This window comes from Harpia harpyja, chromosome 7 (genome assembly GCF_026419915.1).
Source record: "Harpia harpyja isolate bHarHar1 chromosome 7, bHarHar1 primary haplotype, whole genome shotgun sequence".
Lineage (NCBI taxonomy): Eukaryota > Metazoa > Chordata > Aves > Accipitriformes > Accipitridae > Harpia > Harpia harpyja.
This window is the reverse complement of record NC_068946.1, coordinates 15801844-15946022: the sequence shown is the minus strand read 5'-3', so window position 1 is coordinate 15946022 and position 144179 is coordinate 15801844. Positions and strand designations below refer to the sequence as shown.

General features: G+C 42.1%; 1 protein-coding gene across 2 annotated transcripts; it reads left to right on the top strand.

Moving 5' to 3' along the window:
• The first annotated feature begins 31594 nt into the window (after positions 1-31594).
• IQCA1 (IQ motif containing with AAA domain 1) lies at positions 31595-143783 on the top strand. 2 transcript variants are annotated; one of them, XM_052793467.1, is made up of 19 exons: positions 31595-31778; positions 42558-42882; positions 46449-46562; positions 48741-48929; positions 49654-49725; positions 61211-61398; positions 85511-85595; positions 93150-93266; positions 99073-99148; positions 105413-105519; positions 105733-105828; positions 112631-112692; positions 115521-115603; positions 118422-118529; positions 121969-122168; positions 130956-131039; positions 135159-135336; positions 138528-138766; positions 143232-143783. In XM_052793467.1, exons 1-19 carry the CDS (start codon positions 31768-31770, stop codon positions 143334-143336), a joined length of 2439 nt encoding a protein of 812 aa, XP_052649427.1. In that variant the 5' UTR covers positions 31595-31767; the 3' UTR covers positions 143337-143783. The 2 variants fall into 2 exon arrangements, with proteins under 2 accessions (XP_052649427.1, XP_052649428.1); XM_052793468.1 differs by lacking the exon at positions 118422-118529.
• The last annotated feature ends 396 nt before the right edge of the window (positions 143784-144179 follow it).

Genomic DNA, 144179 nt, shown 5'->3' with positions numbered 1-144179 from the left:
TTATATGGATCCCCAAGGAAAGATCTCAGCGGACGGGCTCTGAGCGCTATTGTGTGCACGTGTGCGTAATAACTCTCAGCAACTTTCGGTTTACGGTCCAGGAGAAACGCTGGTTGTACTTGCTGCAGCTCCAAGATGAAATCCTGCTCCTGGCTCATGCTAATATGTTTGTTGGATAAAACAGTTTTTCAACCAGCTGATAATTCCCAGGTCTGTACTGCAGGGACCCTAAGAGACGCTCCCTACCCATGCTGCAATATATCCTCAGAAAAAAGTAGAAAATCCCCCCCAACTCTCCTCCTTCCCAGACCTCAGATCCAGAAGCAGCAGTTTGACTCACCACCCCTTTGCCCAGACCCATAACACATACCTAGCCAATAAATTTTCCAGCTTCTCAACGTGGCTGGAGCTGCTCGTTGTCCAGCAAATGCTCAGGAGGATCCTCTGTCCACCCAGCAGTCAAACCACAGTAATTTGGTAATTTTACCAAAGTTAAAACTTTAAGATCGCAAAGCTGTCCTACAAGGATCTAACGCATGCACCCCCAGAACAAGCTGTGGATAACAAGATATAGTGATCCTTGGACATCACCTTTTAATGTGCCTGGTAAGCATCCTCAGAGCTATCCTCAGCTCAAGCTTGCATGTGTTTCCAAGCTACAACAACTGGTTCATCTGAGGATAAATATTAAATGTAGTTTAGTCCTTCTGCCAGCATTCATTATCCACCCCATTTTGCAATAAGGATCTGGTCAAATCCCTCTAGTCTTTCCAATATTCCCTTCTCCCAAGCATGCAAAGGGACAGACACCTTCTGCGCTTTGCCAGGGAAGAAGTGGAGCAGCTCAGCTCATTGCAGCAAAGAGGTATATGGGGCTGTGCCCAGGAGCCCTGGCAACATGGACAGGGCAAGACCTTCACTGAGGACACATCAACCCAGACAAGACTGACTTCAACCCAGACAAGACTGACCAGGGTAGCTGCTTTCAGGAGATGAAGGCAGTCTCTGTGGTAAGACACGAGCACCACATTCTCCATTTGAGTGCAACTATTTCTAAACACAGCCCAAGGAAAGCTGCATATTTATTTTTTTATTTCACTAAACCCCATTTTGTTAACCAACTTATGCTCTAATGTAGATGATCCCTTTCTTTATAGAATAAATTATCCTTCTTCCCATCTCCCACTGATCGCACAATTCTTGGTCAGACTGTATAATGTTTGATCTAAGAACGTATAAACTCCACTAAACAAAGCTGCAATAGAAAGTTAAATAAAAAGTCAAGACTCCAACCTCTCCAGGGAAAAAAAAAGGTGAGTTTGACAAAGTAACATGCTGAGAGAGCCTGGGAATCTTCCAGATGAAATAAAGTATTTTAAGAGGGAGTCAATATTCAAACTCAGCATTTCACATCTGCACCCTTTAAAACTGCCACAAACCTCACCCGACTCAAGTGAAATCTTCGCAAACTGGGATTTCTTTTACCACCGTGTGAAAATTAACACTTTCAATTGCAATTAGCAGTACCACAGCCCTGTTCACGCTTTTGCTCCAAAAACAAGTCATACATGAATATTCACAGCCAACCAATGCCATCTAACAGGAACTTTCTAGTAAAGACCTTCCCAGAACATGTCTCTCCTCCAGATCAGGAATGAGGTAAGAAAGGCACAGATCAATCTCCCTACAGTGGCTTTAAGGGTAGGTGCCCAACCACTGGTTATCTCAGGGAGCTCTGGGACAATCATTTCTCATCTAACCTGCAGTGCAGTGGTGATTGCTCTCCTGAAGACAGGTCTAGGGTTTATACATGTGGAAGCGCAAGTATTTTTTTAATGGAAACATCTTTCCTTCACAAAAAATATCCATCATCACTGTAGCTCTGCTTCTCAACTTCTGTCTTCCCTGAGACACACATTTGCAGGACCAACTTAACCCTCCTTTTTAAAAGTCAGTTCCACATAGAAGAGCAAAAACGTGTGGAAAACCAATCCTGGAGATTTTCCACTCATCAGCAGAGGTCACAGTGAGGAACAGACCTGCACTGTCTTTTACCCATTACCTGCCTCTTCTCTGCTTAGGTATCAAGTGCATTGGAGTCAAAGTATCTGAGCCCTTTCTGCACAGTGCGGCAGCTAGCACCAATAAACTAATTGGAAGAAGGGGAGAATTATTGATTTTAATATCATAAGCTTGATGGAGAGGGAGCTAAGTGGTTCTTTTAATGCAGCAAACAGTCTTCTACTTAAAGCTGTGGTCATTTCAACTCCATCTCTCCTGACCGGTGTAATTAAGCCTGAAGCAGGACAAGAAATGCAAGGAAGGGAAGTCACTAAGGAGAAGGGGGTGGAAAAAACCCCAGTACTACCTCACAGATAGTTGCATTTCAAAGCACACAGAGAAACCCCTAGTGAAGCAGTGAAAGACAAGCATTCCCTCTTAAAAACATAAAAAGTTATGAGCTCAGTTACAAGCCTTCCCAGTGCACGCTGACATGCTACCAACCAGACCTGGACCAGAGACTCTGCCTAGAACTTCAAAAATGCAAGTAAAATATCATCCCTCAGTGGTGTTCCATCCCCAAGCCAGTCTGAAGTCATCCACAGAATCTGATGGGTGGTGATACATATGATTTACTGGAGAGCCAAAGAGGCCACCCCACTCCACCCTTTGCAGGCAGGATCCTCTCCTCCTTCTGCAGGACCTTTCACTTCCAGGGTCTGCTCCATCACCTTTCAGCTGCACTGAGTTTGCAAGGCAGGAAAAAAAGAAAGTAATTGTTTTCCAAGCATGATATTACTGGCACATGTCAAAGAGGAAAAGCAGATTCCCTGAGGCTCCTTTCCACTCTAAATAGCCAAAAAGTTGTTCTCCACCAGAATAGCTTTCAACTGAAAGGCCAGAAAGAAATTTGGAGCTGATCTCAAGTCTGTCAGCGTAAAACGGTGGAGCCCTTGCTGTCCTCAAGGAAGCCAGGAGAGCAGAAAGCAAAAAACTACACTCCTCTGAGTTTAAAATATTTACTTAAAACTGGACGCCGGGAAAGTGAACAAAAAATAATGTTTGAAAGGAGAGGGTGGCTATTTAAGGGCTGGAAAGAAAGATTTTATTTACAGGGTCATGGGATAAATTTAACATGTCTCATCTAAAACAAATTGAGACCTGATTAGGCACCCAAAATGAAACAAACACCTAAGCCATTTATTAATTCCTGCTTGAGGTATTAGAGGAGATTAGGTTGTAAAAGCAAGTTGCAGATAGCTCTGGAAAATGCCTTCTCACTTTGCAGAGAATTTTATAAGGACAAATCAGGTACTAAAGTTTTCGTCAGCAGTTGTTTTGCTTGGCTGTCTTAAAAAGCAAAGAAATAAACAAAAAACCCAACAACGCCTTGTGTTGCCTAATGGAAACTTCAGGCTAGTCCTGGAAAATTCCCTGGCCCACCAATAGAGCTGGTGGAGAGCTTTCCAACGGGTGGGCTTTGGATATTAAAAAAAAAACAAAAAACAACCCCACACCAAACAAACACAAAAAAACCCCACTGAACTTTTCATGTTGGGTTTCATGGAAATATTTCAGTTTTCCAGCACGAAAAAAAAAAATTGAAAGAATGACATCTTAATTTTCAGGCAAGGTTAAGTCATCATTTGGTCTAGACCAACTGCTACTCCCCACCCTTCGTGTGTAAAGCTTTCTGCTGGAGCTGTGTTAACATGATTCATCCAACTCTCTCCCAGGAGAGACATTGCTTCATTGGCATCCCTCCTGTATCTTGAGAAACACGGTCCGTCCAGAGAACAGAGGCAGCTGCTCCAAGTGGATTACTTTTTTCTTGCACAGGCCCGTCATGTTTCTTGCACAAAACAGGAGGAGTTAATCATGTTCTTGACACAAAAAAGAAAAGATACATTTGTTTTTTAAGCCAGGCTGCAATAATGAGAGTTAAGATGCTGATGTCAACCACAGCAGTGTAATCAGCACACACCCACAACTGGCTCCAGAAGCAAGGGAGGGTTATTTATGAATTATTACATGAAGCCAGGAGACAGAGCTGCAAGCAGCAGGATTGCCACCAGGCCAGCTGCAATTTCTGCTGGTTGGTCTAAATCCTCTGGATCCCCGAACAAGCTATTAATGGCCAGATGGATGAAAGCAGGGTCAAAAGGCACTTCCAATAGGTCTGCAAGATCTTCACCGAGCAGTTAATTGTTCAAGGCAAGAGGCCCACACATCAACAATGATTGGTCTTGCAAAACAGACATTACAGACGCTTTTGGGGCTTTCCTCATTTTTCAGGGCAGGCATTTTCTTTTATTCTTCCAAGATTTATCCATGAATTATTTATTAGCAGAGACAGGTGTTTGGTTAGCAGGACAGCCAGCCACGGTGGGGCAAATATCTACAGCCCATGACCAGTCGCTTCAGAACTACTTCTTGTGTGAGTGAGGACACGCTGGGAGGTCATAAACAAAACGAGAATGAATTTAGGGCAGTCACTAGGACTCATAATTGGTCTCGCAAGCATGCACAGTATGTTCGCACAGAGCAAAAGGTACTGCTAACTGCATTTGTGCTGTAACTATCAGTAACGCTTTGTGATTGCCCAGGAGTTCAGGGCAGGCCAACATGCCATGAACAATTCCTTTGCTACAGAGATCAATGTTCTGCCGTGACTGGTATTTACTTTATGCTGCAAGTGATACAACCAGTACTAGCTCTGCATCAGCTAATATAAGCAGACGTGGGGTACACTGATGATATCTCAACCCTTCAAGGTTTGTTTTGTCAAAGGACCACCATGCCCTGCCTTACCTACCAGAATTTCCTGGCATTTGGTAAGCACGCCAGGAGAAGCATTTAGCTAGAAACCTCAAAATCAAGCCAGAAAGAAAGACTATTTCTCTATGTTTACCTTACTGACCAGCAATCTCTTGGCCTTCCCACTCAAGAAAAACATACCCTTGTAAGATTTCAACCAGCATTTACACGCCCATAACAATCCACACAGATTAACACAGAAGTTTAACAGGGGAATGCAGCCAGATTAAGTGGCTATGAGTGTTTTCGAGGTCATTATGGTTAAATGCTACATAATACAGATGATAAGGAGCACTGGGAAAGCAAAGTGGCCGTTTAGAGAAACAATTGAAGACAAAACAGCACATCTGATGCTCTCATTCAAAGCCTCAGATGGTCAATATCTTGGGGAGCTGTTACACAGGGCTGCTGAGCTTCAAGGCTTTTGCACAGCAAAGTCCCTTCAGGTGCCTGTCATTTTAGAAGTCAACAGAGCACTCTTCCAGCAAATTTCATGCTGGGCTTCTCTCAAATAATATAAAACAAAGCCATTTATTTACTCTCAAAAATTATCTGGGATGACATAAGCCTGCCCTCATGAGCAAGAGATAACTGAGGCTTTTCATTCCTTGCATATATCTGGTCATTGAGGTCTTCTCTGAGTTACACTTGAAACTTCACACTTTGGGACAGTTGCTTTTGACATCCTTTAGGACCTGATGCTACCAGCTCAACATGAAACAGCCCATCAAGTACTTAATCTGAAAGCAGGTAAAACAACACTACTGAGAGTCAAAACATGTCTCTGCTGAAGAAAACACAAGTTACGTTTGTCCAAGCCATCCAAGGTTAGACCTAGAAAAACACACTCTTATCACCAACTGTAAAGCTGTATAATTTTAAAATACAACTGATTGCATCCATAGAGAATGACACTCCTTGAGAAAAGGAATTGCTTACTGAGCCTTGCACGGTAAAACCTGAGCTGCTCTTTTCTTCCGCAGCTGAGAGTCCCACCAGCAGCAGTTGTACTTGGCAAAGACAGTCCTCTCCACAAAGCCCTCTGCTTCTCAGAGGAGCAGCAGGGCCATTAAATCTTTCACCTGTACCTCATCACCAGGACACATATTAGCACAAATTGGGGAATGTAAGCACTGATGCTAATCGGTCTTAGCAGTTTGGCTCACACCTGCCTAGATTTTTACCAGGTCAGGAAAGCGGGTAACTTCAGAGCATGAGCCACAACACAGCAAGGAGAGGTTCCAGTGGGGACCCCTGGAAGAGGATCCAGGAAGCAAAATTACCACATTTATAACCTTTTCAGGAGCTTCAGTGGCACACACTTGCCACACAAGTTCAGGAAAATGTTAGACTTATTTCTATCTTCCTTTTCTCCTTCCTGCAAATGATTCCAGGGTTTTCATGTGAGCCTGGTCCACATCAGTGCCATCTTTAAGGACCCTCATTCCTGGGTATTTAGAATGTTTTATTGCACAGCTGAAAAACATGAGAAGAAATAAATTACGAAGCATCTTGAGTGATCATGCACTCCCATGAGGCACTTAAGATACTTACAGGAATAATTTACAATCGCATTATAAAACCCCTTGTCCTTTAAAATGATGCTGATGCTGCAGAAAAATATAAATCAATACTGCAGAGAGCTTTCAAAACTGCTGTTACTTAGGGTTTATGAGCAGGCTATGATGTCCAAGTTAAACGTGGGGGTTGCATGCCTACAAACCAGCTATGTTCTTCCCTTTTGTGGACTTCTGGCTGTCAAATCAAATGCAGAAATAGCTTCAAAAAGGGTTCAGAAGATGTAGGCGCACCCTAAGAACCTGAGAAATTGTGCCTGCTCTTACAGACACAAAGCCATCTGAACTACTGAGGAGAAGGAAAGCTTTAACGCACCGAGAGTTACAGGCTTTTGGTGACACGGAGCTATTGGCAGCTGCCCAACTCATTATGCCCAGCCATCCTTTGAAGGCTATCGTTCTGTGAAACAGAAATCAACACCCCACGCACTGCTACAACCTGAGCCAGGGGGTCGTGACATTCTATCACCGGCAAAGCGAAGAAGGAAGGGATACGTCGGCAGCCCCAGGCACAGCCGCTTCCCCCTTGGTGTGGGATAACACGCAGGTAGGAAGCAAAGTGTTGGTTGATCCTGCAATCCGGAGTGAGGGAGGGGAGCCAGTAACACAATACCTCCAGGTTGCTACCGCAGATCTGAGTAGCATCAGGAAGCCTGGATTGCGGTCCCTCCGGGCTAGCACAAAGGCAGATGCTGCTTATGGGTATTTGCAATAGCCCTGCACAGCCAAGCTGACAACATCAGCCTGGTGTCAGACTGATGACTCTTACAAGCACTGCCTCTACTCAAAAACAGCTTAATACAAGAGCATTACAAGAATAACATGCACCTTTAAGTGAAGCATTTTAATATTGATCAACCCGAGGAATCTGTGTTAGCAATGGATGAAAAAAAAGCTTTAACCACATCTGACAGGATCACTGTTGTCCAAGTCTTTGGATCTCTTTGTTGCCCTATCAAGACACTACTCTGACCTGCTGGGCTCGCACCCCTCAATGCCAGGGGCTGGCTCCAGCCGCTTTTCCTCACTGTCTAAGAAATTATCACAGGAGACTTCATGCAATTAGGCCTCAAAAATGGGGATGGCAGTCCTCCAGGGGAACTAAGCCTGCCTCATGAAAGCTACTTCAGCCTTTGCTTTTGCTGCACAAGGTGGTTTTTTACCCTGAGGATTTATATCAAAGCAAGACACTAGTCAAGACATGGCAAGCCACTTTAGTTTTTACCTCTTTGTAGCTTGTCAAGGTGAATGTCAGTGGAAAAAAAAAATCTCAGAGGTGACCAGGCACAGAGATGGCCATCTAAAGTTACATACCTCAGTACAAGAAAAATAAAAAACCCACCCCTATGTTTTTAGTGAAAGCAGACCTGGTCTCTCTCAGCAACAGGACTCCATTTAGAAATCGGCAACGGGAGTTTAATGAGCTGCACAAAGCCAGCCATCTCACACCTCACCATTTCTCCCCACAGACTGAAAGCTCTCTCAGGATCCACCACCTTTTTACGACCTGGCTGAAAACAGCCCAGCCCAGGGATGCTGCACCTTTCAGTCACCATTTGCATTTTCCTCTTAGCTGGCCTGGTGAAGGAATTTCTTTTTTAAGGCAATGTTTCTCAGGGTAGCTCTAGCGTCTTACGGGAACCGAGGTACATGCTGCAAACTGCTGATCCTGCATGCAAGAAATAACAGGGGGAGGATGTATAGGGATGATATTTGTACTGAATGTATGTTTTTCAAGAGCGTACTTACTTAAAAACCAGCTGTGTAAGCAAAGCAATTAAGGAGAAGTATCTCTGGTGAAGCCCAGCTCTGCAGCACATGGGCTGGAGGTCAGCTCAGGAACAACGCGGATGGTGGACGAGGGAAATTTAAGGCTCTGGATAGCAAGCTCATTTTTCCTGCTCCTTCTGTTCCTGACCCTCCCTGATCTGTGCAATCTCTCAGCTTGCAGAACAAACACAGGGCATCCCCAAAATAAAAAGCCCTACTGAACCCAGGCTGCTGCATCTGGCACGTTCAACCTACCTGGATAGGAACCAGTGTCCCAGCAAGACGTACTGTCTGAATTGAGATGATGCTTCCATTTAAGCAACCACCTCTTACTCGGCCCATGTTGAAATCCCAAGGCTGACAAGACTCGGGAGAGGAGATGTCAGTTCTCACTTTACCACTCTCCTTAGCGTCTTCCTCTGAAAAGCCTAAGGCTTATTACATGGCCAAAACATATCTTGCATTTGCTCTGGTCATGAAAAGCAGCAACAAATTGAGAGATGGAGTAGAATGGAAGCTTTCTAAAAGAATCAGCCTCATAAAGCTTTCAAAAGTTGCAGCTGACATACCCACTGGATAGATCCACACCATTCCTAAAAAAGCACCTGGAAGGCAAACAGTTCCATCTAGATAAAAAACTACGTTGCATTTTGGATGGGCTGGACCCCTACAACATGTATTTTCACAGACAATTTATGCCTACGCAACAGTTGTTCACCTGGAGCATCCATCACGCCCCCAGCTACCCAGGCATCCCAGAAAATGTGGTCCAATCCTCCCTTTTTCCTCCTGGATATGGCATTTATTCTGAACTGAAAACAAAGAAAAGCTAAATATCTATCAGCTTGAATAACTGCAGGGTTTCACTGCAGAGGTTTTATCCAAAACATCTCCTAAACATCTTCACTCAGCAAAAGAGGGCTGAGGTTTTAACTTCTTATTGTGCTTTAAATTTTTATTGCATCTCTGAAATGGAGACACTGTAAAAAAAGCTAGTCTTAATCCATTTCTTCCCTACCTCTGTCTTCAGGAGAAACTACAGAAAGAACTAAAACAAAAATTTACAGATAAAAACCATATTTAGCTTTACACAGAGGTAAAGCTCTTCCATTGGTGGAGAGCTATTTTGACCCAGACGTTTCCCCACCATGGCTAATAAAAAAAAAAAATTGCAAAATTTTCCTTTCATTTTTAGTCTGGATATGAAATGCTAGTGATACAGAGGATATCAACATTTGTAAAATCTCTGTCCTTTCTGGCCCTTGCCAAAAAGCAGAAATTGTCAGAAAAAAAAGAAAGAAAATGAGAAATTGATTCTTGGCTGAACTACAATTAAGTTGTAGCTTTTCCTTACCTTCCAGAGCTTTATTACACAGATTTTATTTGATGAAATCAATTAAACAGGACACTGGAGATAAGTTAGTGAATTAGCTTTGCTTACGCTAATGCTTATCACTTCAGGGTGGGTTTTGCCTGGCAGAGAAGATGGGGAGAAGGTGTGGTATTTAATGTGATTTGTTTAGGCAGGAACGTGCCTCATTACTCCAGGACTGGAAGATGGCTGCAGGGAGGCTTCCACACAGGACAGCCTAGGGCAGAGCTCCTCACGACCATCATCTATGGCATATGGATGCAAGTCCCTGCACAGTCTAGCAGCAGCGCTGCTCATTTGCTAATGTTTTTTTTTCCAAAGTCCACAGTACACAGAAGATTTTTGACATTTTGAACACTGGGAGGGGTGGGGAGATGTCAATGTCTTCTGGAGCTTTTGGTTGTTTTCTTTTTCTTGGCTTGCTGGGCTAACTTTTGGCTGATTATTTGGTTTTACTATTACCAGTTCTAGCTAATGTAATACCAGCACCAGAATACTGCAAAACAGTATGACAGAGGCAAATCTACTTGTGCAAGTAGAGAGCAATTGCTTTCCTCTCTTCTAAAAATAGTTCATCCACCCTAATACAGCATCAAGCACTAGAAAAACAGGACAGATTTTCACAGCTGCTGTTAACCTATCTCATCTTGAGATCCTTGGGAACTAATCACCTCTGGACAGGAGGGAGAGCCTTACAGTACTCATTTGACACTGGACAAATCAAAGGCAAGTCCAAAGGCTTCACCTGATTTCAGAAGGGGACAACTACCTGCAAATGATCCTTGCTGCAAGGCGCACAGTCACATGGAGCTGGACACAAAGCTTAGAAAGCACAACAGCGCTGGCGCCTGAAATGGGTGCCACCTCTGCTTTAAACTTCATTACCCAGAAACTGCTAATAAACTGGAGAGCAGCGCTCTCATACTCCATCCTGCAAAATGCCAAGTACTGTAGTTCTGATCCAGCAAACATACATGTGAAACAGCTTTCTCCTGCCACTGGTGCTGGGTAAAGTGATGGTCACCATGCATAACGTATTGCAGGATGACATTGATGGTGACACTAAGTGCCTCAATTGCTAAATGTATAAGAGGGTCCAGCAATCCGTCCTCAGCTGACTGGGTCCAAGACACAGAATTCTTTTAAAAAGAGATGAAATTCCTCAAGTGTCCTATTGCAAACCAAGTTTTTGGAGGCCTCCTGCACTGCTTGATAAAGCAATACATTTCCAGAAAAAGAAAAAACAAATGAGCAAAGTCAAAACCAAGGTTTTGTTTGCTTTAGAGCAAAGGAACCAACCCCCAGAAGTGAAACCTTATCTTGTGCCTCTAATGGGCTGGATTCCCATCTTCACTTTGCTCCTAGAGTTTCCTCCATCAAGGCTGGCCTCTGGCTGTCTCTAGAGGGTCCTCCTCTGGCCACATGAAAGGCTTCTCACACCCCTCTATGGCAACAGCCTTTAATACAGCCTAAAAGTCAGACCGATGTTTAGATCCCTTCCTGCTAGATCCAAGCTCAGGCTGCTGAGCTTTAAGTCTCAGACACAGAGCCAAAATTTACCGTGAAGAGCTCTGGAAACAGAGGCACTTAGGGTTTTCATAAATGGAGATTTACTTAATTTGAAGCTGAACATCAAATTTCTGCTGTACCTAAAGTAAATACTATCCATTAATGGAGGAAACATGGGATTTTTTTCATAAAAATAAACACACAAGAAATTTAAGAGCTACAGCCCTTAGCTTTCTAAGCATCGTTTTTAATAAATTGTACGTTTACCCATTTTCAGGCTTGGAAACACATTAGACTGCAAAAAAAATTACTGTTCCACAGCTATGCAGCCTTTTTCTCCAGCTTCACAGAAATGATGCTGAGTTCAGACTGCCCAAAGTGAGACACATCAGGGAAGTTCCTATAGCTTGGCACTGCATATGTCCCTGTGCCAAGAGAGCTCACACCTACCCACAGTGTACTGGCGGGGCACGCATAAGCGGATGAACCAGACAGACCAAGCAGGGTGTGGGGAGGAAGCCTGAGAAAGTGGTGGAAATTTAAAAAATAAAAAAAAAAAAAAAAAAAGAAAAGAAAAATCAAAGCATCCTGACTGGGTTCCCAGCTGATATCAAATACCATCACCAGCTGGTTGCTAGTGGATATAGTCCATACGAAAACAAGAGGTCTGGTTTCTGTAATTCACAGCAAGAGGAATGGGCTAAGCCCTATAAATGCAACGACTGAAGCCGTCTTTGGGGAAAGCATTTGCAAGGCAAGCTGACTCTTCTTTCGACACGCCAGGAAGGGACACCTGCTTATCACCAGCACTTCTGCGCTGGCCAAGGACAGCATGTGATGGTGCACAGTGTCAGAGGCTGGTTCTCTGACAGCAGAAAGTAATACAAATCCCAATGGATTGCACCTATCTGCACCCATTTTCAAGTGTTTTAATTTCATTGCACCCACTGCTGCAAATTATTCTTATGTATTTCACCTTCCCAGACTTCCCCACCATCTACAATAGCATTTCTCACACATCCCATCTCCATGATCTTTCTGTTGTCCTGCTCCCCCACCTGTATATATGAATGTCACCTGTAAAATACAACGTCAGTCAGATCTCCCTGACCGGTCTGCACCATACAAAAATTCCTCATGCTAACATTAGACATGCTTGGATTAGCAAGGAAATGAAAACAGGCCACAGGAAAGAAGTGGGCTGGGGGAAAAAGATGGAGATGTAATGCTAAGCAACCATGTCAAGTCACAGCTGGCCACATCTCGTTAGCCTTGTTTGAGGGTTCCTCTTGTCAAAATAGCACCTTTGTAGCAAAGGAAGAATCCTGCATGCTCAGTCCTGCAGCACTTTGGGCTCTTTTGTTGGGCACAGTCTCCTTTAAGGCATCGACAGCCAGCAGCTACATGTCCCATAGTTCCAAGGCTCCACTGCTTTGTACCAGGAGAACCTAGAAACCACCAAAGGCTCAGTCCTGATGCTTTACAAAGTTACTATGCAACTCTGGGAAAGGAGTTCAGATAGGAATTAATGAATTTTGTTTGGTATTAAAAGATTGGAAAGTTCTGATAAAAGTCATGAAAATTCCTGAAAAAAACAAAACAAAACAAACAAAAAACTCAAAACTCGTTTCCAAAACAAGCTTGTTTTCCCCATTGCTAGTTCTAACACAAACACCAGGAAAGATTCAAGCACTGATACAAGCAACTCTTATCCACCTCATAAAAATGGCTGAAAGTGAGAAAACAAGTTCATTTTCTTTTCTTCTAATATCTCCTCAGCCTCCCTTTGTGCTTGAGGATCTCAGGAGACAACACAGAGGTGACCAGAACACCAATAACCCCCCTTTAAGGTTGAGTAAATTGAGGCATTGAACAGTTTCTGTGATTTACCCAAGCAGAACCATAATCCCAACTTATTTGCATGTGAAATACTGTCTCCCAAATTAACCTAGCCAGTTGAAAATACAACTCTATGGGGGGCAGGGGAGAACTGTCATTTAGTATATGTATATTTATATTTCCTAGCTCAAGGGGGTATAAAACTATTTCCAATACTCATTATGCCCATTTCACTAATGTATTTTTAATACCGTGATGTAGTTTAGTATTTTTTCATTGTTAATGCTCTTAATAGCCCATCTCCTCCAAGCACCCCTTCCGAAGAACATGAGCTGCAGGAGCAAAAACCACAACTAGAAGAGCTGGGATCCTGAACACACAGGTTGGGCTGCAACAGTGACTCTGCAGTGGTCAAAAAAAAAAAAAAAAAAAAAAAAATCCGTTTTTGGCTCTTGGCAGGTTAATTAACTGAGAAATGAGGAGGACTTGCATCCCAGGACAGACTATTTGCTCCCCGCCACATAAACTAGATGGGTCTCTTATGTTAGGGGACCTTCTATCAATTGTTCCTAAGCTCTCCATATCTGACCACACTGCCATACTGTAGTCTTCAACGTAATATGGAAAGAAATAAAGTGCTTAAAATAGCTCCACAGATTATAACCCTGGGAGAAGACACTCAAAAAACATTAAAGGTCAGATTTAAATCCACAAATATAAAGAAATGTGCAGTTACAGATGAAACTCCCTCCTTAACAGACTGGACCAAATTCAACCCTGCTACAAACCACCCAGCAGATGAACCTGGCCCAGCCATGGCTCAGATCTCCAGTCATAATGAAAGCTTGTCCATGGTTTGAACCCAGCAACAATTAACCTTGACAGGGGGAGATAAGATTCAAGTTTCAAAGAACAGAGAGTTTATTGGGGTTTTGTGTGCTTTCATGAGGCTTTGATTATTATTTTAATGTGGTTGTTTGTGGTTTAATTTCCTTCCCCCCCACTTAATGGTAACATTGAAAAGATAAAAGCCTAGGCACTAATGGCAGGAGCCAAAGGATGGCTGAAGTCCAACCTACCTCCGCCCCACCGCACTCATCTGATACGCTTCCAGAGAAGGGGGAAATCAGACAAATAGATGCTGTGGATAGTTTAGGACTGACTCGCCTCAGACTTTTTGGAAAAGGGAGAAGAACTCATTAGGCTAAAAGGAAAGCCAAAAGTAGTTATGAGCGTGCTCTTTTAGGGGACTAAAGAAAGAAGCCAACAGATCTTTACATACTTCCCAGCAGGAAGCCTACAGTCATCCATAACACTGCTGATAGCCCTCCATGCTTGGCAAGGTTCCCGCTCAACCATCTGGAGCACATCCATCGAGGTGCAACTTTGAGGAAGGAGACTGAGCGCCTGGCAAAGGTGTTCAGATAGCAGCTGTAAAGAGGGTTTTGGCTCCCAAGCTTCAGCGCAGTTTCACTTGACAGCAACGGAGTACATCTCTTCTGCAGATGGTGCAGCTGCAGATGGCACAGGCAGTCCTAAGCTAACTTTAAGATAACTAGCAGTCACTGCTGACAGCAGCAGCAGAGTTCAGCATGTGCGCTGAAACCCTCTGTCAGGGAGTTGGGCCATTCACCCAGGTGGCTGCTGCACTTTTATCGGTACCAAAGCTAGTTAAAGCCAGTTCACCTTGTGTCTCCAGGAACCACAAAGCCACCGCAGCTCCTGCATCATAGAAGAATACCTGCATCACTTCTGTTCTCACCAGCTGACGTTTTGATCTTGCTGATGTCTTCAGCAGAGCTCCATCCAACTGAGGGCCAGGAGTTTGCTCTGCACCTCTGTCTTTCCTTTGAAGGTAACAGCGATATTCACCCCTTGAGGGCTGTTAATGAGAGCATGTTCTCTAGTTAGGTGGAAGTACAGCTCTGAAGCCTCTACCAGAGCTTTTCCAGACAATGCAGCCACAGGAGGTCTTTAAATAAGAGGAAAGTATCAAAAGATGGGGAGTGACCTGGTCAAATCAGCTGGGGAAGAAGATGTAGGGGGGAGGTGGGAGAGAGCAAGTGCGCTGGAAGCATTGCAGTTTTCTTCACATGTCCATTGGACAGCAAATAGCAGTGGCATAAGAGTTCACAAGTGCTCTCAATATTGGCAAATATCACATAGAAGGGCTTGCCATCTACGCTGCCAGAAAATGTGGCATCAGCATAAGAGAAAAGCAAACTACAATGTAATATAATGCATATCCATATGCTATTTATAGCCTCTCCCGGCACACATACAAACAAACTTGTGTCCCCACAGTATTTTCTTGGCTACACTTACAACCCCTGCTTTGCATTCACACAGCATGAACTGAAATCAATAATTAAGTTGAACACAAAGACTTTGCTTCTCTTATCCTAAAGTTAACTCAGAGGACACCTTGCTGGAGGTGAGGGGAGCAGGGGGGAGGAAAAAAAAAAAAATGTAGAGGAATGAGAAAGGCACAAGTTTTTTGCCACACCACCACCACTAGAGCACGTAACAGCCACCCACTGCAGTAACGAAAAGATAGCCTAGGTTGAGCTGTTGCTCCCCAGCACACATCTCCACCTTACGATGAAGCTGCCATGCAGCTTTGCTGCCACATCCTCCCTTCCAGCCCACTCCCATACCTCCCCCCCATGGAAACCCTCAAAGATGCAACCTGCCCACCTTCAAGTAAGGCTTAGTCCTCTCTTACCCACAGCAGCTCCTCAAGACTTTTTCCTGTACTTTTAGGTATTTTATTCTTTGTTGGCACACTCGGTTCTCTCCTTAAAACTCCCACAGCTCTCCAGCCTCATGCTAGGAGCCACCACTTACTCTGTGGTGACGACATTTGGCCAGAACCTGGGAAGCTCTTTTTCCAAGGGCTGTATAGAACCCAGGACTGCAACATGGCTTTTAAAGCATATTGCTTTCACTGAGACCACTAGCCAAAGTTAAAGCAGAGACTGTTTTCTAAATAGCAAATCCTACAAGGATCTGCTACTACAACTTAAATCACCTGGAAGAGGAGATTGGGGGGATGAGGAGGGCAAGACCCAGGGATACACCTGGCCAAGCCCTACAGAAAAGATGCACCTACAGGCAGAACTCAGCCTCCTCTCAGAGCCTGAAATGGCACCAAACCCACAGCTAAATCATGTCTTATTTCAGATTTTCAGCCACCGGATCAAAGAACAAAGGTACAAGGACACAGTAATAATCTGCAGTCTGACCTGCCCGAGATTTTTTGAACTACCCTGGAAAGCTACTGCAAGGGCTTTAGGAAAAAAACAAACCCTCCCAATATAACACAGAAGAGCCACGTTCTAATATTGTGTGCATCATGGTCTGGCTTGTAGCAGGTCACCAACCTTGGACAAAAACTGGTTAGAGTGGGAAAGTCTTTCTAGTGGCCCAGGAGCCTCTAAAAAGGGAAAAAATTGGGCATCACCCCTCAAGAAAAACAAGACACACTAACAAACTGACTGCACGCAGCTCCCAAGACATAAAGGAGCCATGGGCAGACTTGATTTTTATGAAGAAATCGGTAATGGTTTAGCGCAGACCTAAAGAAATAGTTCCTGGGGCCAAACCACTAAACCAGGCCTACTTAAATATACCACAGCTTGTGAAACCTTGCAGAACAGCGCTCAGACCTGCTGCTGAGCATGGGATGATTCAGCCTCTGCCACATCCTCCCCTTCACAGCTTTAAAGTGCCATCCGAGCACAGCTTTTTTCCTGCTGCTTGATGCTTTCAGATCCTTGACCTGGTAACAATATCACATCTGCTAGCTATTATCAGAGAAGGATAAAGGCTTTCCCTCCTTGCTTCTCCCCATATGCAAGCCAGTGTGAACCCAGTGCAGCATGGTGTTGTGTCTGTGAGAGCTGAAAGCTGTCAGGCTATAATTCAAACAAATCAGATCTAATCACCCTTATCAGAAGGTCGATAAAATCAGTAAAATTGAGAAGCTACAAAAACACAAGCCGAGGAGGTATTTCGTGATGGGCACAGAAAGCCAACACCTCTGAAGAGCTGTTTTCCCGTAGAGATCCCACCCCACAGAGGACAGTGGGGCATTGCTGAAGATCAGTGTCTGTGCAGGTTCTCTGCCATCTTTGGAGACCTAAAAAACGTTATTTCCCAAACTCTGCTGCTGGAAGAGGGGTAGGAGGCACGGAGAGCTGTATTCCAGAATCCCCTGTGGCTCCCAAATTTTGGACAAAGTAGTCAAAAAACCACTACAGATAGATGGACACCACACTGGCCAGATGCTTCATAGGTGCGATGATGTCCAAAAAAACCATGGAGACAGACCCAGGTGCCATGGAGGTGACCGCAAGTCTTATTTTGTTCACACACCTCCCCAGCCCTGAGCTGGACCCTGGCACAAGCACATGCTAGAGATGAGGGTTTTCTGAGACCGGGACCCCACTTTAGAGGACAATACAGTCCTGGATGTTCGGAGAAGCGCAGTGGGGCTGTAAGCATCAATCCTGTATCTGCATGTAGCAGTATCCCACAGCTAGTTCTCCTTTGCCTGGTCAGCAAGCCATTGCCAGCCCCGATCCTGAATCAGCCAGCTCAGTGGCACCATACCATAATGGGAACAGTCCTTGGCAGGTTTCCTGCCTCAGGCTGCTCGTACTTTCTGAACCAGGGTTGCAGTGAGATTTTTCTGGCTAAGGCCAGCTCCAGAGGAACCACCTGGAGTCCTTGGCCAGCTAAAGGAGAACCTCTGCCCTCATATGACTCACCTTCCCATTGCAGAAGAGCCTGAGAAGCATTTAGGGGAAGAGCATTTTACAGGATGAGGAGTATACGAGTACGCAGATGGACAGGGAACTTCCTGAAACACACCCCATAACTGTCTGTTAGTCACGACGGCCGCCGAGCCCTGACCTCCCTCCAGCGAGCGTGACGCAAAACAAAGCTCCACTTACTGATTTCAACACTGGCAGCAAATGTCACGCAGCGACGGAAAAATAAGGGTTGGAAAAGACCTTGGGAGGTCACCTAGTCCAGCTCTGTGCCCTGTGGAAGAGTCAGCGCTGTATTATCCCCATCAGGCACACGTCTAACCTATTCTGAAAGGCCTCTGATGATAAAAGCAACATATTCTACACTTTTGCTATTTATATCATGATTTTAAGCACTACTTGAAGAATGGAGGGCACAGAGGGGAATAGCTGCATAATAGCAGAACATTGCATTACAGAAATGTTGCAGGACTGGGGAGGGCAGGAAGCTGCTGAATACATAAGCATACCTTAGCCATACATCAGTGCAAAATGTAAGGATGGGACCACCAGCAAGGTAACAAGGGCATGAGAGTGGAGTGCCCCAACCAATCTGGCCAGACCACCTGGCAGAACTGTGACATCTGGCAGAGCCAGAGAGGACTGAACCCTCCTTCACTGTGCAACGTGCAGGTACAGACCTCAGTGCTGGATCCGGCCACCGCTACCTCCCACAGAGGTTGGTCTGACATTTTTCTCAGGGATTAAAAAAATACAGATAAATAAAAAATAAAGCTGAGTTCTCAGCTGCACAGGAGAGGGTGTCTCAGCAAGATGAGGGTCTAGGCGTATTTACACAAACACGCAGACTGTTGAAAAGAACAGTGGAAATGTTTTGCACAAAATCCCATTAGCAAATAACGGGATTTCTGGGAGCACCATCTGTGCACCACATTGAACACTCACCCCAGAGCACGGAGACTAAAGCACGTTGCATATAGAAACACAGACAAAAGAATATACAATAATACACAAAGGCAGGGAGAGCACATATAGGACGGGAACGAAGCCAGAAGAGACGTTTTGCTTCCCATCCTCACAATACCCAAAATCCCATTCCCTTCACAGCCTCCCCGCAGTGGTTCCTGAGGCATCTCACGTCCCTTCTGTGCCTACTGTGAGGCCCCCGTGATGTTGCCACAGAAGGGGAAAAAAAGCTTTGTCATGAATGAGAATCAGCTGGCAAACCAAAACCATTCAGTGTGAGGTGAGACAGATGTCTAGTATTAGAAATACATTTTTCTTCACATGTTTTCTAAGGAGGTCTCCTAGATTTCTAAGCCAAGATGTTACCTGGAAAAGGCTGTATCTCATCTGTGAGCTTCTTCAGCTCCATCTCAGCAGAAAGGGCCCTGGGAAATGTCCAGGAGTAGCCACACCGGGGTAACTCTGAAACAAAGCAGGAGAGGATTTGGTGTGAGGGGGTTTTGGAAAGCAAAACAAACCCAACTTTGCAAATGAGCAGCTTGAAAGAGCCATCTTCAGTGACTCTCCAGCACCCCTTCTCCTCCACGTTTCCAAATGTCTCCCTCTTTGTCCGCCCTCCCAAGGGCTCTTCAACAGCATCCTCCAAACCAGCTATTACAGCAATTACTGCAATTAATTGATTTGCATATCCCCAAAGCCCCATCATTAGTGCAACACAGCCAAGTGTGTTAGTGTTTAATAATATCAATCAACAATTATTCATAACATCCCACCCCGACAGACCTAAATATAGAGACAAGCATTCATGCGAAAACAAAAAGGAGGAAAAAAAAAAAAACAGCAGCTAAACAAAAGAATTAATTTAGAGCAGAATTAGGATCATAGAAACAGGACAGAAAAGAGACAAGGTCAGACGTCTCGCTCCCAGCTCATGTGCGACTCTCCTAACCTGCCTACTCTCAGTTACTTAGCTAGCTGCAACTAAATAAAGTTATTTTCTCTTGTGGTAAATAGCCAGCAAGCCACAACGAGCATATACACAGTGCAGTAGAAACAAAAAGAGACAACTTTCACAGCCTGCTGGCCCCGGTTCAGAAAAGCACTTCAGCAAAAGCTCGAGAGGGTCTCCATTCAGGACAACACTTAAGCACATGCTGAAATTTAAGTACTTAAATCCTGCTCCTTCTCAGGCCAGGCACTAGTAAAAGGAAAGGCTGCTATCCAGTTTTCCAGGCATTTTTAAGCAATACAAGCTGCACCTCTTAGGTGCTCTTACGCTCTTCGCTAACCTCTGGATTTGGAGCCAAAGCCTGTTTGCTTAACGTATGAGCCCTTCAGGACACAAGCGGTGCTTTCATGCTGGGACAGGAGAGCACCTCACACCAACACTGGAGCTCAGAGGTACTGTCCACGTGGAAATAGCATACAATACCACAAGCCAATGGGAAAACTAGCATCAAGGCTGCTCTTTATCAGTGCATTTTAAACAGTCCAAGACTAAACTAAGGCTTTAATTAAACCTGGGACCTTGCTCATGAGACAGGCAATTCAGTGATGGAGCCACATCTAACCAAGCCGTAGCTCAAAAGAGCCAGAAACCCATGCTACTGATAGAAACCTGCCGCATTTCACACATCAAGAGGGAGACACGACCACCTCAGCCTGGTCTCCCTTCTCTGTGATGCAACACCCAAAATTTATGCATTTGCCATTTCTTGTGGTCCCCTGTCCTCTTGTTATGGGACCTCCTACCCATCAGTGCAGGAATGAGATGGTCCACAGCCTGTCCACACACTACACATGCCCAGGACCAAGGTACTGTGGGAGGGTGAAGACCTGGACAAGGAGCCTTGCCAGAAGGTACGTTTCCCAGCTGCAGCCACACAAGGAGATGTGGGGCCAGTATGAGACCATCACCACTGACGTGATTCCACATGCACATGAGGATATCAGAGAGGTGACAGATCTTCACCATTCAGTGTGTTTCGCATGGCTTGGATCTGCCCATATCCCCTATATGCTGCTTCATCGCTCACACCAGTGAGGGTCTCCATCACCACCTTCAACAGCAGGAGGAGGTCTCTGCAAGAGCCCAGTGTCAGACTACGTTAACATAATTCAAAGATACATTAATGCACACACTGATCAAGCAAAGAGAATGGCATCTTGTGCTGAAACATCCGCCAAGCAAAATTCAGGTGTTCAGCTCCTCTACTGATGTAAACTGATGCGAGTATGGTGGGCACCAAAGGCAACGAGTTAGTTTGCACCGCTGGAGGAGCTAGCATGAACATGGTGATACAAAGCCACAGGCTTGCTGCAAGTCACAGCTTTTCACCAAGCTGGTGGAGTCCCGCTCTGACAACATATTTATTAAAGAAATTAGGCCAGGAGGGGCTTAATAGGTGCTTCCCGCTCTCACTGATGCGGCCGGATAGCTGGTAGGGCAGCAATGTCTTCAGCCTCCATCACTCACTAGATCCCGACCATCCGGCAGCACCCCAGGCTGTAGGCTTCAAAGCCACCTTGATCTTCCTTCATCCTCACCTGATGCATCCCAAACTCCCGCAGACAGCTCTGCCAGCACAACCATGGGGCAGCAAACAGTCCAGGTATCGCAGAGGGTGGCAGGAAGGAAGGACCTGCCTGTCAAGAGAAACATCCCCGCTAGTGTGGGCACAGGCAAGGAGCAGCTTTGCCCTCGCATCTTGCCATCAGGCACTGAGACAAGCTTTCCAGCACGTTTCCCTCTGCTTTGGCTCCGTTGATCCCATAGCTGCACTAGAGCTACATCCCAACACTGTAAATCACACCAGCTTGAGAAGGAGGACACCCTGATTCCCAGCTCAGCACCCAGGGCTCATGCTAAAAGCAACCACCAGCTACCAATTGCAGACGAAACAAAGCTTTTTTTTACACTGCCCACAGTCTGGACCCCTAACTGGAGACTCATCCAGCGTGAAACCCCCTATTCCCATTTCTTTCACACCCCTCCCTGCCTCCATTGGTGCTGATGCTGAGGGAGATATTGTGCATTAATAGGCACAATAGGAAGGAAAAAAAATACAATGTCTTGTCAGCAGCATTCTACATAGAAAAAGAAATAAGTAAGGTTTTAAAGCCCCCTTGCCTTTTGTTGGCCTTCCAACTTCCCCCACCGCCTGTAAGCACACACAACGTGCCAGGAGGCGTGCCCAAGAAATGAACTGCCGAAAGCATGAGCAGGAAGCAAGGCAAACTATGATTGCAGTAAACCACTTCAAAAAGGCTTCAGTTTTGCTCAGAATTGCTTGAAAGGAAACATGTCGCTCACGGATGTTCATCCTTCGTCTCCTGCCTGTATTAAAAAAAATACTGGTCTGGTCATCTCCGTTTTTCTTGGGGAAAAAGGGTTTCTGGAAGGTAGGGTCTAAAAGCAAAACATAAATAGGAAATATAAACACTTCCTTAAAACCATATTTGGCTTCTCTGAGAAAATACCTAGCAGCTTTCACTGCCTCCCAAGAGCAACTGACAGATTTTAGGGGAAAGCTAAGACTTGGTGGCCACAATGCTGTTTTGCAGAATAACGTGGAAGGGAAAATCCAAACCAACTAAGTGCACAACACTGAAGACCTAGAGAGAGGTTTGCCGGAGGCAAACATCTCCTAACTGCTGTAATTACCGTGAAAGGTCATCAAGGACACCTCCCTGTGCAAGCTAGAAAAAGTCATGTAAGCATTTCATGTGGTTAGTGCAACTTTTTTTAGTAAATGTAGCAAAGCTCTGACATTGAGCCATATGAGATGATATCAGCAAACAGGCATTTTTCTCAGAAAGCACATGCATAAGAAAGCTGAGGACATTAAGCCCATTCCAACTCCTTGCTATCTTGCTCTTGAACACAGCCATTAAAAAGAAAGTTCAAGCGAAATGCTGGGTAAAAAGGAAGGGCTGCACACACAGGACTTCGCATTGACAGAGCCACATCCTGAAATGAGTACAAAAGCGTTCAGTCTGCAAATATAATTGAATTTAAGAGCCAAATTCCTCCCAGGTGTTGGCTGTTGAGAGGTTATCGTGTCCCACCCCCAGACCAGGAGGGTCCCCATGCATCCCGTGCTCCAGCAAAGGTCAGCTCACGCCAGCTCTCTTGCCCGCGGTGCCTATGGGGTGGCACCCTACCACAGCCAGATAACGACACGCATGCTACATGCCACTTGCTCCACAGTCAGGGACAGCATGTGCTCCTCTTGCATGTGGATGTTGACACACGCCAACATGCTGCTCTGCTTTTTTTGTGTGTGGCTTAATTAAAGGCAGATACAAAGGGCTGTTTGTACAAATGTTTATCTTTAGGTGCTTCCCTCCCTAGGACCCCACTCGCAGGCTGGGGACCAACAAGTGACAGCAGGCGGACAGGCCCCCTCCCCAACAACCTACGGGTCCCTCCACAGCTTCATCCCACAGACGGAGCAGTATCCTCTCTCCTAGGACACCCCTAACAGCCCAGAGAGTGCAGGAGGACATGTGGGATGCTCCCAGCAAGGAGTCCTTCAAACCCTGCCCTCCACTCTGTACAACATCTGGGGCTGCCAAGGGGCTGGCCATATCTGTTCAAGCAGGATGAAGCCACGGCACGCAGGTCTGGCCACCTGATTTCACCTGTCTCAGACAAAATTATTATTTTGGAGCTGGACTGCCTTCTTTACAGTCCCAGATCTCATTTTCAGTAGCAGGGGGAGACAGCCTTTGACCCATTAAGTGCCTTTGTAAAGGACTCACTGTTGGCATCCGACCCTCTCGGCAAGACAAATACACAGCAATTTAGGTTGGAAGGGACCTTCGGAGGCCATCTGGTCCAATCCCCTGCTCAAAGCAGCAGTAAATAAATCACAGCATATCTCCTCTGTTCATGTAGCCAAGGCACAGGTGGGGGACTCATGAGGAGCAAGGAAGTATGCAAGAGACCTCAACACAAGGAAAATCTCTCCTGCTCTGAACACCACCATGGAAAACAAGACTCCTATCTGAGAAGAGGCTGCTAAACCACATGTTGCCTTGACTGACCACCTCAACTCTCTGACCTCTTGCTCCAGAGCCTGGGAGTGTCTCCTCTCCCCAAAGAGACCTCTCCAAAAAGCAGGTTTTAGCCCTGAAGTCCCAACCAAAGAAATACTCAGGTGTGTAAAAGGTGCATTTCTGACCTGTACCTGCAGAAATGAGTGTACTTAGTGCCTTTGGTCTAACCTTTACCCCTTTCTTCCAAGAGCTAGTGGCATTATTGTGTACCTTATAAAGCAGTCCTGTCCCAGCGAGGGTCTACCTGACTTAATCTACCCTACGTGGCCAACCTGGGAAGAGCTGTTACTGCAGTCTCAGAGGTATTACACCACCATACAGTAGTGTCAGATAAAGAAAATGCTGCAAAGCCTCTGTTTAACTGAGCAAATTGACCTGTTTCATGCTTTGATCTTGATGCAGGAAGCAGAAAAGCCCCTTCTACCCTTCTCCAACTCAGACAAAGTGTTTCCCTGTGCTCGCTCCCAGCTACAACCCCGCAATAGTTATGAGCTGTTTCTTCTCTGGCCTTTTTATTTCATCTCATCATACCAAAAGCAGAGACAGGCCTGGAAACTAAATTGCAGCCACCAGTTTCATTCATAAATTTGGCTGCATCCTTGCACAGTGAACTATTGTTGTTATTTCTCACTGTTTACCACCTCAAAGCCAGGGAGTATTGTTTTTATTGCTATTGTGAGAACAAGAGCAAGAGAAAAAAAATAATCTTAAGCTTCCCTTCCCCTCCCAATCAAATATAATGGAGAAAAAGAAAAAAAATGGGGCGGATGTCAGATCCTCAAGGATTTTTTTTTTTTTTGCTATCTACAGGAGCTCAGCCTGGTGCTGCAGGTTTCTGAGTCTGAATTTTATCAATGGGCTGCATTGGGTGCATTTGAAAGGACAGCAGGTGTTCGAACAATGAACCCAGGCTGCCTCTACATCTGGGCTACAAAAGCCATCATGGTGTTTACAAGAAACAGGATAATCAAGAAAACATCCTGCCACAGGCACCTAAAAAACTACAGTCCCTTGTTATTCATTTTTCTCTCACACTGCACTGTTTATTTATAGCGCAAGAAGTTGAACCGGGAGGAGGAAAAAAAAAAAAAGACGTTTCACACTCATTTCCACGCAGAAGTGACGCACGTGCAACGTGGAAGGGATGGACAACCAAGCACTTGGCTCGTATTGTTCCTTTAGCTCTGGGTGGGACATTATTAACCCTTGAGCTCTTGCTGTAACTAATTAATTAGCTGGGCATAAGTTGTTGGTTTTGCTTCATTCATGCAACCGCACCAGTTGAACCTAACTCATTCCGGGACACTCCAGATGGAAACTGAGTCCCCGCATACTGGATATAATGTCCCTAGAGCCTAAACACAAAGAGATGGGCAATTACGGGGCAGGGATCATGGAAACTGCTCATCCATCTTAGCCTTCAGTGCTTAAGGTTGGATCCCGATGGCCAGCACAGTAAGACAGGCTCTTCCAGAGCTCAGAGTAGGCATAGAGGGTCCTCTCCCCAGATACCCTCTGGAGGAACCTCTTTCCCTCCACAGCCAGCACTGGCTGCCCAGCCTTCGGGGTCAGAAAAAGTGAATACACAATGCATCAAGCATGTCTGCAGAACTGAAGGTTGCCACCAAATTTCAGCTGATGATGGCTTGTGGCTCCCTACAAAATCACTGTATTTTGGGGTTACTTTCTACTGATATTTCGTTCTGCTTTCCTTTAACTTTTCAGCACAAAGCAGGATGCATCCAATTTTGTAAGAGGCGTTTTGGTTTTGTTTTTTTTTTTTAAATCAAATTAGTTTTCATTGAAGGTGCGCTAAAATGGAACCTCTAGAACATTTTTCACCATCCTCAAGAACAACTTGGGAAGCTCCAAGGTATCTCCAAGTCTTCCAGACTACTGTTTCATGACTCAGCTCATCCTTGTGTCCAGCAAAATTAACTATTCCCTCCCCTCATTATCCTCCCTTCCCTGCTTTAACAGTTTTGCTTCTGGAAGCCTCCAAAACACACCAGCTAGAGCCCCTGCACAGAAACGTGGGGAAATGAGAGCTGAGCTGCTCAGCCTCTCAAGGAGTTTGACTTCCTCGCTTTTGAGTTGAATCAAAGAGGATTAATTCAACAGGTGCTTTACTGGAGAGTGAGAGGGAAAACAAAGCAAAACACAATGAAACAACAGCCTACATGCACGAAAAGCAGATGAATTCCTCCTCTTCTGGGCAATGAACTGCTAAAGCAGATGGCTAACATTCCCTTCTCCTTTAGACCCAAGTCACTCTCTGTTGCTGGCTTTAAAGACATGAAGTCCCAGAGCTCAAACACTCCCCTTCAATCAGACAGTGGGTCTGGAAGGAGATCTTCCTGATCCAGACTTGAACCCTGAAGGGTTGAGCTGCCTCCCCTGCCCCTTACTCATGGTCTTCTCTACCCTGGTCATCCTCAGAAACACCACCTCCCCAGCTGGAGAGCAAAGGACTTTCCAACAGCCTCTCCGTCTCATGCATTGGCTAGGACAGCTGAAGCCAAGCCTGCTGCCCCATAAAATTCACCGCAACATCTCACAGCTATTTTTTTCCACGAACAGAAAGACAATCAACCAGTGTACATATAAACTGACCACATCAGAGACCAGCATCTTCGTCCCCCTCCTGCCATAGAAAGCAAGCAGCACTTTGCTGTTCTGAGTTCTCATCAGTCCAGGGCTCCCCAGCAGGCTGGTCCCACCAAACCTCCTACCCGTTTACCATGGCATGAGACATGGGGGCTCAGATCAGCTAAAATCCCACTGCAACTGAAAGGAGCAGATAGCGGCTTGTATTGTGTAGCATTTTCTCCTCATTTGCTTAAAAATGTGAGAATTTTTGAAGTTTTCAGTGATTAATGTGCATGCATAGCCAGTATTAACAGCCAAGCTTTTTGTCATTTTTCCATCAAAATTATAAGAGAAGCTTATACAATATTTTACATTGCTGACTAGGGAGCCTATAAAGTCAGTAAATGTTTAGAGGATCTGTATATCTTAAAAGAAATTAAATAGGTCTGTCCAGAAGTGCCATTTCACATGCGATATTGAATACATCTTCACATTACATAACCAAAAGAAATGCTACTTATTTCCAATATTTGTTTTGCAGAATAATATAAAGCGATCTTTGCCCTCCTAACTGACTAAAGCTTGATGCTGTTTAAGTTAATTCATTAAAAATTTGCTAGCTGAAGCCAAATATTCAAGCCAACCAGTTTTCTACAACCTCTGCTAACAAATTACTTGGATAATTACCAGAAGCTTGAGTCTGATCCCTTTTTCTATTTCTTTCTCACCAAAAAAACCATCTGGTGCATGTTAATTGTCAATCTGTATCGACTGCAAGATTTATGCTGGTAGGAATCTCTAAGAACAGCATCCTAAATAATTAAATAGCCAAACGCCAATGAACAATTATCAATACAGAATAAAATCAATACACTACCTGATGTTTCCTAGATAGAGAGCTGACACTACTTGAACCAGCTTGTTTTGAAAGCTTTAATTTTATTGAACAACATCATTTCAGGAGAGATGATTTGGGGTTTTACTTTTTAACAAAGAGAGAAGTAGAGTGTGGCATGGCATTTAATATCTGGCTGAGATTTAAAACGCACACTCCTTATGAAGTATGACATTTTATACCTGAAACCACAGGAACATTTCCCACATTTAAGTGATAGAGGGAAAATTCTTCAAATTAGATTTGAACTTTATACCTTCTAATTCTGCTCCAATCCTCCTCCTCCATGTACCACGCTCAGGCCTGATGAACATGCTGGCGCTATATCAAAGTCTAATAGACCTGACTGCCGACAAATCCCCTTCACTCAGCCTTGAAGTTAGCAGCAAACCTCCTGTAGATCTAGTAGTTAATGTTAACTGGCAAAATAGCTCAGCAACTGATCGCAAGGCTAAATGAACTGGTCAGCGCAGCTCAGCTAGCAGAGCCATCCCTCCTGGGTGTCAGCGTGAGCTGGAAGCTGGCACTGAAGCCACGAGGCAGACCTAAATCCCCAAGCTTGCAGCAAAGAACCACCCAGAGTTCCTTCACACACTTTAATCCAAGCCTAAAGGAAAACCAAACACCCACCTGCAAGGAAACTCAGAGCAACATCTCCCCAGGCTTGCCTGTCAGAGGTCCTACTTCTCAGTTTCCTGGACTCACAGGTCTGCTGTGCAACTCAGTTGCAACCAGGTCCCCATTGGGGAACAGCTGCCCTGCTGTAAGTGCTGTCACAGCCACTGTCCCTTGCAGAAGAGCTCCTCTGTTGAGCCCTCCAGGATGAGAGGCACACTGGCCCTCTGGGGTAGGGCTACGGAGCAAGGTGGTTTTTCAGTGTGAGACATCCAGCAAAAGCCACCCTCCTGGCATTTCTTCACAACCCCCACTTCATGCAGCTCATTAGCAGCATGCAAACAGGCCCCTTCAGTGACGCCTCATGTCAGCAAGAGACACCTTGTAGAGCACATCACATCCTACACTCCAGGGAGATGCAGCACAGATATCTCACACCTGTCCCCATGGCCAACAAGCAACAGGATCTTTGGCTCCCAAGCAGTGGCCCAAAGCCTCAGCTCATCCATTCTGCCCGATGGAGAAAGCCCTGACCCACAGCCTCTCCCTTTGCATGCTCTTTGGGCCAGCAACACACACAAAAAAAAAAACCACTCCACCTTCCATCCTGTGCCTTGAGGGACAATCCAGACCTTTGTAAGTGCTTTGAAATATGAGTTGCAAGGGCAGAACATTTTTCCTATTATGTTCCTTGCTTTACTTAAGCCCTTACTCAATAAGAGACAGGTACGCTAAATTCTTTGCCAGGGACCTGTGTTTAGGGGAACAAGGTCCTCCAGTTTTATACGTTATCCTCTTGTAAGCTCACTAATTGCCTCTTCAGCTCATAATAAAAAACTTTTTTGAGAAATGATGGCACCTAGTTTCCAAGGCAGCAGAACTTTTAAGCTCGTGTTTGCAAGAGCCTAAGGAATTACAGATGCCAAAAGGAACACGCTGTATAAAACCCATCACCTATTCCTACTGGATAGATTAAATAACACAGTTTTATCTTTTAATGCAACATGATCTTGATGAGGACGTCTCTATCAATGCTATACAAAAAAAACGTACAGTGCGTGGAATAACAACCACAAATCCCTTTAATCTCTGGTGGTACCTAGAGATCTCAGATGGTTTGGTGCCTGTAGGGATTATCAGTGATGCGCGATCCTGGACTTGAAAGACTGAGATAATTCATGGTGTTGACTGACCATCAACGGTCTGCTGGACCTCAGCTGCAATTCAGGCTGCAGTGCTCCAGGGGAAGAGACAAGAAAGGAGATAAAGGAAAGAAAAGGAGAAGAAAGCTAGAGATAGGGATGGAGAGCAGCTGTGCCGCACCTGAAGCAGAGACACAGCCACAGCAGAAAACATATCACAGGGCAGTCCTTTGAGGATAGCGCTGTCCAAACAGCCCAGGCAGACCTGCATCCTCTCACTTCAAATTACTTGAAAGCTCGAGGATTCAACTGGAAACCTATAGCAAACCAGAATATTTCACAGTCCCCAGTTTTTCTGTTTATAAATGTCTATTTTCTTAGGCTAAACCAAGTACGTATTTCTCATACGCTACTCCCATTTCAGCTACAAAGCAGGCTCCTTTCCCATGGAAAAAAATATCAACTCTACTTATGTCATAATTAATTTTACTGCATGACTTTTTCCAGCAACACAATTATTATTTTTTTTTTCCAAGTTCCCTACAAACTGATGAAAATAAAAAGCCCCTCAGCTCATGCACAGGCTCCCTGCACACTCTCATGCACTTCACTTTTTTGTAACTTAATTTCCCATTTTTAAAAGGAAGACGTTTGCTTTCCTCCAACTTTTTGGGGGGGGGGGAGAAGACAGCAGGGAAGCGAGCAATGGGCATTACTTCATCTTTAATGCAGTTTCCAGCACAATAAAGACCATCCTTTGCACTGTGACATTGAGGTGCTAACAGAGGGCAATAAACTCAGATTAATAATTAACATCCACATCCTATCAAGCAATCTTGTTGCTCTCATTTCAATTGCTTCAGAAAGCTTCCTACTTTTTTGTCTCAAACACATAACAAAGGTTACTTAGCTATTAATTTTAGAAGCTATTTTTGAGCAACGCATTACAGAATAAAAGCACTTAAGTCTTCTATTCCAACTCCAATTCCTGAATTTACTTATTGAATTGCAAGCGTTACTCCCTTTCTCTTGATGATTTGGGAATGGTATCTTGAGGTCTACGGGAAAAGGTATATTGCTTAGGGGTTACAGCCAAATTAGTCCTTAAAACCACATGCACTGATAGAGACAAAACTGCTGAGACTCTGCTGGTAAAACTCTTGGCTGAAAAAAAATAGTTCAGCAAAAAAAGTGATGTACAAATGCCCGCATTAATGGAAATAAAAATGTAAGGTTTCCATCCTGGCTGCAAAGGCTCAGTTAAAGTATTAAATAAGAACAAAACACAAGTTACTTACTGCTTTTGAGACCCCCTCCAACCTGCACATGGGTAAGAACCAGGCAATGAAAGGAAGCAGACAAATTTCTGATGTAAATTGCATCAGCATGAAGAACCGCTTTCAGATTAACACAGCTAATTACAAGCTGATATTACACCATTTTCTGACCCCCTCCCCCAAAGAAAAAGCAACAGGTACTAAGCTCACTTGCTCGTTTACTCGTATACCTCAAACCCACTGATCCAATACACCAAAAGAAATCATGCGATGGGCATAACCATCATACAGCTTGAGAAATAATACACCTTAGATGCTTTTTATTATGGTCTTGATCCTTCAAGGTTAACATTTTCAAGCTTTTTCTCCAAAACCACGGGGTCTAGGAACTTTATTTCAAAAACCTGATAGCCAAGAGTCTCACCTAATTATGCAAGCTGGGGCTTCAAGGGGGAAAGAAAAAAAAAAAAAGGCAAAGGAACGCAGACACCCAGGGATTTATGGCAAAAAACGCAGTTGCTGGCAAAAGACTCATTGTCCCAAACTTCTTGCCTTTTCCCTTCCCCACCCACTCTGCGGAGGAGTGCATTTTTTTCCCCCAAAAAATGTGATGTACTGTAATCCTGTCTCACTAGCTTTGATTTTTCTCCTTTTAAAGAAGGAACCTTTTAATGTTCTGCCATGGATACTTCCCACTCTGCACACAGGCAATAAATTAGAACAATTATTTTTAAAAACTCCAGCTTTGCTACCAGCTAGATATCATTTAGAAGGAGGCAAAACAGCTGTATCGCCCTCGAAGCCAACCTCCTACCAAACCAGGGCTCAGAAATTACGGATATGATTTTACAGGCTGCATTGCAACGTGCTCCCATTGCTTTTTTTTTTTTTTTTCTTTAAAAAGGAAGCAAAAAAAAGCAAATTGTGCTAGGAGTGATGAAGCACCAATAGATGGGATGGAGACGGAGACAGTCACTTCCCAGCTGCCTTTGGCGTACAGATGTGCTAGGTTTGAGGATGCAAGTGATGGAAGGGAATACAAGGCATGAGGCAGATTTCCAGCTGTTGCAAGAGAAAAAATAATTATAAACTGGTTTTTAAGTGGTAAGGGAATGGAAAACCACTAGAAACTTGCCTCGATAGGTACTTGGGGAAAGAAAAAAAAAAAAAGAAGAAAAATACGAATGCAACTGGGACAGCCCCTTGGGAGAAAAAGAAAAATAAAGGAAAATAAATAAAGGGGGAAAATAAACGGGGGGAAATAAAGGGGGAGAAATAAAGGGGAAAATAACTCACTTTCTTCCCAGGACAGGTCCTGAAGCAGCACCGGGGAGGGGATCCCCCCACACACACCCGCCCCGTCTCCGCGGTAACGGCGAGGCCCGCGCAGGCCGCCCGGTTGCCGGGGCCGCGGACAAGCCGCCGCCAGCCGCGGCAGAGCAGAGCAGGGCTGGGCCGGGCCGGGCCGGGGCGGCTCGGCGGGCGGCCTGGGGCTCGGTGCCGGGGCGCTGTGCCCGGCGGGCCGGCCCCGCGGCGGAGGAGCAGCCCCGCGGCACCTCGGCATGTCTCAGGCGTGAGTAGCGCGGGGCGCGGGGGCCAGGCGGGGCGAGGGGCCGCAGGTGCCCGGGCGAAAACCCCGTTAAAGGGTTTTTTAAAAAAAAAAACAAAAAAAAACCAAACAAAAAACACCCCCCCTCCAGGTACCTCCAGAGGAAAACACCTGCCGGTACGAAGGGCGGTACAACCGGTTCCGCTGGGCCTTGTTCGCTGGTGCGAGGCCCGGGCGCCCTTTCCCGCCGGGCCAGGCCGCGGCGCCGGCCCCGGGTCTCCCCTGAGGCGGTGGCGGGGGTCAGCCAGCCCAAGGGGTGCTTTGGAAAGGGCGGGATTCGGCCCCGCAAAGGAATCGGATCACCTCAGCAGTGCTTAGGCCAATATTAATATTATTCTTACTCAGACACTAGGCCCTTTCCTGCTTGCAAAAAATACTTTTTCCTCTCTTACTGACCAAAATTTGCACATACTGAGTTGGTTGGTTTGGGTTTTTTTTTTCTCTAATGAACTCCTCATGCTTTCAGCACAACACAAAGCTTTAAAAGTTTATTTGCAATAACCAGACACTGATGATGGCATTGGATCAAAGTGCCTGCAAGGAGCCATGCTAATTTCTCCAGAAGTATTAGTAAGATACCAAGGTCCCATGTTAAGAAAGCATTATTATTGCCACGCTACAAAGCTGGGAACTTAACTGTGAGCGTCTTTCATGACATTACCCTCGGTATTTTGTTGTTTGCTGCCTCTGGGTCCAGGAGTACTGGGCATAACCAACCCAGTTTGGGGCAGCTTTTGGTCCCAGTTCTGAGCTGGATGTGGCTTGCTTAAGTTCAAAAAACAATAGTACATTAAGGGGAAAAAAAAGGGCGGGGGGGTGGGGACCCAACCTTGGGCAGTATTTGTTACCTGCTGCTCCTCTCCTGCATGTTCAAGGCCTGACCTGGTCAAACCTGACCATATCTAGCAGGTTGTGAGCACAGCCTCTGCTGGCTTCTTATCCATGGCCTCCTCCTCCTCCAGCATCACAGGTACCAGCCTCAAAGCCTCCTGCTTCTTTTGCTCAGTATTGTCTTTCCAAACTCCAGCTCTTTGCCAGGTAAAACCTCTCAGGCTCTAAAACATCCTTCCAGCCTCAGAACTAGAGCAGCATTCCTTGTCACCTCCACATTGGGTTTCCCCTAGCCCAGCCTCAACGCATTTTCAGTCCCAGCCAGATACCACCGCCAACTCCACTGCATTCCAGCCAGGCAGCTTCCTTTTCCTTGGCTCAGGAGAGAATGGTGACCTGAGAGGAATAAAGAAAAACATCATCAAGGGCACAGCAGAGACTGTCTGGGGGCTCTGTCCAAGGACACAGAGCCAGCACAGCCTCCAGCAGCTGTAAGTTTGAGGAAGGCTTGGTTAGGTCCATGGCTAATCTGGTGCAGGACTTGGCTTGTAGTAGCACTAATCGTGCCTCACACTGGGCATGGTCGCTCAGTTAAGGGAAGTTCACAAAGTAATGGATAGTAATCTAAATTGCATTGTTTAAAAGAAAACAAACAAACAAACAAAACCAACCAAAAAAAAGCCACAAAAGTAGTTTGACCTCTTCCTGAGAGAGTTATCTCAGAATCTGTCATTCCTACTGAGTGTCTGAATCACGGCTGCTCTTACTTAAGCTATATTAACACAAAAAGAATTGAGTATAGTTGGAAAATACTTGTGTTTCAACTGTTTGGCCTAACTCCGTTTAATTTTAATAGAGGCAGGGCTCTTTAGCATTTCCTGTAGCATTGCCAGCATTGAACAGCAAGTCCATATAAACATGATACACATCTCTCCACACCACATGACAAAAATATATACAGTTCTGTTTCCAAACAAGGTAGTGGTGCTGGTAAGGGGCTCCAATCTGACATTGATGCTACTTGGCTCACTTAACTATAATCACTCTATTAGCTGTGCACAGCACGGCATTTATAGCTAGGTTAATCCAGTCCTTCGTAAACAGAAGTCTGAATATATACCAGTTCATCAACCACTGCATCTGTAGAGCTTGAGTTAAACAATGGGCTGGATAGTTTTGTTTACTGTATTCTACACCTCAGTCAGTGTACCAAGTTTTCTGGGCAGTTTGTGCTTTTCTTTGTTGCCCCAGCAACAGGATTCAGGTTATCACCTGAGAATCTCAGCATTCCTTTAAAAAAAAAAAAAAACAAACAAAGAAAACCCCCAAAAATGTGAATCAAAAATGCTCCTAAACCATCAGGAAAATAAAAAATATTAAATTCTCTACCTAAGTATACATGGCCTTAAAGGTTTAATTTCATGATTTTTAAATGGTTGGGGCTGACAGTGCTGGTAAAGCTATAAAAAAAAGTTATCTTAACGTTTACTGTTCACAGCCTTGTGCATTCCTCCCCAGGACAAAGCTGAGTTGTCATCAATGCCAGTAGTTACAAAATAGGAGCATGCTTTCCTTTTGTCCTAGGCTATCTTGTTTTGCAAGGTACAGCTGAGTTGGTTCTCAGGTAAGTTACCGAGGCTACTGTTACATGATTGTATGATGTTATCCTGGCTGGGTACCCTAAATCATGCTAAATTAGAAGTATTTTAAAAGCCACGTGACAAAAATGTCTTATAACAGACTGCCTTACTTGAAGGCAGTGAAGCAAAGAGCTAATAATGCACGGGGTTTATGAGAAAGAACTTTGGTACTTTGGGCAAAAATATTTTAGGGGACACCACCTTATTTAGCTAGGAATAGAGATGGCTGCCTATCTTGCCATGTCACATGGAAGACAGACTCCATCCTACAAAGAGGTAGGCACATCAGTAAGTCACAGTCAAGTTTATAGTACCGATTTTTCACTACTGTACAGTCACGTCCTGTGTACTGTATAGAAATGCTACACAGCACATATAGCTTTTTTTGAGCTTGAGGTAAACAGCTGCTTTTTAGACATCTGGAAGAACAGCTGCTACACACAGAGAGAAATTGCATGCATCTCATGCAGCCAATTGGACATGCTAGACGTAGTAAGCGTGTGTGCAGGGCAGTTGTCTCGCATGCACCACAAGTCAGAGCAGTCAGACTGGCAACTTCTGCGGTACAGAGTCACACTGCACACAATTTACGTGGCTTGGATTTCAAGTATTTCCAGTCAGTTTATGGGGCATGCTCACCATCCTCAAGGCCCTGTGATTTTAACAGAGGCACAGTCTAAAGCTCACAGAAGCATGTTATTCCACTCCTTTAGTAAGCTTTGTATCAGGATAGAGAGAGTACACTCAGAAAGCGCTCAGCTATATTTTTTTAGGGTCAGTAAGCTCCAGCAGCCAGCCAAAAGAAAAGCCAGCATGTCCAGATGTGCTTGACATTTTCTAAGGACAGTTGTAGTGCTCACAAGAGAGCATACCCATTACAGTTGCTGTAGGGTTGATTAAGAAGCGCTGGATGTATGGCACTTCCTAAAGTACTCAAACCCCAGCATTTACCTACAGATGTACATTCTGTTCCAGACATTGAACAGGAAATTTACATAGATGGTTTTGCATTTATGTTTTCCTGCTGCATTTCCTCCTCGTTTATGAATTTGTTTACCATTTACTTGACCTGTAAGATCTTGACCAGTAATTTCTTAACTTGCCCTAACATTCCTAGTCCAGACACGTTCAAAGCTCAGTCTTGGCACTGCTACCATTTTTACCAGGTTTTAATCAGCTACAAGACATTTGCCACTGCCACCAAGGAGCTTTAAACAATCCAAAAGCTTTAAAATTTAATCTCGTGTCACAAATAGAACTTAGATTAATTCAGTGGTTAAATATTGATCTAAGACAAGTTCTTTAGCATTTCCCCTTCTGCTTCTGACAGAAACAACCAAAAGAGAGCTATGTATTTTTATATTACATCCCCAAAGCTCAGTTAAAGAAAATTAAGGTTGCAAAACCAAAATGTAAGAAAATTTCAGTGCAACTTTTAATCCCCTCTTCTCTCTCCTACTTAACATGGCTGTACGATGCAGTTTCTTATGTTGTGATCATATCCTATTTTCTTCCCACGGGGCCCCAGCCTCATTCAGCGATTAGGCTGTTGTTGAATATTTCTTTTTATCCCCTCATTCAGCGTGTGGCCCCAGGCCATATTCTTCAAATTCCATCCAAACGCCATAATTATTAGCTTCCTCCTGGGCATTCCTAGCATGTTCTCTCTCATGCATCTCCCAAGCATTCACAGATTCATCTTTGCCCCTCTTTCCAACCCTGGTGAGCATTAGCATGTCATCCTGCTTATGTTAAAGCAGGAAAACAGAGACAGAATCAAAATGATCACAACTAAGACTCAAAGCTGCAACTCCCTCCCGTGCCTCCCTTCATCCTTAATGAGCAGGTAGGGAAAGATCTTGTGCATTACTCATACGTTGTCGGCTTTGGGAAAAAGCATTGTCAGTGAAAATATCCCAGCAGCACTTGTGCTAGAAAACAGTGAAAGAAGAGGCTACAGTTTTCAAGAAACTGAGTGGACCTTATTAACTTTGAGCTTAAAGCTTCCTGATGCTAGCAGAGGTAGAGCAGCACCCAGAGACAGCATTTGACCTTTATGCATGCAACTGTAGGCAGCTGGACAGGTGATTGCTCTTTCCTTTTCTAAGGAAGAAGGAAAACAAATTATGCACATAGGATGGTTAATGCTGAAATAAACTTCATTACTACACCCACTAAAGCATGGTGTAGACAAATGCTGCTTGGAGCTTGAGTAGGTAGGGTCTTCGCAGCTCTGGCCTATTTCTAGCTATCCATCTCTCAACGAAGAGCTCACTGCAGGATCTGCCACAGCAGTGCTACACAGTAATTGGATGTAAGTTACCAGAGCTCTCCTTCCCCATCCTTTCACGCTTCCCTGGCCAGGAGAAATACTGCTTGCAACGGAAAGGAGGCTGCTGTTCTCCTCCTTACCTGAGAGAGGGCAGCCTCCAGCCCAGGCAGGAGCTGCAGCCTGATAGACAGAAGGATGGCCCTTGGAGCTGGCTATAGCAAAGTTCAGCCTAGAATAATGTCTCCCCAACCTTAATCGCTTCACGATGTCCTCCTGTTAGAAAACAGCCATTTTTCCAATCAGCCTCGTGAGTTTAGCGTGAGACATGCTGAGGTGTGGTGTGTTGCCCCCGCTGCTTAGTGAAGCAGGCTTCCTCACCTTCCTTCCAGTTTCCCGTTACATTTATGACACAAAAACCTTTTATCCCCTATTCACTTTCTGTCATAAGTGCCAAAGACTGAAATTGGAGATGACAGAAGCATAGAGCTGTTCACGTTAACAATGCCAGCAGGCTGTATGTTTTCTTCCCCTGTCACAACCAAAGCCTATTGAGATTTATCCTTTATTTTCCACAAATGCTTCAAACTGTAGAATATCATGGCTAGAGCAAACATGCTTAAAAGAAGTCATCTGGCAGCGTTACATTCACCACCAGTTAAGAAGTTTGGCATAATTGTAAGCCAGATCTTATTTTAGGAGCAAGGTGGGCCTGACCAGGCTCAGAATCGTGAGCCTGTGCAGCTCCAGACTGCAGGCTAAAGGATTTTAAAACAGGAATTGATTCAGACAACCTTTCAGTCAATTCAGTTGTGTCATAAGGCCACACTGATTTCTGCTTCTGTCTGTACCTCTCCACCCCCAAAAAAGTTTTGTCTATAATAAGATGAAAGAATAAAAAAAAAAAAAAAAAAGGGAGGGCTACTCCTATAATATATTTAGCCCAGCAATCACCATGTAATACCTGAGCAGGTTGTAGTGGGAGAACAGGTAACTGTTGACCTGGGTAAGCCAGCAGTCATTTTAAGTCTGGTGATTTTTAGAAAGCGAGAAGAAAAAAGAAAAGCAGCAACAGCATTTGTGCAAGCCCCTTTTCCTCTCGAGGCCTCACTTTCCCCTCCCAACCTTTGTCTCTTGTTTCTTTATTTTACAGAGGCTGCAGGGCAGGGTTTCCCTCCCCCATGTTTGCCCAGGGCTTAGGACAATGGCTGACCTGTCAAGCCCCAAGTATCTAGAGGAGACCCTGAGGACTGGCCCCTGCACACACTTCCTTGTCGCTAGACCCATGTTTAGGTCTCCTGTCGTCTGCTCCGTGACTGTTGGCTTGATTTGTGCGGTGGTGAATATGTGCTGGGCTCCTTGTGCCTGCAGGAGCCGGCAGAGCACAGATCCCTGCTACAGCCCCTTGCTCTCACAAGCCCTGCTAATGCTTTCCCCATTCCCTATTAGATGGCCCAACACAGCCCAATCTCATCTTCTGAGAAAGAAGAAATGCAGGTAGTTTGCAGTGGCAGCATAGACGCTTCAGAAATGTTTTAACACACACACACAATTTAGCACTCATTTAATCAAATTAGATGAAGAGAGCTGGGCCAAGTCAGAGTGAAATGTTTTCCTTTTCATCTCTTTACATGTGCCCATCCATCACAAAAAACAGTAGGGCCCATGGAGCACTACACTCTGCATTTACATGGTTGGCATGTGAAAGTGTGAGATATTTCTGTCCTCGGAGGACAGCCCAGAAAAACCAGGCATCAAAGAAGCCTGGGTTCAGCCCATATACAAATCCAGAGACAGACACAGCTTGGAGTGCAAACTGTGCCATGTCCTGGAATAACAGAAATAGTGTTCCCTTTGGCAGCTAAGTAAAAACACCAAGACACTTTGGGGGCGGGGGAGGGGGGGGTGAAGAAAAACCACACATACAAAGGTAACCCCACTGATGCCAGATTCCACTACTGGCTCAAGAGTGGTCTGAAGGACAGTTTGCATGCTCAGCACAAATCCTTCCAAGAAGGGCATGCTGAAGTCTCAGAACCAGTTCAACACAAGTAAGCAGGCTAACCTCAGCTGTACTCAAAACCAACACATTTTTCTAAGTGTAAGAAGAGATGGGTCAAGCAAACATGCAGACTTAAAGGGCCCTGGAATATTAAAATGAGGCAATGCATAATTTGGCAGGATTTTAAACATCTCTTTATAACTTAAGCAGAAAAACATATTTGTAAGCTTCACTCTAAATAAGCAGATCAGGCTTTATTTTGAGCAATAAAAGTGAGATTCAAACTAGAAGTCATGCTATGGCAAAAGAGTCTTCTTAAACCCTTGTTTTAAACTCCATGGGAGTGAAGAGAAGAGACATCAGTTAAGAGGTAAAGCCTTGACCTTCCCTCCAAGCTGTAAGCTGCCAGAAAGCACTCTGGGGGCTCTGGAATTAAGTCACCTTATGTGTTTTTTCCTCATCCCATTACAGCATTGCTTATTTTCCCCATAACACTCCTGTTTTGTCGTTGCTATGACAATTTGCAGCATTACTTATACTGCTATACACATGCAGAGATTAGGAGACAGACTTCTTTCTTTTTCAGGATTTAATAATCTTATGCCTTGAGTAGGAAAATTAGGCTCAGTCCTGCTGGGTACCTGCACTAGTAGGCTGGTTAGATGCTCTAATCCAATCTAATTCTGATGCAATATCATACTTGGGCACAGATACAGCTCACAACCTACCTGTTACAGAACAGGAAGAAGCCTACGAGATGAACCAGTAACAGTAAATAGAAAGCTAGCGCACTCGAGGCTGCGTTGTACTCCCCCTTCAGCATATGGAAGCAACTTCGAGGGAGTTTACAACTTAGTGCAAAGGGAGACTGAGCAAATAGGGAAAAATTCAAGTAGAGACTTGGGGGACACATGCTGTCTGATTAACAGGCAAGAAGAGTCAGTCCTGTCCTTTGCTTTTAACGTGTAACCTTGAAGACATGCATTACTCCTTCTGACTACCCTTGAACACGTTTGTCTCCAAAGCTGAAGGGCTCCTCAGGATTATAGCAGCTCTGCCAAGTCCCCCAGAAAGGGTTATCAACACCAAGCCATCTGATGCTTCAAACTCATCCAGAAGGGCTCCCATTTGGACACTAGTAAAACCTGAAGTAATTATTTTAATCCTGTTTTGGGGAAGGGAAACAAATGGCTGTGCAAGTGTCCTGTACTTTTTAATCAGGGTGAACCAAAGAAACACTCAAATCACATTTCTGCTTGCACTGTCCAGTTATCAAGTATCTGCTGTTCCCCATCACGTGCCTAACGAACAGAAGCACTAGGGCCAGGTCCCTGCAAGGTGTCAGTCACCCTGACCACAACAGGTACACAGGAGCTATCATTTTACCACAGCTGAAAATTAGAAGCTCCACATCAATCTTTTCCTTTAGTACTTCGTTTTTCAGTGGGCCTGTCACTTCTTTTGCCCTCATTTACACAGAACATCACTGCTGCAAAAGCTACAAACACACCATAATATCCATAGTCTTAACATCTGACCCACAGCAACATGCTTGCTATCATCTTAATGCTTATCTGATAAACTAATTCTTTATGGAAGCAATTATGTTCCATCTATATTGCGCTATGTTAACACACTCTGAAGGGCTAGAGCACTCCGCCCCCCTCCTCCCTCAAGAAGTCATTCTAAATATAAAAAGAAACTGGATATTAGCTAGCTCAGCAGGAGGAACCACTTGACATTCCTCAGTCAGAGGAGGCAGAAAGGGAGATTATTGTAAATTGGAGTGGACAATTGTGGAGTCGGTTCTCGCTGCGGTACAATCTGTTGTCTCCACGCAATAACCTGCATTCGAAACGCTCTAGCCCGAGGATACCCACTTGTTCATAAATCAGCGGTATGGTTGTGGGGACAGCCTACAGGGCTAGGCTTCCTCAAAGATTTATAACCTCCCCACTATCAAATGGTCTGTGAGTAGGCCCAGCTAAGTAAGTACAATACCACGTTGTTTCCTTCTGTGCTGGAAAACCCTGTGAACCTCACACCAGTATACATTTTTCGTGTCCTGACTTCAGAGGAAGTGTACAAAACTACCATTGATCAACCAGCAGAGCTGTTAGGTCAAAGCTAATACTGGTCTTGTTTGTGCCAATCTTCTCCACTCTGTTGGTTTTATTTTGTTTATCTCCTGCACCTGGGTTAATTGCAGCAATTGAGTGATTCGGGTAGTGCAATGGGATGTAAATGAAGTAGGAAAAAAGGAAGGGGAAAGACCTGGGTGGGCTGCAGAGGCATTAGGAAAAGCAAGACCAGCTGCATCCTGCAGAAACCCAGGTCAGCTGAAAAGTATAATATGCACTTTATAAAGTTAATGGTGCAAATTCAATAGCAGGGTTCAGATTGGTGGTGTTTTTGCTGACTGCTCCAGGGAGTCCCAACAGTACCATCAGAATCCTGGACATGCAGCACACACCCCACGCTCGGGGCACTTGTGGGCTGGAGTTTGTCCTGTCCACCCCACTGGTCTCTCCCATAGCACAAGCCTCAGGTCATTCTGTACTCTGAGATTAGGAATGATAAGATCAGCTGACAGATCTCCAGCTTAGGCATTTATTATCAAGCAGAAGCAATGTTAACAGCCGCCCAGCTTCCTTATCAGAATTAATACACAAGCACTCCCTCAATGCTGCTCAGACCAGCAAAAGGTCTGCTCTGAAAGTTCATCTGATGGAGGCAGGGCCTTTTACTGTCTTCATCCTTCTTTGAGAGGCTCTAGATGTAGCAAGCAATAGCTTGCTTAAGCACGTGGATGGGTCTCTATTGCACCGTTGAGGCCAATGGCCTTTATTCCTAGATCTAAGAAATAAAAGCCAGATTTCCCTGTTACCTTGACCCATAGTTTTCCCCTCCTCCTGCAAACCCGACAATGTGAATCAGCTGTTTTTCTCCCAGCATAATTGAGTCTCAGCACAGTGCAGAAGAAATTTCTTAGCTCTGCTGGTAGAGAAGCATTTTCAAAGATGTAACATTTTTTTGACACCTGTCACTCCCAAGAGAGAGTCTCCAATTGGCAAAGAGAGGTTACAAAGTAGAACAGGACCTAAAAGGGTCTTTCACTACCACAGATGTTGGCACCTTTCAGTGACAAACCTACCATTTGAACTCTTCTCTGAATAAAAGCCTCATTTTGTCCAGAGTCCATTTCCTGTTACTTTAGGATGATTTCTCACAATATTCATCACTGATCTGCTTTTACCATGAAAAGCCACTGACAGCCAGTCCATGCTAACATCAGAGCTCCACCTGTTCCTACCAAAACTACCAAGTAAACAGCATTATCACTTCTGGAAATGTAGCTGGCCTTAGGTGACATCTTCCATGTCACATAATCCTCTAGCCACTGGACCAGAGATGTAGCAATTGCTTGGAGTGCAACACTTGCTGCCATAGAAATAAATTACTTTCCTCACTTCGTATTCTAAATAGTGCCCAAGCTATGCTCTACCATTAGCACTAATACGGCCTTTACCCTACAATTAGCTCTGAGCAACCACTTCAGAAAGGCAGAAAAGCAACACATGCTTTAGAAACATCAGTTGGTTCTCAGCACAAACATGGAAAGACCTGAAAGAGACCTTTGCCCACCATAAGGGCTTTGAGGGGAAGACACCTTTTCTATTAAATGATCATCTCAGCATGACTGAATGAAACTCACGACCCTATCAGGGTTGCAGCTTCAAGCGTATGTTTTGGATGAAGTCAAAAAGTTTTTAACTTTTAAGCTCTTGTTAATAAAGCAGCATTTTAAGATTCCTATTTTTAAAACGAGAAACTTTTGCTAATGGTTTTTAAAATGCACTGTAGTTAAAATCTCTTTGTAAACATAATGGCTCACATTTCCAGGCTTGTTTTGAGAAATCCACACACATAGAGCCCTGGAATCATTGTGTGCTAACTCTTACTTTCATGTCAGGTTAACATAGTCTTCTCTTTTCAATTAGCACTTACAATAAGATGTGGACAGATGCCCAGAAAGACCTCGACATCCAGCTCCAAAGAGAAAGAGAAGAGTTCCTCCAGCCAGAGAAGGACCGCGTGGAAGCGTTCAAGATGTTAGCTACTTCCTACATCAAATACATGCAAATCTTCCGTAACTTGGAGACGGCCCACGACCAACTCATTCACCAGCAGAAACGGATGGTGATTCAGCAAGTGCTAGATGGCGTGATTGGCCGGATCCTGGAGATAAAAAAAGAGATGGTGGAGCTGGAGAACTCGGAGTTTCATTACATTGATAATATCCTGGAAGATCTAAAACTTCTCCCGGTAGGTCTACCTCTATTATGAGCAAATTCATAGGAACTTTGCCTATCCCGTGTTTTAAGGGCAGTCACATTTACTTGCAGTCTGTAAAGTTCCACCAAGTGATTTAGCTTCTTGCACAGTCACTAGTGTAGTGGATGATCAGTAATTATGGTATTTTTTATTACAGATCGGTGTATATTTGATCTATGATGAGCATTATATATTAGAGCAAGATTTTAACAGCTGATCTGCTTGATCAATATGTTGCATTTCTGCATCTCCATAGCAGCACAGGCTCTGTGGATCTTTCACTTCTACATGTCCTAACATGAAGTCATATTAGCTTAGACAGCTTCACTATTAATGACAGTGGCTTGACTCTGCCCAATTTTAGTGTGGGATTAGATAGAAGATGGGCAACTGATAACCAAGGTACAGTCCACTTCAGTGTGCCCTTTGCGTCACTGTGAATCAGCCTGGCCCCAGGCCTCTTCCAGAGATTACAGGTAATGCTAAAAGTTGCATTGTCTGGTCTACTAGTTCGTAGTACAATGAACTACTAAGATGAGAAATCTGAGACAAGTCTTGTATTGTAAAGGAGGCAGGAGCCTGGACCATATTCAGCATCCAGGGTTCAGGACTGCCTGATGTAAAAGCAGCCCCCTGACAGACAGCCCACTAAACCAGATGAATATGACAATAAGGCAAAGTCTTGAAGCAGCGCTCTAAAAGCAGTATAAAAAATTAGCTGCAAAGAGGTGGTTACTTCTCTCGCAGACAGCTCCACCTATTGTCAAATTCACGTACCGCTGCTTTTCTAAAGAAAAAGTTGGAGCTTAAATTACTGGTTTTTTCAGGATCCCAGTTATAAGGTGAGATAAGTTGCCTTATAACATTATTTTGAGATTTTCAAACATGTTTCCGTTTGTGATTACATGTCGATTTCACTGTGCAAATTTAGGATAGTAATTGCCATGGATTTTCACCAGCTCTTTACCTTCTATGTTAATTGCAGCAGAGAACTATTTTAAACTATGAGAAGTCATACTAGAGAGTATAAACACATATCCAGGGAAACTGAGCCTTCAAATCATATTTGGAAACCGTTAAGCACTGCTGTTTTCATGACTTCTCAGTAAATCCACCTACAGCAAAAAAAGTTGGCAAGTCTGAAAGGTCATGCTTGACATCTATTAAAAAACAAGCATAAATTCAAATTCCTGCACCACACCTTAATTGTAAGAATGCATGACATACCTACCTACTAAAAAAAAAAAAAAAAAGGCACTGAAAAGATTTCAGACTTTTTCAAAGTAAACATTATTTTCCATAGTAGATAGGAATACAGATTTATGGGGTTTTAAGTAATCACATGTTCTTGGTTACAAAACAAAATTACTGGCCAGTGCTTGACAAATAACTTCTGTTTCTTAAAGTATGTGCCCAGAAAGGATACCTCTAGACCTTCCTTTTACTGTATTATCATGGGCTAAAATCCAGCATGATTGTAGGCAGATAACACAACAGAGTAGTCTCGTTTTATATTTTATACAATGATATTGCATACTTTTTACTATGTCACTATAAGGCCAAGCTTCATCTTTCTTGAGTTCCGTGCCTTGTGTTTTTGTATGGTTGCCTTCCAACACTCAGTCATTCCATTTCCTGGGGTAATTGTAAAGGTATTTGGATACACAAATTCCATGTGGAGCTGGGAGTGGCTAAAAAGCTGCAGATTTGACTTCAGGATAAACATCACAAGCCTAACTTTTCAATGCTGGGCCCCAAAAAGAGATTATGAAGAGAAGCAAGCTGCCTACTCCCCACCCCTCCAGCCCCAGTATTATGGCTTTGATCTCATCTTTACAGTCAGTAAAAGTTGCAGTCCAGAACCACTTGTAATTAAAGCCCAGGTTAGATGTCAGAGATACTCATCACACCTACACTGACTTACGCCGCTACCTGACAGTGTACAAGTCCTCTTATCCTATGTGGGGGTGTCCAGACAAACCGCTTGATTCCTTATACCTAAAGACAGCCAGATTTGTAATCTATCATAGAGCGATTTGCACAATGTATAATCATTTCCATCAACAATCAAGGATGTTGGAGGGTGCAAACAGGAGCTTAACAAGACAAATATTTAGAAACTTTAGCAGACCAGACCTCTACATTGATAAAATCAACAGGGGTAAACAGTCCTACTTGGAAGCTTTCTTATGCTGCCATAATAGGGATGTCCTGGTCTGCACAGTATGCAACTGAGGGAATTAGTAATGAAATCTTTAAGTTGTCAGTTCACAAGGGCTGTTTTCATCGGCCACAGCCTTCCCTGCAAAGTCTTGCTCTAGGAATTGGAAGGCCTTAGAGCTCAGAAGCACCGCATTTACCATGCGCCTGTGTCAAGGCAGGAGCAATGCTTGTTCTTTACAGCCAGCACTTTTCTCCTCTGTATCTGTCCACACCAAAGCTGGCATTGAGGCTGCAAAGGATCAAGTCAAAGGTCTCCCTGAGCAGGTCAAAACTCACCAGTTTCCATAGCAGACAGAACAGAAAGCACTGACAGTGAGTGCAGCATCAAGTCTTGTACCTGTCTTAGGCTCCTTGGACAAAAGGACAAAGTACCCACATACACCTAGGGACAAATTATTGCGTAACTTGACCATGCAACTCCTCATGAGTAGTGTGACAGGGTAACTGCTGTCTGTTTCCCCCATGCCTCCTTCTATCCTTCTGGGTAAATCATTTGCTTGAGAAAATATTCTAGATGTTCCTTAAACAGTATATAGGGAATACGGCACCAGTATGAAGACACATTCCCCATCCCACCCACCCCAAAATATACTTGCCAGTAAATATTCTTGGAGAATTATTTTGTCTTCAATAGGATACAAAGAACAGGTTATGTCACTCTGCAGCTTCTTAACTTTTGGGGTGGTTTTTTGTGTGCCTGTGTGTCTTTTCCATTTCTCAACAAGAGTGAAATCCTACAGGAGAAGAATCAGTAGAAATGTGAATCAGTTACATTTTTTTAATGATAGAAACGAGTGAAGGCAGCCACTTCTAATCACACCTGATTTTGAGAAGTGACTGAGATATCACAGACAGTGACAGTTTGTCTACAGGTGAAAATAACTGTAGACGAACAGAATTGTGCTTTGGTTCCGTGTAATGGTTAAAAAAAAAAAATGCAAGAGAACAGATCTGTTTTTCATGTTGATTAAAAAAAGAAGTAGGATGATCATACAACCCAAGGTATTCAATTAGGTAGAAATCGTGTTTAAGTTTCTAGCAACTCTGCCAAATATTTTAACAGTTTAATAATATAATTGAGCCATTATAAAAAGAAAGATTACTGGGCTCCCATGGTTCAGAAACTGGGTTGATTTATTTGTTTTTGTTGAATTCAGTCTTAAGAAATTACAAAGTAACAGCTCAGCAGCTGTTACAGAGGTCAAATTCCTCAAAACTCCAAAATATTCAACAATCTCAGTCCAATTTAATTGCTTTGTAAAGGTGTTCAATTAGTAAGTAATGTGATTTTAATGCAGTTCTAAAAAGCATCTCATGACTATTTCTTCTTCTAGGAAGACATAGAAGTACCTATTCCAAGGTATTTCATTAAAGAAAAGCTGGAAGTCCTGCAGCAGAGGGAGAAAATCCTTGATCGGATTTTGCTTGATGCTGGATTGCAAACACAGGTAACTACACCACATACCTACATAATAACATGCTTAACTTTTTTAGTTTGTAGCCACACATGTCTGAACACGAGCCGCTGAAGTGAAAAGTACTTTTATAGCAGTTAGGAAGTAAAACTCTGTCTACGGATAAGGCACAAATAGAAAGTAACATTAAATTTTCCTGTCTTAACAATATCCAGTCACATCTTGAGTCTGGTTAAGACTGAAATGAATCAACTCTGCTTTATGCGTGTGAGGGTGTCAGAGAAAGGGCAGCACTTCGGCCAAATTTAGTAGGTGCTTTATTTGTCTAGCTAACTCTCATCACATAATTAGTCTTACTGAAATCAAGTTGGGCTTAAGTTTTACTGAAGCAGGATTCCTAACCAGAACGGGCAAAACTCAGAGTTCAGGTCAGCACAACTGTTAGCATTCAGTTGTCTATAACCTCTGAACAATGACTGCAGTCTCTTCTGTACAGCTATAGAGCTGCAGCTGCTAGGAGGAGTAGAAAATTGAGTTTTGGCAGAGCAAGAGTCATTACAGAGAAGTACATGAGCGCTCCAGTGAAGACTGTTCTGGATTTGATATACTTTTGACCTTTTGGAAATGGCATATTGCCTACAAGCAGTCGTTGCTAACTCCTTGAAATAAGGAACTGTGCCTACATGTCTGGATGACTTAGATTCATAGATGTTATAGCCATAAGAGACAGTCCCAACCAGACCACTTAGTCAAACTGCTGCACTGCCCCAACCATTGAATTCTCCACCAGTAATTATGCTGGTAGGGGAAGTCTGTGTATTGATCCCACAAAGCAACAGGGGGAAGGTTCCCAGGGAAAGAAACAGCACCAGACAGAGGCAGGCTGCAGAGACAGAGTGCAGGCTCTCTGCTCAGTTACTTTAATGGGCAGCTGCAGTCCTCTTGGCCTCCACAGTAAATCTCTGGGTAAATTCTCTGCTCTTCTTAGTAGTCCGATGTTGGTCTGTGCAGATCCTCTGTTTCAGCACATTACATCTTGAAGCCTTTTTGTATCCCACAGTTCTGCTGTCACCCCTTTTCAGCATGGCATCCATTACAGATGAGACTATCTGGTGTGCAGCCAGCTCACCTGGGAGCACTGGGCTCTTGCACTTCAGGCTCTGGCAGGGTCCAGGTCTCCCTTGCCAAGATACCACAAGAGAGGCACAGGATTCAATAAACATGAATAAAATAATCACACAGTATGAATCCAGTGCCCTGTGCTGCACTTCAGTTCAGTCACCACTGGAATTGCTAGAGGGTTGTCAGCACTCCTGCATGCATCATAGCAAGCCACGTACACTCAGGAAGTCTCAACTGCTGTATAGACCACTGTATTCTTCAGTGTCCATAGCAGTGTTACAAGCAGTGTAACATAAATCAAAAACAATAGAGTTCATAAGAGGAGTCTGCTCTGCAGATCATTTGTCCTTCTATGTAATTTTGTTATATAAAGCCCTGCTGAAAGTGTAGTATAGTGAGCTCCACACAATATATATAGAAGCATTAAATGTAAACTGTCTCCAATCAGGGGATTAACGTCAAGAAAGGACAATAATTCAGTTTTTCCATGGGGACCATGAGGGGTTAACAAGAGTTCTCAGGAGTGAGAAGGGGAAGTCCCTCTCTCCAGCTGCACTGTTCTGATACATTTTTCCCCAAGTGTTTTCTACTTGGGCTGGGCTTACCAGGCCTGGGCTGGCTCAGAACTGCCTGTCCTTCCATTCAGCAAGAGAGCTGGAGTCCCTGCAGCACATCCAGAAACCCATGCCTTCAGAAAAGTAAAAGGAAGGCATTCCATAGCCTAAGAAATTCCTATGGTTCTTTAGGTATTTTTTTCTCAAATGGATAGTCCAGCAGGATGCATAAGCCATATAGAGCTGTTCTTGCTTCTCACTATAGCATCAGGCTTTCCTTGTCACACATCAACACATCAGGTTCTCCTAAACGTCCTCAGAAAAACACATCTCTCAAGATACCAAACTTACAAGATATTGCAAGATAGCACTGAGACAGGAGTCTCTACTGTTTGTGACAGGGATTTTTTTGTCTTCAAAAGTTTCTGCAAGAAGTTCATTCATTGTTTCATTTGCTAACCGAGATAGGCAATTAACAAAACACATAACTCTAATACTTTGCTTTGTCCATTCCTTTTTGGCTGTGCTGTTGAAGAAACCCGTCAAGGCCATGACATTTGAAGAAGCCATTAAAATGATCCAGGTTGCAGAACGGGCTCGTCAAGGCCGTTGTCGAGCAGCATTCATGAAGCAAATTTACCTTGAAGAGAAGAGAGGAAGACAAACTAAACTTCAGGTCCAGATGGGTGCGAGTCCAGATGCTGCTGCCACTTGCATTCAAAAGGTGACACCTCTGATTTAACAACAGTTCTGGCAGAACCAAATGACAATGTTTTGTTCAGAAGAACAGCAGTAGACAGAAGCACAGCTCGTAGGATGGGAAGCATTCTGAAATTACAGCTTTCAGGATGTCTAGCAAGGTGACATACATCATTTAAACCACTTACCAAAATGAGACAGGACCCTAGATGTAAGATCAATGGAAACAGTCCTGCACTGGCAATGCTAGATGACTTTATAACCTACATGTTTTTCCATGCTGATTTTTATGACCTCAGTTGCTCTTTCTGGCATCCCCTTGGAATCCAGTGCATTACAGAGAATTCATGCCTTTTCCTGTGATGTCTGGGGAAATAGTTCATTCCATATCTTGAAAAGATGACAAAGGGAGATCACTGCTAAATTCCAGAAAAAGTCCTTGCACATGAATAATTCAGACAATTCAGCCTGATGAGAACAGGAGCTCAGTCTAAATCTTAAGTCTAAACACTTTTTGAAACCCTAATGTTGTTGTATTTAAAAGCTAGATATACCAGTGTGAGGGGATAACAAACCTCAGAATTTGTTTAAAAAAAAAAAAAATAGCAGATGGCAACCTGTTAGAGAGTAATAGTTTCAATTGTATATTGTGCCTTTCCTTCCTCTATTTGTTTTTTCCTGTGTCTGCCACAGTAAAGGAAGCTGTAACAAGGCCCATTTATCTCATTAGAGTTTTGTTTACAATTCAGGTTTGGCGTGGATATATCCAGCGCAAGAAAACAGAGAAAATGAGAGAAGAGGAAATGATATTTCTGGGGATGGTAAGTAGTGCTGGCTAGAGAATATAAAATGCCACAGTCCGTTTGTTCTTCAGACTTTTGTAATTTAGCAGAAGATGAGAAATTAATTTCTAAGATTCTTCCTATTTTAAAAGGAGTCTCTAAGAAGTACAGAACTAAACTGCAATGATAGATAGCACAGAAGTAGCACTATTTGTCTTATGCTGCATGCTTTTGTGCTATATATACATAGTCCGATGTATATGGCAGATGTGGAAACAGGCGGTGTAGAATTTGCCCCAGGTTCTAGGGAATTTGACCCAGGCATGACAGAGCAAGGAAATTTTATTAATCGATTTTTAATTCATAATTCCAAGACACTTGAGCTGTCTTATTCCTGGAGCAGAACTAAAGCAGCAAAGTGTCCTGTCCCACCCCTTTGCAAACCACTGCATATGTATGTCAAGAGTAAGGAAAAGGGACATTAGAACTGCCATATTAATATGTCAATATTTCCACATAGAAATAATCCAAATATTCCTCACATCATACTGCAAAAGAAAAAAAAAGAAAGCACCCTTTCCAGAAGGAACCTCTTCCTCCCACAATTAGAGAAGGTACATCTGCTCCCACCAACATCTTCCTTCCTAGCAAGTACTTGAGAAAAAGTATAAACTCTTTACAGTTGACATTTTCTTTGGCCACCACCAATTCTTTGGGTGCCTTCATTAGGCACTAACAGGTGTCAAGTCTCACAGCTCTCTTCAACTCCAGCTACAGTAGCACAGCCCTTGTACCAAGTTCTAGTAAAGCTGCTTCAGAGCACCACATTATAGAAACATTCATTATTGCTCTATGTTTGGTAGGTTTATTTATACCTCTATGTTCTACAGTTCTTATATGATTAATTTATAAATTAATCATTTAATTTTGAATTAAAACATGCTTTCTGCTTCTCCCAGACAATTTGCATGATTTTCTTGCCCAGCAATGAATGGAATTGCCCTTAGCTGCGTTATAGGTTTATGAAAACTAATTGTGCTGGTAGCATACATCTGACAAACATGTATCATCAGTTAAGAATGAGCTTAAAATCTTATCTTTAGAAAGTAACATGTACATTTACCCAAGCTTTGCCATGTTAAATACAACTTATGGATTTAAAAAACACCTTATGGGTTATTGCCTTTAATATCTGCTGGTCATTAACAGTAAGCGTGGCCCGCATAGCTAAACAGAGCTTTGGGTGCCAATTCTGCCTCTGTTTAAGACAAAGAAAATTTCCAGAGATTTTAACTTAGTGCAGCCCTAAAATGGTGAATATTTGGGATGTACTGAAGATTAATTAGAAATTACACCTTTTGCAAAACAAGGGATCATATCCTATCAAATCCCATGACAGTTTCTGTCAAGTCTTAAAACTAGAGTCTTAAGAAGGAAATCTTGAAGTCTGGTATCAGTTATTGGAGGGTTCACAGCAAAACACTCTTTTCATGGTGGCCAATGGTAGGAGTAGCTGATAACTAGGATGTAAATAGCCTAGTTTATGGGGAGGAAACCTATATGATCATAGGGATGAAGGGAATTAAAACCAAACACATACAGCATATTCATTTCCTGACCTCCCTTTAGGAGCAAGAGAATTGATGTTTGCAGCTCTGCACTCAGACTCATTACTCTTTATCAAGTATGTAATCAAAGGATGTAGGGAAAAAATTGATACCTCTAAATAATAAAAAAAATCTGTTCATCTTTCTAGTGTTTTTATATTCCCCATTTGCGTTTCCCTTTTACTTTTCATGCTGCATTCCCTTCCATGGTCTCCAAAGGAAGTGAGTGGCAAGCAGACATCGGTTCACACTGATAGATAGGCAGTGAGCTTCAAAGGTCAGGTCCCTTTGATGTATGATCACGTCAGCCCTCTAAAAAATGACCACAGATCTTCATGTGTAAATATGTTGAATTTGCTTTTCTAATGCTGCACGACTTAGATAAATTAGAAGACCTAGCCATCCATTACTCCAAGTCCATCCCAAAGGAGACTTGACTTTTACTGCAATAAATATAATTTCTCTTATAATTACAGTTGTTTTAAAAATGTCTAAGTTACTTGCTTATAAATGCTGCTTTACAAAAAGAGCTAGTCCATTTGAAGTTCTGAATAATGATTTTTGGAAAAATTCAATTGTGTTGATCTAAAAAATACAGAAATATGCGCAAAGACCAAGAATTGTCCAGTCTTTTACTTAATTCAGTATTATTTTCTTTACCATCTACTTGCTTCAGAAAAATTTATGTATCTTTTCTGGAATTCAATTCTATTTCATCTTTTTCTTGATGACAGAGTAGAAGCCTATGTTCCAGAGATTTTTCTTGGCTCAAAAGTAAAGCCTCATTATTATTATTATTTATTAAAGTTTAATTGCAGAAACAGCATGATTCCCTCAGCACATGTTTTTCTAAATCTCCGATAAATCACAATTTGCAATACCAGTTTAATTTGTAAAGAGAAGCAAGCCTCACTAAGAGCACATATATCTTGATAACTGTATCCTGACCTGTTTCCTGATCATCCTCACGTTGCTGCCACAATGCTGTTTACTAGAAGCTCCACCATGACCAGCGTAATGAATGTTCTAGGCATAGATCTGTGTTTAAGCCACACCGACCACACTGTTGTTGCAAGAAAACACATTAAATTGTCTTGAAAACATGCATGCGCTGCCCAAACAAACCTGCATTTCCTTGCTCTGACTGTTTCACTGTTACAACCCAATTATAATGTACCATTTTTTTCAGTTTTTAAACCGGTGCCTGCTTCCACTTGTCTAATTCTGGCGTTTATAAATTCCCTGTCATTAAACACCCCAGTGAGAGGCTTCTGTGACTGTTTCATTTTGCTGCAGTGCAAACTAGCTATCAGCCTAGTGTAACTGGATGTGTGAACTGGTTTTTGGCAACTGCTTTGTCTCAGGGTGGTACAAAACAGCCCAAGCCTAATAATGGATCTACACTCAGCGCTCTCCCCAACAGACTTTCCTAAAGAGTAGACCCTGCAGGAAGTTATACTTACAATCTCAGAACACAGGCTACTAGAAAGAGGAAAAAGCTGCTTTTAACATGAAATGTTAGGATAAACAGTTTGCAGTCAAAGAGTAGGAAGAGTAGGAGAAGCCTAGGAACAAGGAATACAAAAAGGCAAGACAAAATCCATCCAAATTTAGGGGCTCAGCCTACTGTTGCAACTTTGAGGCGGGAGTACTCCGAAGGCCTGGACATCCCCTTGCTCATGTTTTCACTCAACAAGCACAAGTAATCAATCCCATTGGAGCCAAGTGCTTTACACGCTTTAACAATTTATAGGACTGAGCCCCGCATGCTTTGGACACGCACACGTGCAAACGCCTTCTTGTCTCACAGGCACATCTATTGATTTACAGTTACACAGCTCTCACACTGCTTTATTCTGTAATTTCAGCCATTACCAAAGAGTTAGGGGCATAACGCATGCTGATCTATGATTTTCTCACATAGTATTTCAAACATTCTTCCTTCCTTTATATCCTTTTCACATGGAAGGATCTATGTAGTCTTAAACTGTTCTCTCTTTCTTACCTCTTTTAAACATACCCTAATTTAGGCATGTTGTCTTGGATAATGCTTTTATTTATATCTGAGAAAACAGTCTGCCAAGCATTCCTTGTTCTTTGAATTCCTGATGAATATAATTCATTTCATCCAGTCAGAAAAAAAAATTAGCATGTCCCAGAATAGCCTTCTGTGTAAATATTATAGACTATGGCTAAATAAATATTATACGGGATTTAACAAACTGCAAACTCCATAAGTAAGTGAAATTTAAAATATTTCTCAAGCTCTTGAAAGTGGGTAGTTACAGTATTGGTACACACCAGGCCTGTTTTTATCGAGCATCAGGTTAAAATGACTTTTGTTTTACTTGCAACCTAGATAGCATTTAGATTTCAGCACAAAGTTATATGTTATTTCACCAGGCATACATAGACATCTAAACAGTGATAACTAATCTGGCATGCTTTCAATAGAAATTTTAAACCTGCTTATTTTTGAAATAGACGCTTGGAAGCAAGAAGCCCACTAAATTTGGCTTGTGTTGGCTGAAGTCACACTAACAATGAAATCACTGCCTTTCAGAGTCCAAAACATACTTGCCATTTTTAGTAGAAGTTTGACAGCATGCTCAGGTATAATATTGGAAACAAACATAGCCAAACTTATATAAAACTTAGATGGTCATGGATATAAGTGTTTTCTCCAGTTTAAATTTTCTTTCATCTTATTAAAAAGTGCTGCATGTCAATATTTTTATATATAAGATATAAATCTATAAAACAGCCATTTTCAATATTTTTCTAACAAGGCCTCTTACTATAAATGCTTTGTTTGAATGCATATGACAATTACTTTAATTGGCAAAGCCATTGAAGTGAATCATATAGTAGGGAAGCTTTAATAAATGCAATATATTTTGCTTAGTTGTTCCTTTTTTGTGCCTAATTTAGGAATTCAGCCATATAATTGATGTGGCTATCACCATTTGTGTACCATGGAACCTACATGAATACAACCTTCGTAAGACAAGAGACCTCTTTAAAATACATTCTTCCTGCACCCAGACAAAATACATTGAGGAAATGAGAAAGCAAGGACCATAGCTAACTCCTATATCAAGCTTTTAAAGATAATTTGGATCACAGTTTAAAATTCAGCAGAATAACAGTCATAAGTAAAGAACAGAACCCCAATTGCTTAGGTGGTAAATTCGTTTAGTCTACTGGTAAGGAGTTACTCGCCTGTGTAGTCTAAACGTAAAAAGATCTCACTTTCACTACCAGGGTAAAAATAAGAGACCATTAAAAATACTTACTTTGCTTAGAAAATAAAGTCCTCTAGAGAAGCAAACTATACTCCTTCTGAAAATAAGCAATCTACAGCAAAGTGCTACACAACTAGTACGTCTATCAAAACATTACAATTGCAGACAATGCTGTCTATAGCAGAACATATACTGAAGAAGTCCCATAAAACCATGCAGCGTGTGTTTCAGCTGTGCTGTTTCAGGTCTAAGAAAAGAAGCTGTCCTAAATTAAGTACCCAGTAATAAAAGCTGCAGTAAATCTACCTTTCAGGCATAATATGAATGTTAGCCTTAAAATGTGAAGTAAAATGAAATTTATTTATTTCATTGAAATGAAGACTATCTTTCCTTGTAAGTGTAGTCGTAATGGAACAATTGAAGAGCAGTTAGTTCCACAGCATGGGGCCTCCTATATGTAGAACTGTAGCCTTAAGCATGTTCAGCCAGCCTGCACACCTCTAAGTGTTTTATAATGAACAATAAAGCAGTCTGTGTTGGAAAGAGCTGTTGAGCTGACTAAGCAGAAAGGCAGGCTTTTCAAGCTAGGAAATAGTGATCTGTGCAATTGAGTTTCTTAAGTCAAAAAGGGAAAACACACAGAGACTTTGATCACATTAGCTTACCTGGGAGGTGTGGGGAACTTCGTCCGTCCTTCTACTGGTAGGTCTTCCACTTTCATAAAACCTAAATTCCCTTTGGGAAAGATAGGGGGAGGAGGAGTAAAGAACAGAAGAATCTAACAACACTCTCATCAGCATACTTGTGACTGATGAGTTGGAATAAAATTCTCTTTTAGACAAATGTCCATTTTGCCTTATTAATTTAAACAAGGATTTTAAAGACAAAGCCCATCAAACATTAGATAAGCATTTTAAGTTAATGGACCATGTAGTCCTATTTTCCCACAAACTCAGGAATCTTCATATTATGTCCTATTTTTACAGCAACATCAATTATTAATATGTATACTTTTGCTGACAGAGGACCACACTAAAAATGTGAGTTTCGTTATCCAGTTCTGGGTCATTAACTGTGAAAAGCTTGTAAATATAATGGTTTATTCACATGGGAAGCCTTCATTAAGATGCATTATTCTACAACTGATGTGGCAGCATTGCATTATCAAGTTCACTGTCTCCATCTAATATTTGTAATTTGTTTCTAAATGAGTTGCTGTTTGTAAAGCAAGTTAACAAATTTGAATTTCACATGGCCAAAGAAATTTCTTAAAGATGGGAAAATGCTTCTTCCCCCAAGGAAGACCTATTTATTAGCGTCTTACTGTAGAATGCCTCCCTTTGATTTAGAAGCAGAAACATTAGAGGCGCTGAGAAGTGATGCTAGAAATAAATTGGCTTTTGTCTTCCTTAACATGCACATTAAGTATAGAGGGCTATAAAAGCAGCACTCATCATATTGTCTCAGCATAACTCTTTAGAGCTCCAGAACAAGCATGTAGGCACGTGGAAAGTTGATCCGCAATACTGCGAGGCACAGGTCAAAGACTGGCCAGCAGGGAGGCATTCCTGCTGGAGCTCTTTAAAACCATTCTCTCACACTGTCCATCTCTCTTGACACCCCTTCTACCATTTCAGTACCTATTTTTCTCTTGCATTCTCAGGTGGACAAAGCTTTTTCAGACATACTTTCTTCTGAAGTCTGCTCCTTGACAAGAGAACACAAACTCCACCAGGGCTGTTATATAGACTCTGTCTTTGTTTGAAGACCCAAAAGTGCTTGAAGATGAATATAAGGTCCCAGGTTTTGCTCTTGTCTCCTCATTACTGAGGCAGGGTTAGGAATGCATTAAACTCTGAAGCTGGTGAGGTTTAGGATGACACATACTTTTGTGATTAGAACAAGAACACTGTGGACAAAAGAAAGAGAGCTTAATACAGTGGCTTTCTTCAATTGCAAAGCAAGAAGGTGGAAGCAGTGTTCTCTAATTCATATCACCTATGCTATTTATAGCCTTTTTTTTTTTAAGGTGTTATAATAGTCTAAAACATTTCATACCATCTATTAGGTGCCTGAGGAATTGGTTTTCTTTCCTCGGTTTGTCTTTTACTTGACAAAAGAAAAGCATTTTCTATGAAAATGCATCACATGCACAACAAATGACAGAGAACTGACAGCTAAAACAATGGTTACATTGTAAATTGTTTTACAACAATTACATCCTCTGGACATTATGTTGCTAAATTAGCTTCCACACTCAACTTTTATCTAGTTCATCTTCTTATTCCCTACCTATATTTTACCAACCGATTCCTTTCCTTGATCATTCACACCCTTATGTACACTTGGATCCGTTCTTATAGGCCAGGGAAGCAGTTTTTAAGATAGTCTCCATTTTACTTATTAGACCACATACACATAAGTTCTTTTGATGTTTCTTCATCCTTGTTTTCCTCAAGTCCAATTCATTTTTTGTTGAGGTAACTGCATTGATTTCAAAGTAACAGAATAGAAAGTCAGGCCAGTTATACATTCACTTTTAATGTTTTACTTAAAAATCAAATAACCATGGCACGCTTTCCTCACTGCCGTTCAGCACTTGCCTCCTCCTCCTCCCCCAGAACAGAAGCCAGCCTTCAGTTCCTGACATGTGTCGGCCTCCTGGTCTTCACTCATAGACAGGGCGCACTGCGTATGTTCCACATTAGACTGCCACAAATCCTTCAGGACTCATTTATCACAAACAGCTCCACTCTTCATTTCATGCTCTCCCTCACCCATCTGAGCTGGAGCGTGTTATTGCCAAAGCTTTTGCACTACAGGAGGAGCCCCAGGTTTGGCAACCGTCTGTCCACTGCTAGGCCAACTTCAAAGGATGTCATTTGTTATTAACATATCTCCCTGCTACTCATTGCAACAGCTTGCCTGGCAGTGCTGACTCCTGCTCAGATCAAGCGTCTTTTCATACCTGCCATGTCATCCTATCTTGTTGGCTTCTCTCCAACACCTACTCTCCTCCCCAGCTTATCTGGCCACCTAGGTCTGAGCCAGCTCCGCTTTCCCAGAGATGGAAGCAATCAAGCAACAGCACATTTCACATCAGCAATGGCCTTTTCCTCCATCTAAACAAAGCCTTTTCCACATACCTTAAATTAGAAAATATTAATAACCAGAAATCAATAGGATTGGAAAAAAAGACAGTCAAATGAGAATACAACCTTATCAACTTTCCCCATTCTCTTTTGTTCCTTTCTTTAGTGGGTTATCAAAGGTCGATAGCTGGACTCTTGCTGGTAGAAGTGATTCCTGTTTCTTTTGTTTTCTTGTAGTAAAACAGTCTTTGGAAAAGAAAGTGAAAAAACATGAAGGATAAACACAACAGAGCTTCTTTCCATAAGCTGTGTTACAAGGTTATGTCTGTACTTCAGCCTTAAGGCCTTGAGTGCAGCTCATAAACTAGTATCAGCAGATATATTGATAACCATATGGTGCTCAGACAGGTAGCTGCGCAAATATTTCCTCAGGGCTTGGCTGGATTTTGCCAACCAGAGCGTGTTCAGTAGCCTCGTTGCTATCAGCATCTGAGCCAGCTGGTTTAGAGCTACCTGGACTGTGTCCACACCAGCTTCGTGACTCTGGACTCAAGTGTAGATACAGTCTGTATTAATTCACTTAAAGATAAGAATCTCCTACTTCTGGTCTTGCTCAGGGCACGGTCTGGACACGTTCTTTCCAGTTCAAACAGTTCTTACCTCATCTGGCTTTGGTACTGATGAAAGATACTCTGACAGTAAATTCACAGTGACAAGTAGCTGGTCATCAAAGGCTCCCTCAGGACTCAGTGCAGAGCAGTTCAGAGGAGCTGAGTGGAGGAAAGGTTCAGAGATGGCAAAGAGGAGCTCTCCTGTCTGTGCTGCTGTGTGGGCCATTCCGCTCTCCACCTTGGTCTGGTCCCATGCTCAGCCACCACTTCCCTTGCTATGGCTCTGGCCCTCAGCTGCCCCCTTGGCTTGCTGATTCACCTTGTTATACCAGGAGATAATTAACACAAGGAGGGGGCGGGGGGGGGGGGGTGAAGCCAAAAGGATTTATTTTCTACTTCTTAGAGAGCTGAACTGGTTCACTGCAGGGTCAGGTGAGTGCCAGAGCCTGTGCAGGAGAAGGGAGGAACCGCAGGACCACACATCCAGCAGTTAGGATGGAGGGGGAACTGCCCCTTCCCAGCACCAATAAGCTGTCCATCTGGTGAGCCATCTCATGGCATTTCACCCTTAAACATTCAGGTGCATGCTGTAGAGAAGCCTGTCTTTCTCCATCAGCTGCAGATCAGCCTCATTAAAGCTGGAGATATCCTTGTGCCTCTCACACCAAGTTGCCTAGTCCTGAACATTGATTCTGTCACTTCCCAAAGGAGACGGGGGACCTTCTGCCCACCCAGCAAGACATCATCAGCATTCACCACAACTGCCTTTGCTCGTGGAAATACTTGTTCAGTCCCCTTTCTTGTGCTCCCAGATTTCTTTCCCTTATCCCTTTTCTTCTCACATATCTTCAGCTAGAAAACGTATTTCTAAATGAAAGAGCCCTTCCCCAGCTTCCCCTGGTCAGCATTTAGTTAGGAAATCTAGTAGGTTGTCCTCTGTGCATAATGCAGTGTCTGTTCAGACTGTGCTACAGCAGTATAGAAAGACATGGAAGAGTCATGTTGGCTCTAGCTGGCTCATCTCTTCCGTAGCAGCCCCACTACCAGTACCTCTAGGCAGTAGTGCTCTGATAGGAACTTCTCAGAAAAGCCGTCCCTTGAGCATTACTGTAGTGAAGCAAAAGCTGAATGGGAAACTGCCGGAGGGAAGGGGATCTTGTTTCTAGATCTCAATCTGGGAAGCAGGCCTCGTGGGTCCTCCTCTGGTTTCCAAATGAGCCCTGAGAAAGCAGCATCATATCTGGCTATTCTGAGGTTCATTTAATATCAGGAAGGCAGACAACAGTGAAATCCAGGTGAAATATGAATAAATAACGTACTGTTAGTTGTGTCAAAATAGGTGCTGGTGAAGGTAAAGATTGGAAACACTTCTGTGGAAACTGAAACATGAGTGAAGGTAACATCTCAGGGTGAAAGGCAACATATATTCACGAAGAGAGCATGTTCCAGCCGCCTTTCAAAAGCATGCTGCTCTTCTTGTTTCCTCCTGAATATTTTCTCACTGGTGGCCTTGACCAATTCCTTCTGCATAGTGCAAGTCACATATTGCAGATGCAGGGAAGGCAGTAAATTGCTTTCCTGAACAGGGGAGGGCCTCTGCGCTTACTTTGGATAGTGTGCAATCCCGCTGTGTACTTTCTGAAACCAAACTTGCTTGGCATTTGTTAGTGATTTTTGGAACCTGGTCGAAGCATGGAAAAACATTGAATAACAGATCTTAAAAATAAGCTGGCCAAACCTTTGATAGAACCCTTTTTGTCTTTGCAGGAGACCTGTGGAATTAGGACTTGGAGCACGCTAGAAAATACATCACACCAGAGCAAAGAGAATGCATTACTAAATTAGTCTGAGATGTGCTGATTAAGGACAATTTCTATACATTCTGAAGGTGGAAGGCCACAGCAGAATTGTATAGATTTTTTTCATGCAGACCAACAGTCCTAGGCTTTTGTTCACATATGCTGCCACCTATATGTCAGACAGTCACTAATTTTGAACAGTAAAGCACACCATATTATCATATTTTCTCCTCCTTTCTGTTCTTAAATTTGACATATACTATCAGACAACATGATTAGTACTTCCCATGTATGTGTAAAATATTTTGTTCTAGAATTGAAAAAAACCCTAAAGCTAATTTACAAGTTAATTTTTAAAATATATTTTTCTCTACACTTATAAAGTAGTAATAGCTTGTAAAACACTGGGAACATCTTAACTTTATCAACCATTACAAACTAAAAATGCAAAGTTTCAGACCACCCACACAGATGGTATTTTTCATGCTTCTGTATTTGCATACCAGAAAGACTTTCATTTTTCTCTCTCAAAGTACACATGTAAAATCAATCACAAAGCAGAAATTACTGTAAGACTTTAAACTGGCTTAGAAGCTCTTCTTGCCAAGGTTATCAAATCATGGGAAACTTGGGGAGCTATGATTTTTATTACAGTGTTTGGGGGGGTTGTTTATTCTTTTGTTGTTGTTCCTCAAGGGAAGTTGATTTCCTAAAGGAATATGACCAGCTGCAACAAAATACCAGGAAATCACTAACCAAGCAGTGCATATAAAAATTTAAGTGAACAAATTAAAAACAATACTGGCTAATTAAAAAGTACCAATAGGAAGTCCAAACATTTGAAAATTCAATTAAAAAATCTCTGGCACCCTTCTGACATGGATAAAGTTGGCATTTACAGAACAGCAGCTTTCTCACCTGTCTCATTGAGATCCCAGGATCCCACGCTAGAAGGGTTGTTTTTGTGCATTGCAATGTTGTTAATTAATGCTGAAACACTAACAATAGACTATTGTGTTCATCCAGGCAATTTTTGTGAGCACAGGGTTTTTTCCTGGCTTCCCGCAAATAAATTAAGGCTTAAGCTTGGATTCAGTCAACCTGGCATTCCAGTTTATATTAAGTTTCTTTTAATTCATACCTTTTGTTTTCTCCTCTCGTCATTTTCAGAGCCTACCTCCTCACTTAAAGGCAATGAATATTTCGCAGATGCATGCTGGGCAAGTAAATGCCCTGGAAGTTAAGGTCCAGGAGAGACATGAGGAGGTATTCATCAAGGACAAGCTGAGAGAAACAGAGGGGCTTGACATCAAGGAAACACTCCAGGATCAGATTGGCCAGTGTTTCATCGAGTGCTGGTGAGCGGACATAAACACTTGCCCATTAATAAGTCCATTTGCCCCAAGGAGTCTAACTGTGCAGTTCTTTCAGATTGCAAAATCCATCTTAAGGTGGTGATCCCAGTCACAGCTGCAGAGCTAAGTTCCTGAGTGGCAGGACTTCTAATTAGGGAAACCAGAATAGTACATCACTCCTTGCACAGTCCAGCAGGGATCAGAGGTGCGCCTTGAAAGACTGACTGCAGAATCAGGTCCACAGACCTGTGGGGGCACATTTGGATTGCCTGTTAGCTTGGGCTCCGGCTTTGTAATTATAAGCAGCATACTTAAGGTTTAAGAACACTGACTTTTTTCCCTGTCTGAATACATAAGGTTTAAGAGAGAGAATGCAGTCTTCCATGAGATAGAAGTATAATTATTTGCCATAGCAAATCACATCACGTCACTGGTACTGCAATCCAGGTGCCTGCTGCTGGTATTATCCAGCAGCCAATATGAATCTGAAGTACTTTCGTACTTGAGGCCTGACCTTCAAGACACTCCCCCAAATGTAACTTTACTTAAGTAGTGCTGCTGATCTCAGTGAAACTTCACGTCTCAGTAGAGGTAAGCACATACTTACACGTTTTTAAACTGAGTGCTGACACCTATAGTTCTCTCAGGAAGTTTACTTTAGCTGAAGAAGTTTTGAGACTGGCAATACTATAAAGCCTTGTACTAAGGAATATGGGCTGGTTTTATTATATAGGTAATTTTTTCCAGGATTTACCACATCCAGTGGGTTTGTATGTAAAAGTAAATTGGGAAGCAGCACCCAAAAGTTCCAGGATTTAGCAGCAAGGTTTCAGCTGCTCTGCAAAAACACTTCCAGTGTTACAGGGCTCACATTTGTCTTGTGGACTAGTGTCATGTCCGTTAATCGTTCAGCATTTTTTCAGTGTACCTGACCTGCCTTCAGCATGCAGTTTCCAGTTGGAAACACAAATGCATTCTGATGAAATCCTGCTCTATTTATTCCTTGACTACTTTAATCAGGTTTTGGCAGCTATACAAAAGCGTAGTGTTTGTTAAAAAAAAAAAAAAAAAAGGCAATCAAAAATAGCACTCTCACAGGTCTGCCACAATCTATTTCTCTTCTGTCTTGTACTTTTGCCTCTTATAGACACTCAAGACTAGTACATTTTTACCCTATCTAGCTCTACTTTAGAAAGAACTGCTGGGTTTACAAACCTCAGTTATTACAAAGCACTTCCCTTTTCCCTAAATCAACCCTGTTCCTAGGGTCCACTCTGCACACTTCTTGAGCTGCCATTTCCTGCCACTCCCCACAACTCCCAGCATGTTCTGAGGTACAGAAATATCTGATTTCCTTTGCTTAATATTACTCATCTAATAGTAATTCTCTAACATAGGTCAGTCGTGTCCAATTAACTTGACTCTAGAGCTTGAGGAGAGCTAACTGAAATGCTATGTGAACCAATAACAATGCTTCTATAGGAGATTAGCAGAGAACAGTCAATCTCCCAGAGATTAAGGCTGAGCCATAAACCTCTTTAAAGACAGTTATGAGACATTATTAAAAGTAAAATCCATTCCATGGAGACACTTAACAGCAGAGCCAACCAAGAGCCTAACCAATCCAAAGGATCATTTGGAGGAAGCCAAAGCCATCATTCGATCAAGGGAGATGGAGAGGAATGGCTGAATGAGCAGTTCATCAAAACCCTTGCTACCTAATGTATGAGCGACCTCAGTCTCATGTATCTATGAAATACTCTGAAGACGTAAGGTGGAGTGTAAATGCTGAGCTTTCTTATTCTGGAGCTCTTACAAGTGAAATGGGACCTCACTGCTACATTTATATCCCAGTTGTGCCCAGGGGCCCAACTTTAGGTGAGACTTCAAGGCTATAGGCAGACATAGTCAGTATCCCAGCATATAAATATGTGATTAAACAAGTTAAAAGGAGTTCTTTAGCTAACCTTTTAAGTTGTCTGGTCTGGTCTAGTCGGGTTCAATAGTCTTGAATCTCATCTGGACTTGAAAATTAACAAAGATTAAAGCAGATGTTAGAATATAAGCACCATGTTAACTGATGTCGGATAGCTTTATAGGTATGCTTTTCCTGAACAAGTGATTATATTAAATGGGACTAAGATATACCCGCACACGGAGCTAGTTAATCAATGACACCACTGCTTATAGATAAGCCTTTAGTCAGACTTGTTCTCCTGCAGCTGAGATGGACTGAGAAAATGGCTTCCCTCCAACCTTGTAGTATAACCAGAGCAAGCTGCTTCTCAACTCACCCCTCTGAAACAATCTGATATTAAAAAAATTAATGAAAAAGCAGTTTTAAGCTAAATCAGACCATTTCAATAGAGAACAGTTAAAGAAATGCTGCATGTGCAGTTATGTGGTGTGTCTGAGTGCAGGGTCACCTCTGATGGCAGAGGGGCAGTGACAGACTTGGTGCAGGCAGAGCAGTGTGTTTGATCATGCTCCCCTTTACTCTTCTTTTAAACTAACTGTCCATCGTGATCTCTAGAAAGCAGTAAGGCATGTTTCAGCCAAGACTAGACAGATCTCATTGACAAAGAAATATTCTGGTGATTTAGCAGTGTGGTAGATAAAATTCTGCCCCCAGTGAAGCCAGTGGGAGAGCTGCCATCAGCTTCAGCAAAGGCTGGACATCACCCAATGTTTTAGTTCATTTGAATCTGGCTGAGTGATGCAGTGATTTATGGGACTGAGAGGAGTCAGAGTGAGCTGCCTGCCATCCTGCTCTTCACAGGAGGCCTCTGTTTAAGTCACCAAAATAATTTTCCCCACAGACATATTCACTTGCATCCAAAATAGGTTTAAAAAAAAAAAAATCAGCAAATTTCTACACATGGGGATCGTGTGTGTCACACAGAGCCAAGCTTTCCATGTGATGCATGCCAGAGACACTGCAGAACGAGCAGGAGTTGTGTCCTGCTCCTGCCTGGCCTGCTGAACAGTAGCCAGATCTGAAGTGTCAAGGTTTACATTAATTATTACCTGCCAGGATATATTTTGGCTCTCCAGTAAGCCAGTCTATGAGATCAACAGCTAAATGTAGCTTACAAATTACTATTTAACTAGGCTTTTTGAGTTTACCATTGTCCATAGTCTATTAAATAAACAGATAGCTAAAGAGGAACAAAGATTCTTTTGAATAAATTTTGCTGTATGTACTAAAAAAAAAAAAAACCCAAACTTCCATATTTTATCCTTCAATTGGAAAAGGATATGATAGGAAATACAATTAGCAGGTATTGTCTTTTAGCGCAGCTACCATTAGATGACAAAAGCAATGAGCACGTATTAAGTTTCTCCACTTGCAAGAACTGCTATAAATATTTACCAGTTTCTTTCCACAAGGGAACAAGCATAGCTTCGGTCATTTCAAGACCCAAGACAGCTTCTTGTGAAGATAGGTTCTAAAAAAGCAAAATAAAGCAAAACCCAAAGGAATAGATTAAACGAAAATGTTCCAGTTGCTTATAGCAATCCCACTGCAGAGAAGACAACATATTTTTGATATAACACTGTGCATTTCACAGCCTTACCATCCATCGTTCCATTTATCTGTATTGACTTCCATGGAGCTGTTCTTATTTGGCTTGCAAATTATTCATATAAAGCTTTCTAGATTTCTATTTGGCCTTATCCCTATGCACCACACTAGAAAAGATAGATAATTTTTTTTAATGCTTTTTTATGAAAGCATCATGCAGTATACCTTCAGTCCTCCCTTTTTTTCCAAGATACCTATATGATTCCTAGAGCAGGAGTCCAAATGTTCCAAAATTAACAGTTGCTATGATTATATGCATCTGAGTCTGGATTTTAATCACTTGGCTCCCACAGATTCCCTCCATTACGTTAATAACAGCGTTTCATTTTAAGATACAGCAATTGCATACCTGGGGTTTTCCTTTCAATTTCCTATACTATTCCAGACCAAAAACATTTTTCTCTAATTTTACATTTAGGGTTTTGCACTGCATATGCAAAAACCGTCATCGTCATCTTTTCCACTCTTTACCCACTGTGCATACCAACAGTTCCCAAATCACAAATCTTCCTTGGAGTCATCCCTAAAATAAATTTTAAAAAGGGGTGGTGAGGAAAAGGGGAGAAGGATTCCCTTGTACAGAGAAATATAGTAGTATCTTTGTCTATGAAGTCTTTTCTGACAGAAATCAATATGAAGGATAAGAAATCAAGATGAGGCTTTTATTACCAGAGAGAGCCTCAGGAATCACAGGGGAGAGCCTAATACACAGGCTTTGCTGTAATGTGTCTTATGCCCTCTAGCTGTAACAAATTATGCTGTGAATTTCTTGGAGGATTTATATATCACTGCTCAGTGCTCTGGGGAGCATTTCATCAGTGGCATTGCTGACCTAATAACAGGGGATCTAAGTAATAGCAACTTTTATGTACATTATGTGTTATTCCCACAGATTTGGGGATTGGTTTTCTGGAGGAAGGAGGAGGCAAGGGGTAAATGTGCTTTCATAATAGGTTTACACTTTACTGATTAGCTTTGAATGATCTTCTTGCTCTGCCTGCTGACTTGAGTACTGTCAGAAAAAGAATTGGCCAAGCTTCGTGGTGAGTGAATGAGACCCCTTCTGAAGCAGGGGGTTCCTGCGCTTTATTTATTCATTTGGAACATTCCTGACAGCCAGCCCAAGCTTTGATGCAGAGGAAAGGAGAAAGAAATAGGAAGCGATCATGTTATATTTCCCTTTTTCACAAGACACTTTTGTTGAGTCGAGTTCACTGCCAATACGCCTGTTCACGGGGCTCCCTAGGTAGCGGGGGGCGGGGAAGGAGGCGGCAGGAGGAAGATGAATGGAGAGAGAGGTTTTGCACTGAAACTCCACAGAATAAGGAGAGTATTCATTTGTGTCAGGCACGGCCCGTATCACATTTCACACTCTGTACACACTGCTTTTTATGAAGTTAATGTTAACGTGCCTGAAAGTTGCCAGGCAATCCATCAGCAACTGAAGTCTTGCCAACAAGACAGAGACAGATGACACCTCAGCAGTGCCAAGCAGTGGCACCCCCTCCCCGTACCACCTCAGCCCTGGTTCAGAGGCATTGTTGCTCTAAGTCCATCCAGACCTGTGTTGTGTTTCAGTCCTGTCTGGTTCATCATACATGCCCTCAGCCTTCCAGAAGTGCCTTCCAAGTAACCAAGGAGCATGGATTGCTGTCTCTACACAATATGGCAACAGTTCACGAAACAGCTGATAGCAAAATTGCTTAATAACCAGTTTTAGTGCAATGAACCACTACAACAGACAGTCCTCTTAAAGAGCAAGCTCCAGTCTGGAAATCCTTGGAATACAACCAGAGACATCACCAGCCCCTTAATCAGTCTGCTTTCCATACAATGCCCTGTTACTCTAGAAAATGCATTCCCTTCTCTGCCACCCTTGCAAGGGCATTTCTCCTGTAGAAACCTACCAAAAAAAAGCCTCTCTGGTATCTAGTACTTTATATTCACCACAGACAGGAGTTACTGCCTACAGGAGCCATTTATAGATGGGTGATGAACCGCTCTCTTTCCCCTAATCCATATTGTCATTACTTGTTTTCCCTGTCATCATTAAAGGATTGTCACACAGTCACAAGCCACTTGTATGCGACATTCCACTCGGGAGCAAAACTTACCAGCCAGAAGCAGCCGTGAGCTCAATGTGAAGATCAGGATATTCTGCAAATGAGGATAAATAAGCGGTTGTCTGGTAATTCCACCAGATGAAGATGAGCTGAACTAAATTAGAAAGAGGTCTGTATCTGCACCACAGTTTTCTCCTGTCCTTACCTGTTTTCACTGGAGCCGAATATATCTTCTCCTGCCCTCCTTGTACTTTGTGCACTGAAAGCCTACACAAACCAAATTCATTAGGGAATAGCACAAAAGAAGTAGAAGCTCTTTCTGAATCGCTCTACAGCCAGTCTGGGTTCTGTCTCTTCTCTGAGTCTTCTCATTTTCCTTGGGAGAACGAAGACAAGCTCTGGATTATGGAAACAAAGCTCTGAAAGGGGATGGCACAGGCTTGGGTGTCCTCCTCTGCCCGAATACTTTGTCTTCCTGCAAAACTACGGAAACATTAATAGAAGAGACAATGCCCATTTTCTCTATCAATAGTTTTACCTCTGTTTTCTGACAGAGCTAACTTCAGATTTTGCAAAGGCAGTAATCTCCGTATCATAACAATCAGTGCTGGTACAAAGTGCTCTCTGAATGCCTTTCTCCTATGCCAAAAGGCCACTCCGCAGGAACAGCTTACATTTAACATCAGTCTTCCTGAACACGGCTCAGCCTGCTCCCAGATGTTTGACTGTACCTTGTGTAGACAGTCAAAGCTAGCTTCAGAATCCAATAGGAACAACACAGCTGTGACAGCACATAGCTCTCGCAGCAAAACCTGTCCAGGACCCTGGATAAATATTCTGGCAGCTAGACCATGCTGAGCTCTTCACTGCAAGCAGCCATGCTGCTGGGTTAAAGTACATCTGTGAGAACTAAAATCCTGCCTTTGGGCTCCTGGGTGAGACAACCTCTAAGACTGATTAATTAACATAATTAGGAGCTGTAAACATTAATGGGTAGTGTTCAAGCCTTTCCTAACACATTCTTAAAGCGTCCACCGAGTAGTTATCTATTGACTAATTTTGGCAGGCATCTTTAGGGCTAGAGGGAGCAAGGGAATGGAATGCAAATGCATCACTGGCTTACTAGAGGAGTACCAGAGCAAATAGCCCACCGGGTTTCTTTGAACAGAGGGAAAATAAGTGATCGTAAACAAGAGGATTGTTTGTGTATGGTGGGAGAGAGTAGATCCCACAGTTCTGCAACCTGTTTTCCTATTGATTGGCATCAACTATCTAGCTTCAACAGCCATTTAAAAACAAACAAACAAACAAAAATAAACAAACCCTCAGGCCTTCTTTCTTGCTTGTGGGAACACCACATTGTCCTTTTTTAGAAAGTGTGAACCCCTCTAATTCCAAAGGAGGGACAACCGTTACTAAGTCCATCTGCAGTTAATCTACTTTATTGGGTGTCCGTGGATTTACAGGAGGCAGGGGACCCCTCTGGAAGCTTCTGTGCAGTGGCAGAAGTTGCCTACTTCAGTGCACGCTAAAAATTTACGAGTGTGCTGACATTAATGGAGGCGGCTTGATAGCTTTTGGGGGGGATCAGCCGGAAGCCCCTGGATTCACATATTTTTCATACTTGGTGAAACACAGATAAATCTTGGCGGCAGGTGTCTGAAACAGTAAGACCAGTTGAACCCTGGTGTCACACCTCCAGAGAGGCATTGATAACATCACTAGTTCTGCTTTCTAAGTCACCACAAACTCTGAAATATGTTGCCTTTCCAGTTTTGAAAGGCTTCTTGAACTTACACTTCAATTTATGATTGCCGCCGCTATACAGTGATTAAAAACATATGCAAAGGACTCTGCTGCTCCTTAATTTTGCTCTGTGAACTATCAAAAGTTTGAAATAATTAAGGAACAGAAAGAAGATTCTTAAAATACCACAGGTGCAAATCAAGCTTCCCAAGGGGTTTTCAACATAACAAGTCATCCTCATGAACTATGATTTAATCATCAGGTGCACCAACGCTGTACATAAGCACGTCTTCACCAGCTTTCCAAACACTACTATTCCCTTCCAGACAGACATTCAGATATCTTAAATCAAAGTGACTAGCAATCTTCCCTGAATGATCTCTCCTTTCCCCCATAGTTTGCTTGCTGACTTTGTTACTGAAAATAGGGTCAGGTCCTGATATTATTTAACAGAACTAAGTCCTCATTCTAAGCAGACTCCCATCAACTTCCAGGAAGATTCATAAAATAAGACACTGTTGTTTCTGAGCAAGTTTATCAATATCAGGGCTTTCTCAATGGTGTTACAGACAGGCAGAAGCACATACTCTTGCTCCCCAAGCAGTTCACCTCCAGTGCAAGATCAGGGAAAACTATTTCAGTGCCATGGCACTTTGGGCTTTTCTCCTGAAAAGCTCAATCTTAGGCTTTCTGCCTCTGATGGGGCTTTTCCTCAGCACCTTGCAGGAATGCTCAGAACTTCAAGCATCTGCAAGCACATATTCATCTCTTCATCAGGCATGATTTGCATTGCACACCTCTTGCCATGCTTGCATATAAATTATGCATTAGCGACATTAAAAGCTCATTCAGATCTGAACAGTCACACATTAGCAGAGCCATAATGAGCATGGTCCTTCTTCAGACCAGTCTCTCCTCCTCTACTTTTCTCCTTACAGTGCTTGCTTCTAAATTACTTTGTCCAGAAAGACGTAACCTTTTCCCCACCCCATTTCAGTCCCAGTTTCTGTCTCTGCAGTTTTCAACTGTAAAGCTCTAAACACTCTGATGATGGTACACCAAAGGCAAAATTGTCCAGAGCCTACTAGCTCAGCCTACAGAGGTAGGATATTTACAAGGACGGCAAAGACATTTCTGTTCCAAAGGGCAAGATGAAACTCCTTGTTCTAAATCTTGGGAGCAAAAGGATGGGTCCAGTTAGACATTTTCATTTATTTAGCATAAGCAAAATTATGTCTTTAACTAGTCTCCATCTTGGGAAAACCTGACTCATTTGAGCCAGTATTTTCAGACCTATCTATTATAAATTGAATGCTCAACATGTAAACTTTCAGTCCAAATGGTTAATAGCTTAACAAATCTGTGATCAGCTGAGAAAGAGCTTTGTAATGTATAGTGTCAGGCAGTAGCACCAGGGAAGTGCTAAAATCAGAAGTGGAAAATTAGTACAGCTGTTTGGTGCTGTCAGTCCCTGCCCAGTGCACTGCAGAGAGTGCAGAGCTGCTCGTGCAAGACAAGAACTGAGATAACGTTGATCATCAGAGGTTAGAATGCAAGAGGGACAAAAGCAGTCAGATGCTTGAGCACACGAGAGACATCCGCCAAGAAGCCCCAGATAAGGCACCAATAGATGAGAGGAAGCAGGTCTTGCACCACCTTCCCCCACAATGCTGCCAATGACTGGGCTTTCTGAGTCCCATTTTTGGTGCATAACTTTTCCAGATATTTCATAGGGATCCATAGCCTCCCCATTACAGGCCCAGTTCCAGCAGGTTGGGCAGCGTGGTGTGGAGACAGCCATAGGTGTAGTTCTGCACATACAAACAGGACATCTCTTTATTCTCACTCTCTCATTCCTAAGAGCACAGCATGGGACATGGGAGTAAAATGGATGCAACAAGTAAGGCCAAAGCAATAAGCCTCAGCATGCATATTTGGTGGTACATCTGCTGTTCAGCACAAAGAAATTAGAGGACCAAAACCACAGTCTTGGTACAAGGGCAAGTTGCTCTGTCCTGTCCTGCTAGTCACTTCTAGCCCTGTTCTTACAGACATGCCCATCCTGACTACTAGTCTATAAGGGTGAATTCCTGGCTTCACTTGCTTCCTACTTTTTGATTGTAGCACTACAGAAGCAACACTGACTGTTACAAAAAATTTAGGTTAGATTCCCTTTTCTACCTTCTTCAAATGGCTGAAAGTGACCCACAGATAACCCACAGTCCATTGACCTTGAGTCTAAGCCTCCCACTTAGCATTAAAGCTCCTAAAAATAGTCACTTCTTTGTACATCTAGAAGTCTGGAATCAGCTAAATAGCATTACTCTGAGTTGGTCCCATTTGCAAACAAGAAAAAAAATCTTGTAACTAATTAGTTCATTTTTCCTAAAGTACTCATACCCATCTATAGTAATACTTGGGAATTAAAAGTCTGAAAATGCTAAGTGTTACCGACATAATGCATCAAACCCCCCACTGATATTCTCAAGGACACTTCCCAAACATTAGATTTATTTGTTGTCATAGATACTCACAGACACAAACATTGATTACATTCAGGGACTCAGTCTTGCCAGCAGCTTGTTTAAAACATGTAGAGCTGTATTATAAGACCAGATTGGGCTTTTTCTGGAAAATGCTGCAGTAGTGTGCCCTGTTCAATGGCTATGTTAGGTTGCAGGTCTCCCACACTGCACTTTCTTTATTCCTTTCTCAAACAGAGTTCTAACACAGCAGACAGGATTTCCGAAAGCAGAAAACAGACAAATGGGGTGTTTAACACTGGTAACTGGGGCCTGATTTTCACCTCAGAGCTGGTTTCTGTTCCAGTAATCCAGCTAGATACCTACTATGCTTGGCCCAGAGGGGTCTGCTCTGCCATCTGATCTATTCTTGGTTTGACCAGCATAGCTTAGTCCTAAACAATGAGAAAGAAAGAAGGGAATGAATCCCAAGGGGAAGAAGAGGAGACCCTGCCCAGCTATTCTTTTTTCACTCCACTGTGATAGGGAGAGGTGTCTTCTCCAGCAAGTTAATACAGAGCAGGTGGAAGAACCAATTTTCCCACTTCCCCATTTCCAACAAGCAAAGTGAATGAAGATGTGCTGGGATACAGGAACAAGAAACAGGCAGAGAAAAAAAGAATCAGGAGTCCCACTGGTGCCTCGTAGAAGGACAGAGAGGCACTGAAGAGCCAGTGGCTGGCAGAGGAGAGATGTTTGAGGGATATTCTGGGAAGAGAAAGACTAAGGAAAAGCTTAGAAGTAAAGAGAATAAAAATGAACACCAAGCACAGAGCAGTGGCTCCCAAGCCAGAGCCCTTGCTCCACAAAATGATCTCTTTGGAGAAGCAAGCAAAGGAGGTAGAAGAGACATTTTCAGCCTTGGCTCTGTAGAATGCAAAGAAGAAAGGAGGCAACTGAGGAAAAAAGAAACGTGGTGTGGACTGACACAAGCAGAGCAAAGGGGTAGCAGAAACAGTCACGAGGAGCTGGAGAGGCAGAATCAGAAGAGGAGGGATGAAAGAGGCATATAACTGGAAAAAAAAAAAAGCCCTATAAGCCCCCTAAAAAAAATAGGGACAGTTAGAACTGATAGAAAATATTAAGTGTGTCCAAGGCAAAGGCAAAAGAGCAGTCCCCCAAATGTGTATGCCAGAAAGCAAGCTCAGGTAGCTACATTAAAAAAAAGACTTGATTGTCAGGAAGTCAGATTTGACTATGGAGAGGGTGAAAGCATGCAAGTTATGGCTGGGAATGTGACTGGGAATGACAGCCTATTATTCTTTCTCACAAGAGAAAAGGGATATATTTAATTCTGAAATACAGTTGTTTCACTGTTTTCACTGGCAGTGGGTTTTTCAGAGTTTACATACTGGGGACCATAGCGGGAGAGTGTCCGATGGAATATAAGGCTGATTCAGGGCATTATGGCTTCAGTATGCCAACATGTTTAACAAACTCTTGACAAGTTACTTAAGTGCTGAATTTCAAGTGAATTTCACACCCAGGAGACTTGCATCATCTAGCATAGAAAATCCAGGCTTACACTGGAAATAGGTGTAACATCTACCACACCGCTGAGAGTGCTTCCCCTCCAGTTTCATTTCTCCTTGCCTTCCCTCACCTGTACCTTGGACAAAAAGCTCACGTCTCTAAGTCAAATGTCAAATAGGCAATTAGACTCAAACTCAGCTGCCATAAGGTACCACTAAGGTCGAGAGTACAACTGCAGTGAAAGTAGGTTCTTAGGTGGTTAATAAAACATCCAGAGGCATTTAAATAGAATGAGTTTATGCCCTTCAATTTGGGTATAAGTCAAATTCAGTAGGGTTAAGCAGAAATGATGGGCAGTTGAGGTGGGGGGGGACACAGGCAGAAGCAGGTTATCCCATCAGCCTCTGGATCTCCACAGTGGACTTGCTGGTACAGGCTCCAGATGACAGGAGTACACTGACTGCAGTCCCAGGGTTGGCAAGCATGTCAAGGGCACATGAGGCAAGGCATGTTTTTTTATTTGAGCTGATTGTTTCCCTTAAGAGCACCAGACTACCCCTTTGTCAGGTGGGCAGTACGCTGCATGGTTTGGTAAGCATCTAGGTAAACTCTTCCCAGTGCAAAGTTAGCATTAAAGTCGGTCCATCCAAATCCTATACTTGGATTGAATCTCGACTTAACACAGAAAAGGTTTGAAGATAGTATTTCTGTGGGCAGAACAAGAACTTGCCTGAAACCTGAGTGTCATCTATTCCTTCCAGAGTCAATATGTTTCAGTTTTACTGAGAATTTCAACACAGGGGAGATTAGTCAGACTCCATCAAGCAGGTTGGTTTTATTATCCAGGTCAGAGTCCAGGGCTTTTAAAGCCACGCTACATTTCAGTCCTGTGCAGATACAACAGAAAATCTAATTATTTATAGTAATTTACTTTAAACACACCCAGCTATTAGCATCACAAACTAGCTATGTTTTGTCTTCTGTGTCAGGCATCCTTAGGATTTATGCGGGAGCAGTATTAATAGTTACCATTCTAAGCTGAATAAGAGACATTTAACAGCACATATAAGGGAGCTTGCTAGTTCTCCTTAGGCTCTACTTGTACAAAATAACTATATCAACATAGTACCTTTCAGTAAGATACCATACCAAATATAATATTGTTTGACTTGGGCAAAGAAAATAGAACCATAAAAAAGCTGGTGCAGTATTTACTGAGATATTTATGTAATACCAGGAAACTGCATTACCCTTAACTAAAATCTGTTCAGATACTCCCCTCTCTCTTCTTAGAGTGTCTTACTGACTCAGTAATCCTTTGGTGGCTTGGAAAGGAAGTTTACTCTTGTTTTGTATTCCCCATCACACAAGGAGACTGGCTCTTTCCTGCAGATTTTTCTGGAAAGCATCTAATCCAGCAACCAATTTTGAAGATACTGGTTTAAAGCATGGCTATAAGTTAAAGGCTGCAGTCTGTGTAGCTGCAGGAGTCCTCAAAGTATTCCAAGTCAGACTACAATTGCTCTGAGGGAGCAAATTCCAGAGCCGGAGCTCTGCCATCTTTTGTATTGCATACATGTGCTTCCCATCATTGGCTCAGCTCTCATAGCTGCTACAGAGGGGGTAATGCTATGCCCAAAATATCATTTCACCTTCATCCTCTTCTGGGAAATCATGTATAATGCATGGTTTTATTCTTTATGCATTGCAAGGTTTGCAGTTGTGGGAGGCCTGGGAACTAGTGGGAGCAAAGGTGGGAGCAGCTGATTGTAGCCTCTCCCACGTATATGCCTGTATTTCATTCCCATGCAAACCTAATCTTTACATTCTGTGCCTGGGGGAGCTCTACTATCCTATAATAAGGCCATTCCAGACAACTGATACTCTATACAGGCCTGCGAAGCAATACGTTTAGATCGCCAGTACCAAAAAAAAAAAAAAAAATACAAGAGAACCCTAAGATTTAGCAAGTAAGTAAACCTGCCCTTCAAGTCTCAATCTTCAAATTGCACTTCCCACACCACCTTACCTGTTACACCGCTTTGGTAGGAGGAAACTACTGACGTGTGGGCACTTTGCTTCTACCAAGAGTGGGCTGCAGGTCCAGCTCCAAATTCCCAGAGAACATCCCCATGCCTGTCCCTTGGTCTCCAGCCAGGTGTCCGCCTCTTCTACCACATTGCCAGCAACTCTGTGTAGCACTGGCCCCATCTGCCAAAGAGATGCTTAAAAAGCACATTATTAAGCCATCATATAAACAAACAATAATAAAAAAGCTCCATTTTGTGCTTATAATTGATTAAATTTGAGTGCATCCCACTGTGAGTAGCACATGCAGAAGATTTCAGTCATTTAGAGAGGCAGTGCCAAAGTCCTACAAAAGGCATTCAATTCTTCATCGGTCTCTAAGATTGTCTACATTTTCAGTCAATTTGAAGAGACACACCAAACAGGTACAGAAATACTGCACTCCAATTTTTCTTTCACAAAACTAAAAGGTGAGGGTTAATGAACTTGGCATCTCAAGGCATTACATTGTGTTTCTTGGACTGCAGAGATGACTGGGTTTTTCAGCTAACACTGTTGATAAATGGTTGCTCTTAATACGAGCCTGACACTGGCTTCTAATTGAGCTCATTGGAATGTTTCTGCTTGTCTTTTCTCACACTTTAAATTGCCAAAGCAGAGACTCTAAATTCTTTTTCTTACTACTGAGCTATTTGGTTATTAGCATTGACCATGAATCTATAAACATCTCTATATATGGATTCCCTACAACATTCTTCAGTATCAGTCTCAGTTTTTTCCTGGTTTTACACTCTGTGTACACCTGATTGTGATTTATTCAAATAAGGCTGCACAAGCCAATTGGGATGAACATTGAAAAATCAAGCACTGTGACTGCTTTCATATGCATGAAATTGCCTCAGATTTATCATTAAATAGTTCATTTAAACACTCATGCAAACCACAGAGAACTGGATCTCTTGAAGTGGACAAGAATGTTAGCAGCAGTGAAACAGCAGCATATCCGGTTGCCTTCTTTAAAACTTAGGAACACACTATGTGCCATTTTGAGCTTCTCATTCCCCACTGAAGTTTTTCTTCTGTATCACAAGTGCTTTTCAAGGAAGTGCAGTCTTAGCTACAAGTAGTGCCATTAGCACAGCACTACAGTATTGGTCTTAAATGAAGTAGCAAGCCACTCTCCCAAGCAGTAACGTGATGCCTGACAGATGCTGATTACACATTGTCCTTTACAAACGCTTAAAGTCAAATCATGGGCAGGCAGCAGGTTAGAGGCACAGTGATCCATGAATGGGACAGCCATAATATAGTGGTTGAAGAGGACAGTATGCACATACAGATCATTTTAATCCAGGGAGGCAAAAAACGAGGCGAATTATGCCAGACTGGACTGTATTTCTGCATTGATACCATAGATGGAAAGCAGACTTAGAGATCTAGCTACCAAAACGTGTCTGATGCCACCTTCAGCATCACCTCAGATTTACCCATCTTCATCACACTGTGAAATGATGCAAGCAGTTAAAAACCAGATAAAAAAAATTCATATCATTTTACCACACTTGCATCAGGCAGGCTGGGTTGTTTTAACCACCAGTGCAAAAGGCTATGTATTACTCTAACATTCTGTTCTGTATTTATTCCAGTATTTCAGTAAGGGTAGTTTCAAAGCACAAAGCTCCTCTGTTCATTTTCAGGCTCTTAGTCCCCAGTTTTCCAGACATATATGAAGGGTGCATGTCCTGCATAGCATGTGCAGGGAGTTTGACATGCCCCAAGTGAGTTGAATTTATTATGCATGCATGCAACTATCCACCCAGCATATAAGCAATAGGTTCAGGGAGAGCGCAGTCATTTCAGAGAGTTTTTAATCAGCTAATACCGCTAATACCCTTGAAATACTTCAAGTACCTTTCACAGTCAGGTGGTGGCAGAAGAAATATAGCATATGCAAAACCATTTCAGAACGAGGAGGAGGGCAAAGTCCTGAGAGAGCTGACACACAGCATGGGTGCAAGCAGCGCTTTCCCAGGTGGGCAACCGGTCCAAGGCACTATTTCTCAACCCTCCCCAAAGCATTATCTTCAGCCTAAAGTGATGGGCCATGGCAAAACAGTTTAAAGCATTAAATTTAAATGCCCAGTTTACAGCCTCGTTTCCCTGCCAGAGAGATGCGTTTTGTTTCGCTAACACCTTGACTTCTAAGAAGCAAAAGCGATTGCTCGAATTTCTCATAACCAAATCCCATAAGACAAAATGCTCTCTATACTCCATTTCATTCCAAATCCCAAAGAAACTTGTGATGTTGGAGGGCAAGTTATTTCTTTTGGCTGGCCTTGCTACAAAAATCTCATGCTTTATTTTCCTCTTTACAGAATTCATATTGTGTTAATAAAGTACTGTTGATTCCCTCTGGCTGACTCTGCAGGAAAGGTGTTCTTGCAAAGCTTCTAGTCTGAGTTAAAGTAATCTTGCTTAAAACTGGCCATAATTGTTTCAGTCTCTTAAGTTTAATACTAAGCACAGGAAATATTGCCAATTTGAGTCAGGATTCAGCATTCTGTGAAGGCAGGATAAGCTGACCAAAGGTAAGGAATTCAGTAAATGCAAGGGGAATTTGACCTGGCGTTTCTTTGAGCCAGCTTCTGTATTTTTGACCTTGCTCTAAAGAGAATGGAAAGATAGAAGAAAATCAAAACAGATGAGAGTTTAACGACAGTTACGCACTCCAGAGTACTCATTACTCCATCAGCCAAGTCCCCCGGACATAGTGCTAGGCCCTGAGGGGAGTTCTTCCACCGCAGTAAGGACTGCTCAAACCCACTCTTCTTACAGCTGGGTTGACAGGATCGCATTCCTGAAAAGGCTGTAGACAGTCAACAGGAAGCTGACACTGGAAATAAGCCTGGGGACAGTCTGACTTTGAAAGAGGGGGAGCAGCCCTTCACCTTTTGAGACAGCCCCTTAAGGAAGATAGCCTGCCTCACGGCTCTGGTAAACATGGTAGGATGAACAAGTCCAAAAGAGAAGGACAGGCACTAAAAGGAGTGTAGACCTAGAAAACAAAACATGGGTGCAGTGTTGGATGTCAGTATCTGTTCTGTAGCTTTCAGAGAAAAGAAAAGGCAGGATTTCTGGTTCTCACAGGCCTGTTTCCGATAAGCAAGATTTTACCCCAACACAAGTACATACAGTCAATTTGATGAATTCCTCACTAACAAGGCAGTTACTGGTAGGCCTGACAAGGCCAACAGCAGAAATACTACAGACTAGAGACCACTGTTGTGACACCATGATGTGCCCTGCTCCTAGCTCAGAAACCATTCCCTCCAAGGGCAGGGATGGGACAATCCAGGTGTCCTTGGGTCCACCAGGAGATGCTTTCACTGTTACTGCAGAGAGCCTCACACCAGGCTTAGCAGCTCCTCTGCCCAAGACTGTTCTGCATTGCAGGAGTCAAGCCAAAAACCCCTAAATAACCTTATAGGAATCTGCTTTCCAGTCCCTTTAATCTTATTTCCATTTCTGTGCCATGGTGGGTAAATTTAATACTCTTCTTCTCTAGGTTTGTCTAAGCTTTTAGTATGGGTTGGACATTATTAGCTCTTGCAAAGCAGTTCAGTTATGTAGGTCATGATGTGATTTCTCCCAATCCTGAGTTAATTCAGATTTGAGCTCTGAGAAAACTTCTGGCAATATGTTTTGAGGGCAGAGAGGGACATGCAAAAATCAGAGTACCAGAACATTTTGTGAGTGTTAATATTACCAAATTTTTGTTCCGATTTTTCCAATTTTTTTTTTAATTTAAGCTAATATTGGAACTGTAAAATAAATCTGTTTCTCCTTGGCATTATTCATGCCCATATTGCCTTTTATTTTCATTCAAAACCTTAGCAGTGCTACCTTCCCACATCTCTGATTCAATTCAAGGAGAAAAATGTATTGCCATTTTAAACCAGGAATAATTTGTCAGAATTTTGAAGGTACCCATAGGTCAAAAAAATCCTTTTCCCCTATGTTTTACAGCAGGGAGCAGGATAACCAGGAGTCCTGGCAGGGAAAGCTCGTGCCCAAAGTCTGTCTGAAGGGGAACAGAGATTCCCTTTTTTCCAGTAGACTAATTACCTTTTGCTATCCTTAAAAGACCAGGAGGATTTTTGAAGAGGTAAAATAACTTCATGACAAAACAGAACAGACTATTTCACTGTAAGAACTCAAGAAGCTTAAGAACAACTGTAGTAGGTCAGCCAAAGGTTTACCTTGCCTGGCCAATAATACTACATGTAATAAAACTATCAGAGAGAATTACCACATTCCACATTTAGATCTGTCCCCTCCAACAACTGTTTCCCAACTATCACTTGGCTTTGAAGCTTACTTCTACCATTTCAGATCTAAGGCAGGCATTGGGTACCCAAAAGACGATCTATTGTTTCTAATTATGATAGTTACTGTAATAAAGGATATCACCTTTCCCCACAAACCTTTCACGCTCGTTCCTCCATGGGAATGTTTCTTCTTGCACGTTGTTGGCCTCATAACACTTGATCTTAAATTTTTAAAGCTGAATATATATCCAGAACAATAAAGTTTCCAATCCTCCAAACACTTCTCTCTGCAAGTCACTCCACTGAATTACTTCCATGCATAACAATCACAGGTACAAGCAAAGGCTTGGAGGATCAGGACCTTAGATAAAACATAAGTTGTAATATGTCTGTGTCCAAACCCATTAAAGATGACAAGAAGCCTGGGGAAATGAATCTTGCTTTATTGCTTTATAAGTAATTCTGTATTTGCATAGGTTATTTTTTCTGGAAGTGGTTTTCAAAGAGCTAAAGAAAGCACACACACAGAAGGAAAGGAAACGCCACAGCAAAGGCACTTAAAATAAACCAACACTGCTATTTAAGTAGTTTGAGAGAACCCATATCAGGTGGGATTACAGAAATAGACAACAACTACAAAACAACAAGGGGTTTATTTCTTTAAAGGGTTCCCCCGGCCTTTTGTTTTTGTTCCTTTTCTGCACAGAACGCTCGGCTGTCCCTCCGCCTAGAGCATACAGCCATCATTCATGCCTTTTCTTCTGCACACAGCCCACATCCTTTCTTACCCTGAAAAAGAGTTAAACAGTCTTTTTCCTCCAAAGAACAATTTTTTATTTTCCCCCAACAAGGCCTTTTATGCAATTAGCTAGAGAAGCCATAGCCAAAGAATAACACATGTAAAATCATGCCAGAGAACAGAGTAGGTAGTAACTTGTTGAGTCTATTACCAGACAAAAATGTTTAAATCAATGGTGTGTTGTCATAAATCAACAGCCATATTTAGCTTTAACTATAACCATCCCTGAGCAATGTGGAGTAGAGGAAACACTTTAGAGAAAAAATGGTGATGGCTCCTGAAATGAGGAGGGGAGGAAGCAGCAGATGAGACAAGCACAGTGTAGGGTCATTTCCCAGACAAGGAATTTATTTTATAGGTCAGAATTGAGGTGCCACAGCATTCAGGGCTGAGCAGACTTCAGCAGACTGCCAATTATACCAACTCATACCAAGTCTGGTGGCAATTTGGAGATGTTAAAGAACCATTTGAACCTAGTTAAAACTTGGACATTTATGTGGGTTGTGCACTAAAACAAAAATTGAGCCCAGAAGAGCCAGAACTCTATGCTACACAATCACAGACAAAAGGATTTGCACTGCAGACTATAAAAGACTGTTCTTTTTCAATTACACTTGACAGATCTAACTTATTATAAATGAAACAGGTTTGGAAAGGGGGAGAGCAGTAACAGTGAACCAGGGAACAGAATGTAACTCAAAAAACACCGCAAAAATCTCATCAGATCCTTTTCTTTTTTAGCTGGGAGTGGAAGACCATCTTTTTCACTCTTCCATCCTTGTTCATCCCCTTACTCTTCTGCTTGAGCTGGTTTGATTCCGATTTAGGGCCCCCATTCATTCCAATTAGATGGCTTTTCTGTAAAGCTGTTTAGCAAACCCATGCCATGCTCCCATTGACAGGTTCGCTGCTTTCCAGAAGAGTAATGGATTTCCCACATACCACAGAAGGTCCTTTCTTCAGCAATGTCCTCCGCAGCACAGAAACATTTAGTAGTTCTCTTAAAGCAGTGGCTCTGACCCAAAGAAAGATATTTTGCTGACCGTGAACTCTAGCACTCAGTTTGATTTGCAGCACTGCAAGCAAAGCTCCGAAACACAAGTTTCTGTTCAGTGGCCTGTGAATACACAACGGGGAGCAGGTCACCCACAAGAACCATCCTCAGCTCCTTGCCTGCAGACTGGGAAGCAGCAGGCTTTGGGTTCCTTAGTCTATAAGGGCTTCCCTAGGCTACTGCTGAAGTTTGTTTTAAGGTTGGGGTTTCTTCCTAGCCCTTCCCTTCTGTCTCACCTTCCTTGCTTCTGAGCAGCCACCAAGTGCGGTCCTACTAAGCAGCCATACTTATTACAAATTTCATTTGTTCATTTATGCAAACAGTTTTACTACAACTGCATCCTCCATTTGAAATCCAATAGAATTTGCTTTGCTTTTGCTTGCAGTCCTTAACATGTTGTCAGCACTCCCACTGAAGCAATTGTGTGGAAAATAAGAGTAGCTTCTTCCAGTTCTGGCATTTGCACATTTTTATGAGATGCTGGAAAAGCAGTTGGATAATTTTTTTCCCTGCAAACATTGAGACAATAGTAAGAGATTCATTGAGTTTTGACTTGCCTCAGAACCAGGTGTTTCTGACGTGTACCATGTCTCAAATATGTTACACACTCCAATATTCTTCTTATCGAGAGCTTAAGCTTTTTGCAGTCTCCTCTCCCCATCAACATGCAACAAGACTTTCAGACTTTCCTGACCACCAGTTTAGTTTTTGCATACTGTTCCCTTTTCAGGGACATGCAGAGAACGCATCAGTGTGTGTGAACTTTGTGGGTAATCTGTCAGCTAGATATAGTGACTGACATGCAAAGAAACATTAAGGTACTATGAGTATCAAAAATAAATGCTGGGCAGATTAGAGGAAATGCACACCAAGTACTTTCTTTTTTCACTCGACCAAGAAAGCAATCTAAATAACAAACACCAGTCTGAAATTCACATTCAGTGATCTCCAGTGGGTTTAGCCTTACAGTGACTGTAGTTGCAACTCAACTTTTAGAGTCAATGAACAATGCAGGTGTAGGTATAATGCTCTTCTACTCCCCAGTTCAATTTTCAGGGCTAGGTGCTGACTATGGGAACCTCTGCAGCTCCACCTTCTCTGAGTCTTGATTTAGAGCATGGGTAGTGCCATTAGTGCCACACAGGTGGAACCAAGAAGAATTTCCACCATAGAGCTCTCCTCTACACTTCCAGCAAAACAAAACAGCACACTAGGCTCGAGTTTGGAGCAAGTTCTTATATCATCTGGATTAATTTTCTTTCAGTATTACTGCCTTGGAAGTCGCTCTAGTAATGAATACTTCATTGTTGCTAGGAAGTTTCAAAAGGGGAGGGCAGTTTAAAATTATTTGAACAATTATTATTGTAAAGCAAGCTGAAAATCATTCTACATGTTTGGGAGATCCTCCTAATTCAAGAGCTGTTCACTGTTCAATGTGGGACATGCCTGGTGGGACTCTCCTGAGGCATAGATGATTGTAGCTTGTTTGATGGAACAAAGATATAGGAATATCCTTGGCTGTTCATGGAGTGCATGCTAGCTGCTCATTTCATCCTGGTGTTTTGCCAATATCAACTGTAAAACAAGCTTATACAAAATAGAATCATAGAATGAATCATAGAATGGTTTGGGTTGGAAGGGACCTTGAAGATCATCTAGTTCCAACCCCCCTGCCATGGGCAGGGACACCTTCCACTAGACCAGGTTGCTCAAAGCCCCATCCAACCTGGCCTTGAACCCTTCCAAGGGATGGGGCATCCACTTCTCTGGGCAACCTGTGCCAGTGTCTCACCACCCTCACAGTGAAGAAATTCTTCCTTACATCTAATCTAATTCTACCCTCTTTCAGTATAAAGCCATTATCCCTTGTCCTATCACTACATGCCCTTGTAAAAAGTCCATCTCCAGCTTTCTTGTAGGCCCCCTTTAGGGACTGGAAGGCTGCTATAAGGTGTCCCCAGAGCCTTCTCTTCTCCAGGTTGAACAACCCCAACTCTCTCAGCCTGTCATCGCAGGAGAGGCTCTCCAGCTCTCTGATCATCTTCGTGGCCCTCCTCTGGATCCGCTCCATCAGGTCCAGGTCCTTCTTATGTTGGGGGCCCAGAGCGGAACACAGTACTCCAGGTGGGGTCTCATGAGAGCAGAGTAGAGGGGAAGAATCACCTAGTTTATGTCCAGTTGAGTCCACATTATCATCTTATGACAAATGCATGAGACAACCCATTGTGATGGTTCTGAGTAGAATGCTGCCAAACAGTGAATGGAGAATGAAAATTGAGATTCATTACGTTTAAAATGGACTTTTGACCAGGAAGATCAATGACTGCATTTTTCTGTGCAGATTTACAGGCCAAATGAATCCCTGGTTTAACCTCTGAACTCAGGGGGTTTCATCAAGAGAGGAATTTGTCTATAAGGGTCATGCATGTGCATGCTTTACAGGCATTACAAGATTGAAGTTGTAGTTGTTTAAACCTAGAAGATAAAGAGGAAGACCCACAAGAAGTTGGATAGGAAAATGAGCCTTCAGAATACTACTAGCTGACCATCAGACAGCAATTGATATGCTAAACAACAGTACACAGGAAAGGATGAAGTCCAGAAAGAAAAAAACAGATGTCCCTGAAGAATTAGCACAACTGAAATGTGTGGTAGCTGTCTGCTCTCAGAGTCACTGATGACCATGGGAACTTATATTCTGCATTACCTTCAACAGAAGACCCAGTCCTTGTGCAGCTGACTGGTTAGTAAGTGGCTGACACTTTTCTTCCACTTGTGTGAAAAGATTAGCATTGCCTTCTCCTCACCTCAAGTTATTTTTCAACATAGCACTTGCTGTAGCTGCTACAAAAAGATGAGATGAACCATGTCACGCCAAACAGCTGCACCAGCTGTGAGCAGAAGAATCACACAGAAAATACAGATTATAAACAAACTGGAACCCACTTCCAAATTTCAGGATTTTAGAATTTCTACAGCACTCAAATATACACTCATCATACATACCCACAGGGTAAATACTTCTGTCTTTAAGAGCTATAAATGATTTAGAAGTGAAAAAGCTAATACAACTACCAAATGTAACACTAATAAATATTGAAAGCTGGCACTGATACCACATTCAGGGGGCAGTGGACTCCAAACTGATTCTTCACCTGCAGTGCACATTGCCTTTCCTTCCTCCCAGCTGGCATTAGTAAAGCAGCAACAACCTTAATATCAGGTTTTGTTGCTGTAACCCAGACTCGTAGCAGCATTTAAAACAAGACTGCATTTAACAAAATTGAGCTATTTTCTGGCTGTTTGTAAAAAAAGGAAACATGATCTAACATTAAACAAACTAGATGATGCAGGTTTTTGAGGCCAAAATCCCATTCTTACTAGATTTAAAAAAAAAAAATACACTAACAATGACAGCCCTTTGTTCATTCGGACTGGTTTCTGGGAATGCAATGACCAAAGTTTTGCATCTGTTTGCATATAAAACTAGTAATTGTTGAACATGCAAGTCGGAGCTTACGATCACAGATGAATGTTTGTTTATTCTTTTGTAATTGGTATTACATTAATACTAGCTAGGATCCAAACCCTACACATGGTACTATAGAAACGTAACAGATGCTCTGTTCCAAGGATCTCGGTTTGAAATTGAGTCTAATGCTTAACAGTAGACTAGGAAAGTCCCTTAAGGTACCAGTTGTTCTAAAAAAAAAAGAAAGCAATTTTTATGAATCACATTGACCTTTCTGAGCTATATTCTTCTCAAGGGAAATTTTGTTTCATTTAGAGGAAACATTACCATTCTATTTGAAAGTAGCACAAGGATTTTTCTGAAGTGTCAGAATTTTCTTTGGAACAGAAAGTCTTCCTGATATTATCAAACAAACAGAAAATCTTACTGATATAATCCAAAAAGCTACAAAAGTGAAAGAAGTTAAAAGTGTCTTATCAATACAAATGGCCTTTGGTCTATAGTTATTATTTATATCTTTTAATCTCTTTCTGAAAGGTGTGGAAGCATCATATCTTATCTGTGCCATCTGTGAAACCTTACCACAAAGTCACTTCTTGCCCCCTCGCCAGTTTCCATCACCACCTAATTGTGCAAATACGTTAGAAATTTTTGAGGGTGGAGATCCTCACACAGAAATACAATCTGGAATTTATAGATCAAAACCTGATTTAAATAAAATTAATTTTTTTTAAGAAGCTGGCTGTTAAAAGCAGAGAGCAGAGCTATAAATGTAAATACTTTAAGCTAAGTCTCTCGGGTACAAAGTGACGTGCAGTCCTAAGAAGTCCCCCAAGAGCTTTCAGTGTTTGATGGCCCATGGGACAAGAGGCATGGGTTGGTAACTGTTCTAATGAGTTTACTGGACTGTCATGAGAAGCGATCCAGCTCTCTGTTTTTTGAATAGGAGGTGAGGGAGGGTATGCTGCCCCACCATCTAACATCTTTGTCAACCAGATGAAAAAGCATGGATTAATTCCTTTTCCACTTTTGTTTCTCACACAGGCATATCATAGGCAAGTTTCCCGACTACCCCACTGAAGAGGCAGGAGGTTCAATGGCTATTCTTTCTCAAAAAACTCCAGAGCAGGTACTGTCACCCTGTTAATGAAAAAGGTAAATGGGATTGGGAAGGAATTGCCACAAAATATATCTGTTTAAGTAGCAATTTTTCATGACAATGGCCTCTTGTATTCCAGGAACCTTACAGTTAAAAAGCTTTTTGCTGCAAGTAAAAGGATTGTTTTCTTCCAGGGTAAACCACGGAAGTCACATACCAAAATTTGTTCCCTTTCAGGATGTGCACCCACTTAGTCATGGCAGAAAGTACTCAGGCACGAAAGTTACAGACAGATAAATGTCTGAGGGAGCTAAGAGGAAAGGGCTCAGCTGCAAAGAGTTGCTCTCCTGTTGCAAAATCCAGGTTGTTAGACTGGTGCTAGCTACTAGTAGAAATATATATTAAACAATTTAAAGACCCTCGGTTTAAAATAGGCCTCCAAAGCTACCCCAGAGGCTGAAATTGGTTCCAGTGTGTTTGCATTCAGTATCAGCACAGTCTAGCAATAATTAGTTTAAGCAGAGAAGAGCTTCTTATGCAGGCAGGCCTAAACCTTGATTTACTGCCAAGGATCCATTAAGCGAGCTTGAATATTCAAGTGAAGGAAGTATGTTTCTTATAGTGAACTCTGTTGTTTTTCCTGGTAAAATCCCTCTCTGACTTCTCTGGGTAGTAGAAGTGGCTGGTAATCTCTTCCTCTGATCATCTGGGTGTCACACTGAGAAAGTGATTAAGACCAGCTGAGACAGTAAAGGCAGTGGTCAGCACTCAGAGCCGTTTCCACCCACCACAATGATCTTAGCAAGATGATGAGTCTGTTGAGGGAAATTATAAACAGGAAGCCCTGCACACAGGAGCAGGATTTGGCCCCTGAGTGAACCAGGCGTGGTGGCTGCCAGAGGACTAGGAAAACTAACTGGTCAAAACCTAACCTCACTAGTCCTTAAAGCTCCCCTGTTGAGACAGGCTGTTGTGTTCATCAGCTGCCTGAACTGATGATCTGGCGCAAGTATGGTAAAACAATATTTTTGGATTCACTCCTTCCTGGAATCATAGGGAAAAGCCTGGGGCATAGTAGCAGTCTCTGTGTGGTTTGAGGAGTGGTAAATACAGACTAGTCCAGCATAAAGCACAGTACTCTAACCATTAGTTACTTTGCTTACAAAAATACGCAAGGAAACTGCTACAAGCAGCTCTCCATGCCTCACTAAAACTGAGCTCAGGGCATGCTCCTGGTTTTAGCCAAGTTCAGAGTACGCCAAGGTCAACCCTGCTGGACTCTGTGTCTAAGCCACTCAGTTGTTCAGTCCCAGACAGAGTGAAGGAGACCCACAAGTTAAGTTTTCAGCTTCTAAAGTAGAAACACACGACGAGTCAAGAAGGCTTTGTTGGCTGCACTGAGCAGCAGGGGAGCCACCCAGCAAGTATGGCTTATTTCTGGAGGAGACTTTAGGGAACACGATGCTAATTAGACCTGCTACCACCAACAAGGATAAACACAACTCAAAGAAAAATGTTACAAGAAATTATACTGAGCAAAACTGGATATGGTAGTAGATTCTGGAGAAATATATTCTTCCTGTCCTACTCCCAGCTTTGAATTCCTACCTTCAGGTATTTTGCTGTTGTTCCAGGGCATCTGCTTTCTCTTTGCATAAAAAAAATATATAAATGAAGCCAAAAGTCTAGAGAGATTGCTTTACTGCCCGTTTTCCCTGCGTAAAAGAAAAATACCTGGAAGAAAAAAAAATTGCCTCTCTTTTCCCAACAAATTTTCACTAGCAATTATCTGATTTTCAAAGATTTTTGGTTCTGTTTTTCCTCCCTTTTTAGCCAGCACAACTGAGAGCAGAATGCATGTAATATAACCTTAACAGATATCCAGGGTGCAGTTGGCAAAAGAAAGTTCAGTACGATCATGATTTTACCTGAATGTCAGAGAAGTAAAGCATTTTTTTTCAACTGAGTCAGCTGCATATTAAAAATCCCTAAGGCAACTGGTTTTGTTCCACACTGGTCTACTGGGCAACATAGTAAATGAAATCCTGGCCCCATTGAAGTTAATGGGAGTTTTGTCCTTGACTTCGGGGGAGACAAGATTTCACCTCTTGTATATATTAGCTTCTGTGAATGGGTTGGTTACTCCCAAGTTAAACTCCATGAAAAATCCACACTGAACTGTATTTAAAAAGTGAGCATTTTATAAGACTTAGGTAAAGACACTTTGGGGAAAATAAAATACAAATTAATCACTTCACGAACCATTGCTGCATTATTATATATTCTATATTTCTTTATCCTTTGACAACTCTGACCTTACTTGACTTTGTAATGTAGCTGGCCTTCTACACAACCTGCTTTCATGACATTTTACAAATACCTTTCAAAAAGATGTGCCAAAGAGATCCCAATGCAAAGTACTTGGTGGTTTAGTCAGAAGAATACATACAGTCTCTTGACTGAAAAGAAGCTTTTCTCTACTTTACATAATCTTTAAGAGAAATTTAAGGTTGTGAGACATCAGTGTAATCTCCCTGCATCTGTTCAGTTGTCTATCCCTAATGGGTTTTTTATGTTTTCCTCTGAAGGAATAATCATCAGATGTGACAATTTTTAGCTTTGCCCTTATTCTGCTGCCAACAAAATTATGATCTCTTCCTGTAGTTCGTTAAGTCTCATCATCATGAAAATAAGCCAAGAGAGCTGCCATTTAGCAGGCATTCCCCCTCTCCCAACTTCCCCTCATTTCCAATATTAAATAACTTATCAGAGAAAAAAAAAAAAAAGATGCTTACTTACCAAGATTTTGGTTGTACATTCAATTGCTGCATGGAGGACAAAGTCATTTTCACATTACTGTAATCGCAGTATCTGATCCAGCAGCACCTAAAGAAAGGGTGAGAAAAAGTATGTTAGCTGCTGTGCAAACATATACTCCTGATCCTCGCTTAGCACTCTGTGCAATACTGTGCTGCTAATTAGTATTCATTATTACCAACACCTAAAGATCCCCATGAATCCCAGTAATCAGTTTGATTGTAAACGGCAGTGCGAGAGATCCCCAGTAGTTAGTTAATATTTAGTTAGTAACCCTGACTATTTCCCAGGTAGGGACAGTAAAATGCTTTTATGCAATGAGGTACTGCAGTATTCACACACACACCCCCAAATATAAGATCTTACTTGTTTTTACCAAATGAATATATCACAAGTAGCTTTAAAGTGTCAGAGAAGGACTCAAGAGGCTCTGTGGAGTTGTACTTTTTTGTATCCAGCATTGTGCAAATATGCTTTTATCCTGACAGCAAATACATGAAGTATACTTTTCAGTAATAGAAGTAGATGCCTACAGTTATGCTCACCTTTATTTCCCCTGTTTCACACTATTCTGGATGCTCCTTGTAGAAATTATCAGGCTGGATTTTCACAAGTGATAAACACACAGTGCCATCAGCTGGAGCTGGGCACCTCAAAGCCTTAAAATATTGTGATCATTTCAAGTTAACCATGCAGGAGGACAGAAATAGTACTCAGTCTCTGTTAAGCTACACAACAGACAGATGTATTCACCTCCAGACAACAACTCACTGCAATGAAGCCATTCAGCAGGTAGACTCCTAGTCCAGCGGCTCTCCACTGCCTATGATCATGATCTCTTTTGGCTGAAGTCAGTAGTCTAGATTGTATGCCTAAAGCCAGGCAGTATCAACAATCCCTTTTCACCTCTACCACCCACCTTCCCCCCCCCCCCCCCCCAAATAAACCACAAAACAAAACCCTACACCAAGGAAAGCTAACGAATTTTTCATAAACAAATTCAATGGAGACCAACGTTTTGAAGTGTTTACCAGAAAATGAACAGAACAGCGAGGGAGTTTAACTGGTGAGTTAAACTACACTTGGGCAACATCTACCAGATAGAAAAAAACCTAGAGCATGTTATCAATCATGGACTGAAATGCATGGCAGTCTTGTTAAAGCCAACCATAAGATGTTGCAAGATCCCATGAAGCTATGAAATCCCACCCAACAGTTTGAATTCATTCCTGCAAGAAACAGATCACTGGGGTTGTTTTAAACAGCTTAAACTTTGCTTGCAGGTGCACACCCAAAAGTAAACAACACTCAGAAATGCCTTGCCAAGAGAACACTACATTATTAAAAGCTACACAAGCGGATTTGCCTGTAAGAGAGAATGAATTCAGAACACTGGCCCTCCGCTAGCTAGATTGGGCAGAGTCCCAGGCCTACCATGATGAAAATAACATCTCCAACTGACAAAAAAGTAATATCAACTTACAGGAATAATCAGCCTATAGAAAGGGTTGCAATTAAGTGTCCTCAAGCTAGGGGTGCAGGATAGGGGGAAGCACATTTACAGCATACTGCATGTTATGTGCAAGTGATGCAAATAGGCAGTCCAATGTTTGGCATGCTGCTCTGTGACATGGGGATGGCATCCCTTCCCATCTCAAACAGTCCTGTTTTCTTGAAGAAGAAACATTTCTTTTGTTAGATTCCAAAACAGCTTCTTCCTGTAGAGTTAATACTCAAAAGACAACAAATTTTCTCTCCAGGAGCACTTAGGCTACGTACATGTAAAGTGTTTCTGTTCAAAATGGTTTTAGAGCTAGGCTCTGAGACTGGCTCTCATCTGCCACAGCTAGAGATCCAGAATTCCCAAACTCGCTCTATCCCTGCTTTTCATTTATGCCCACAACACTAGAAGGCAAGAAGTTCAAGTAAGGTCTTCTTTCAAAGGATGAAGGAAGGGCTTATTCTTGAGGAGGAACATTCACCTCAAGTATCAGCTTGCTTGAGCCAATACCAAGCTTTCTATGGCTGAGGACAGCAGAACATAAGTGAGTCCTACTAGCAGCTAGAGGTTTTCATATACTTGGCTCATGTAAACCAGTATCAGGCATTTCCATTCACAGGCTGTGTTCTGTTTTAGCACCCCTCTCTTTCCCAAAAAAGGGGATTTGCTCTGTAAAAGTTGGGAAACGTGCTTGAACTGATGTATGAATAGAAAAGTCAATTTGACTTTTGTGGAATATCAGTTTAGAGGAACATACATCTTTTCAGCCTCAGAAGAACACGTTACTGGAGAAGGGTCATCACTAGCACAACAGGAGTCCTGCATCAAGACTAGGGAAAAAAAAAAAAGGGGAGGCTAAAATTCATCTGCTCTTACTGAAACACATTCTCTTCCTCAATATTAAGAGTTTGCCAAGTGCTTTCAGCATCATTGCAAAAGGAGGCAACCTAGCAAAGAAAAGGGCAGTCTAAAATAATTTAAGACGACATCTGCTTTTATTTCCACTATTAAGTTTTCTTCAGGGCAAAACCCCCTGTATTATAATGTGGGTGAATTGCTTAGTATCTCAAACTAACCTTTGCTTGCCCTTCCCTTTCTTTCCTCCTCTTTTGTCAGATTCTTCAGGCATCTTCTTGTAGCTGGAGGGGAAATTGTTCTGTACAAAAGAGTACAAGCCATTCAAGGTTAGATACACAGCCAGCTTCACCCCAGCTCCCAGTCCTCTGCAATTACAAAGCTGCTTAGAGCAGAGGTGAAAGCAGAGCTGGAGAAGCTGCACCAAAGGAGCATAGAGGAGAAGACGTATCTGACGTGGAAAAAAATTATATTTACTCTGTCGTTCTCTTTTGGGAAGAAGAAAGCCACTTCAGAAAAAGTCAGGCTCCACATGCCGACAGCACTGCCAGCTGCATGGCTTTGGAGCATTTCACCAAAACTACTTGGTACCTCTGATGACATATATTGCCAAGGCATCCAGGAGAGAGACTGCACAGGTGTTATTTGGATGCATGCAACCATCTGCCTGCAGTCACTGTGCATATTTCTAGATGTGGCTTCTTGTCACTGCATATTTCATTCAGTGCTAACTACAAGCACCATTTTTCTGTTCCCTATGTGAGCAGTTAGGTCAAGAGTTAGCGCCATAGCTCATACTACAGTTCTGAAAATAGTAAACAACTTTTTTCTTGCCACCTTACAAAACAGTTGAAGGCAAGACAGAAAGATGAGGACAGTTCAACAACTCAGTCCCATTATAGCAGGTTCATGAGAACAGAAACTCTATATAACCCCTTGCAGTATCATTCATCTGTATAAAAACATGAAAGCAAATCATTCCAATCAAAGTCTGGATATACTTAAAATATCACCAGTAGAACTCAAAAAACACTGTTTAAAATTAAAACCTTTGTCAATCACATGTGTGCTTACAGGTATCCTGCTGGATAAACCCACCCCTGAGGTGCTGGAAACTGTTACGGTTACCCTTTGGTAGGCAGTCAAGAGCAGAGGGTGGAGGTGACAAGGTTGGATTTCTGGCAGGGTATTAGCGCTACAGTAAAGGGTACACTTTGAGTAGTTCTGTTGGGTTTGGATACAACAGGCCTGCTGGGACACTAAAAACCTATTTTGAACTCTAGTCAATCTGTTAATCTATCCCAGGGAATGAAATGCTTCACTGCTTATCACCGCAAGATATGACTGAATGGTGCTTGGGGTTTAAATTACCATATTTAATTAAATGTGAGATAGTGAAATGCTTGGGGAAATCTACTAATGAAATTTCACTGGCTGCAAAGTATAGCCCTTGTTGTCATCTCCCTTCCACTGTCCAATCTTCAATGCATTAAAAGGCATTCTTTAGAAAATAAATATTTTTACTGTTACAGGAAACATGTCTTACAACTGAAAATTTTTTATTTTCTACTCTTTCATGGTACTATCAGTATTAATGGTCCATTAATAAGCTTCAGTGGCCACAGATTTTCTGATTTACACTCATCAGCAGATGATCTTACAAAAGAACACAATGAAAGGCGCCTGGGAACAAGAGAACAGTAGAAGCGGCAAATTTAATCCTCCATCTTTTTCAAATAATAACATATAAATGGCCAGGAACTAAAATTATGGAAAATTATGTATCTTTACTCAGTTATCAGCTGCTACTGGCTTGCAGGGCTAAAGATGCTGGGCAATCCACGTATATCTGTCAGAGTTTGTCACAATATCTCTATCCAATCTCTCTCGCACACCAGAACAATTTCAGTCTTTAGCCACGTATTGAAATTAGACATGCCTCAGGGCAATCTCTCAAAATCCATCTCTATAAAATCAATCTGCCTTAGAAACGCTAAGACAAATTCATAATCTGAGTCCAAGTCCAGAGGGAACTTTAAGTTGTATGTCATTAGGATATTGTGCTTCTGGGTGCTTTCAGGAATTGGTCTTACTCTATAAAAGCCTTCATGGTTTGGGACAGAAATCACCTCTTTTCCAATGATATATTGGGATAGTCAGCATCTATGTTAAAGTTTGCAGATGGGAGCGCCCTCAGCATAAATTAAAAGGACTTCTCTGTAACGGTCAGCCACTCTGGAGTTCATAGAGAGCTACCAAGCAATGTATTGGATATCATGTTCCCCCAATACTGGAAAGATAAAAGCGAGGGAGGAAAAATACACACTGGTTCATAACTCCACAAGCACATCTAACACCTTGCACATGAAAATATTTGACCAGCTCTTCACATTCCTTTCTGTCTCTTTCAGGTCGCTGCAGAACTGGCTGCCAGAAAGATGGCTTTGCAGAAAAAAGCCCAAAAGGGGAAAAAAGAACAAGGGAAGGAAAAAACAAAAGGAAAAAAGCCACAGAAAACTGGAAAGAAAGTAAGAGCTCCAGGAGTAAAAAGAGTTAGCAGTTTGTGAAAACAGACAAAGTCCAGCCTATTAAGCCATGTGTGGGCAGAGGCTGTTAGTTTACATTAGACTGGTCATCAAGGCTTCCGAAGACACAGGAACTGCCTGAAGCCAGTCCCTCTCAGCCTTTCAATTACCTTGATGATTTTGGGGAACTGAATTTTACTTCTCATGTTTTAGGAATGACCATTTGCACAGCTATGACTCAGCTCAGTGGGAAGAGCTGATGTAGGTACAGACTGCGAGAGACACAAATGAATTGAAAAATACTCTTTATGGCTTCGACATTGTTGCCAAGACAGCATGCATGCACTTTTACAAAGCACTGTTGCTTTTTTTGTGCAGATAACAAAATGGTGCTGAGCTATCTAACCAAGTATTTCCACTTTTAGTGTTGGGTACAGAGAAGTTAGTTACTGCCACCCCTTCACACAAGAACTAGGAAGTGAGAACCTTAGCCTCAAGTCAGATACCTGCATCAGAGCTTGCATGCATTTCAAACTAATTTATAGGTACAGTTCCGTATAGGCCAGCTGCATCTTTTGTACTGCAAGCCAATATTTTGTAAGCCTGTAAATAGCAGTCATGTATTTTCAGTCCACATTCTTAGGGTATGAGCTCTTCTTTGCTTCAGGTCACAGTGGACGCCACTTAATGTGATATACTCCCTGAAACCTTTGATTACTAAGGTATGGTTTCACAGAAGGTATGCTTCCAAATTCTTTCAGGAGCAACTTCACTGAGGAAAACACCTGTGAAAGACCAAAGGGCATCTTCAGAAGTGAGCTATGCAACAAAAATTGTAGGCTTTTGCTGAAGCAGCAACTTTTGTTTCTCATTTACTTTATAAACAAAGTTGAAACAATGTATTTTTTTAATAAGGGTCATTAATCTCTCACCAAGTATGTGGAGGAGAAGGGTGAGTTTTCTGGGGCAAAGCTTACTCATCACTTCAAGTTTTACACAAATTAATTTTAAGTCCTAACCCTAGAAAAACCATATAACAGAAGATGCTTTTCTTGGACAACATCCATTAATCTGGCCAAAGCTCTCATTACAGCTACCAAGGAACCTAAACTACACAAATTTAGGATGCATCAATCTAGTTGGGAGGTAGATATCTAAGCATTGACTTGTAACTTAAATAGTGTTTTCAACCAGAAAAGATGCTTTTTGGGTCATACAAAACAAAGTGTGGGGTTTTGGGGGTGTTTCTTTCCCTTTGTAGATGAAGATGCACAGCAGGCTGAAGGAGCAGCATACATAAATGGGTTTTCTGAGCTCTTTAAGCCTGATCTTGCATTGCCAACTAGGAAGGGTAGTGGTTGCTCCTGTGCAAACAGGAGTTTTAAGTTCCTATCACACCTGTCTTCAGGCAGTAGTTTGCCATCAGGGTGACACTATCACAGGGTGCAGTGTCACGGCACTAGTGAAGGCATAATGCTGCAAGCAGTGTGTGGTGTGTTGACACTGGCTGGACACCAGGTGCATACCAAAGCCATTCTATCACTCCCCCCTCCTTCCCCTCAGCTGGACAGGGGAGAGAAAATATAACAAAGGGCTTATGGGTTGAGATAAGGACAGAAGAGATCACTCACCAATTACCGTCACGGGCAAAACAGACTCAACTTAGGGAGAATTAACTCTATTTATTATGGATCAACCAGAGTAGGGTAATGAGAAATAAAACCAAATCTCAAAACACCTTCCCTCCTCCCCTCCCTTCTTCCCGGGCACAACTTCACTCCCAGATTCTCTACCTACACCCCCCCAGTGGCACAGGGGGACGGGGAATGGGGTTTACGGTCAGTTCATCACACGTTATCTGTGCCGCTTCATCCTTTTCAGGGACAGGACTCGTCACACTCTTCCTCTGCTCCAGCGTGGGGTCCCTCCCACGGGAGACAGTCCTCCACAAACTTCTCCAACATGGGTCCTTCCCACAGGCTGCAGTTCTTCATGAACTGCTCCAGCGTGGGTCCCTTCCACAGTGTGCAGTCCTTCAGGAGCACACTGCTCCAGCATGGATCCCCCATGGGGTCACAAGTCCTGCCAAAAAACCTGCTCCGTGGGCTCCTCTCTCCACAGATCCTCAGGTCCTGCCAGGAGCCTGCTCCAGCGTAGGCTTCCCACGGGGTCACATCCTCCTTTGGGCACCCACCTGCTCCGGCGTGGGGTCCTCCATGGGCTGCAGGTGGATATCTGTTCCACCGTGGACCTCCATGGGCTGCAGGGGGACAGCCTGCCTCACCATGGTCTTCACCACGGGCTGCAGGGAAATCTCTGCTCCGGCACCTGGAGCACCTCCTCCCCCCTCCTTCTTCACTGACCTTGGGGTCTGCAAGGTTGTCTCTCCTACATGTTCTCAATCCTCTCTCCGGCTGCTGTTTCTGTGTGTCCCACAACTTTTTTTCCATCTTAAATATGTTATCCCAGAGGTGCTACCACCATCACTGATTGGCTCGGCCTGGGCCAGCTGCAGGTCCATCTTAGAGCCGGCTGGTATTGGCTCTGTCGGACACAGGGGAAGCTTCCAGCAGCTTCTCACTGAAGCCACCCCTCTAACCCCCACCCGCTACCAAACCTTGCCACAAAACCCAACACACAGTGGAAGGTGATTACTGGTACCACCTTATTGTATCTTAGTGGCAGAGTGGAGCCAACCTGGAGGAGCAACAGAGGAGAAAGTGTAATGGCCTGCAGACCTAAGCCAAGTAATACTAAGTTGTTTGTTGTCCATAAGACTTCTGGTGACTTGTACTAGTGCTGAGTTCAGCTCTGTGGGACCGCTTCATGGTGTAACCCCTTAAATCAGCACATACACTGCAGAACTCTATGGGAAAGATCAGATAAAAGTACACGTATGAAGGCAACAGCTCAGAGAAGCTTTTGAAATTAGAGACTTTAAAGACCATTGTCATTCACAGTTATAGAACCCTATAACATCTCAGACAGACAAGTTCCTTTGGGGAGCATTCACAAGGGTGTCCTCTAATGGCTTTGCCCTTGTCCTCGCTCCTTCCCAACTCAGCTGGCCCAGAACAAACCCCTGTGATGCCTCTGGTCTTGCACAGGCAATGGAAAAGGCTGGCTGTTCCAGACAGTTCAGTCTAGGTAAGTCAAAGTGAGACATTAATGTTCAGGCATGCTGAAACTGCCAAACCCAACCCAAACTTCTGAAACTGGGTAGCAACTCACTCATCTGCCTAAAAATCTGACTTTCACAGGGTAAATTTGATTTTTTTGTTGGTTTTGCACATTTTACTAGATAAGAACCAACAATACCAAAAATGAATCTCAATCCCCTCACAGCCTCCACAAGGTTGTTTTGAAATGGGGTGAAATACCAATATAGAGCTCTGGGGCTTTATAACTTGATGTCGTTCTCATCTCTTCAGCCATCACAAGTCCTGTCAAGTAAAATTCTAAGCCATTATATCAGGTTCTCTATGGTTCATTGAGAAAGAACAAAGGGAACATTCTCTTCAAGGTTATAATACTGACAGGGGAAAAAAAATAGCATCTAAGACCAGTTGAGAAGTATTTTGAAAAGTTCTAACAGCAGGATTCTTATTAATAAGTGTAGGCTATAAGTCATAGTGATGCAGGCAGAAAAAAGCCCTGCTCCTAACCTCAGTACTTAAAGAAAACAAGAGTTTGATCCCAGAAGGAAATTTAAATATTTCTGAAAAGGCAGATAGCAATCTTTAAAAAGGTGTATTTGATGTCAAAGTAACTTCACTTTCTTTTCTCTGTAAGGTGCTGATTTGATTTCCCATTGGGCACCTAAGAAAAAACAAAACAAAACAAAAACCCCCACCAACTTCAGCACCGTATGATCCCTCTTCTCAATAGCAGAACACGTCAGACCAGTCTGGACTGCTTCGCCCAGTAGCCTGCTGCAGCCTGTCTGTCTCACTGAACATGAGCAAGGCTGTGCATCCAAAAATGTTTAACAGTGAGGCACATTTTGTCCTTAGGTGAAACCCATTAGCAAAAATCTCCATAGCAAAAGTGCACAATGGAGTCAATTCAAAATTTTCCCTGCTGTTGAATGAGAATCACCTAGTGTGGGCTAGGCTTTGGAAGGCTTCAGAAATATATTCAAACTGTTATTTCCATATGTCTCCTTTGAACCAACAATATATGTTTCAATCTAAGTGCCTTAGTGCACTTAACATAGAACAAGCATGGAATCAATCAACTGAACATAGAAAAAATATATCAACTGACTTCAAGGAAAAAGAAATTATATTATATTGACTCTTACGCTGTTAATAGAGGCAGGAGGGAATACAGAACAGCATTCTGCAACTGTCCTTTAGACTTGGAGTGGTTTTGATTAAAATCAATGAAACTGACACAACAATATTATTTATATCAGTGTATAAAATCATTGAAGCTAGTAATTAAAATGATTTATTGGCTTATTTGTAACAATAAAAGAAACATTAGTGTGTCCTACGCTATTAAGAGGGTAAAAATGAGTAACCCATTTTTAGGCTGTTTGGGGGGGTTAATTAATTAGCAATTATCGGTATTTCCTCTTAGAACATCATGTTTTAATAATATTCTATAAATTATGGAAAAATATTAAAAGAATGGATTCTGCTTACTGCAAAAGATCCAAGGTTGAATCTCAAAATGCCACACCCTGCGAAAACTGAGAATACATTAGAGTACTGGGAATTTGAGCTCTGGGTGTCAAATCCTCAAACTGTTGCTTATATTTCGCCCAAATGGTTCTTGATGTTTAGTCAAGAAACTCCTGAATCTCTTTCAAATACATCTAAAGAGCATAGGGTAGAAGTGATAAATGTATTTAGGTTTTGCATGCCCTTCTGGGCCCAAAGTTTAATTACTATAACAACACTTTAATTAAAAACACATTTAATAATTCACATGACCTGGCTGCAACTGTAGCTGCTGATAGCAGGTATGCCATGGCACCTAATTACAGAGGCATATATAGGGGGTTTGTTTCACTTTACTTATTCCAAGAACTACACTTTATATCTTACTGATAACCAGGGGGTTACAGACTACACGTTGGTTAGCAAAGTCTGATACAACTTACATTGTCTTGCATAAATCCGCATTCACCTCATCCCCAAACAGCGATCTAATTTGCCACTAATAACTATTACCTTATAACATTTTGAGGACTTATGACTGATATAACATGAAGAAACTTTCATCATTTTCTGACAAGTTTTTCCATCAGAAATACTGGTTCAATGAAATTAAACTGTTTCAGGAACATGTCAATGTCATTTACTTTAGAGAGAAAAATGTCAAAATGTTTTGATAAAGTTGAAACAAAATATTTTGGTTTGCAAGATACACCAAGATCACTATTTTTCTTTCTGATTACAGATTAAAATGAGGTTTCAACAGTTTTGAATTACCCACAAGTTGGGAATTCCTTTTTGGGGGGAGGGAGCAGCCCTGCAATAAGATTAACTGAAAAAATAGCAAGGTAATTTCATTTATATGTTGCAAGTCTCCTACCGATATTACATGTTCAAACAAGCCTGAGTTTAATTCTTGTGACCTCAGTAGGTCAACTGATGAACAGACACCCCCTCTCCTCTCCAAAGGGATAAAACTTCCTTATAGCCTGCTAGGAAGATTTTTGTTGATGAGACAACAGCATCTTATTCCTCAAATTAAAATTAATCTTTAAAAATCCAATGAAAATTATTACTTTTTTCATACTTGAGAAGTTTCTACATCTTAATATTCTTATTTTTCTTTTCACCCCACCCCAATCTAGGAAGAGGAGGAAGGCTGGAAAATGGCTCCCAGTAATTTCCTTTCAATAATGGAGGAAGGAAACAGTCAATACAAAGGTCAGTAGAAAAAGATAACAATTACAGCTGGAATGTTCTTCTAATTCAGCCTAATTTGAATGTCATTCCTATAGGGTCAAACAGAGCAGCTGCCCAAACTATGGAACATTATAGAAATGAGGACATTAGATAAAAATGGTCTTTAGGAAGGGCGCCTCTCAGTACCTCAAGTCTTCTTAGAGTCTCTCAAAATCATCAAGCTAATCACACAGGAAGGTACAATTCCACATGAGTGAAAGTGGCCAAGCTAGAATCAAAGTGCTTTGATGTTTATGCAGGGGCTTTCTTGGATTTTCTGAGGGCAACAAAATGACAACTGAATAGCAAATAGTTCAGAAGCACTATTCTGTAGATCAGGCTTCAGGATCAACGTTTTCATGCTCCTGTGACTCTTTGTCCTGTCTTCCTCTCATTTATGGAAAGCATCCATGGATTCATTCACCTACACAATCTACAGCTAGTCAAATCTTTTTTGATTACTTGTTTTAATAAGAGGATCATCTTTTCAAGCAAAGGCACAAAAATGCTGCTGGACTATGAATATACTTGCTTCATTCAAAGTGTGTGCAACTTAAACTTAACTCAGACTTATAGCTAGGAGACTGGCTGTTTTGTCACTTGAGAAAGCATCCAAAAGTAGGGCTTTTCAAATTTCAAAAACGGTTTTCACAAAAAGACATCTTGCTCTTTTCTGTATCTCCTCTACGCTTGATGCCTTTGCCTATCTCCTAACCACTCGTCTTCAGTGTGCACCCTAGATAAACAAGTGAGTTAGCAATCACTTATTGCTGGGCCTGGAAGTGAGCATGGAAGTCATGCACTTGTCTGAAATCAAAAGGAGCACCTGTCTCATGAACAGCACAATAGGACTCCAAAGGTCAGAGAAGCCAAGTTGAAGCCCTGTGTCACAAAGTATGCCTGATCAAAGCTTATAGGGGTTTTGGGTGGGTTTTTTGGTTTGGGGGTTTTTTTGGTTGGTTTTTGTTTTGGTTTTTTTGCTTTATTTCATGCAGATTTTATTCTCAATTATTAAAAATATCTGTTCTCCCCACACTGCGGTGTTAGGAGCTTGCTAAAATTCCTTACATGAAACATCTCCATTATTCCTTCCTGCTGACAAATTATTGGCATCAAGTTTTTTTCCTGATTTAGGTTGGCTGGAGAGAAAGAAGTGTACAACTTACTTTCTAAATATACACCAGCACAGCTTTGCCCGACCTCTGACTTGTAACAATTAGGATTTTCTTACATGTTATAAATCATAAAGCAGTTTTATGACTAAAGAGGAGTTCTTTGTCCCAGGCTCTACTCCTGAATGCTACATCAGAACCACATTGAAGTCAGCAGGAGTTTTAGATAAGGATCAAATTCATCTATGCTTCTTTCCTTAACTGGCCAAGAACATTACTTGTGCTTTTCTATGCACTCAGGATGAAACGGCACCTTGTGACTGGAGACCAGCAATAGCAAGCCCAGTGTTTCCCATCCAGCAAGTCCCAAGAGCAATAAAGGAGCAGTGTAGAGACCCTACCTGCTGCAAAGTAGCAACAAGACAGCAGGAAGGCTTCACATTGCTACGTAGGCTTGGCAATATGTTCATCCAGCGCTCCACTAAGGAGTAGGTGATGTAGTAGCTGTGCTTTCCAGTGCTCCCACAGTGCTGCTTAGATCCCCTGCTGAGGCTTTAGAGTCTTCAATACAATGCTGAACTGCAAATTCACAAATTCCTTGTATTTGTGCAAATAACCCTCCTCCAGGTTGTAGAAAGCATGTTTGGCCGTAACTTCACACAGAGGCTTTAAACAGTGCTTCCCAACATGGCAGTGGATGCCAATGTTAGGAATAAAAACACCACAGAGGTCAATAGGTCAGTTTAATAGGAATAGACTCCCAGATTTCACAACTATCTCAAGTAATAACTAGTCAGGGGGTTTATGAGAGGATGGGGGACACATTCGTCACCCAAACTGTACCTAAACACCAGTACATCCGTTCCTAATAAGATACCTGCTTTAAGCTCTGCAAGTATATAACATTTCAGGGTTACTCATGCTAACTTTTCGCACAAAGATGAGTGCTGAATTGGGGCTGTTGTGTTCCTGTATATCTCACAAGGCCTCCCAAGGGCAACTCAGCAGCCTGTTAGCTGTCTGTGGAACCTGTGTTCCTATTCAGGCACCTGAATTGGATGCCTAAAGCCAGTCAGCGCTAGTACCTCCATCTTCCCATTATGTACTGGCAGCACTTGCAGGTAACACTGCAATAATGTGCTCAGGTAGGTCAGGCATGGGCAGCATCCTTTTGTGGTAGATAAAGACTCCAGCCTGGCATTCAGAGTTAAACACCAATGCTCATCTCCAGCCCATCCTGCCAGAGCTGACAGCTATTCACCTAGCTCTAAAGGCATACAAGAAGGAACCATTTTCTGCACAGAGCACAACCAGAGATCCTCAGAGAAGAAAGAGCTCTCTTGCAAGCTTCAAAGAATAGCTGCAGTTCTGTCTTATGCACAGTAAGAGTCTATAGCTGTTCAGTTAAACTTCAGGTGTTGGGTTTTTTTTTTTTTCTCCTAGTGAACCAAGTCTATTTGACACCATATTTATTTTTAGTAAACAGCTGTTAATTCCGCCATGCAGCAGTCCCCTGCCTCATTCACAAGCACTTAGTGCTTTTTGTTGCAGGACACCATTTATCACAATACTACCTGGTGGTTGTTCAGAATAATTTTACTTTTAACCTGGCCATGGATAAGGTTCCTTTTTTTCAAGGCCTCCAGAATCAAATCTAGAACAACTTCTGACCAGAACAGTATAAGCAGTTTCTTGTATTTTTAATTTTAGCCTGCTTTCATTTCAGTAGCATAATCGTTTAGAATAAGAGAGGTTTGAATTTAGTCTTTCTACATTGGGAACTTTTTTCTATTCTTGTGTAGAAATAGCTCAATTACCATCACAATTTGCACAGAAGTTCAACTTTATTAGTGCATCAGTCTTGAAAACATCATTGAAGTGAGGGAGCTTGATTAAGAAAGGTTTATACCAGGTGCCTACAATGGAGTCATTTAAAGACCCTTATGAGCATATCTGGAGTTTACCTAAACGGTAGCTGACCAAACAACAAACATTTTTGTTTAGTCACACACACACACCCCCCAACACTTACAATTAACTAAGTCTTCCCATCCTCTGAAACTGGTTGCTTTGCTCTTAGGTTACTTAAATACTTAAAAAGATGTAGATTACTTTTCACAAAGATCTAAGCATTTCAGTTACAGACTTTTTCCACCCCAATTTTTTTTTTCCTCCTTCACCAAGCTAGAACTACTACCTAAACTTCACTGGAACTCATGAAGACTTTTATTCTTCTAGAACTGTATTTGGTAGCTTCGCTAGTTGCTAAACTACATTTGCCAAGCTCTATCTAAAACATTTACTTTATATACTGTTTTGGAAACAGCCAGTTCTGTGTGACATCTACTTTTACACTGGAATAGCAAGAGTTTATGTGGAGCACGTGTATGCAGTCTGAATCATTACCTCTATCTTCCTGGGGTTTATTTTTGCAGTAGCCTGTGCTGCAAGGCAGAGATGTGCTATTTCCCCCATTATACAGAGGGCCAGTTGATATTTACAACTTGCTCAGTGTTGCAGAGCATATTTGAGTTCAACACAAATACTCCATGGCCCAAACTTTGAGGTGTGGAGGTATTACGTATCGTTAACCATGCATCAAAAGATTCAAATCCTTTTGCCAGGAGGTTGAAAGTAGTAATTTTAAGAAAATCTTCATGCTTCAGATAAATATATTTCAATTATTAGTCACAAGCTGTTCTCTGAAATTCAGGGATATTGGAATTACCTAGTAGTCTGCAGAGTGAAAACTAATGCTGCTGAGATGATGTTAGCAGTCATGTTAGTGGACTGGGCTGTCTTTTGAGTCCTGAGCTAGAGAGGTACGCATACAAAATAATCCAAAGATAAGCATACACTGTTTTAGAAGTGATATAAATTGCACTGCATACACACACACGCAAAAATAGCTCCCATAGCTGGATGACCCTGTCTGTAACAGAATACCAGGCTCTTTTGACCAGCAAGTGAAAACATAACATCCTTAGCCTCCTGACCTTACTTTAAAAATAACTTTGAAGGATTTTGTTGATCTATAAAAGAACAACATAGCATCTAACACCTATGATTTATTGATCTCTTTTCTAAAATCAGGGACGTCTAACCTAGTAGCTAATATAGCACTCAGAAAACTGGTTGCCAGGTAATATCAAAGGCAGCTGCCTAATCTGCAGGGACTGTCACTGGTTTGCCTGCAGTGGATATTAACCACTAATCAATTTACAAAATGACAACAAACAATTATGAAAAAAAAGAATAAAAATCTATGAATCCCTCTATGAAAAATAAATATCTAAAACCTAGCACTCCTGTGCAAATATAGCACTTGCAACCTGTTGACCCAGTTAGGAAAATGTTTAAAAATTCACATAACTCCCATGTAACATCCCCTTTCCCCAGGGCTGAAATTCCAGGCTAGTAACCCTGGAGGAGGTACCTTTTAACTAGGGCAAATCAGCTTTCCCTCTTGAAATATTACATGACGTGTGTCATGCCATCTGATGACCTGCAAGTAATTTAAAGAAATTAATATCTATACCTTTGAGTTTCTTTCCTCATTACCAAAAAAATCCACTGTCCTTCTCCATCTCTACCATTTTCAGTCATGAAATTAAGACTACTCACCTGCAAAAACTATTCCCTATGTGTAAAGCCACAAATACTCCGCACATAATTGGACTGTGAAAATTCGTAGGGGATGGAAATCGCAGCCAGTATTATATTAACTGGACTAAAACTTGAATGATCTCCTATGGGTACTGTGAAAACCTTCCTGAATTTATAGTGCCTTAGAAATGGCAGTGGGTACAGGAAGGAGTACCCTGTACAAAACAGATTCATAAAGGAGCCTATGTCTTAAAGAGGAAAGCTGTCATTTTAAATCATCTGGAAATTGAATTAGCACATACTGCTGGAGATTAGCTGTCATTTATAAAGATACTATCGGGGCTTGAAATGCAAGATATGAATTGTCTTCCTTCAAATTAGCTCAAAAAATGTGGAAAGAAGAGAGGCGTTTCCATTAAAAAAAGGTACTTTTGCTAATAGCAGAGAGTTGAGATATGCACCAAGCTTGCCAGACCTCATTTAGTTCTCTTTCTAAACAGCAAATTGCAGTTTGCCTGAACAAAAATAAAGAGCTGCAGCTCAGGATCATTAGCTATTTTATCATAAACAGGGTTGGGGTTTTTTTTGATCATCAGTTTGCACAAGCTTGTTTTGTTCCTGGAGTTAGGTCTTCTTACTACTTATCCTTTGCACAACACTAAGAAATAGAGGTGCTGGATCAGGTGGGCCTTGTCACCTTTCAGAAAAGACTTCGACTGCATCTCAATTACTGCGTCAAGCTTAAAACTCCCCGAAGTTAAAACTCCGTGTGGCCATATGTCACTTGTGGGTTGGATGCAGGTTATTGCTCTGTCGGACTCCCTGTCCCCTCACACTCCCATTTCCATGTGCTCAGCACAGGCTTTTATGCCTATTCCAGTGCTCCTGGCCCATATTTCAGCCTCATGTGAAGTACTACAAAGGCTGACTTGCAAGGTTGCAGCAGCTTTAACTTAGCATTAGATAACTGAGCAGGAGAGAACAAGGAAACTTCCTGGTTTAAACTAAACACCTTCCTTTGGTCCCCAAGCCTGCACTACACCACCCAAGGGACATGCATAGAGAGCACACTCCTCAGGACAGGAGTCATCTTTGTGACTTCTTCATGCTAAAGATTTAAGCACTATGCTATTAAACAGAGAAAAAAAGAATGCCAACATCAGGCACAATATGGTTCGGCCGATACTGTACTACCTGCTCTTGAAGATGAGCAACACTCCAGGCATTCAGCTTTAAAACCAGAAAATGACAACCTCCATATCCCATTATCCTCCTGAAATCTGATACCAATTTACAGCCCAAGGTAAAAAAAAAAAAAAAAAAAAAAAAAGTTAACCTCAAGATTTACAGATCCTAACACAACAGGGCTCTGAACTTGGTAAGGGTCCCTAGAGCCTGCTACTTTCATACAGCTAATAATTTAAATAAAAGCTGCCTACAACTACCTATTTTTTGCCTCCAGAAGCAGTTGGAGAAACCAATGCCTTCCGTAACTTTTTTTCCCTTTTTTCTTTCTTTTGGATAACAGCCGTTTGGCAGAACAGAGGCGAGGGATGGGATTTTCTCCAGGATCATGACCTGGAGCTGATCAAAGAAGAGAAACGGGAAGAAGTGGAGGAAGAGATCAGAGTGCAGGTGTGCTTACGATAGTAAGAGGACACTAATAACGTACATTGCCTGTGTATATTTCTCTACAGCTGCAAGAACTGGCCCTGGCATAGACCTTACCTCCTTCCAGAGTCCCTACTATCTGTTCCTTGCTTTAACACTTCTTTAACTGAACATTTGTCTGAGGTGTGGTGGCAGAATAGAAGACACAGAAAGATTCAACTGTGTTTGTCTGGATAGGTTGATGAGTTGATGCAACAGAAACTGGAGAATCTCAAACTGGCTGTGGATGGAGAAAAGAGCGACAAACAGAAAAAAGGAAGAAAAAGTGAAAAGGTAAGAGCAGCAAGTTGGGAGAATTCAGGGTAAATCTCAATTCTCTGCCCAGATACAGTGGTATTCAGTACAAACCCTAGTCTCGCAGACATTTACTGGATCTCAAGTCAGAAGCATTTAAAAAATCTATTCACCTGTGGCTTTTTTCAGGGCCTTTTCCTTTAGCTATTATTATTCCTTAATCTTTATAAATAATGCTTAGGACAAGTTGAACTATTGCAGAGATAAATCTTTAAAAGAAAGATCAGATTTTCAAGAGGGATACACACCCTTTTGAAATCCTCTGATCCAGTCAAACAGGAAAATCCAAGCAATCCCTCTCTTTAAGGTGACAGGTTCAGATTAGTACGGTCTTCCAATGAAGGCATGGATCTGGGTGCCAGTTTTCCAGCTGCTGGCTGTCTTCCTCCTAAATGAGGACTAGTTAATGTGTTTCAAAGCTGTACACAAAAAAATGTTTTGGTATTACCTTTCATTTACCTGTAACACCACATAGATCACATACAGCCAGGTACACATTAATTATGTTACTACTTACTATTGAAGCATTTGGGAACTTGCAATTAAGCCAAGTTTATTTAAGCATATAAAATAGATTAAAGACATACATTCTTTTTAATGTGTGTTACCCAGTGAAACACAGCACACATGTTCTCATCTAGTTTCACAGCATTACCACATGCAGAATTCCACAGCCCGCGGTTCCCGGAATTCCTTACCCAAGCATTTAAACTATAGATCATGTCAGTGCAAAATAACTCACAGCTTACAGACCCTACCATTCAATCAGCAGATCCACTTAAAATCCTCAGGGCAAATAGCCAACCCTAATCTCATGTTGTATTTCATTTCTGTAATCCTTTTAGCATGCAAATACTTGCTGTTGCTGTACTTCTACTCAAATTATATTTAAAAATGCTCTTTCACCTGACAAATGTGCAGAGGCAATTTAATAATGTAAGACTGGAGCAACTATGAAAGCTGATAGCAATTGGATTGCTAAATCCATTTCAAAAATAGGGAGGCTTAAGATACACAGACAAAATATTGCAACAATCTTCCCAAAGTTGTCATGGGCAGATGCGTTTAGATCAGCTAGTCAAAACTGCTTCAAAATATCACTCTGGAATTATAAAGCTTTGTTAGGGCTTGGGGTTTTTTCTTACAATACAGTGTTGGAATGGTTTTGGGTGGAGGGAGGTTATTTAACTTTTGTTTTCCCAAGTTGTGCCAGTAACCCGAGAGAATGAGGTGGGGGAAGAGGGGAATAAGTACTAATTAAATAATACAAGTTCCCTAAAGATTTTATCTGGGGGAAAAAATGAACAAAAACCCCCAAAAAACAACAAAAGAAAAAAAACACTTCTATTTTAGGGGTGGGGAATGGAAAGATGTATCCAGTTTTAGTCAAAACACATCTTCCCTATGCAAAACTATTTGAAATGTCCAATCAACATTGGCAAAGGCTTTTTCTAATTAGCATTTACATAAATATCTCAGTCAATAAACAAACAGAGTGCATGCATACCTGTGCACACAGATTCAGATCTGCTTTATGAAAATCTGGCTTATTTAACAAGAATAATAATGAGCTGGAAAGTTTTGAAAGCGGCTTATTAATTTGTTATTCAGCAAAAATCCTCTAGTTTTTCAAGGCGTGTGTTACCACATCCTAGGTCCCATACATCTCCCCCCCAACTATGCAATGTGAAATAACAGTGGGCTTGGATTCTCGTTGTAGCCATGAACAGGTCTGGAGCACAATGCAAAATATTTCCCTCCCTCCCCGCTCCAAAGGGATATTCTGCAAAGAAAAGCATTCTCAGAAGGATTCAACATTCTTCAGAGAATACAAACCTTTTTCTGCACTCTGTCAGTGGCGAATGGGCAGCAAGAGTAATTTCTTTAAGTGAAATTTTACAAGTGGAGTTTTCTGTCTAGGGGCAGTTATGCCAAAATCACGATGCCGCATTTGGCCATCTCCTCTCTTGTAAGGAGGGATTTCTTCTACTTTCTTTGCAGGAAGACACCACAGTAGAACTAGGGCTTTTTTTGTTGTCAGGGAAAAGTCAGTACCCAGGGGTATACAGTATAGATGTCCTCTGCCTTTTCAAGAGCACCTTAGGATAAGTAGTTTACAACTTTAAAAACTCTGTCAAGTCCACATTAAAAAAAAATAAAAATCTGTCTGACCCACAGGAGATAATTTGAGCTTGAAATCCTGTTTGAAAGTCCCTTTTATAGAGGGTTCAGCAAGGACATTTTGGAATTGGACTCTAAAGGAAAAGCAGAAGCTCCCTCCCAGTCAGTGTTTCAGATGGCTTAGGTCTTAGATAAACAAAATTTAACAGCTCCAGGCATACCAGCAGGCCACTCCTTTATTTCCATGCACTGTACTTTCTAGGCTGAACTTTACTACTCACTCCCAAACCTTCAAATACCACTCACTGCTAAAAGCTGACACTTAACCCTACCAAGAATTGCTCTTATTGCCCCTGAAGATAAAAAGCCCATTTACCACCTTTGTGAAAGAATCATCTTGGGTGGAAAGGCAAATTGCTCTTCTCATTACAAACGGGTCTCCAGACCAGTAGGCTGGTCTGAAAATACCTAAACTAATTAGATTGCACCTAATATGCAACAAGCCACACTGCTATCATTTGAAGCACAGATCCTGTGCCTCTATCCATGTTGGAAGCATCTCACCCCACAGACTGTCCCACTGTTGTTCTTACGGTCCAGCATTGATAGGGTATAGAACCCAAGTGTCCTTGTTAAGAGACACACTGTGCTGGACTCCAATTGCTCCAGATCTGATGACTGTCACAGGAGAGGGGATGAGGATACAACAGAAACAAAGGAATGTGGTTCAGCTCTGCTGCAAATTGCATTTTTCTTCACTATGCACAGTGGCAGCTTGTCATCTGCCCAGCCATGGGTCAGCAAGCTAGGATTGTAAGCACCTGTGTAAAAACAGGCTGAGGAAGGATTTGAAGGGAGATTGCCTCCTAACAAGGGATATGGCATTGATGTCTAGGAAGGCTGGCAAAGAGATGTCTGAAGGTCTAAGTCCCCACCCAGCCTAGAGGAGCCTGTTATAAAGCACCTGGAGTGAAAGAGAAAGTGCTAGCATTTTCCAAAGTATTTGATTTCTAAAAAGTTGGTGGCATCCTTGTGGCAGCACAAACTTTTTAGTGAAATGTTGTTGTTCCGAGTCTACCCCTTTCTGCCGACAGCCCAAGCTTGTGATTTGGGTGGCTTAACACAACCCACCAGCTTTACAAGTATTTCTTCTAGATGGATGCCACGTACCCAACCATGGTACCCAGAGGACTTAGCAGCCAAGGGTATTTCTCTTGGGAATCTGCAGCCAAGTAAACCACCACAGACCTGGCTTCTTTAAACTTGCTTTCCACCCAACATAAAAGCTGAGAGATCAGCCCTCTACAGTTACTGACCTGGAAGTTACATTTGAGTGCTTATCAGAGTGCTTTTTATCAAGCCCCTTGTGCTGCTTTTCCTGCTCTGCTCCCCCAAGGATTTGTTTCCAATCCAACTGCAGGTAAAGCAACCCATTGCAAGTGAACACACCCACACATAACACAAAGGCATGGGCAGAAGTCAGAAAAAACAGAAAGAGGGGACATGGGAACCTGAGTGTGTAAAAGTTGCTTCTGAAGTAGGCCTTGCTAGCATCTCAACGCAGCTTTGGATATTCCTTTTTGATGCAGCTGGGCAGAAGCAAAGAAAACCAGAAGAGGTTAACTATAGCAATGGCTATGACAAGAATATTGACGTCAGTCTAAAGACTTGGTAAGAGCAAAGCCATAGTGAATAAGGCCAGAAGACAGGCTGAGTCAGAATTGAGGAGAGGCTGGGTTTGAGGACAGCGATTCACAAGCCCTGTTGGATTTTCTGTAGCTAATGGAGATTAGCACCCAGAGCTCTCAGCCAGCTGCAGGGGCTGTAACCTCTTTGGATGCTGTAGCTAAACCCAGAGATTAGAGATCAGAGCCCCTCATTTAGCAAGAGCTTAATCAGTTGGAACATCTTCAAGGACTTTTTCAGTGTAAGTATCAGAAGCTGCTCTCTATATCTTGGCATTGCCAGAAAATACTTCTCAACCCAGAGCAGATGCACACAGTGCAAATCTGCACTTGCTCAGCCTCCCATCCAAGCATCACACATGATGCAAGGAATCCACACAAACACTTCATAGCCCGCTGCTTATACACTGTCATTTCCCTTAAACCACAGGAGTACTTTCCTCTTGTTACTTTTCCACGTACTTGGTGGCAGTAGCTGCAGACAGCTGATGGCAGCAGGACTTGTATGACCACAGCCAAAGGGTGACACACATCTTACAGTTCCAACGTGGAACAGTTCTCTCAATGAGACATTTTGGCTACCCTCTCCCTTCTGGTGCCAGAGACACTCTGCTCTGGAATCTGGTCTGAAATCAGGTCTGTATTTGCTCATAGCAACCTCTGAGCTACTCAAAACATTTTCATGAGCCCACACAGTAAGACAAGATACCACACTGAGCATGGAAGGCAGTCTTCTATCATCTGCCAGCTAATAGCTAATGCAGTTCATGTGACTTATCAAAGCAGAAAATAACCGAGTAAGTGGATGGCTACACAGAAGCTAGACTGACATTTCAGAGATAGAAACAAGGAGATTTCCATTATAAATGATGAGCATGTTCACATTCATTAAACATTATCATTTTCTAAATAAAAGCAGTTCCCAATAAGACATTTTGGAGAAAAGCCATTGTCTACAATTCATATTTCCCCTTATCGCATCTCAGTGTTTGCCAAATTTCCCATAAATGCTGATGTTAATTAGGAAAACACATTTTTCCCCTGCATAGTTCATTTTTGTTTTGCTCTTGAGTTACTTTATTGGTGAAGCTGCCTTGAGGACAATACCAGTTGGCCAATAAATTCAACATATGCTTAGTGTCTTTACATAGGTAGAAATGAACATTTCTTCCCAGTCAGACCCCATGATATGTAATTTCTAGCTTGTTGGAAGAAAGAGAGACAAAGCTAGAGGAACAGCAGAAATAAACTGCTAACAGTCTCAATATTTCCAGTTGTTAAAACAGCATGGCACATGCTTTGTGCTTCCCATTCCTTTTCTTTAGAGAAAAACTCCACTGGCACATTCTAACAAGTATTTGCTGCCAAGCTTATTTATGTAAAGAAACCCAAGGTGTAATTCTACAGATACAAGAGCTGTTTGCATATTCTAATCCAAAACTTAAAAACATCAACTTTTCCCAGTTAGCTTAGCGATATAGTTCTGGGTTTAATTTACATTTTCATCTAGATTATCCTTGTTGCACTGTAAACAGTAACAGGTTATTTACATTGCAACTGTCTTTGGAAACTTAAAATTGATATATTTCTGAACACTGCTGATCCATTCTAGGGAAAAAAAAAAAAAACCCCAAACAAAAACACACAGCATTTTCCAGATAATTGGATAGGATTTTTTAACTCAACAACATAGCCTCTAGAGCTCTGCAGAAGTATTCACTATCAAAAAAAAAAAAGTAAACAACTCTACTCCCAAGAAAGGGAACATAAACTTTTGGAAAGAATAAGCTGTCTCGATCAACTAAGCATTTAAGCATATGCTTAAATTTAAGCTGTTGAAGAAATCCCATGGTGCACAAATGTCAGTGTGTAAATAGTTCCACTGAAGTAATTCTAAAGTGCTTTGCAGAACCTAAGTATGGATACCAGTGGTGGGCACTAACATGGATTAATGATGCCCTCTCCACTACTAATTATCCTTAACCATATTTATGGCTTGTGAGCTGTAATTAATGGAGGGGCTTGACATTACTGATTCACATCTTTCTTATTTACATTTTCCATGGGGTTTTTGCAGTATGTAAAGAAACTAGTCACACAAGTCAAAACCTTCCCATAGTGAAAGTGTGGTGAAAATATCAAGAGTAGAAAGAGCAGGTCATGTTTTTCTGACCTCTTCAAGCTTCTTCCCTGAGGCATTAGGAAAGAGAAGGCAGAAGGATGTCTAATGGTTAGGAGGCTAGCCAGAAACTCAGGAGGGTTGGTTTCAGGTCCTGGTCCAGCTGTGAGCACCCTGCATGGCCCTCGGGGAAGCCACCAATTTAAAAAAAAAAAAAAAAAAAAAAAAAGCATGAATGGTCTCTGGAGCAGCTACTTGAACCCCATGCCCTTTTCCTTCCTGCTTCCCTCTTGGGTAAGGGCCATACCCACTCAACCAGAGTTGTGATCCAAAAAGGAAGGAGAGAAGAGTTTTTTCTTGGAGCAAATGACCCTCGGATTCTTTTGTATGCAACCTCCACTGGGCGGGACTGATCACTTTGAAGTATGGTGCTCTTGGGCACTCACTGGGGAGGTGACAGTTGCAGCTCAGGTATACAGGCTCCCTGAGCAGCTGTATTCTAGAAGGAAGCAGCAGCCACCAGGTTACTCCATGCAGAGTCCACTTCAAGAGCACCTGCCACAGGATCTGCATGAGACTTGTAGGTTGGACACAGCTCCTCAGCCCAGGGGTGCTTCACCTCTCCCACACCTTGATGAGACGCTTCTAAATGGGAACATCTCCTGTGCTTTTATAAATGGGGACATTACTTCCTTTTCCTCAGGGCATTCAAGGATATGATTTTTTCTGTTTGGGTTCCTTCAGTAACAGTAACACTGAAACATTTGCTGTTCTGGCCCTCACTTTGCTTCAGTACATTCAAATATATATATCTGTACTAAGTTCACTAATTCCTGCCTGGTTTTGTGGTCCTCAGAAAAAGAGGATGACCATGAGGAAAAAGATACCCGAGATGGAGGAAGATCTTACTCCTGACAGGTAAAGAGAAGACCCGTTTACCTGAGATTCAGTGAGACTGCATCCTCTTTGCATTAGATATGCTATCAACCCTTTTAGTTTTTAATTACACAAGGAGCACCTCAACACTGCTACGCTTACCAGCATCAGGAGCCCTACAATATATAAAACCTGTTTACTAACAGCTATAAATATCCATTAAAAGCCTAGATGATTAAAAAAAATCTTTTACAAACTTGAAGCACATACACTTCAGCTAAAACCTTCTTTGCATTCCCAGTGACCACTATAGCCTTCCCACTGCCCCCCCCCCCCCCCCCGCCCCAGACTGATGGTTTCACAGCACCACAAATAACAGGGCAACAAAACACTGCCTTAATGCTACACAGCACAGACCTTGTTTTTCCCCCCACCTTCAACAGTGCATACAAATTAAGATCTCCATTCTGCAACACACCACTAGGGCCAGTCTCCATTAACTTCAGTCAGGTTAATTCCAGTATGCAAAGCTAAGCACATATAACATTTATGCAGGATATTGGCCCTGTTTGCCTCCTCCCCATCCTCTCTGCAGGTGCAGAAGCACCTGGCAGTTTTGTTGACTGTCAGATTTTCCATCTCAGCTGAAGCCTGATAAGGGAGGCTGCAGACAGGCCCCTGTACTCTATAAATCACCCTTCATGTCTGAGGTATAATGTACATGTCATAAATCAGTCTTATTTATCAATAAGAGTTCTGGCAGACCTGGCAATTTCTTGTGTACCCTTGCTCTTAAGCACCCTTATTTTACTTGGGGGATTTGAGGATTTCTTCTTTTGACATTACATTTTCAGTGAGCTCGTGATGCATTCACTGATAATTTGGCCATTTTTCACCTGTACACATAACAGATACACCTACACAGAGATATCACCACTGGGACCTGCTGACCCAGCAGCAGTGCACAGCAGGAGCAGACCCATCTCCCAGGAGAGCAGGGCTGGAGAACAGCATGAAGACGCACACAGTCAATCACTGCAGGAGGAAGCAACATGGGGTTCATCCCACAAATCTATTTGTACAAGACATGCACAGCAAGACCTGGACTAGATCATCTGGGTGCTAGCACTACACAATCAGTCAATGATCTCCTTACCCACTTTAAAACAAACAAACAAAACAAAAAAAACCCCCAAACTCTCCAAGCAAGTATTTAAAGTAAATGTGTCATGGATTATAGCAGAGCATGACCTCTCTTTACAAGAGCAGTGCCAAAGTCTAACAAGGATGCATATATTCTGTGCTTTTAAAGTTACTCTTGCACATACCTGCTTCTTATATATATATAAACTTAATACAACATACAGGCATTTAAGAACACAAGTGTTTTAGTAGCTGGCTTTTAATCGGAGTTTATGTGGCGTTTTGGCTCCATGCTTTGCTCTTCCCTGCTGAGCAGCGAGGGAGGAAGCATTTTGGAAATAACCAAGAGAAGCTCAGCTTCATCTGTATTTTGGCATGGTGGAGGGGGCACAGGGGGCTTTAGTCAACAAAGACTGATCACATCACACTTACTTGGAGGAGACTCAGGGCATGCACAGTAAAAATAATAAGACAGGAAAAGTAGAAGTCATGCTTCCAACAGAACTGTCAGGTTAGTCCCATTCTACCTTCTGCTTGTTTTATGATGCATACTCAACATAAAATCACCGAGAATGAAAGCAAGAGTCAGAGTGGCAAAATCAACACTGTTGAAGGTGTGTTAAATTTTGTATTTGCTTATTACTACTTCTATATTAATTGTGCCGCTAACTGCATAAACGTAAAACTTCCCAGCTGAAATGGAAAAAGGCTGCAGACCTCAAATTATATATGTAGTTTTATTAGCCAGCTGAGAGCTGCTATTAAATACTTTTATTGTAGCCATACCAGAACATCCCAATTAAGATAAGTGACAAAGAGAAAAAAAGCTGAGATACTGAAGGAAGAGGATGTGAAAGTGCACAAACAGCAAAAGACCTAAAAAGGTTCAAATCGGTATTGTTTATACTAACAATACCACAAGAATTTCCAACAGGCATATTCATTTTATGTAATCCTTAAAGCAATATCAATCTGTTGAACCTAGTGCCAAAAGTGTCATTGAAATTAATACTTAGAGAGAACTCCAAAAGAGAGAGTGTGGACAACGTCCACACCAATAGAAAACCAGATACAAGTGTACATGTATTAAATCCTCAATTACTGGGAGCTATTTCCAGCCACTAATGGAGATAGGAAGAAACCGTTCCACCAGAGAAGCTATACCTGTTTCCACTGCATGTTTTTCCCCCCTCAATCCTACTTTGGCCAGCATGACCCTAACACTGCAGTCGGTGGACCACTGGTTGCAGTGATCGAGTCATTCCCAGTATGTTCCTGACAAGATGAGGCTGTCTGTTGCAAACAGAATAAATTCCAAGAAGAACTAATGAATTACTACTAATTGGAGAGCTAAGTGAATAGGTATAGTAGCGTTAGGATTGCTATTATTGTATAATTTAAAAATAATTTCCCAGTAATTGATATTAATGAATGAGTCTATTACACAAGTCATAACTGATCTTGTATCACCTGGAAATGGGTAATGGAATCAGTGTGAGAGGGAGCCATGCAGTCTGTGAGGTAATAAAAGAAATCCTTGCCATAATGCAGAAAACGGTACTTATTGATTTCATATTGATGGCACTAATCACCTTTACCTCTGAGCTACAAAATACATTTATAAAGCTGAGGAAACATAAATAACTCTTAAGCTAGTTCAGTTATTGAAGGACTGAGCTTTTACTTACAGTGCCCTAGAATTTCTGAGTGATGTCTCTTGTCTGTAGGACCATTGATTCTCTGTACAGGGAACTAGCGGAAGAAGGATTACTAATAAAAGCCAAGACCGTGAATCTCTCCGATTATGTTGGTAAAGTACATGTTTTACGGCTAATATGGTGTTTAATCTAACCAAACCTCCAGCCATTCAATGTTCACTGACCCCTATTTCCAGTCAAGAGTGAGTTCAAGAGTAATTATGCTTTCAGGACTTTCAAACTTGAATATCTAAGGCCATGTATACAAATCAAGTTTGTTTCTGCAGGGTGCTTAGTACCTTTCACTTCTGCTACTGAAACCAGGACCTGTTTGTAAAGCTGGTGGTTAGCTCCAAGCACTAACACCTGGAAGCCTTGAATGTTTTTGGATGTCACAAGCCACTCTGAGGTAGAACCAGGACATCCTTTAAGGAGCACTGGCCAGGCATTGGCAAGACAATGCAAGTCTATCAGACTAGGGGTCAGAGTATTTCCCAGAGAACAGCAAAAACCATACCTTCAGCATTTGTTCATTCAGCAGAGAAGACTCGCCCTCTTACCTCCACCTCCCTGACTGCCCATGAACTTTGAGCAGTGCTTTGAGGCATATCGGGCCCTTGATTTGAGGAAGATGTGTCTCTGTCTAGTTCTGCATTTCATAGTCCTCTTGCCCAGTTTGTTACCCACAGCTGCAGTCAGACATGCTTGCCTATGCTTACACAGAGCAAAAAAAAAACCAAAACCAAACCACTTGCAGGCTACACAGAGGTCTGACACCATCTCCAAAAGCATTTGGTGACATACATCAAAATCAGAGCAACCTTAACAGCAAAAACCCCAAGATTCAGTTGTTTCAAAGGCCACCATTACTTGAATTTGCAGACATCCAGAAGCCACAATGCCGCAGGCTGTTAGTACATTATGTATTGGAGCCAGAAAAGCTAGATTGTTGTACTAAATGCCATGTTTAGACAAACTCTTAGAAGCACCAATTATTTCCTTCAGAGTCTTTACCTACTCTGTTGAAGGCTGAATTAACAAGTATTCCATCCATTTTATGCTCATTAAAGATCATGAAATAAAGTAATGGAAGATTTTCATCACTCCTTTGTTCAACCAACCAGTACCATCAAGGTCACTTTTGTCCAACAAACATTCCCTACCACAGATGTTTTTAAAGCACATCTTAGCCAGTGGATAATAATTAACAGCTGGTAACAAACTTGGAAACAGGCTGAGATGGCTTTGGGCCATCTTCCCTTGACCCTGAGGTTTGAAGCCTTGGCTCCTCTGCAGCATAGAGCAACACAAGGGCTGCTCCAAGTTACACCAGCAATATTCACTTCCCAGCAGCAGAAGATATTGGGCATAGAAGTGCTGAGCCTAGCAATATTCACCTGGCTGCCTACACCCATGCCAGGTCCCCCATGTATCCCAGCACAGATGCTGGCCCATGCAGACCAGGCAGCAGGGAGATGGCCCGGACTGTCAAAGCCAGAGCTCTTTCTGAGCTCAAAACTGACTCAAAACTCAGTCATGCTTCTTAAGCTGCCAGAACAAGATAAAGAAGGTATTTAAAGTTGGCCTGGGATCTGGACTTTTTTTTTTTTTATTATTATTATTACAAAAAAAAGCCCCTTTAAGGGTCCAAGGACACAGTCAAAGCCTGCAGAAAAATAAGTCCTCATCTGCTCAGCTTTTACGTGGCTGAAGTCTAAGCCCAGTCCCTGGCAAAAGGACAAAGAGTGGAATTGTGCTACACAGCAAGTAAAGGCACTGAAATGTCCCCCCTCTATGACAAACCGACATCACTGAACTAATTTTCTTGGTGACCTTATCTAAATTAGTCAGAGAATATCCACTGTGATTTATGTTCAGTTGCAATTAAACCCTTTGATGCTTTCTAATTAAATCTGTGAAGATTAATTCCTATCCAGTTCTTTTGATTTCTCCTTAAATAAAAGATAAAACCTGAAATGAATTTTATTCTTCAGAGGGGAGGAGGCAGCTGCACCAGGGCTTGTCTGCCTTTTTGCCCCCAAATTACAACTCCGCTTTCTCTCTTAACCATTGCTAATTTACCTCTGCTCCAGAGAGCTCTAGTGCTCTCCCTTTTTATTTCCAATAAAACATGATATACTGTTATTTTTCAATAATGTAATTTATGCTAAAAAAATAATCATCGACTACAGTCACAACTAGTTTTCCTGCTTGTGGCCCATCTTTCTGGATCTTTGTTCACTAACATGTCTTGTATATGGACTTTGACAGGGCAAGCAACATGATTATGGCTCTGTAACAAGAGCTGAGGGAAGATTATATCATTTCAGTTCATGCTGGGGATTTTTAGTTTTCTTGGGTTGTTTTGTGGAGGTTGGGTTGGTTTGGGTTTTTTGTACAGAAAAGGTGAACTGCAAAGCAAAGAGCCCCACCAAATTAGGTGACAAATGTCTAACATAGTGAGAAGCTGAGATGTGATGCAGCCAAGGGAAAGCTTGTTAAAATATTTTTTCCCCCTTTTTGAAATCCTTTTGATAGAGCATGGTTCACTGGGATTCCAGCCCTGCAAAATCCCAGATCTAGAAATCTTTTGCCAGCAGTGTGATTTATTGGTGCTACTAATGATTCTTCTCCACAAAGTTTCTTTAAAAGGTTACTCGAGACCGACTGCTCTGCTGAACACCTTCCACAGCCTGGAAGGGAAAGTCCACAGTGTGTTTAACTTCATTTTCCTTTGCAGTTCACCTTTCAAATTTCTCAGGGCCACATTCCACAACAATATCGCCCTGCTTGAGTCCCTGTCCCTTGACAGTAGTGGGTTTGCTGAGAGCATGTTATATTGGTATTCTATGGTAGTTTTTCATTACTTGAGTTATGCATTTTATAACAATGCAGTGTCACGTTTATTAAGCCCATGCTTCCTCCCTACAGGCGAGTACAGCTATCTGGGGACCACACTTCGTCAGGTAGATATAGAGCCAATGCCCTCTCTTGCAGATGTCAGACAACTAATAGCACTGTATGGAATATTGCCATTAGGTAAGAGCACAGCAAAAATTACTAGAGGGCAGAATACAATGGCTTTGCTTCCTGTCAGTAACATGCATTTTTACTGGCTTTGACAGGGCTTGATTAATCGTAATCTAAAGCATTTTGCAGTATAATTGTTTTTCAATTAAGCCTTCTGAGCGAAGACCATATCATTTTAATAGTGCATAAAGGAGTTTGCACATGCTATTGTCAGGTATTGCATTTCCATGCCATCTCTGTTTGCATGTTAACAGTTTGTGAATGGCAGCACATAAAAGGAAATCACTTGGGAAAGATAATAGCTAAAACAAGCTCCAGTGATCAAAATTAATCAAGTTAAGGGAAGGGCTAAGGTTGCAATTTACCTTTTACAAGCTGGCTAATGTTACTCAGTACTAAACAATGCAATCATTTAAGGAATTAGTCTGAATACCTTTTGTACATCAGAGAGAACACTTTTAAATGCCCTTGCGGTTCTAATGCCAGACTTAGCCAACACCTAACAAGGCTTTGCTGGGTCAGGTTGTTTGCTTTTAACGTAAAATCTATCCCATATTTTACTTGGGAATGGCATTAAGCCAAACTCTAGTTTGCAATCTAGTTCTAGATTGCAAGAAGTGCCTGTCTCAAGGGCCTCTACTCATACTTTGCTTGCATCCTTTTCCATTCCTGTTGGATATTGGGGAGATTTTAACTAGGCATATCCTCCCCCAGGCTGTATCATTGTCTGCTGATCCCCTTTATAGGGCAAAATAGCTGACATCTCCCTGTCTCCCATTCTGGCAAATGGAGCAGAGATGACACAGAGCTTCTGCTTTTCCCTCCCCTTTACACACCTTCCAGAAAGGCCAGTGCTTGGGCAATTCTGTACATCCATGCTCTGTGGCTCTCCTTGGGCATTTCCTGGCTCCCCCTGTCCCCAAAGTGGGCTCGATATGTTGTAGAAAGCTTGGTGCAATAGTGCACAGGTCTGCTTCATTCAGGTTTTGGATAGAGAATAGCGCTCCCGCTGCCCTACAGCTCAATCTGAAGAGTCAGGTTAACAAACGGGATGCTAGCAGCACCCTTGCCTTCAACCTAGATGGGGCTCTTCCCATGTAAAACACTCTCAAGCTGGTTTTGGGTAAACCCTCAGGGGCAGACTGCAGGTTTGACTGCAATCAGCTGAGAGTGAGCTCAGCAGTTATCCCTGTCTGCACTGACTGCAATGTGGTATTTCACATATCAGATAACTCCTCCAAGGTTATGTTTTAACACCATCTAATCTAGTGAAATCAAGCCCCATGACACTCCCGAGGCAGGAGGAAAGAGAACCCATAAATTTTCCTGCCATATATACAATTGGCAAAACTTCTAGGGAGAAGAGACCTTGGACTAGTTGAACAAACAAAAAGTATTTGCAATAGCAGTTTGAAAAAATGCCTTTGAGTAAAAAAACAAAAGGTATTACATGAGACAAAAAAAAAAGCGCACAAGAATGGTTTCACCTTTTGGGTGATATGTTATGGATGACATTTTACTTAATTGGTCTCAAAACTAGTTAATCATTAGTAATTGTGTATGTGTAGAAGTGGAAGTTTTTCTCAAAATAGTCACCGGATGCCAAGGAAGGCTCCAGCTTAAATGGCATTGAGAAAATTATAAGTAGCTGAAAGGAGAAATAATAGTAGAAGATATACTTCATCTTTAACCACAGAGGAGTCTGCTGCTCCCCTCATAATAAATCTGTGTGTAATAGTAATAGATTGGTATGGAACGACCAAATATTAATAAAGCCTGGGTGGCTGACAACTTCACTACATCCTGCACAGTGCTGAAATAATGGCATTCATCTTAGCACTCAGTTCATTGTCATTTATTTGGGACTTTAAACCATTAGGACACAGATAGGCAGCCCGGTTGGATTTGTTTTTAAATACCATTCTTACCTAGCTGTCGCCCTTAGCCTGGAGAACTTTTCCAGGCTAAGCCATAGGGTCCCTCTGCAGCTCATCACTTTTGGGGCCAGTTTACCCCACTAGTCCCATAGTCTGGATAGACAGCAGTCTCTTCTTCAGAAGTAGCGGATGCTCACACAAATTTTTCAAATCTGACTTTGTAACAACCACCACTACTGACACAGGACATTTTTAGGCAGAGGCAGTGGTGTTACTGGACTACCAGTGGGTATGGACAAAGCATTTGACATTCCCTGCTACTTCCATCTCTGGAGGTTCACCTGTGCCTAGTTCATACAGTGACAGAGCTGCAGGGAAGGCAAGTTCTATCACCACCAACCACCTAAATCTCTCTCTGTGGTTCTGTTTTCACAATGCAGGCATTTCTGCTAGGCTTTTCCAGGTGATGGAGCATATTTCTTACAGCCCAGAATGAATTTACCTGGAGGAGCCAGAGAGACAGATTTAGAAATGCTGAGCAGTCACTGCTGCTAGCAGAGCAAGTGAAGCATAGCAACCCTGGCATTTGCATTTGCTCACCCAAATAAAATTAAGGGAACAGAAAAGGATCCTCCTTGTAGCAGATATGTCATACCTACTCTGCAGTGTGCAGCTGCCATGTTCCAGACTAGGGAATAACATTGGCTCCTCTACAGATAAGCTAACACTACTCTCAGCAGGTGTGCTTAGAGGTGATATCAGCAGTGAAGGATTTTGGAGCACAGCTATTTAAGTAACAGTCAGTCTCCAATGCTCACTGAACAGCAATAGCATTTAAGAAGAAAAATTACCCAAAAAAGGGAGGTGTAGGCAGAAGTTAAAGAAGAGCAAATAAAACACATGGTAACATCTGGTTTCAAAATCACTGACAAACACAGCTCCAACAGATAGTCCCATTAGCTTGTTTTCTTTAAAGACGGGGAAGCTGGAAATTGTCATTTCGGGCAGCAGGAGGAAGGAATTCTGCTAGTCCTATGTGCAACATGAGTCTATGCCCTTGTCCAATTGCAGAAAGTGAGGACCTGCTCTGACAACAAATGCAAAGCTCAAAGCCACAGGTACATCTCTAACTCTGCCTGACAGCTGAGGGAGGGAGTTGACAACTGTTGTGTAACTGAAGGCAAGTGTCCCTGTGCAGAGCACCAGGCTTGTCTGTACACATAGCCACCAGCAGCAGTTCCATATCAGTGCTCTTACCTTGTGTCCGTCCTCAAAAATTTACTGATTAATTACCTTTCTTGTAGCTCACAGATTTAGAGCAGAAGTTTGCCCATCAGAAGGTACAAATAAGCGTGGTTTAGTTTTGCTACAAACAGGGATGTTAACTCAAACGTGCTACAGCCACAGCTCTGGTTATACAGAACTGAACTCAAGAGCACTTGTGCCATATTAAGGAAACTATGAATTCATGTTATAAATTATTTACAGTGAAGAAAAAAGGAAGAATCATTCCATTACCTTTATGGCAGACTTAAACGAAAGCAATAATAGTGCCATATGACTTTTTACAGGTTCCCAAACTGTCCATGAAAAGGCTCCTTTGGTGAAAGCCTTGTTACTAGCTGGACCTGCTGGTGTTGGAAAGAAGACATTGGTCCATGCCATCTGCACAGAAACGGGAGCCAATCTCTTCAACTTGTCTGCTTCCAACATTGCTGGGAAATATCCAGGCAAGAATGGCCTGCAAATGATGCTTCACATGGTTCTCAAGGTACTGTGTTTTGTGTACTTCTCACCAGGTTGGTTCAGTTCATCACATCTTTTGTGGAACAAATAAGGAATTGAATTGTAGTTCTTCCAAACCAAGGAACATATGTACCAGTCATACAAGGGCAAAGCTGCCCAAGGTCCAAAGGACTGCCAACCCATTTTGAAATTCCCTCCCTGCTTTCAAGTTTTCAAAACCGTTTGTTGACAGCCAGTGTATGCACCACTGCAGAGGATTTAACACCCCTTGAGAAATCACTCATAGTAGCCATATTTTTCACATTAACATTTGTGCAAGTTTTGTGTTACCTTGAATATGAAAAGCATCGTAGATAAAACAAATTCTGTTCTCTATTTGTATGCACATCAGTCAGGAATGCTTGCCATGCAGCATTTAATCAAATACTAGAGCAGGGGTGGTCAAAAATTTCCTCTCTGGGACTGTTGCTGTAAAACAGCTCTCCCCTATACTGCTCTCTGTTCACCTATCAGCAAGCTTTTCAAGAGAGGGAATCCTAGTTCAGGATTACATTAACAGAAATGTATGAGAAGTCTGGAAATGAAAGAAGGCATATGAACTGTGAAAAACATATCCCAAATCCTCTTCAGAAAAAAAAGACACTCCTGGCAGGATTTCTTCCACATTTTAAGTCCTCAGCATTTTTGCTAAGGAAGGAAGCTGGTAAACATTTCCAGACAAAATACTCTTAGAAAGAAAAAACAAAGCGCACACATTAGAAAAAGCCAAATACAATATTTTTCCAGTGCCAGAGGCCTACTAAAAACTGAATTCAAATTGGCTTTCCCTGGGATTTATCAGATGTATTTTATTAAACCCAGTATTATAGCAGGTTTTGTGACAGGTGCCTCCATCCCCAGAAAAGACAGATTTCACAGTTAAAAGCAAAGCAATCCCCATGGACCCCGTTTCTTGCTGGTCAGAGCAGTGCCTAAGGAAAAGTGACGGTGCTGTGATCATGCACCTTTGATGTCTTAACACTAGCACTGGGTCTAGCACTCCCTGACACAAGGTAGTGCCATAAAACTGAGCTAATACTCCCTCTCCTCCCTCCGCTCTGCACATTTCACCCTTCTCCATTTCTGTGCCCTCATCAATAGCAAAGCACATGCCTGGCTACAGGCACAGCACACACACCATCCTTTCCATCATTTAGTCCCTGTTAGAGCACAAGGCCTTTAAACACAGGAGAAAGGAAGGCAGCCTTTTTACTCCTATAGAAGGTTCCAGCTGAAGACATTAAGGATTTTTGTGTACATACATATATATAATTTATACAATAACTGGAACATACATAAAATGTGTGTGGATATCTATACCCATTAGGTAAGTATATATACACACGTATACACATACATGAGTCTAGACACAGGTATATAAAAACTCTTACATTTTTCCACGTTACTTAAGAACAAATGGAAACATTATCTAACACCTTCCCCAAAATTACAGGAAGCAGTCCAAGCTTACTTCCCTACTGTAGCTCTTACAAAAGAAGAAATGACACTTTGGTGAACCTCCATGAGTTACTGGGATGGAAGTTGCTCACAGTCAATCACATGAAATAAAGGCTGTCCAGGCATTCACTTATCAAAAGGTGACTTGTTCCAACTACAACAGCACTACTGCTCCAAGATCTGCTCCTTTAACAACAGAGCAAATGGCACAGCACAGAGTATCTCTTTCCAAGGGATACAGCATCTGCGTGCTCATTTCTGTGCAAATTCATATTGACATAGCACCAGCCTGTCTTAGCATCATTCAAACCAAGTATGCTCAATTTCCATTCCTAATTCCTTTGGTTGTTTCACCTCTCCTTGCTGCCTTCTGTCCCCATGGCCAAGTCACTGATTTGTCCAATCTGCTGATGATTTGGACTCAGATTCTGTAGGTTCCCAGAGCCAGGCTGGAAGCAATCCTCCATCCACACAGGCTCTCACCTCTGCAGTTACAATCTCTTTTTTTTTTGGCCTTGACAATGTCAAATGTGTCTCATTTTCCCTGTCTCCAGGAACTCTCAAGTGCCTGCCACAGCCATCCACTCCATTTGCCCTGCCATCAGTTGCTGCTTTTTTACATCATCAATGCTCCTATCCAGTATTGTAGTCCTGCACCTGGGATGGAGTAACTCCGTGCAACAGCACAAAGAGGTCCAGGCTGTAGCCCACCAACTAGACAGCAGCTTTGCAGGAAAGGACTGGGGATTCTTAAGGACAGCAAGTTGAACACTAGTCAACAGCATGTCCACACAGCAAAAAAGTCAGCCAAATACTGGCCTATATCAGCAAGAGTATAGCCAACATCTTAAAGCAATTAATGATTCCCTGCTCTTTGGCACTTATGAGACCACAGCTGGACACTGTGTCCAGTATTGGGCTACCCTGTTACAAGATGACAGGCACTGACAAGCAAGCAGGTCCAGTGGAGAGCCATGAAAATAAGGGGGCTGGAGTGCATGAGATAAGCTGAACAAATCTACTTGTTCCAGCCTACGAGAAGGCTGGAGTGAAAGGGACTCTAACTGCTGTTTTCAGGGGCTTCATGGGATAATACAGACAGAGCCACACTCTTCCCAGAGGAGCACAGCAACAAAACAAGAGACAATGGACACAAGTTGCAGCAAGGGAAGTTGTTTAGTGTTAGGGAAAAAGTTTCACAAGGAATCGAAGGATAAGGCATCTTTTATATCCAGATTTACATGAATCTACTGTTATTCAAGCTGAAGCAAACACAAGGGCAACACAAATTGAAAACAAATTCCTTGACAAGAGGAAGCTGAACACTGGTATTTGCCCAAAAGAAGTTTATTTTTCACAATGGTAAAAAAGTCTGGTGTAAACATATTTGGATTATTGTAAGACTACAATATACAGTGGCACATACAGCAGACAAGCCATGAAAGCAAATGGCACCTTGCAGCTGACATGCAGTATTTAATATTCACAGCTCTCAGTCTACTATAACACACCATAGTATACCTTGAAGTGCCTTGCGTGCAGATGATCACTGAAAGATTCACCACATCTCCATAATCAGACACTTCTGGTCATGTTTTTTGCAAATAGCAACGGTGACTGTTGTCATGCAAGCTTTCTACTCCACCTTTCCAGAAGTGCCTTTATAGAGAGTTAGTCAAGCAGAATACAGACCTTCCACTTACAGTTGTAAGTGAATGACAGGAAACGTGACAGTTCTTTTTCTGTTACCTTATGACCCATGTAACCATCGTTAAACACCAGGATTTAGTAAAGAAGAATTAATGGTGCTCTGTGATAAAGGTGAAGTAACCTTGCACTTTCGATTACTTATCGCATCTGCAAACAACAGAGTTTCTGTAATGAAAGGAAACTCTGGAGAGCATAAAATGACCATTAGGAAACTTTCTGTCCATAACTGAGTGTTGGCTGCTGGCAGTTGTTTTGTGGGAGACACCCTAAGCAAGTGAATAGCATTGGGAAAGAAAAAAAAATATGAAACTTTAATTTGTTTCAGATGCAAAAGCCAAATTCTTTTTTTCCCCCTCCCTTATTTTGGGAGGAGACTTGCAAGAGACATACCAGCCCTGATCCAAATGAGAGGCTTATGCATTACTCAAAGCATGCATTTGAAAATGTCATATGGAAGAAATGATTTCTCATACCAGAGCAGGAACACACCAACATTTCAATCTGCCTATTCAAAGGAAATGTAACGAAGATTAATATTAAATAGGAAAACTATTGAAAGAAGCTGCAAACACCAAGCCCGAGCACTTGTGTTCTCCATAAAGACACAGCAAACCCTGCCAGGTCAGCTCTGCTTCAGAGTGAAAAGAGAGGATCTGTCTCTAATATAGAAGCGCTTCCCAGCAGTCCCCAAAACAAAACTCCTCCTTCAAGCGTGAACCAGAACGTGCTGGAATATTTCAATCAAGCCACATTTTCCATGCATTAAGCCAGCCTCAACTCAGCAGAGCCCTCTACCAGCTTGTACCCACCGACAGCTTGGTTCTCCCACGTTCCCATCAAGGCACAAAACACTCCTGCAGTACAACAGCTTATATAAAAGATGCAAAGAAGGATAGTGAAGGATGCATAGAAGCAAAAACAAATCCAGAAAGGATCAAGAAGGTAGAATGCCTGACTCTGCGACACAGAAGTGTTAAAATGCAGGTAGTTCATAAGGCTTAACTCCAAGGCAATCAAAATGACAAGCACTGGCCTTCCATTAGCAACCATAAGGCAGCCATCAGCTTAATCACTACCAGAATGAGACAACCCCTCTCAGGTCCTTTACCAGGGCTGCAGCAGCGCACAGAAAGCACATTGTACGAAAAGCCCCACATGGGAAAATGTTATTAGTGCAACACTGACCAGGCTAAAAGGTTGGGAAAGAGGTGGCCAGGAGGAAATACCAACAGAGAAGTCGTGTATATGTATCAACAGCTCAGCATGTGCTGTGCAAGCCGTCTCTACCAAGCAAGGAGTTTTACAGAGCAGCAAGCTGCAGAAATATTTCAACACCACCACTGTTAGGGGACTCTGTTGTCAGGTTATTTCATTAGGCTATTTAGCAAGTCAGAGGTGACTATGAAAGTGTTATACCAAAAAAGGAATATGATGAAGTTTATTTAAGATTAAATTATATAATCCCAGCATTTAGAGGCAACATAATTTTGAAGTCTATCATTAATTTTTTTTTTTTTCCACTGAATCAGGTTCATTTATTCGTAACCACTGCTGTATTGTCCCTTCAGACAGGTAATTTTTCTGGCAGTCTGAAGAACCAGCTACAGTTTACCCTAGTACCTTACTCTGTGTATTTAGCATTTCCATGCCACACAAGACTTTTCCATTGCAGTTGAGGTTTGGGAACAATACAGTCAGCCTTTCTTCCAGGCACCCCAGAGCAATGCTTTTCTCTTGGTGCAGTTCAGTCTGCTAGAAGCCTAGATCCTTGAAGTGTTCAATACCACCAGTACTCAAATATACAGTGTTATTTCTGTGACAAAGCAGCTTTACATTGTGTTACTCTAGTGTCAAAAAATGAAATGCATGCTGTTAGAAGACAGTATTTTATAGTTGTTTTCTATCTAACAAACCAGAATACAGTGGCATCATCACTGTAGCGCTGGAATATTTGCCTGGTGAGGCTCCCACAGATAAGGTCTAATCACAGGTTTCAGCATCTTGCTGCTTTGAAGCATTTCTGTAATTATAAGCTACAGAGTATTGAGCGGTTTTCAGCAACAACTTGAGCTTCCAGAAAACCTTAGTCTTGGGCCTTTTAAAAAAATTCCATCAAAACCTTCAAGTTTGGAGGAGCCTTGTGCACATGTGCCCTGCAAGAATCAAGTTTCTGTATTTTCAAGTGTAGCAATTTAACTGTTAATCTCTGGCTCTCAAGTTTGAAAAGTTTAACCCAAGGCTTTCAAAAATGCTGTTTGATCTTTGTTGCATGTTGACAGACAGCAGGACGAGAAGGCTTTTTCTCAGTGATTTTCCTGAAGAGCAAATCAAGCCTTGGTGACCCATCGGAGAGAGGTTTGCTGTGCAAGCAGCTGCTGGGTCGGTGCGGTATTAGAAGGGTTAAGGAGCCATCTGCTGGCAGCTCCAACAAATTGTGGAATGCAGCAAAGCTAATAAAATTTCAATTACAAATTAATTATGTACAGTGCATTTAATTATCCATGGATTCAAACTGTCCATGGATAATTCAAATGAAGCACTTTCACGGGGGATATACAGTCTGCTACGTATCTGCCAACAATTTAAATTAGATGCCGATGGATTCTGGGTGTCTGATATGTTTTTAAAAAAAAGAAACAGCCGGGCCCACAGTGTGTTGAATTTGGTCATATTAATGTGTATCAGCACCGGAAAAATATATGCAGGCCACTTTATACATTTAGATCATTGCCTCAAAACAGAAAGCACAGGAGAGTATGTGTTGAAGAAAGAGCCAGACCTGAGGTTATTCATTGTATTTCCACTTACTCAGAGGGGAAATAAAAGGGACAAAAAAGGTGACAAGTATGACAACAGTAAGCATTCTTCATTAAGAGTTAAAATGAAAGTATAGTCTGATTTAAAACTTAAGGCTCCATTTTAGAGGGCTGCTAACCACAGAAGTCATCTCTGAGCCAAATGGGGAAGATTCTGCGCCTCCCTGACCGCGGTGGCCCCACTGAAAGGACAACATGGTTCCCTTTGAAGTACACAAGCAGAGTTCAACCATTGCCAACAACTTTTATAGCCTCTGTAACCTCCCCCCCTGCCCCATTCCCCTTGTCACATCATACTGCAGCATCAGACACACAGGTATGGAGACTGTATTGCAGAACAGCTACACACCTCCCCAGACATCATACAGCTGCATTACCCGCACAAAGCAAAAGTACCAAAAGGGGACTGTTCTTAGGAAGCAAACGCACAGCGCCTCTTTGCCTTAACGTTAGCAGAGAAGTAACCCTTGTCAGCAGCTGAGACATTAACAGGTCATAAACACAAGCAAAGTGGGGAAAAGCACCACAATAACAGCAGATCCCACAGTGACAAAGCCTACTGGGTTGGTAATGCATGCACACACAGTCTATGAACAGTAGTAGACAGCATGCCACCAGCCCAATCCTCACTCAGGGGAAAAGCAGGCTTCAAGGGTAACAGTCTCCCACTGCCTCACCTCCCTCCTGACATCCTCTCCAGGCACACACACAGAGCAGGAGCGAAAAATGGTTATCTTATATTTCAGAAGGCAAAAGTCACCATCAGAAACATCAGAAAGCCCCAGCTGATAATCCTTTCATTAGCAGTGCCAAGTTCAGTAGGGGTCTCCAAGTCAGAGTTTCCACACGTCACAGTAGATTTCATAGTGGGTGCACAAAATGCAAATGCAGTTGTAGGTTTCTTTTAGCAACTTAAACCACACCTACATTTTTCTTTCCAAGTCTTAATTTTACAAAGAATGTCATTTATCCCATCTCTCCTATATAATCATGCTACCACATTACACTTCTTTCACCACTTGTCTCCAAGCTTGTTTACAGACATCCAGGAGCTAACTGAATTCACCTTCAAGTATGAATCAGTAGGACCAACATGCATTTTTCTGCAGGTGTCTGAGCCCTTGACTAGTAGGATACTCAGCAGAAAATAACTGAGTCTAAGGCTGCTGCACAGCTCAGTTCAACGAAAGCCACAAACTTGCCCTCTCAAATGTACTTTGCAGAGTGCGTGCAGGCTTAGGAATACGTCAAACATACCTCTGAAAATAGATAAAGAGGAGATGGATAAAAAAAACCCTCTGGCCTTAAAATGGCAGATATTATTGCTGTACAATTTTAATCTGTCATTTCATTCCAGCTTGTATACTCAACACACTGCTGGACTGAGAAGTTACTCCTTAAGTTGTACATGCAGATAAACATTCACATAACTGCCTGGGTCCACACATCAGTTTCTGCAGGATTTTCATATTATCTTTCATTATATGATGTTTTTATTTTTTAAATCCTCATTATTAATGCTAAACATTTGAGTTCCTGCCTTCCAACAAAGGGGGAAGCTGAGTTTTCCTCAATGAAATGGTTCTGAACTTGGAGATACCACCTGACATATTCTAGGACTGGCGAGTTACCACAAATAGTGTCACATGCTGAAGATGGTATTGTTTCCACTTCACCCCATCAGCAGCACAGCAGAGCAAACAAGTTTAACAGCCCTCATCTACTATTCTTTTCTCCTATCTTCAATCCATTTTTACTGTACAGCCACACACTCGCTTGGTGCTTTTGATATGCGTCCATAAAAATGAACTGCGGTGCTTTGAAGAAAAATGTTCATGACTTAATTCTTCCTGCACTGGCTGTCAATCAGATACTGAGCTTATAATGTATACAATCTATCGATTTTGTAAGCTTCCTTCCTGGAAACAGCAGTTTCAACTGGGTGGGGGCAGGATGGGTGGGGGAAGCAGGACAGAAGAATGCTTTCTGTCTCTCATTACCCATTGACTCCTCAAGCAATCACTTTTGTTGCTGAGCTAACTAATACAGCTCTGAGAGCCACTGGAAAGTGATTAAAATTTGGCAGCAGAAAATCTAAACCACTGGCGTTTCTATAGCAATAGGGAGAGTGCAAAATGTGAAAAAGCCTGTAGCATTGCTGCCATCCTGCTGTGAACCAGAGGTATAGTGCCTCTGACTTTGGAGCCAGAAAGCCCATTTGTATAGACCCCCCCCTTCAAATTTAACAGGCTCTGTTTTAATTCTTGGGCTAACTGCAAATTAAATGCTATTTTGTAAGCCAGAAGATTGCACATCAGCCTATTTTGCTTAAAGATTAGTATCCTCACTTCTCATGCAACAGCCATGTCTTGCCTGTCTCTCCCTCTGTATCGCCCTCAGAAAACCAGGGAGGGATCCTACCAGCAAGGGCAGTCAGTCTAAAGCTGCTGGTGATCTATTGTTTGCCATTGAACTCCAAGTCCAGGCTTCCTTTTGCAGAACTGCAAGTGAATTTGGGTTGAGAAATGGAAAATAAGCATAGCACTCAAAATGATCCAGTTTGGGTTGGGTTCTTAATGTTAGATTCCTAGCTAGAAACAGTTTGATTTGCCAAGGCTGCTGAGCAGACCCAGTGCTATCTATGACCGCTGAACATTTCTGGAAAAAAATAATCCTGGCTAATTTTAACTGCTGAAATATGGATTCAAAAGCATAATTATAGGCACCCAGGTATGAAATTGTAGCCATTTTAATCAACTTCTTGCCTTCTCTCCCCCATTTTCTCTTAGGTGGCTAAGCAATTGCAGCCTTCAGTCGTGTGGATTGGAGAGACAGAAAAAATATTTTCTAAAGCAGCACCGAAGGCTGAAGAGGTGAGTTCCTCCTTTTTTATTTCGGTGCAGATAATTTCTCCTGTTGCATTACAACCAACACAAAGGAACAAGTGTATTTCTTAGCTTAGCACATACCAGTATGACCAGACCTGCCAAAGCTTGCTTGATAATAGCTTGCCTCACTAACATTTTTTTTCTTTTAAGAGAGTCTTGTGACTTCTCAAGAGCCCCCAAGAGGTCACATTTCTCTCCTATGACTATACTTGCTTTATTTAAAAATAGTCCAGTCACTGCTCATCAGTGCACTGAAAAGTAGAAGAGAATAATGGAGAATTTCAAAATATGAGGCAAGAAACTAAAAGTTATGATGAGCTGAAATTGTTCAGCTCTATTAATTTGAGAAATTGAATGGAGCCAAAGTGAACAATGAAGCAACAGGATAAATTTCCACTGTGAAAACAAAGAGCCTATGTTAAATAGTTATGTTTACAGATTATTTTCTTTGGGCTCCCAGGAGTCCTACTGCCATTCCTTCCTCTCTTGTGTAGCTTCCCCACAAGAAAGAAAATTAAAACACTGCCCAATAGGCACGGCAACTCAACCACTGCAGCAGAGAGCAATTCACCTGAAATTCTGATTAGATTCATGCTTCTTGCAAAATATTTTACTTTTAGAGATCCAAGTGAAAAATTAAACCTTTTTCCTTAAGGCGAGTCCTGTACATTTAGACTGTGGGATGGATACGAGCCTGTATTTTAAAAGACCGATGAAGCATCACCTCAGATGAGGCTGTTACTTCTATGAGGGCTGTATGAGCTGATAGGTGTGCAATGGTTGATACCCTCTAGTGGTCCCCACACCAAAAGTAAACCTTTCTCTTGGGCTCAAACCTTGACAGCAAGTGCAGATAGGGATTAAAATTAAGACCAGGGGCCAAAGATTGCCTGGAGTACTCATTATCTTTATCTGCTTTGATAACCACCAGCGTGGAAAAATTTCTTGTCCTGCGCACCTCAGTGTCAAGGGTATCATCTCTGCCCCTGCTATCGCATCCCGAGACCTGCAGGTATTTAACAAAAGGTCTCTTGCATTCTTGGTTGGAGTGGGTGGCTCCAGGCTTGAAATCACTCATGTCCAAGATAGTTCTCATGGCATAAGCAATATTTGGAACCAGAGAGCATGAAACAGGAGGGACAGGTAGTGGTAACTGGCAGTCTGGGGAGCCTTCCTTAGGAGCACTAGAATTTTGGAGAAGGTGAGCTAAGCTCAGCCCTAAGAAGCCAAAGTGAGTGGAAGTCACTTTGCTCATCCCAGTGTGACATTTCTGGCACCATGACTCAGAACCTTGTAAAAAGCCGCCTTAAATTCTTCAAATACCCACTAAAAAACTAGTCTCTCTCCAGTCTTCCCCAAAGGATGCAAAGCAGTCCAATAGCAACTATGTTATGGTAAACCCAGTTGCCAAGGGTGATGTGGAAGCAGTTCAGCTACTCATAGTTAAACAAATAGGGGTCACTTTCACAGTCCACCCCACTTTTCTCCAGCTCAGGTCCACATGATGGCCAAAATCATAGCTTGCCTCTTCAACAGCCCTTCTTGCTACTGACACATTTCTTTCAAAGTGAAGGAGGTATTATTAGCTTTCAGAACATAACCCTGAAATGTGTACACTATGGACGCACATTAGTTTCACAAGCATAACAGGAGCTGCTGACACATAAATGCCAGTCTGGCTTAGTAGGCTTAACCTGAGAGTGAGTGTTTAGCTCAGTCTCTGATACTGGTTCAATCATTTAAAATTGAAAAATTAAGATTCCTACAAGCTGAGCAATGAACATGGGCTGTAACCAACTCTAGATCAGTGGGAATCCATGAATATCATTTGTCACCCAAATAAATTAAAGTTCTAAATGCAGAGGTTAAATTAGGACTTATTTTCATGAGTAAGAGGTGAAATAGGAGTCAGACAGTTGTTTTAAAAAATTCTCTGCATCTCCTGATAGTCAGTTTTTCCAGCAGAAGATATACTGCAAGCCCAGAAAACACCATGTGTCACTTGAAGCAATTATCTTTCTGTCTGTCACTATTATCTTCTATCAGTCATTTCAGTGAGATGGGATGCCTCTACCCACCCACCCCTCCCTCCAAACCTAAAGTAATTTGATAATTCTCACTTTTCTAGCAGTATTGATGTCTCAAAACGTCTTGGAGAACATTTGTACTTCCTTCCAATACACATGAAGAGGAGGAAATCTTGAAGCCTATGAGTAGCAACAGATATATATAAATCACAGAGAGTAATTTAGCCAGCATAAAAATGTGTTAAAAACAAAGTAAATCCACATTTCAGTCATTGCTGTGACCAGATCTCCCTGACAGAGGAAGGGTGGCAAGATTGGCTAAAAGTTCCAAGGTAGATATGTAACAGCAGCTTGTTTAATCATCAGAGAAGTCAAGTTCATTACCAAAAGCTTCCCAACAAGGGAATGGCCAAGTTTGGATGAGAGCTTGTGATTTGAGACAGCAAACATACTGTTCAGGTGTGGACAGAGCAACATCCTTTCTTTCGGAGCAAGAGAAAAGCCAAGGCTTCTCCTTTGCTCTAGGGCAGACCTACTGTGCTTACAAGGCACCTTCTTTGGGAGCAAGCACAGGCATCCCACTCTCCTGGGAGCACTGGGTGCACAGGCATGACAAGGAGGGGATGAAAAGATGGCAGCTGGCATTGAGGAATGGCAACAAGAATAGTTAATGCAAGACCAAAAGCACGAGCTGGATACATTGTCCAGGCAACCAACATGCCCATGCTCCAAAGTAGAACCTAAGCCTCAGTGCTAAGACATGTTCAACTCATTATCATGATTAAGCAATTGGCAAACTTAGGAAGATGCATAATATGACCATGAGAATAAAAAGAATGAGAAAACAGACATATTGTAATTAAGACAAGTTTAGCTAGAAAATTGCTGTGTGACTCTACCCCAAGACTTTGGGGATTTCTTATTGATTTCCCAATTTCCGCTCCTCCGTAGCTTTCACTCCAAAGAACAGAGCTTTGTCTCCTTTCTGTCAGCCATCTGCTACTGCAGAAAACAGAAACATTGGATCACAAAGATTGTACATGCAATATAGATTCACAGGTGTTTATTATTGCCTTTCAGCTGAGAAGGTTTGCAGGACATAGTTTCTTCCTTACTGACATTAAGGAAGGCTGATCTGAAATTGAAGCTCAAGTTTCTCAGGGAGTTGCCTACTATATAGTAAAACAAAACAAAAAAAAACCACCACAAAAAAAACCCGCAAGGTGATCTAAAAAGTAAAGTTTTCAAGTGAGTGTTGGTGACTTGGATGTTAAGTCTCAGTCATTTCTGAAAAGAGGCTTCCAAGTCATTAGACTTCTCTGATACACTATCCTAACACAGTTACTCACTTACAGCTTTATTAACAGTAGAGTGACACCACAGCAATTTGATTAAGCTTCTCCAACCAATACTCACTTGAACATTATCAAACATAACTATCCAATAACAGGTGTTGCTCGATACTCATCTGTTCTGTAAATAGTAGTTAAATATTTGTTATAAAGTCCAATAGTAAATTATTGCAAAGAAATGAATCCTGAGTTCAAAGAGCTTGTGTCCTCAGGTTAGAGCCTCAGCAAGCTAAAAATCACAGTGAAAATTAGGGAGTGTATTTTTCACATTTAAACCATGGGTAGGAGTTGGTAGACCATAACCTCCAAGAGCTGTGAGGATTCCAGACCAGGTTACATACCCTGGCAATTTTTCTATCTGTTAAGGTTCATCAGGTGCACAGGTCCAAGCAATATTTCTCCTTGCACTGGAAATCAGGATTTCCTTCTTTAAATGAGTTGTTTCCTTCCTGCTTTTCAATAACAGGACCAGCAAATTCAATAGTGAAAGGCACTAGCAGAAACGAACAAATACCTAAGCAGAAATCAAGTGTTTACCTGACTTTCAGAAGGCAGAGGCTTTCTACTCAGGTTCAGCATCTAGTCTGCTTATACTAAATGCAACTAGACTACTAAAAGCACAAAATCCTGTTGCATGTAGCATGTCTACAACTACAGCTCGTTAACTCAACTGTCAGCATTAGTAACAACTCTTTCCTCCTTGTATTTACATGTACGTGCTGAAGATGAACCCAAAACGACTGGAAAAGATCCTCCCCAAATTCCTTAAGGCTTTGAAAGCACAGGACAGAGTGCTGCTAGTGGGAACCACCAACCGTCCCTTTGATGCTAATCTTAAATCCTTCTGCAAAGTTTATCAAAAAATCATTCTCATTCCTAGGCCTGACTACGCTTCAAGATTTGGCAAGTATTTCAAGTCATCCTGATGATTACTACTGTTTAAAAATCCATGCTTATTTTGTCTGGTTATCCTCAGAACTGACTTTAAACTCAATTCATACCCCAGGTACATCTCAATTCCTGAAAATTTAGGTAACTGATACAGTCTACCCCCAAAGATCAAATAATAGAAGTGCAAGTTGGGAGAAGAGTTTAAAATACTGTTCAGCAGTGATTAACATTTTTTCATGAGTTTAGTGTGCACTGAGTTCAGCCCAAGCTGGTTTTTCCCCTGTATGAAGGGTAAGATCCTATTTCAGTGCCCATTTTCTATTTTAAGCTTTTATTTTTTTACACAAGGATTCTGAATTTCTGTTATTCCTATGCAGTTCCCATACTCTAAACAATATACTTCGGGACCTCTCCATAAACAGAGCCATATCTGGAGGACTGAGTTTTGTTGCTATCAGATTCCATTTTTGTACTTACAGATCATGAGAAATTGTAGAGGCATCCAATTAGATAGACAGGCCCTCCCAAAGTCTGACAAATTCATTGAATACCCCATAGGCTGAGACTCAAAGCTTGTAAGGAAAACAGTGTCTTTTATTAGACCAATTTACATGGCTAGAAAGAGACAAACTTCCAGGAATGCAAGTTTGTTTTCAGATTTGAATCACCTTGGAAGCCTGCAATAGCTCACCATTGACTGAGAAGAAATGCTCCCAATTAAGCTTAATAATGTGCATCAGTTACTGCAAGAAAAATGGTCATTTGTCCGCATCCTTCAGAAATGGCTGGTAGAAGGGCTTTTGTTCCCAGAAATATAAATTTTTTTTTTCCTGTAGTTTAATCACGGGTATCATGTGGTTTAATACGCTTTCCTGGGTACTAAGGAGTCTGGATGGGGTAACTCATGAACAGAAGGACTGTTTAGATTCAGTCTAAAGATAATATGGAAAAAAGGTTTGGGGCTATTCAGAATGGGACCAAACACTTCAAGTTAGGGCTCTCAATGGTGCACTTCTACCAGCAGCTCCTAGCATGAATATTTCTATTGATCACCACATCAAGGAAAACAGGCTCCCTTCATGCCACTGATCCAGTAGATCATGTCCCAGAAGAGCACAGTAGTAAAGGAAACCACATTCAGTTCAGGGACCTCGCTACACAATTGTACCTTGGCTACAATATTGCTCCGCTTAGTCACCTTATTACAAAAATCATGCAACTGTATTGTGAAGTCCAGTTTCATACTGCCTTTCATGGAGGCAGCCAAGGTACTGAGATGATGCATGTTCGGGCAAGCTCAAGACAGGTTTTGACTGCCTAGCACATTGTAAATCTCTCCCACGTTCAATAATTTTCATAGTGTGATGGGAAATGGTCTCTAAGCAAGCTAACATGTGTTTCATGTTATGTTACAGCTCTGATAAATTGCTAACAGATAAGGGACATGAATAAGACCTAGAGAATGGAGGTGATAGCAGCTGAATTTAGCCGTGTTTGCTTCTGGGGATTGAACTGTCACATTCTGGGATTCTCACCACTCATTTGGAGTAAAAAAAAAAAAAAAAAGGGCCAGCTAAAGGGATTTCAACTGCAAACTTAAGAATGCCCCAAGAAGTTAACTCTTGACGTTTTACAGCAGATTAAACTTGTAGCTTTACTTCAACATTGTCCCATTTAAGAAAGTGCCTGGCTTGCTCTTTAGTTCCAACCTTCCCTGGAGTTCAATGGAAATACGATCTTTACAGTACAGAGCACTCACCTCCCATTCTTGACAATTTTCAGTGCCAACACCCAATTTGAGAACTAAAGAAACTTGTTTTGACAGAAAAACCACGACATAACAAACATTCATAGCCACAGTGCACAGCTACCCGTCTGCTACAATCCTCCCTTTTGTTACAAACCAGAATATTCCAATCTATGTGTGATGGAAACAGTAAACATACAATGGAAATCGTTGAAGTGGAAGATTCACGATCCTATACTGGTTTCTTGCTATTAATCACCCAGCAAGTTAGTACCTCCTATTACGCATGAACCTACCTGCGGCCTGCAGCACACAATATATGGCTGCACAGAAGTAGCGCTCACTGTTGTGCGCATCAATTCCTCTTTTATGAATTAGTGATTCAGCCAATAATTATTGAGCATAGATATAATTCAAGTGGAAGATCACAATTTGCCTGAGTGGAAAATGTACTACAAAGTTGTCAATAGTTATGGGCACAAGTCCATAGTATCGACATCGCAATCGAAGGAAGAATAAGGCAGGTTTTCTCCATTACATGAGTGCCGCAACATCCAGTACCATTAACTTTCCACCCAACATTTTCATAGTATGAGTGTTCAAACACACAATACTCAAATCACAAATTGTTTCATTCAAGAACGTTTTTAATCTCTATGCATAATACTAATTATTTTTTCCTCATGTTTTCATATAAGGCTTCAAAGGAAAGCATAGTGAGATGGCATGCAAGTTTTACTAAGTTTCTCTGAGACAGACCATCACTTTACATAGGATAAAACAAGAAATGTTGTTACTCCTATTAATTTATTTGGGGAAGCAAAATCTCAGGCACTTCACAAACATTAAGAAAACCTTCATGTCACAGAGGTTCACAGCTAGAAGATACAAACAGGTTCACCATTTAAATAACAAGCAAAATGCCAATCACAGAAATTTACACCTGGCCTTCGCAAGATGTGCCTGCATAGCTGGAAGCCTTTGGCTTCTTTGGCTTCCAAACCAGACATTGAGTCCCCATAGCAGCCCTCAGTTCAGCAGGAGTAACTGTGATCAGGGTCATGGAAATAACAACAGGCTGTTAATATAGCTACTTAACTCTACACACCCAAATGGGAACATTCTGGACAGGTTCTTTTTCTGTGTATACACACAAGCATATTTAAGTAGTTCTTTCCATTTTTATGCACATATCCACCTCACTTTATGTGCTCTTAAAGACTTTCTGAAAAGTACTGACTGGTAGCCAACAAATGATCACTAATGGTTTAAGAACAGGTGCTATGCTGCAAATCTACAGACAAAAGAAACAGCAAACAAGGAAGATTTGAGTCTTGGCTTTCCTGACTGATACCCCTTATTTTCCTGCTTCAACTTCAAAATGCAAAAATATTTCTCCTGCTTTCCTTAATGCACGTCTTTGGCATTCTCTCTTTTTCTGGGTCCTGATGAACAGTGTTATGGAAACACATCATCCTGCAGAACGGTGGAGCAATCACCAACTTGCTGAACATAAGCTGCCTAGCAAAGGTGTCCGATGGTTTCACCCAAGGACACATCATCCAGGCAGTGCAGGCTGTCCTGAGCGAGCTACGCCTCCTACAGATGACCAGAAAGCCACTGAGGACTGCTGAATTCATGACTTCTCTGGCCAGACAGGACCCAGTGTACAAAGAGGAGGAGGAAACATTTAAGGTGACATTAAGAGCTATGTTAACTGGCTGTCTTTCATCATCCCCTGCCATGTCCTTGTCCAGGCACATTTGCTCTGGAGACCTGCTAATTCTGCTGATGGGTTGGCACATCACTATTTGAATGATGATGTATGGCTCAACGGCACCAAACACCCATCTCCCCCATTTTGGGATGTTTGGCAGCGCAGGCCGCTGGGCAGCTGGACATGCCAGGCAATGAGTCATTATTACAGGCAGCAACTCTGCACGGGCAACACGCCTGGCGTACTGCTTTGCTGAACCTACTGCCCACACCCAGCTCATGTTGAACAGAGCGACCTTCACAGGCATGGATCAGTTATGCAGGTGCCATTAGTACAACGCATCGGTCCTTTTTCTTTCAGAGCTGACATGTTCAGCAAGCCTGGCTGTATTATCTTGAGAAGGCAAAAAAACCTGGACATGCAGGGTCTGCAGGGTGTTCCACATAAGGATCAAGTTCTAAGCCCTTATTTTAAATTATTTCAAACAAGAATTTTCTTATAAGAGTTTTCATTTCAGGGTTAAAAAAAAAAATATATAGTTTCTGCCTCAAACTCCATCCCTTTTCCCACCCTCAGGGCTATAAAATCCTGAAGGCAAAACCTAGTGCATTTGAGGTGCATTACATGTACCTCAAATATACATGGATCACCCTGCAAACAACTACTTTTTTCCACATGTAGCTCAGTAATAATTACTCTTTCTTTCCCTAGACAAGGATTATCTTTATGTAGTGGTTAATTTTGCTTTCACTGTACTGCATTTGGTTTTCCTGTTGATAGGAACAGTTTAATCAGACTTAAGTACAGGTCTACCATTTATTTACTGTAGTGACTTCAGTGTAGCTTAGGGACAGCTGAACTGGACTTGAACTAGCCGAGTGCAACACTACAGTTTAGCAGCACTGACACCCCAGAAAAAATGGTACAACACTTGACTAAGGCATTTCAAGCCTACTAAACTCTAGTAAAAGCCTTGGCCACCAAACAGGAAAACCCTGCTGTGTACCAAGGAGCTGGAGGCAGCCCGCACCAGGGGCCCCAGATGGGATAGGACTTCTGTACTGAAGCCAAGAGACCCCAAAAGAGTTTTCTCAGTCCCATACCCCCTCATCTCCTACCCAGACCTGCTTATAAACCATCCAGTTCTCCTGGCTGAAAGGTTTCCTTTTCATTTTGCTCTTTGAATCCCCCCTGCTTTTGAATCCCCACAGCACCTCACACAATAAACAGGATGTGGTTTCTCACAACTTTGTCCAAGTCGTCTTCCACTGCTAACCTGATGATAGTGCATATTTCTCCCAGCCCTGTTGAATACTTTCCAATTTCCATTTAGAGCCATTTGGCTCACTCAACATAGGCAGCATTTGTGATATTTGGCAAATTACTCGTTTTTTTCCTCATGCTTCCTATCTAAACCAGTATCTTTCCTCAGGGAAAGGCTAATGGTTCAGTGTTGCAGCAAAGAAAAAAACCCCCTATCATTCCCAGCTCCAAGTAGTAATCCATTTTTACCCTGAAACATGAGAGCTAGTATTTAGTGTGAGTTTAACTTGACAATACTATTCCACTTACTATAAATGTGCCTGTTTTGTACAGCATAAAGTATGCAGGCAGCACTTCATTTTGAACACGGCTAAAATGATACCATCCTCAGCATCCCATGGCAATCATTTCCTTGCATTAATTACAGCCCTTAAGAAAGTATTTCCTTTTATCTATTTTAAATTTGTTTCCCTTAAATGTCATGGAACCTTGCCCCAGCACCTGTAATATGGCACAGGGGAAGAGGATTGTCAAAATGGCCTCGTGCATTAATTAACTCCAGTATCTTCATCTCTTCTTGCATAGAAGCCCCTGTTCCTGTGCCTCTGATCGTTCCCATCACTGGACCTTTTCTGTTGCTTTGCTTTGTCCTTTTTGAAGTGGGGCAGCTAAACCGTGGTATTCAAAGTGAAGATTAGCACTGTGATGAATCTTTGATTTCCATTCACTGGAAACATGAATCTCCCTGTTTGACATTTATATTCTGCCAGTGATCCGAAATGAATATAAATAATGCAAAATTTGTGATAATGCGATTTCTTCATTCAATTTACTCAAATTTCTGCCCCAATTATGCATGGACATTTTTTAAATTATAAATTATTGCACCAGTGATTGATACAAATCCTTACACAAAAATAACAGTAGTCCTAGAAGAGGAGCAAGGGGCAGTCCACTAGCACACTAGCTCTGCCTGGCAGCAACTGGTACAAAATATGTATAATATGTAAAAAAACCCATACCAAAGACTTCGGACATCATTCCTCCAACAATCAAACATTTTAACTCTGATCAGTCACTTACTGTCAGTAACTTATGTCTCCAGTTCAGATGCTAGTGCATTAGTGATAAATCTACTTTTATTTTAACTGTATCTGGGGAGCTGACTTCATTAATCCCACATAGCAGTTCCACTAGCTAAATAGTGAAAAGCAGCCGTTACCGCACACTAACAGGCAGATTAATTTTGTGCATTGAAATAGACGCACAAAGAACTGGGAAGAGAACAAGAGAAGCCATCACGAGTCACTCAGCTCCTCCTGCCACATGCAGAGCCCTTTATCAGCGACCCAGAGTGGGCAGCGAGATGATCTCCCCAGTCTGTACCCACCAAACAGCGCTTTCCACCCTACCAAGGTCCCAGCAAGCTGTTGGCAGGGTTTTGTTGTTCTTTCCATCTCCCACTTAAGGTCTGGAGAGCATTATACCCAAGACAACAAACCTGGGGGGAAATAGTATTTCTGTGGCCTCATGGCCTATCATGCACGGAAGGCCAGAGACATTGCTTGATTGCTAGCTACTCCTGGGGACGTCAACTCCTCCCCGAGCCAACAGTCACAACCACCACCTTGTCTTTCTTACCCCACTCATGTGAAGGACCAGAACCAACCATGTCCAGACCTCTCCCTACCCCATCCTGCATCCGTTCCCCCAACACAGAAATAGCTTGGCCTGAAACCATCTTTAGGACAGCAAAATTCAATTGCCCAGGCCACTGCATTAAAAGCTCTGGGGTTCCCCCTAAACACCTCCCATGACACCATCTAGAAGTGGATGCATGAGAGGTTGCACGATGTTTTAATCGGTGGAGTCAGGGTTCTTGGAGGAGGACTGGTCAGCTAGTTCAGGCAATTAGAGCAGAGATCAGGGTTAGGGCTGCCCAGCAGGCAGCTGGACATTTGACAGCTCTCAGACTTCATTTACCTGCTGACAGTATTTAATCTGCAAGACAAGAGATCCAAATAGGGTGCCTGTCATCAGCCCCTTTCTGGGACCCAGAGGAAGCCTTTAAGAAGCATGACACCAAGAAGGACCGTCTGAGGCCAGGAAAGGAACATCAAGGGGTTTTCTTCCCTATACACTTCCAATACCTCTTCTCCCAATTACTTCTCTTGCTCCTGCCTGTCTGTAACACATACTGGGAAAATGGACAAGGCAAATTCCTAGGGGCAGCCTTACCAGGCTCAAGTTGGAGGCAGCACTTTGGATGGGTCATATGGAAAAGGCAGATTTCACAGGATGCCGCATTGGTAAGAAGGGTGAAGATGATGGGCACAATCAAAGGGCAGAGGAGTCACAGTTGTGGCATTAAATAGTGGTCTGTGGTCAACAGAAAGACATTCATTCCTGGAGCAGCACGCGCATGAATACAGACAAGATGGAAGGTATTTTATCAATCATGTCAACACCTAGTGGCATTTTAATCTTTGGTATATGCAGGCCTTTGTTGATAAAGGTTCCTGTACGTACATATGGGGAAAGACTAATTCCTACACACTACTAAATTTAAAGCATTACCTTCTCCTTCACTTTACATTATTTTCACATGGCCTAGAACTGCCTTGTTGACATTACAGTCCAGGAGCTTGGCAAGTTTGCGGAGCGACTATACCAAAATCATTTACAAGTCACAGGACTGTGAACAGGCATCTGAAAGCAATAAACAGGTTTTTAATGTTCGGGGTTTGTTTTGCTTCTTAAGCTCTCTCATTGAAATAAAAACTGTCTGGATTGATTTGCAGAGCCATGAGAAGTATATGCTTTGTCTATTGCCAAGTTTCAGACCAGAGGGAGTTTTGACAAGAGCTATATGCCTCGGAAATAGGGTTGATCATAGAAGTTCTAACATTTCCATAACTATAGCAACACAAATGGCCCAGCTAAGTATTCCTGTTAATGACACACAATTCAAGCAAGCAATTGCTATACTTCTTGTTGTAATAATGTTCTCAAGAGATGGGAGGATTTCATTTCTGCTTCTCCACAAGCCAGCCAGGATTTTAAGAGGTGGGGTTTTTTTAAGGAATGCTCGATTGTACTAGTAAAAAGTTAAAAAAAAGAAAAGAAAAGAAGAACATTTAAAGTTTTATTAAAACATACACATGCTTTTTGATTCTCCAGGCTTGGTATGCCAAGACACCACTGGGTAAAGCACGCATCAAAGCACTGGCAGACAGTGAGAAAGCAGAAAAAGGAAAAAAAGGAAAAGGAAAAGGTAAAAACTAACTTCCTCAAGAATTTTTCATCTGGCAATACCAGCCACAGCTCTACTTCATGGGAAAGAGGAAGACGTTAGGAAAGCAGACATGTCAGAATAGTGCACCCCAAGTTATAGGTATTCCAGGAAAGACAATTCATTTCTGAATGAATTTTTAAAAGTTAAAAAAATCAGATAAGACATCAATGTGACATGTAGCTCTCAGAGGATAAAGAGTTAATGACCACTAACTTGCTCAAGCATTATTTATTCTAAGAGATTTTAGGGGGCAGAAGGGTTCATTACTCAGGACTGTAACATACCATCAACTTTTAGGCTATACTCATTTATTTCAGCAAGTAACTCTCCTTAAAAATTGATGTCACATTAATGTCTTTCATTACTTTAATATCCTATATGCTTTATAAAACTAACTGCTTTATATATCTGTAGGTCTAATGTGTTACAGTTCTCAATAAAACTATTACAGCTATAAAGACTGCTTTTTAATTGCGATGGATTATAAGACACTTAATGCAATCTACCACAAGCTGAATATTTACATAGTCACATGAGGACCAGCACTGTTTCACCTTTTGATGCCTTATCATGGACAAATTCATACATGTGGATCTTAGCAGACAACATTAATAAGCAGCACAAAAGCAAAGCAGTCAGGTGGTGTTCATTTTGGTGGATGTCCTGAAAGTCTATTTTGCAATAGAAAACGGTGCCCAATTACTTTGTTTGCACAAATAGCAATGTATCCATTGCTTAAAACAAACCCCATGTATAGCAAAACAGCAGCTGTAATGGCAATCTGGAATAGGCCTGTTGAGCTTTCTAAAAGGTTGTTTCATGCTGTGTTAAAC

Coding starts and splice junctions, on each gene's coding strand:
- IQCA1 (XM_052793467.1), top strand. Junction 105,829..112,630: donor AAGGAAGAAAAAGTGAAAAG/GTAAGAGCAGCA, acceptor TGTGGTCCTCAG/AAAAAGAGGATGACCATGAG. Junction 118,530..121,968: donor GTATGGAATATTGCCATTAG/GTAAGAGCACAG, acceptor GACTTTTTACAG/GTTCCCAAACTGTCCATGAA.